General features: G+C 45.2%; 1 protein-coding gene across 3 annotated transcripts; it reads left to right on the forward strand.

Annotated features, from left to right (window-relative positions):
• Positions 1-9,471: 9,471 nt before the first annotated feature.
• SPECC1 (sperm antigen with calponin homology and coiled-coil domains 1) lies at positions 9,472-116,112 on the forward strand. 3 transcript variants are annotated; one of them, XM_077836737.1, is made up of 13 exons: positions 9,472-9,521; positions 40,434-42,007; positions 44,574-44,781; positions 45,446-45,519; positions 47,946-48,124; positions 64,227-64,372; positions 65,165-65,265; positions 70,073-70,154; positions 75,118-75,271; positions 76,555-76,657; positions 104,078-104,194; positions 107,673-107,732; positions 111,196-116,112. In XM_077836737.1, exons 1-13 carry the CDS (start codon positions 9,482-9,484, stop codon positions 111,283-111,285), a joined length of 2,928 nt encoding a protein of 975 aa, XP_077692863.1. In that variant the 5' UTR covers positions 9,472-9,481; the 3' UTR covers positions 111,286-116,112. The 3 variants fall into 3 exon arrangements, with proteins under 3 accessions (XP_077692863.1, XP_077692864.1, XP_077692865.1); XM_077836738.1 differs by lacking the exons at positions 64,227-64,372; positions 65,165-65,265; positions 70,073-70,154; ... (3 more) ...; positions 107,673-107,732; positions 111,196-116,112 and adding exons at positions 52,316-52,398; positions 55,629-55,946; XM_077836739.1 differs by lacking the exons at positions 64,227-64,372; positions 65,165-65,265; positions 70,073-70,154; ... (3 more) ...; positions 107,673-107,732; positions 111,196-116,112 and adding an exon at positions 55,629-55,946.
• Positions 116,113-121,896: the final 5,784 nt, after the last annotated feature.

Here is a 121,896-nt window from a genome sequence, read left to right on the forward strand (position 1 = left end):
TGTTTCTTATCCAGTCACCTTCAGGAAAGTTATAGAGCAGGGTTAATGTGACCCCATGATTACCTGTTTTAGGTTAATTATCAGCTTTTCTCCAGCTAATTTGAAGAGAAATTGTCCTTAAGACTAATTCTCCAGGCCTAGATGTATCACAGCCAATATGGCTTGTCAGGGTGCCAGTGTGTTACTCCGAGAATGGGATAGAAAAAAAGAAAGGAAGTCAAAGCTAGCCTGGCCTACCAAGTATGCCTATCGGGAGGGTGCAATGCATTCCTCGCTAGTTTTCCAACTGCTTTTCAGAGGATTTAATGCTCTAATGGAAGAGGGAGAGGTTGACTGCAGCTTTACAGATGAATTCTTGGAAGGCTGCAGTTTGGTCCCACGAATTTGGTCATGACCTCAAAGTGTCCTGGTCACAAAGATTTATTTTGTGACTTGGTGGAAAATACCAGATTTGCTCGCTCTTCTGAGTTTCAATGAGGACAGTATGGCCCATTTTGTTGTTTGCTGCTGCGAGTCCCTGCTTCTTTGGCACCTGACATTGTGCATGATACAGACACGGCCTTTTGTAGAATAGTCTGCCTTCACATGGCTCTATCCAGTGCTGGTGGCAGGGGCAGTGTAACAGCCCTGGGCTACTATCAATCCACAGATCAGGTACAGCACAGGCATTGGTAGTTGACTCCCGTATGGTTCCCAGTCAGCGTGCCTCAACATTGCCCAGGAGAGCCCTGGGACTCTGCAGAGTCTGCCAACCCCTTTGTGCCAGCTGGGATGATGGCTTTGTGACCTGGATATCTGTCCACCAGGTACTTGACTCTGGTAGTTGCGTGTGTTTGTGCGCGCGCTCTCGCTCTCTCGCTCTCATAACTTTTCCCCAAGTACTAAAATTAGATGTGTAGAAGGCTAATCAGCCCCTTGGGGTCCAGCCCCATGCCCCTCATGGGGGAATTTATACAACTTGCTACCTATGCATCATGCTGGAAATTAATCACTGGTCTACACCCCGTTTTCTTTACTATCCATGGTTTGAGCTGCAAGCTCCTATAAATAGCATCATTGTTGTCTCCATTACTTCTGTTTCTGGTGGCTACATCTAAAACCCCCACAGCTCACCCCTTGCCATGGGCTTGGGTTGCCACTGCTTGTTTCACTTGACTCTCCCCATCAAGATGTTAGAACCATTCTAACCTAAATATTTCCCATCATTGTCAAATTAAGGATTGGTTTCAGAGTAGCAGCCGTGTTAGTCTGTATTCACAAAAAGAAAAGGAGGACTTGTGGCACCTCAGAGACTAACACATTTATTTGAGCATAAGCTTTCATGGGCTACAGCTCACTTCATCGGATGCATTAATTAATTAATTAAGGATTGTTGATCTCCAGCCTTGACCCTGCTAGAATGTTAGATTTCAGGGGTGTCTTCTAGGACTCCACGATTACTTTTTGTACGTATTGTCAACTGCGCACTCTGCTGTGCTTTACTACCCAGGACACACTTCCACCATTCTTTCATATGACAGAGCAAGAAGCAGATGTCTGAACTGCTCAGTGTCAAGATTTATTGACCCAAGAGTTTATGTTGACTGATGCAATCCCTCTGGTCAATATTATTTCCTGTTGAAGAAAACCAGAATTCATTGCGTAGTCTGCAGTAAAGTAAAATCTCCTGGCCTCAGTGGTGCTGAAATACCACACCAATCAGAGACCATTCAAGCCTGTACCTCAGAGAGAACTGATTGCACGTTAGGACAAGTGTCTACCCCACCAAAACTTCAGAGTTTTTAAGATGATTTTTAAAAGACTTGTTTCGGACTTGGATGTCCCAGTTCTTTAGTGTGATATTTGCTTCCAAGTTAACGTACATAAATGTCCCTGGGCAGAATGAAAACATGGGCCAGTCTTAGTTACAGTGCAAATGGGACCTGACTGTGTTTTAACGGTGCCCGAGATTCATGCTAAGGCCTTGGATGTGTCCAGTTGTAGGGTGTATGGGACCCAAGTACCCTCAGATACTGTCTGTGCTACTTGGACTACGGGATGCTTCCTGTAATGGAGAGTCTGGTGTTGATCTTTGTCTTTAAAGTACATTCTGTAACAAACAGTCTGTCCTCAATGTAGCGATGAAGCCTGCAGCAAACCATGTCCGACTCACTTTATCCAGCCGGCTTAGTCTGAGGATAGTATAACAAACTCATTGGTTTGTGACTTGTCTGATCAGGATGACTAAATCTGACTGGTATGTTGCTTAGAGCAGGACCTCTAAACAGTGGGAGGAACATCAGTTCTGTTCTTCTTGAGCATGCACCTATCTATTTTTTTCAGAGTAGCAGCCGTGTTAGTCTGTATTCGCAAAAAGAAAAGGAGGACTTGTGGCACCTTAGAGACTAACCAATTTATCTGAGCATAAGCTTTTGTGAGCTACAGCTCACTTCATCGGATGCATACTGTGGAAAGTGTAGAAGATCTTTTTATACACACAAAGCATGAAAAAATACCTCCCCCCACCCCACTCTCCTGCTGGTAATAGCTTATCTAAAGTGATCACTCTCCTTACAAAGTGATTGATAATCAAGTTGGGCCATTTCCAGCACAAATCCAGGTTTTCTCAAACCCCCGCACCCCCCCCCCCCCCCCACAAACCCACTCTCCTGCTGGTAATAGCTTATCTAAAGTGACCATTCTCCTTACAATGTGCATGATAATCAAGGTGGGCCATTTCCAGCACAAATCCACGGTTTAACAAGAGCGTCTGGCGTGGGGGGGAGGGTAGGAAAAAACAAGGGGAAATAGGTTACCTTGCATAATGACTTAGCCACTCCCAGTCTCTATTCAAGCCTAAGTTAATTGTATCCAATTTGCAAATGAATTCCAATTCAACAGTTTCTCGCTGGAGTCTGGATTTGAAGTTTTTTTGTTGTAATATTGCAACTTTCATGTCTTTAATCGCGTGACCAGAGAGATTGAAGTGTTCTCCGACTGGTTTATGAATGTTATAATTCTTGATATCTGATTTGTGTCCATTTATTCTTTTACGTAGAGACTGTCCAGTTTGACCAATGTACATGGCAGAGGGGCATTGCTGGCATTTGATGGCATATATCACATTGGTGGATGTGCAGGTGAACGAGCCTCTGATAGTGTGGCTGATGTTATTAGGCCCTGTGATGGTGTCCCCTGAATAGATATGTGGGCACAGTTGGCAACGGGCTTTGTTGCAAGGATAGGTTCCTGGGTGAGTGGTTCTGTTGTGTGGTATGTGGTTGCTGGTGAGTATTTGCTTCAGGTTGGGGGGCTGGCTGTAGGCAAGGACTGGCCTGTCTCCCAAGATTTGTGAGAGTGTTGGGTCATCCTTCAGAATAGGTTGTAGATCCTTAATAATGCATTGGAGGGGTTTTAGTTGGGGGCTGAAGGTGACGGCTAGTGGCGTTCTGTTATTTTCTTTGTTAGGCCTGTCCTGTAGTAGGTGACTTCTGGGAACTCTTCTGGCTCTATCAATCTGTTTCTTCACTTCCGCAGGTGGGTATTGTAGTTGTAAGAATGCTTGATAGAGATCTTGTAGGTGTTTGTCTCTGTCTGAGGGGTTGGAGCAAATGCGGTTGTATCGCAGAGCTTGGCTGTAGACAATGGATCGTGTGGTGTGGTCAGGGTGAAAGCTGGAGGCATGTAGGTAGGAATAGCGGTCAGTAGATTTCCGGTAGAGGGTGGTGTTTGTGACCATCGTTTATTAGCACTGTAGTGTCCAGGAAGTGGATCTCTTTTGTGGACTGGACCAGGCTGAGGTTGATGGTGGGATGGAAATTGTTGAAATCATGGTGGAATTCCTCAAGGGCTTCTTTTCCATGAGTCCAGATGATGAAGATGTCATCAATATAGCGCAAGTAGAGTAGGGGCATTAGGGGACGAGAGCTGAGGAAGCGTTGTTCTAAGTCGGCCATAAAAATGTTGGCATACTGTGGGGCCATGTGGGTACTCATCGCAGTGCCGCTGATCTGAAGGTATACATTGTCCCCAAATGTAAAATAGTTATGGGTAAGGACAAAAACTGTGCCCACATATCTATTCAGGGGACACCATCACAGGGCCTAATAACATCAGCCACACTATCAGAGGCTCGTTCACCTGCACATCCACCAATGTGATCTATGCCATCATGTGCCAGCAATGCCCCTCTGCCATGTACATTGGTCAAACTGGACAGTCTCTACGTAAAAGAATAAATGGACACATATCAGATATCAAGAATTATAACATTCATAAACCAGTCGGAGAACACTTCAATCTCTCTGGTCACGCGGTTAAAGACATGAAAGTTGCAATATTACAACAAAAAAACTTCAAATCCAGACTCCAGCGAGAAACTGTTGAATTGGAATTCATTTGCAAATTGGATACAATTAACTTAGGCTTGAATAGAGACTGGGAGTGGCTAAGTCATTATGCAAGGTAACCTATTTCCCCTTGTTTTTTCCTACCCTCCCCCCCACGCCAGACGCTCTTGTTAAACCGTGGATTTGTGCTGGAAATGGCTCACCTTGATTATCATGCACATTGTAAGGAGAGGTTTCAGAGTAACAGCCGTGTTAGTCTGTATTCGCAAAAAGAAAAGGAGTACTTGTGGCACCTTAGAGACTAACCAATTTATTTGAGCATGAGCTCAAATTCAGGTTTTCTCACATCGCCTGGATTTGTGCTGGAAATGGCCCACCTTGATTATCATGCACATTGTAGGGAGAATGGTCACTTTGGATGAGCTATTACCAGCAGGATAGTGAGTTTGTGTGTGTGTGGTTTTTGGGAGGGGGGTGAGGGGGTGAGAGAACCTGGATTTGTGCAGGAAATGGCCCAACTTGATTATCATGCACATTGTGTAAAGAATTGTCACTTTGGATGGGCTATCACCAGCAGGAAAGTGAATTTGTATGGGGGGGTGGAGGGTGAGAAAACCTGGATTTGTGCTGGAAATGGCCCAACTTGATGATCACTTTAGATAAGCTATTACCAGCAGGACAGTGGGGTGGGAGGAGGTATTGTTTCATATTCTCTGTGTATATATAAAGTCTGCTGCAGTTTCCACGGTATGCATCCGATGAAGTGAGCTGTAGCTCACGAAAGGTCATGCTCAAATAAATTGGTTAGTCTCTAAGGTGCCACAAGTACTCCTTTTCTTATTGTAAGGAGAGTGGTCACTTTAGATAAGCTATTACCAGCAGGAGAGTGGGTTTGTGTGTGTGTGGGGGGGGGGGGGGGTTGAGAAGACCTGGATTTGTGCTGGAAATGGCCAAACTTGATTATCAATCACATTGTAAGGAGAGTGATCACTTTAGATAAGCTATTACCAGCAGGAGGGTGGGGTGGGGGGTGGTGTTTTTTCATGCTTTGTGTGTATAAAAAATCTTCTACACTTTCCACAGTATGCATCCGATGAAGTGAGCTGTAGCTCACGAAAGCTTATGCTCAAATAAATTGGTTAGTCTCTAAGGTATCTATTTTTTGTGGCTCTCTCTAACTTTCCATGCCCCTCGTTTCTTCTGTTTTTAAAATTGTGGATTTATCCTTCTCTCCAAACTCCAATCCTGTACTGGATTCACAATTCTGAATTCATGACCTCCCAGGATAACTACATTTCTCACTGCAGAATCAAAGTTTTAGTATTTGTTTATGTATGGCCAAAAGTATTCTAGATATTTTACACAGACAAAAGGCCTTTGTCTAAAGGGCATACAACCAAAAGGTCAGATAATGCCACCTAACTCACATTAAGCAGTACCTTACATCACAGATGAAGTGGAGAAATTTACCATGCGCACATGCCACCAGTGCTCTGGGATTAGCGCTGCCTGCTTAGTGGTTTCCATGTGGAGTGTTGGTGTTTGACCCATAAAGACCTAGATGGACTGTGATCTACCTAACCCTACCTGAGAGTTGCCTCCCTTCTGGTACAATATTGCCACAGTTACAATCAGTGAAGTAGCTGAGCTGGAGTCCATGGTTTATAAGAGAATGACTTTTCTGTTGATTTTGGAATTTACTGTCCCTTCCGTAGTCCAAAATAGTCCAGATTTGGTGACCTTCAGGACATGCTGCACATCCACCCATTTAACTGATTACTTGAAGAAGACTGCTGAATATGGGCATGTGGAACTGCAGGATGGGCAAGAGGCTTTGATGGAAACAGAAGGGGGATGTTCTTTGTTTTCTGTTTTTTGTGGTCTGGCCATTTTGTTGTTGTGGGGTGGGGATTGGCTGCTAATCTACTGTTGCTGTTTTTGGTAATTGTGGATTCTGATTTGCAATTATTTGTGTGTGTCTCTTTTTTTTTTTTTTTTAAGTGTTTAAATAGCAATAAACAAGTTAATGGGTCTATAAAAACCTTATGGCAATTCAGAATGTTGTTGTATAAATGCTATTTAAAAAAGTATCTCCCATGGCGGCAGGCCTGCTGTAAAGCTGTGACTGCAGATCCTTCTACATGGTTAGAAGAGTTTAACTATTGCTAGAACACACAACTGTTCCAGAGGAGAGATGAAGTGACAGTATGTGTCTACTTACTGCTTGAAATTAAAATTAAATTACTACTTTTAAGCATGAGCTCTAGTATGGGATGCAGTCTGTAAGCCTCTAGTAGTTTGTATTTGGTTACAGAACCTGCCAGTTGAGGTCACCTTTGCTGCCTACAAATGTAACAAAATACGTATTTCTCTAGGGGGCAGAAAAATAAAACCAGATTCCAAATGTAATTCTGAAGGATGTCAGATTATTGTGCAGGGCCACAGCTAATGTATTCGGGATTCCAGAGGTGGTGAGGGGCCTCAGCTAAGGTGTTCTAAATTTCACTGCTAGTGAATTCAGAATAAAACCACGACTATGAAAGAGGACCTAGTGGGGGATAAGGTATCAGTAACAGGATCTGGAGGTTTTCACCTCTAGGACAAATCCAGTCCAGTTTGGGGAGTGAGCAAACAGTGTTCCCCTGTGACAGTGGTACAGTGACCTATGCCATTGGACTGGGCATGGTAGAAATCCCAAGAGGGAGGGAGATGGAAATGGGATTGGTAGGACCCAATCAAGTTCCCAGTATGTAGGTGGTCAAAACATGTGAACCACCATTAAAATTGACAGCCTGGTTTGTAGTTTCAGTTGAGAGGCCAAGAAATGAGTGGGCCCTGGAGACTGAGCTCCCCACTGGCCCCTAGAGGGGTATCTCCAGGTCAGTCATGCAGAGCTATTTGTTTTCCCTGTTAAAAATGCATCTGATGAAGTGAGCTGTGGCTCACGAAAGCTTATGCTTAAATAAATTGGTTAGTCTCTAAGGTGCCACAAGAACTCCTTTTCTTTCTGTTAAAAAGTGTTATCAAGTCTTTGGCTGAACTTTATTAAACTGCAGTTTAACAGGTTGTCAGATGGTGTCAGTTTAAACCTGGATATGAGAGTAAACAAGGTCAGTTAAGGGGGGAAATTGACATCAAGTTTTTGTTGTTATGTGGAGAAATATTAAATGAGATTTCCACAGATGTCACCTACATTTACCTCCTGCCAACCTCCACAGCCCTAACTGACCTGATTTCATTGGTTGGATTTATCAAGGTAAATCATCATAAATAGACCTTGGATCACTGCAGATCATCCCTTTTAGCAGAACATACATGAATTATCCATATTCAAGGCATCTTCTCAACTGGAGTCTGATGATGTTGAACAGGATCCAATTAAATATAAACAGGTGCACCAAAATAACCTGGAGCATTTTAACTTCAACTGTCAAGAGCAAGGACAGTCTAAGTAAGGACTGGCACATAACTCACCCCAATAGGTTGAGATATTAAGGGGATTTTGGCCAGTCCTGTCGCAAATTGTCCAGCCTCCCATATCTAGGCATAAAAGTTAGGGGATGGGATGGCAGCTTGCATTCTGAATTCCCCTCCCTTTTTTCAGGATAAGGTTCAGCCTGAGCTGCTCTTGAGCAATTTAAGCTATAACTTCCTTAATTTGTTTGTAATCCTCCCACTAAAATTCAGGGCAGGTTTTAGAAAACCTTTGGCTGCCTGTGCTAAGCTCCCACTAACTTCACAAGGGCTCTCTGTGCTCCTCTGAGTTCAGAATTGTGTTCAGATCTCTTTGTCATGAGGCTTTCTGGTGCAGTGTATGCCGTGTAGTTGTAACTGCTTCAGTCCCAGGATATTAGAGAGACAAGGTGTGGGTGAGGTAATATCTTTTCTGGGCTCAACTTCTGTTGGTGAGAAAGACAAGCTTTGGAGCCACACAGAACTCTTCTTCCGGTCTGGGAAAGGTACTTCTAGTGTTACATGAAAATGCAAGGTGGAACAGATTGGTTAGGATAAGTAGAAGCACATATTGTGAGGGACCATTCAAGGCAGAGTGGCCTGTTAACACCTCTGCAAAAAGAGGAGGTTAGTAGGTTACAGATTTGGTAATAAGCCATAAATCCAGTGTCTCTGTTCAGTTCATGATTTTGTGTCTAGCAGAATGATGAATTTAAGCTCTTTACTCTGCTAAACACTTTACCTTGAATGGTCCCTTACTAGGATTGCCAATTTTGGTTGAACATATTCCTGGAGGTTTCATCGGGACATAATCTTTCATTAAAGGCTCCAGGACAATCTTGGAGGGCTGGCAATTCTATCCCTTACATAGTAGTTTTCAACCTGTGATCCACAGACCCCGCAGACTGTCTAAGATTCCCAGAGGGGTCAGCACCTGCATTTGAAATTGTTTGGGGGTCCGCAAATGGAAAAAAAAAGGTTGAAAGCCACAGCCTTACAATATGTGTTAACTACTTGTGCGAAACAATCTGTTCCACCTGGCATTTTTTGTGTGGAGTACCTTTCCCAGACCTGAAGAAGAGCTCCAAAGCTTGTCTCTCTCACCAGCAGACGCTGGACCCGTAGAAGATATTGCCTCACCCATTTTGTCTCTCTGGTGTAGTATATGTCATTTTTTAAAGCGCTGCTTCTACTGGTCCCCTGGGCAGGGCCCCCCGCCGTGTCTTAATTTTAGTGGCCTGATGAGGTATTTGCGTCCTGCTGAAGTTAACGTGCGGCATCTTGTGTCTAGAATAGGTTTCTCATTGGTAATGGGGTTTTATTCAGTCCTTGCCTTTCTGTGACTTGCCTGCAGTTTGCTCTTGCTGCCTCTGTGTGGCTTACGCTGCACGTTGAGTCACCTCTCTGTCTTTATTCCAGCAGTCAGGCCGCTAATTAAGTGCACAGGCCGGCCCTTCGGTGCATAATATTGTAATGAGGTAGGAGGGCTTGGGCTAGCCTAGCCACCGCTGTCTTAACATGAGCAGCAGACACTGTTCCTGGTGTCAGGAACTAGGAAGAAGCTGACTCCTTCCTTTGGATTTGACTGGCACAATACACACTGAAAAGCAGATGGGGGAGGTCCGCTTCTGATGCGGTGCATGAGCAGGGCGTGGGGACGCTAGAGAATCTCGGAGAGGAATCACCGGAGTTTGCTGAAGATGGGTAACCAGCCGGGGAGACCGGAGGAGCTGGAGCAAGGTCTGTGTGTACTCGGGAGGCTGCTTGTATTAGCTCTGCGTTGTTGTGCTCTGTGTCTCTCTCTGCTTTTGCCGCACACGCTTAGTTCGTGCTCTAGATATTTAACTGCACAGTCCGATTGAGCAGAAAGGAGAGGCGGCTGTCCTGTAATGCTGCTGTTTCGGAATGTTCCCAATATGCTGGAGATAGTACAGTTGTTTACCTTGCGACTAGGAAGTGCCATTCATTGTTGGTACATACCTGAAATCACAACGCCCTCCTTACATGAGGATTTCGAAAGAAACCCTTTGCTCCTTTGAGTAAAGAGCCTGACGGATTATCAGTCCACGTAGTCTACATGATGCAGTTAAAAAGTTGTAATGTATATCTCTTGATGTACAACATATCAGGATCTGCAGGGTGAGCCTCTGCCATTCATTGTTTATGGCCTGAGGCCTTAGGTTTTCCAGGCCTTTAGAATTTAAAATAATGCCTTTGTGAAGAGTCTCTCTCTTTCCATTGTCTCTCTGAAGCAGTGCTTTGCATATTAAGCACTTGAACGTTTTATGGAAGGTGGGGTCTAATGGCAGGTACATTTCATTCCCCACTGCAAGCGTATATGGCTATACTGTGTGTTAAAACAAGCTGGTAATCTGCCTTTATTGCCCTGATGGCTGCCCTCTGGTTCACCCTGCTTGCCTCTGTGACACCTAGTGAGGGAAGAACAGTGGGCTCTCTTCGTCCCTAGCTAAGGGACTGTTTGAGCTTAGGACCTTTGAAGGTGCAGAGAGATCACTCAGCAGATAATTTACTAGCATTCTGCTTCTTCTCACTGTTGTCATGGGGAGTTTATTCCCAAAATTCTATCAAGACCGTTTTGGGAAAAGACTCTTGATAAACCAATGGTATAAGTGCAAAGCAGGCCTGTAGCTAGCCATTTGAAATGTAAACACCATGTAGTTGATCTGGGGTGGGGTGTGGTGATGGAATCAACACTTCTCATTGCCACCTGTTGGAACATGTGATCTTCCAAGATAGATCTCAGAGCAGCAGCCATGTTAATCTGTATCTGCAAAAAGAACAAGAGTACTTGTGGCACCTTGGAGACTAACAAATTTAGATCTGTCATTGGATGTTAGCACTGCAGTGTGTTAATAACCAGCCTAATGAAGAAAATAGTCCACCAATAGTCAGTCACCAGAAGAAATGCTGCCCCAGGGAAAAGGAAAGTCTCACTGAAGCTAAACGTGTGTTATTCTCATTGCGGGTGGGGGGGAGCTGATATTACAAAGTCAAAGGGGTGGGTGGGAGACAGGGGCTCCCATAGCTCAAAATCAGAATTCCAGGAAACGGACTCAAATTTTCAAAGAAATTTACGGAATTTGAATGCCTAGCTGACATTAAAATGAATCAGTAATGAGCATCTAAATCCCCTTGATGGCTTTGAAACTCTCAGCCTTAGTTTCAAGCCATGCTGTAAGGTTTTTGTGTTGAGGGGACAGGGTTACAACCCCATTGTCCTCAGCAAGATTAAAATCCATTCTTGCAGTGTATATGGGATTGGGTCTTGTTTTAACCCTGTTCTGGGGGCGAGGGATAGCTCAGTGGTTTGAGCATTGGCCTGCTAAACCCAGGGTTGTGAGTTCAATCCTTGAGGGGGCTATGTAGGGATCTAGGGCAAAAATTGGGGATTGGCCCTGCTTTGAGCAGCGGGTTGGACTAGATGACCTCCCAAGGTCCCTTCCAACCCTGATATTCTATGCTTTGCAGGATAACAGCATGACTGAGGAATACAGTTAAATGGTCACCTTGATGGGGGGCTAACACTGGCCATAAGAACCTAAATTTCAAGCATGAGAGGTAGATGAAAGCTTTGCTTCCGATATCTCTTGCTTGTTGATGAGACCCAGGGATTCAGAAGCTTTACTCTTTGTCACTTCACCATAAATGCCAGTATGTGGTGGCTTTGTTTCTGTTTGAATGGAGATTGGGGCAAATTTTGCTCTCATTTTCAGAAGTCTGAATCCTCCATTACTCCAGATTTACACTGGTGTACCAGAGCAGAATTTGTCCTACCCGAGTCCTGTCCTTGCTGTGGCTGAAATGCTGCAGGCTTATACAATCCTGTGTAAACATAGGTTTCAAAGTAGCAGCCATGTTAGTCTGTATTCGCAAAAAGAAAAGGAGTACTTGTGGCACCTTAGAGACTAACAAATTTATTTGAGCATAAGCTTTCTCACTTCCGAAAGCTTATGCTCAAATACATTTGTTAGTCTCTAAGGTGCCACAAGTGCTCCTTTTCTTTTTGTGTAAACATAGTTATTGAGGTCAGTTTCCCTGGTTGGCGTGGCCAAGAATTATTCTGCTGACAACTTTATGGACACTGCCTAGGGCAGGTTTGATGTGTGGCTTTCCTAGGTAAGATAGCCAGTGATACCTAAGGGGCAGATTTTTAAAGATATTTCTATTGGTTTAAATGGCAGTTAGGGGCCTAAATTACTTTAAAAATCTGGCCTTAAATGCTTCCAGTATGCTTTGGATCAGAGCGGAGTTCTAAATAAAATCCATGGCCACACACATCCAGGAAGCCCACATTTAAATATGTTTGCTGCTAATTCAGTTAGAGCTGTAGTGTGCACAGAGCCTAGGGGAGAAGGGAAGCCCAGGTACACCAACACATGTTAAATGCCATGCTGGGGTTAACCAAATCCTACAATACACTTCCTGCTGTGTCCAAGTGGGAGTGAAATGCTGTGAGACAGGGATGTGGAGCTTTGTCTAGCACTGCTCTAGCATGTCAGTAAGGAATGCATCCGATGAAGTGAGCTGAAGCTCATGAAAGCTTATGCTCAAATGAATGTGTTGGTCTCTAAGGTGCCACAAGTCCTCCTTTTCTTTTTGTGGATAGAGACTAACATGGCCGCTACTCTGAAACCAGTAAGGATCTAGCTAGCCTCAGAAACAATCATAAAAAGCCATGCCGAGCGCAGCAGCATCTGACTTCAGGGCCTGGCGGGGTCCATTTGAACAACTCTGGCCATCTCCCCTGACTGACACGGGTTGCAATGTAAAGGATGGCAGCAATTGTGATCATTCCAGGCTGTTGGCTGGGTGTCAGTGCTGTCAGGAAGCAGGAGGGAAATCCTCTTTACCAGGTAAAAAAGTTGGGAGCAGCCAAGATTACATAGGGGATCTGAGAGAGGCACTAACTAGCTGAGGAGGATATTTGGGAGGCTGGAAGTGGTAGAGGAGAAGAGATGCCAGGGAGGATGAGTTTTCATAAAGGGTATGTCTACACTGCACACTCCTTATGGCAGCATTTAGAGTACATACGCTGCATGCCTTCAGACTGATGTAAATAGCAATGTAGAGACATGCCTGAACCATTTGTGCATGTACCCTACACCGTTCTCTGCACTCCTCGTCTATGCTGTTGTTTTTACCAGTGTGCTGTCCTGCTTCCTCCCCTATTGCTGGAGCCTTTCCCCACTGCCTGCCCCCAGCCAGAGCCTTTCGCTGCCACATGTATCTATGCACTACAGTGTGGATGCAGCCCACTTTTCACTGCGGCATGTAGCTACACTTATCCTACTTCCTGCCGCTTGTGGTGTTGCAGTGTAGACATACCTAAAGTGATCTGTTGTTTGGTGTCTAAGGCCCAGTCTACACTTGAAAATTAAGTTGGTATAACTAAGTCACTCAGTAGTGTGAAAAGCATTCCCCTGAGCCACATGGATAGCACAGGATTCACTCGGACTCCTCCCAAGCTTGTCTACGTTCTGCCAAGGTCATTAGTGTATCAAACCCAGGGACAAGGACATTCCTTTGCAATATACTAGACCCCACACACTTTTCATCCTCCCAAATTCCACAATCCTTTTTAATCTCTTGGACCATAATTTGAAATATGTTTACACTCTTAGGCTTTATCTACACTGGACTTTTGTTGGTAAAACTTGTCGTTCAGGAATGTGAAAAAAACCATACCCCCAACAACAAAAGTTTTATCGATGAAAAGCACCAGTGTGAACAGCGCTTTGTTGGTGGGAGAGCTCTCCTAGAGAGAAGAGCCCTATAGAAATGCAGAGATATTGTTCGCTATTCAGCAGAATTAGTTCTCCAAGTGCCAGGTCAGGCCCAGAGCCAGTGGAAAACATTACATGTGATGATATTGTGTAAAAAGAGGCCACATCACATAGGAAATAGTTGGAGATCTTCATAGGAATTGTGTGGAGGAGTACAAGACCATGCCATCTTATGGTATGTAGCAAGGGGAACCACTCAGATATCCACTTTGGATTACCAATAGCTACGTATATGCAGTGCTGTAGCTGTATTGTTCCCAGGGTATGAGAGAGACAAGGTAGGTGTGGTAATATTTTTTTGGACCAGCTTCTGATGGTGAGAGACACAAGCTTTGGATTTATACAGAGGTCTTCAGATCTGTGCTTGTCTCTCTCCTTAGCTGGTTAGGCAGCCTGGATTTCTAAGCAAGCATTCTGCAGTCTTTGAAGATATCAATGAACACAGTGTGAGATTGTGTTTTCTGTTTATCCTCTTCAAATTTGCAAACTTGATGATTAAAATCATTGGGAGTAGGTGGAAATAATGGCTTGAAAACAGCAGGGTTCGGCAGAAATGATAATATCTCTATTTGGAAAGAGGTGATCAGTGAGGTTATCCAGGGGTTAGAGGTTTTCTTTGTTGGGATTTTGCTCATTGTTTAATTGGCTTGAATGAGAATACCAAATGTAAGAGAATACTCTTGGGTAGCATTGCTGTACCCTTTTAAACATCCGCTCCGTCCCACCCCAGAGTTGGCTACATTTCATGGTGGAGGAAGGGATTCCTCTGTGTATGTGTAGTTCATAAAGCATTTGGGATCTTTCAAGATAAAAGGCACTATAGAAATATGATTTAATTATGGTGATTAACTTCATTTTTAATGTATTTCTTGCTTTCTATCATCTTCAGAGTCCTCCTCCAAGTCCCTGTTTCCTCTGCTTCTCCCACATTCCCCTTGTTAATATTGGAAGCCTTTTATTTGAGCTCTGTGATGTGTCGGCATATCACCTCTGCCAAATAAGAGCCCAAGAGAACAGATTAATTTGAAAGGGGAGTGGGGAGCAACCAGATTAATGACTCTTGACTAGTAGTTTGTATGCAAATACCAACTGTAAGCTGCATCCTCCAGGGGTTCAAATGGTGAGTCTTAGACCTTCTGTTCGCCAGTAGAGCCAGCAAACCACAACTTGTGGTGGACAGATTCATTCTTTAGTCACCTCTTCCTCACATGAGCTGCTTGTGCCTGTGTAATAATCTGAAGAGTAGTAACAAACTACTGATTAAACCAGCCTTGTACAACTTTATTTGCCTCAGGAGAGTAATTTTTATTTCTATTTTAATTTGCCCTATCTTTTGAGGCCAGCTGATGCCAACCATGATGGTATATTTTTGTGATGTGACCACAGTTGCACTAGAACTGGACTCATCACTAAATCATTCCACAGAGGCTGACAGATGTCAAATGGCAACAGTCACTTTTGGTCTGTAGGCCAGCTGATAGTCTCTCTAGGCTGTATTCATTCCAGGAATCCGTGTCCTAGGTTGGGGTGGCCCTTTAGCCACTCCAGTGACTAATTAGCTGCCTCCCAAGTGATGTGTTTGAGGCCAGGGTTCAAGTGATAACCTGCAGGTCAACAAGAACCAGATTTTTAAAGGTATTTAGGGGCCTGCCTCCCATGGAAATCAATGGGACGTAGGTGCTTAAATGTCTTTAAAAATCCAGCCCGGGGAAGAGACTGCAAGGGCCCCAGAGTCAGGGGAAAGGAGCTATATAGGGGGCTGTCCACACCAGTGGGATGGAAGTCCTGACTGGTGATAGCTGGTGTGTGGGCAGGGGCAGAAGCCTGTTGAAGGGCCTTTAGGAAGGGGCAGGCAGCAGGATATGTTTTATGCTTTCTGACTGGTTTTGGACAATTTTGGTTTTGAAAAATAAACTCATCCCTGGAGAAAGGGACTGAAATTTTGTGTGCTTGGGAGCTTTATTTGACTTGACTCATCAGCTTGTGCTATGGCTAAAGGGCTCTGTAGCTTGTGTCTGAACCATCCAGTCTCCCAGTGCTGGTGTTACGTTAGTATCCGTTAAGAATTAATAGAATGGATATAATATAACAGTAAATGTAAAAGCCAGTCTGCCTCTCGGAGGGTTGACTAGATTCATTAAAATGGCGCAGCTGTCCTGACAGTGATGGAGGGGAAGGAAAGCACCACTGGATGGCAAAGTGATGAGCTTTTCTGCATTGGCACTGGCAGAATGTTAAATATTGCTGCTGACTTAGTGGGGCGGGAAAGAGAAGACTAACTCCATTTTGTTCAGGTTCTATTTGGCTCCTCAAGGCCTTATGGTTAGGAAATTACTTGTGGAAACCGTAGCATGGCTAGGAACTCCATCTTGGGGCTGGTCTACACTACCGCTTAAGTCAATGTAACCTATATTGTTCAGGGGTGTGAAAACAACACCCCGCTGAGCGACGTAAGTTGTATCGACTTAAAACATTGTCCACACCACGCTATGTCCCGCCAACATAGCTCCCGCCTCTTGTGGAGGTGGAGTAATTATGCTGATGGGAAAAGTGCTCTCCCATCCAGCACAGCACATCTTCACCAGACATGCTGCATCGATGCGGCTGTGCCGATGTAGCAGAGTAGTGTAAACTTGCCCTTGGTCCATCCCTTCTGAAAGATCCTCCTATGGGACTTCCATCAAATAGCAGCACAGGATGTGTCCTTGTAGCTTTGCCAAAGGGAGTCTCACTGATAGAGCTGCTGCTGCCTCAGTTGCATTAAAATGGATGTATCTTGATCTGTTCAATTTAGCTTCATTGATTATTCCTCTTGTACATTAAATCAGTCTTTATAAGATCTCCCTTTGAAAGATAGCTTTAAGAGTTGCTGGGGCAAATTGAGGCCAAGTGTAAGAAGGTACCTCTCTGTTGACTCTATTGGTGTTGCACCTGCTTATATCAGATCTGAATTTGGTCTCTTGTATGTTACTCACAAGCTGGCAGCAGCAGGTAAGCATGTCTTTTGATCTTCCAACTTTCTTTCCTTGCAGGTTTACTCAAGCCTCCAGGATGATAAAAGATGGTCCTTGGTCACAATGCTGGCTAATCCAGAATTTCCACACATCTTAATAGATCAGCTTTCCTTTCTTCCCTGATTATGAACTCCGTGCATATGCCTAGATAGCTCTCAAAAAGTGCCCTCTATTATTTTCAGTGCAATGGCAGGGCATATGTTTCTTCTCTATGACCCCATGGTCTGAATGTGCTTCAAAGGATAGATGTGGAACTTACCAAGGTAGCTTCTTTGGCTGAGTGCTTCATCCCCCTGCGTGGGACGATCTATGACTCTCACTGTGACTATTCCTATGAGCTCATAAGGTTTCAATTGAGCTACAATTTTCTATCCTTGTAATCAGCATTAATTACATTACATTGACCTGATCAGCAGGAGGTTTAGCCAATGGTAATATGCAGAAATAAAAGAAGTAAGTCTTGGGGACAGACATGTTCTGATGATGGAAAATGTGTCCTTGGGAAAACAAAGATTAATGTGGGCTGCAGGGTCCTGTGCTGAGTGTGACTTGTTCAGGTAAGTGCTATCTGTGACAACTTGGGTATATACTCCTCTCTTCTAGCAAAAAGAAAAGGAGTACTTGTGGCACCTTAGAGACTAACAATTTATTTGAGCATAAGCTTTCGTGAGCTACAGCTCACTTCATTGGATGCATTCAGTGGAAAATACGGTGGGGAGATTTATATACACAGAGAACATGAAACGATGGGTGTTACCATACACACTGTAACCAGAGTGATCAGGTAAGGTGAGCTATTACCAGTTACTAGCTGAATGCTTAAGTGGCTTTGGTCTCTGTATTTTGAATTGAATTTGCCCAGATGCTAGGAAAAAGTGCTGGAGAACAGGCTGAGTAAATATATCCTTGTCTTCTGATATTGCTGAGCTCCCAAGTGTTGGACCTAAGTGTTAAAGATCATGGGTGAAATCCCACTGAAGTCCATTGGAGTTACTCACTATGGGCATGGCTACACTGGAAACTTCCAAAGTGCGAGTGTGGTCATGTGCAAGCGCTGGGAGAGAGCTCTCCCAGCGCTCCTGGTAATCCACTTTCACGAGGGGATTAGCTCAGAGCGCAGGGAGCACGGCTCCCAGCGCTCGGAGCCTGTCCACACTAGCGCTTTAAAGTGCTCAGACTTGCTGCGCCCCGGGGGATGATTTTTCACACCCCTCAGCCAGCAAGTTAGAGAGCTATAAAACGTAAGTGTAGACAAGCCCAAAATGGTAACTGTAGTTCTTTGAGAGAGTTGCCTGTGCATGTTCACCCTCCCACTTCTGTCTCAGCTTTCTTACAGGACTCTTGAGTTTAGCAGAATAAACTGAGGTGGTGGGGCTATGTGGTCCTTTTACAACCTTGGCTCTAAATGTTTGGTGCCAAGAGGTGTTTTTTGTAGCCCCACAGGCTCTGTTTTCCAGAAGCATTCTGATACTCAGCACCAGTAGGAGTGCATTTCACAAGTATGACTAGACAGAGAAGAACCATGGTTACCCTGGTAAGTAACCAGGGTAACAGGGCATTTCCTGTACCCTCCCAACCATCGGTGTTTGAATACACTGGCTCCCTCCCCTGGTGAGTGAGGACAGCTCCTCTGCACCGCAGTACAGAATGCTTCCCCTGAGGTGGGCTAGCAAGCTGCCTTAATAGTAATAGCTGAGCAAAGAAGCTTGCTGGGAGAATCCCGTGCTGGATTTTCCAGCCCCTAAAGGGTTTGGGCACTTTGGTGGTGTAACATTTACATTGAAGGTGTAGTAATTCTTTACAATGCCACGTAATAAAGAAGCGATAGCATCAGGCTTAAGGAGCTGGTCCTCCAAGGGTGTGGATAATGATCTGTTGGCAATGGGCTGGATCGCTACAGGACAAGGAAGGAAAGGACGTTTTAAAAATAAGTCCCAGTAATTGTTTTCACAGGCAAGAAAGCAAATGCAAGTGTCTCTTGCTGTAAAGTGGGTGCTTGGGCCCAGTGCTCACGTGGGACAGCACCAGCTCAGTGGGATGCTTTACTAATCCAAATTAATTGAGGCACAAAACAGCCTGCAAATGTAATGGGATTGGGAAGACCCTGTGCACAACCAGTTCCTGTAGTGAATGGGGTTCATCCCTCTATGGCGACTGGGTTGGGTATTAGCTCAGCAGCACCACTTTGCAGGGAGCGTTATGTCCCTTACATTTGTCTGTCCATAGCAAGAAAAAAACAGCTTCTAAATGCATCATGTGAAGCCAGACTGCTTCCTTTCCTGATTTGGGGTGAATCATGTGAGACTTTCTCCCTAGTGAAGAGAGGTTTTCAAATCTGCTCCACCATCCAGAATTCTGGTCTAAAACGGTCCAGGGATCACTTGCTGCTAGTGATAATGCTGTTATTAGATCATCACTCTGAACAGTTACCGGGCAGTGTCCCCTCCTCCTTTTCCCCTTGCCTCAGGTGGAATAAATGCTGCAGAAGTTTGGGTGTATAGATTTTAACATGTTTAAACAAAGGTAGCTGAAAGTTTAAAGCTGAAGTTTTAGCTCAGCCTGGCATAGTGTGGGGCAAGCTCTGCACAAAGAGCCCATTCACAGCCCCACCAAGGCAGCAGACATCAGACCAGAAGTACCTCCTGGTTTGTATGTTGGCCTCCCACAAACAGCTGTGACCATGCACCTCACTGCTCACCTGACTCTCTGTCTGTTGTTCCTCTCCTGGACGAGGGGCACAGTTCTTCCAATGCACATCCAGCCCATAGGCGTCTCCTGAGTGCAAGCTGACAATTCTGAGACTTAAGATGGGAAGGGAAATACTCACTAGGAATGTGTGAGTGCTTATCTCCCACAGGCTGCGAAACACTGCTTTTATGTCACATCACTGAGACTGAGGAAGAGACAGCATGATAGAAGCAGATATCCTCTCACCCTCTGCAGCTCTCACCTCCTCTACACAGGGCTTCTTTGAGGCTCTTTGACTGGGGAAAACCTTTGATTGGTCTTTTAATTATTAACTGTTTTTTGGTTTTTTTTTTAAACCAAGCAGTTGAAGTTCTTCCTCCTTTGAAGTGGGCAACCCTTTATAGGTAACATTCTTATTGCACTGTGGAGCATTCTTTCTATTTTCCTTCTGCCCTCTTCCCTGCCATACCCTCATCTGGACAGCAGTGCTCCTCACCTATGCAAGGGGTTGAACTTGTGTGTAATTTTTGTGCTCTCAATCCAGTTCCCAGTGGACTGGTGTGCAAGCCACAAAACCCACCTTCACAATATATACTAATTGGCCCCCTTGTTGGCATCTTCAGCAGAGAGGTAAAGGTATGGATGGTCAGAGAGTCTGAACTCCCTTTTCCACCTCTAGAGATGGTCCCTTTAGCCAGTATAGAGGCATATTAGAGGTGTACTGTGGATGAAGTATATGCTACTGCTGTCCATGTTCTGGTCATCAAAGGATTTCAATATGCAGGGCTGTCAACTGTGTTAATTTAGTGCTTATGTTTCATCAGCACTAAATTAACACAGTACTTACAGAACAGAAAAAAGAGTAGTCCCTTTCTATATCACACAGCATTTGGGTTCTTAATGGCCGTTAGGGCTTTTTCAGGGACATGCACCATCTGTGGAGATTTCAGAGTCTCTGTGTATTGTTCCTGTCAAGAGGTGAATAAATCCCCACATTCCAATCCTATAAACTAGCCTCTTCTAATGAGCCATGCTGAGAATGGGCCATCTTTTCTCTTTTCCAGGCATTGGTTTCACAAACTTCCAGTGGATGTTTGGCTTGTCTCCTAGTCGCTAACTTTAACCATAAACTAACACTAGGCTTGGCAGGATTTCTTTTTTTTCTTATTGTTTCAATGGATAATATTGATGTTTATTTTCAAGCATTTTTTTCTATTTTTATCTATTTAATTTTTCACAGTTGTGCAAAATTATTGGGGGTGGAGGGTCAATATAACATGTCAAAATATACAGAGTAAATAGCCTTAAATCAAATTCTAAGTTGCAGCATTTTTCATTCTTTGCTGGTCTGTAAATGCAGCTTATTGATGAATTTATTTATTTTTTGTCTGTGTGGGGTGAAATCACCAGTTACTGACATTTACTGATAAAAATTTAATTTTTCTAAGCCAAACTACCTCTTGGTTTGGCTCCACAAAGGCTCCTTCAAAGGCTGGGACCCTCCTTTCCCTTCCCCCAGGGCTGGATAAACTGCATATCCTCATGGGCAACTGTTTGTTAATAGGTTATGGAGCTTTAGCAGGCTGGCTGGAAACCATAATAAAACCTGGATTATTACATGGCCACCACCTGTGATGAAACTCTCAGTTCTTTCATTAAAAACCATCCCTGCAGTATTACAACTCTTAATTTCAGCAAATGGGTGGGTGTGGAGGGTTTGTTCCCCATGCTGCATGCTATGCAATTTACCAATTAGAATAACAAGTAGTGTAAAAACAATTGGACCTAAAAATCAGTGCCTTGGGAAAGTGTCCTGTGTTGCTGGGCAGGGACCTGTGTCTTGAGTTTTCAGTTTTAATCTCTTGATCTGGGCTGGCAGAGGTGGGAAATCAATGGGGACAGGATGTACTCTTTACTCAAGGCTGGGTTCCCCAGTCCAGATATTGCCATCAGTGCCACCCAGCTGCTCCTCCACCATGACAGAGGGACCACATCTTGACCCCATGCACCAGGTTGCAATGCCCCTCGGTTTGGTGGCCCTCTCAAATGGGGGGCGTGAGGCAAACTGCCTCTTTTTTGCCTCCTCCTCTTCATGGGCGTCCCTCAGCCCAGTAACTGCAGACATAGACAGGTGGGGGACCAGAACAAATGACTTAGTCATATGTCATGCATTTCCACATCTATGAAACTGTGCATTTCTGTAAGAGATTGCACATTTACCCCAGTGTGAACTTGTTATTTCCTGCCTCAATCTCTGTATTTCGTGACATAAAATTCTCCAGTTGGAACAAATTGAGAATTTTCCTGTGTTTTCCCCAGGTGTAAATTTTGCTCCTTAGCTTGGCAGTGGGAAACATGGAAAATGCCAAGTGAAACGATGAAGTACTTCACAAATGTGACCAGGGCGTGATGATTCTCTGGCATCACGAACTTTCACACTGATCTAGCTGGGGGCTGTGTGTCCTGTTTTGTGAGACCTTAATGTAATGGCCTTGTGACTATAGGGTGTATGACACATCTCCTCAAAAGTGGGGGAAAATGTGGCTTTCTCCCTTCACAGGCAATAGGTCAATGGGGAAAGACAGGCAGGACTCAGTTTATCCCATATGCTCCTTTTTTGACACTTGTAACTTCTGTAAAGTATTTTCCAGTGTTACAAGTAGCAGAATATGACTGTGTCTATGGGCATGGCAGCATTCCATTCAGTTGGCTAGAGTCTGCACTGAGGAGACTGTGATACTACCACTTCCTTTTTCCCATAAGCAGCTGAGGATGAATGAATTGGTCCCAACAGTCTCCAGGAAGGTGCTTCTGGCATTGGGTCTTTCTAGTTAGAACTGCATTTTAATCTCACACTCTGTTCATGGAGGAGGAGGGATAGCTCAGTGGTTTGAGCATTGGCCTGCTAAACCCAGGGTTGTGAGTTCAATCATTGAGGGGCCCATTTAGGGATCTGGGGCAAAAATTGGGGATTGGTCCTGCTTTGAGCAGGGGGTTGGACTAGATGACCTCCTGAGGTCCCTTCCAACCCTATGATTCTTGGCAGCCTACTGGCATGATCCTGTGAAGTTTGGCTGGTCTGAAGGGGTTATGGTATGTTTGACCCCCTTTTCTTTTTGGATTGCTGTTGTTCCTTCCCACACTGTCACAGATGGGAAGTGTTTGTTAACTAATAGTTGTCAGTAGCTGAAGGAATCCTTTATCCATCTGATGCCAGGTCAGATATCTACTAGAGTTCCCGTTTGACAGCCATAGGTAAACTGGAATTAGATTGTTGGCCTACCCATTGCGCCATAAGGACCATCAGTAACTGAATTCACACAGTCTGTATGGATTTGGTTTCAGTATCTTTATTTGCAGTGCTCCTTTTGACCCCCAATGCAGGTGTTCTGTTTACTGTTCGTCTGTATAATTATATTTTCCAGAAACATGATGATAGCTGTTCTGTCAGCATTATTAAAGCTGGTGCTGTTGAGTATTTTATTAACCTCTGCCCTGCATTAATGAGGGTTCAAATGAGTAGGTTGTGTTTTCAACAGGGAGGATCATCTACTGGGCAAAGAGCTACAACCCATGAAGATCCTGCCCTGGGTTCTAATCCCATCTAACAGACAGTTGCCTTAAAACAAGTCCTTGTTCAGTCTCACCAGCTGAGAAACTAAGTAGAAACAGCACCTCACTTAAAATCAGATGCTTTCTTTGAGCAGTCTTCCTGGGGCAAATCTTAAAAAGAGCCCTCATTTGGCTCCCCAAAGCTGAGGCGAGCCTTTCTCTGAAAGATGGGAGGCTCAGGACCAGCAGCACAAGCATTTTCCATGAGAAAACACACAGCAGAGATATGTCTCCTGCTGCATTACAAGCTTCAGGTCTGTATTTTAGCTTCTCTTGACTACTGTGCATTGTTGAGGTGGCTCATGTCACATCGGTCAGTTGGTAATCCCATTGCAGAGATTGTATTCATAACTGTGTGCAGTGCTTACTTTTCCTAAGGAGGCTTAACACCTCCAATAAAAGTCCTGTTACTAAATTTCTTCCATTACAAACCTCTATCCCAGTCACATTCTTGCAGACTGACTACTGAAATATATGGTCATGCTGACCTTTAACTGTTCCACTGGACCCCTTGAACCCTCATCCCAAAGGACATTGCATTTTAGAAGGCCAGCGACCACCCTGGCTACAGCAGCAGCAACTAAATCATTCATACAGCTTCCTTGGATGTTGAATGCAGCTTTCTAACAGGCCACCCTAATCTTTCTTCCTTTCTTGTCTTGTGGTTCCGTCTTTCCTTTGTCTCTTTCAAATGGTTCTGTAAAAACTGAGAAACGGGTCGATTCAAAATGGGTTTTGCTGAGGGTATAAAATGATATTTTAATTTAAGCAAAATCTCTGTTTAAGTCTCAGGATGAGACTAAAAGAAACCCTGAAATTAGGTTCAGATCAGAATTTGCAGTTCAAACCCACCTCTCTGAAGGGCCAAAACAGATTAGCAAATCCAAACAGCCAATCTTTGAGAGTGCTTAAATTCAGAAGCAAATTTCAATTCCCGCCCCTGGCTGAGTGAGGAAAGTTCTGCTCATTCCCTCCATCACTGCCTCTTCTCCCCGGTTGCTGAGGGTAATGGGAATTGTTAGTGACTCTGTGGCTGGCTCCACGGTGCAGATGATGAGTCTGCAGAAAGCAGAGAGAGTGAGATCTCTGGGCCCATTTACAGGACTTTCTGTATCTCATTTTGACAGGCGCGTAGGCAGGAAATGTTCTGGAACAAACAAATAAAACCAGCGAGTGGCCCAGTTCAGAGAAATGCCTGTCATTTTTGCCTGTTAATACCATAGGTGCAAAAGAAAGGCTCGGACCTTATAAGGCTTACAGAAATAATTCTTTATCCAGCCAGGAATTACTCCAGACATGGAACTGGCAAAATAAGCTCCGGCAATAGGGTTCACTGTGAGTGATTTTTGTACACCGAGATCACTGCTCTGCTATAAATTGCACTAGACTAGGGTCAGTTAGGGTTGCCAACCCTCTCAGTTTCATCAGGAGGCTACTGGAATTGGGCTCTATCTACCAGGGGCTACTGTAGCCAAATGGGGAGATTTTAGGTGCTAAAAGTCTGGCAGCGCAGTGAGGCTAAGGCAGGCTCCCTGCCTGCCCTGGCCCCGCGCCACTCCCGGAAGCAGCTGGCATGTCCCTGCAGCCCCTGGGGGTGGGAGGCGCAGGGGTCTCCACGCACTGCCCCCACCCCGAGCACCAACTTTGCAGCACTGGGAACTGCAAAGGGGGCAGAGTGCCTGCAGGCAGGGACCAATGGGCACTGCGGGGGCAGAGTGCCTGCAGGCAGGGACAGTGTGTGGAGCCCCCTGACTACACCCCCCCACCCCCAGGGGCCACAAAGACGTGCTGGCCGTTTCCAGGAGTGGTGTGCGGAGGGGGCAGCATGCAGAGCCACCTGGCCCCGTTTACCTTGGGCGGCTCCCGTGCAGCGGGGCTAAGGCAGGCTCCGCCCCTGCAGCTCCTATTGGCCGCAATTCATGGCCAATGGGAGTTGTGGAGTCGCTGCACAGGCAGCACGTGGAGACCGCTGGCTCCCCCAGGGGCCACAGAGACGAGCTGACTACTTCCAGGAGCGGTGTGGGGCCAGAGCAGGCAGGGAGCCTCCCGAGGTAAGTGCCACTGGGCCAGAGCCCGCACCCCCTCCCCCAGCCCTGAGCCCCCTCCTGCACCCCAACCCCCTCCCAGAGGTTGCACCCCACATCCTCTCCTGTACCCCAACCCCCTGCCCCAGGCTCAGCCTGGAGCCCCCCTCCCACACGCCGAACCCCTCAGCCCCTGCCCAGAGCCCACACCCCAAACCCCTGCCCCAGCCCGGTGAAAGTGAGTGAGGGTGGAGGAGAGCAAGCGATGGAGGGAGGGGGATGGAGTGAGTGGGGCGGGGCCTCAGAGAAGGGGAAGAAGTGGGGCCTCAGGAAAGGGGTGGGGCAAGGGTGTTTGATTAGACAGTTGGCAACCCTAGTTAGGATAATGGAACCTTGAGAAGGGTCTTAGCTATTCTTTGGGTGAATAACCAGCAGGTGTTAGAGCTTTGGGGCCTGTTTTATAGGACCGAGGCTGAACCTGCTGTGGTGAGAACCAGTGCCAGTAGCTTGATTCTCTCTGTGCTGGTTTGATACTGCGAACAAAACTCTGTTAGGGCCTCGGCTGGCATCTCCAAGTGATTTTTGCTTGAAACCTAAACTCATGATGAAACTACCATTTGCGTTGTCCACATTCAGTTAATTTTGTTCTTCTCATCATGGGCCTGACCCATAGCTCTCTGAAGTCTGAGGAAAGACTCCAGTTGACTTTAATGGGCTTTGTATCAGGCCCTCTATTATCCTAGTTTCCATCTGAATGAGACCCCACCTCTATTATAGTGGCACTGAGGTAGTTATTGTGTGAATTTAGGCTTTTGTAACTCGGGGAGTAGCTTCAGTCCTTGTTACAGATTACATTGATGGAATCATTAGATGCTAGATGAGGACAGTCCTCCTTCACTTTCTTGGGTTTCCTCAGGCCATGTCTACACTAGAGACTTTACAGTGGCACAACTGTACCGATGCAGCCGTGCTGTTGTAAGATTTCCTGTGTAGAGAGCTTTCCCATAGACATAATTAAACCACCTCAACAAGCGGAAGTAGCTATGTCGCGGGAGAGTGTCTCCTGCTGACATAGAGCTGTCCACACTGGCACTTCTGTTTGTGTACCATATGTCGCTGGGGGGAAGAAGGGTTTACACCCCTGAGTGACATAAGTTATACCAACGAAACTGCTTGTGTAGACGTAGCCTCTCTGTGTCCTGACTTTGAAACGTTTGTGTGATTTCCATACAGGTGAAGGGTGGGGTGGTAGAAACAAAAATAACCATTGTTCATGCTGATGGACTCGACAGGATTATAAGACTTCTCCAGTCTTTAAGTGATACCGTTAAACTGAGGAGGAATGCCTTCTTCCTCAGGAAGCATTGAACAGTGCATTCTTCTATGTTGGCTTCCTTGTTGTAATATTTGGACTAGCTGAAGATATCTCAACCATGAGGTCACCACTCCTTGCAGGGCTGCATTCCTTCCAGGGGAAGGTTTCTTCCTGGAGGCCGCCATTTGAAAGAATATCCTACCTGATCAAACTTCTGCAGATATGAATTCGTAACAGTGCTCTTTCTATGACTTAGCCTTTCAGTTGCCATAGGCATCAGCTATTCCTTCATCTCCATCACCTGTGGCCCCAAGAAGTCCTTGAAATCTCATCAGGGACCTTGTTTGTTCTCATGACCAAGAACTGGAAAATATCTCCAAACTTTTTGGAGACCAGGAGTCTCTGTGCTCCTAAATCAGGACTGGATCAAATCAAGGCAACTGCTGCTTCTTTCCCGTCCAGATTTCTGGTGGCTCTGTTATTGCAGGTCTAGAAATCTCTTGTCCAATAGCACCATTTCTTTCTCTCGCTCTGATTTCTAACGTTTATCCTGCTGTCTCATTCTGTTCCGAAGTATTTGTAGTTGAGTTACTTTCATACTGCTGTATTTTATCGTTGTCTAAATCAGCATCTCACTACAGCATCACTGCTGCAGCCTATAGAACCCGTGCCATGGGGAATGCAGGCACGCAAGCGAGCCATATAATCAGACAAATAGCTAGAATTCCTCAAAGACTAGTGTTCGCCTCATAATTATTTATTTTTACTTTTTTTCCCTAATCCATCCCAGAAAGCAAAAATTTCCAAATAAGGAGGTGGGAGCAGCTGCTCTGCAAACAAAGAGCCACAAAAATAATTCTAGCCTCTACCCGGGTGTGAAAAAGATTTTCAGACTGCTGGCTGACCTGCTGGCTTCTGTTTGGCTTCGGATAGTGGGGGAAATGCAATGGTCCATTTCAGAGTGTCTTGGACGCTCTTAGGAGCAGAGAAGGGTCATTAACTTTTGAGGCACTAGTTTAATATAGAAGTATGGTGATGGTTCCTTCATGAAATGCAGAGAGTTGTTTTCTTTGTATTACATTAGTGCCTAGAAGCCCCGACCAAGATCAGGCACTGTAAACATGCATACACAAAACTGATCCTATCCTGAAGAGCTCCTAAATTTCCTGTATGTTCTCAGTTGCATATAAAATTCTCCCTCACTTCCTATCCTAAACTATGTGTGTTAAACAGCTGCTGAATTCTGCACCGGAGGTGGCTGCATTACAGCGAAGATAAAATTATTTAGGGCAAGTCTACTCTTAGAATTCTGCATTGGCACAACTGTACTGCTGCAGCCTTTAAGTGAAGATGCTCCTACACCAATGGCAGAGCTTCTCCTGTTGGCGTAGTTAATCGGCCTCACGGAAAGGCGGTAGCTATGTTGACTGGAGAAGCTCCGTCTACTTTGGGGGAGGGAGGGGTACTAGGTCAGTATAACTGTCGCTGGGGGTTATGAAAAATCCACACCCCGGAGGGAACACAGTTCTACCTATGTAGGTCTGTAGTGTAGTGTAGATCTGGCTCCAGATGAAAGGTGAAAATAAATGTTACCACTTTTGCACTTCACTTGACATTAAACTGGGATTCTAGAGAGGTGGGAATTAATCACTTAGGGTGAAATTCACAGCTACTCAGCAGAGGCCAGTACACCGCCTATGTACTGTTTATGTCCTTTTTAAGCCCTTAAAGATTGTTAACTAATAGGACGGGCTATTAGTTCCTTGCATTTCTAATGAAGCTCTAGTCTGGATTTGGTACAGCTGTGAGGAGCTGTTCTTGCATAGTCACTGCTAGACTGGCTAGAGTAATTCTGTCATGACAGGGCCATCTACTTGGTTCCTTCTCTTGCCTGGCTGGAATCCCAGTGATCTCTCCCAAAAGGATTAGCTGGTCTGTAAGGGTGTTGGCTGCATGACTAATCTTTTGCAAACAGACTCATTCAGAGGAACCCCCATGACTGGCCAAGCCTAGCTTTGCTGTGTGCACTGCTACACAAGGTCCAGGGGACAGGTGGCGGTTTTCTTTCTCTGGGACTTTCTCAGGGATAGAGAGAAAACACCATCTGCTCCTGAGTTACTGCAAAGTTCCCAACAACACAGAAAAATGCTGGCTTTTTCAGTCCATTTAGATCATTCATCCTCAGCCAGCATACCTGCAGGAGCCAAGAACTGTATCAGGCTGTGACTGTTGTCGCAGTGGGGTTGTAGTTTCATTTATCTGCTCATTCCTGGGTCTTTGTGTAGTATGTCAGTGTCCCTGCCATGGCTGGCCGTTGTTTCCTGTTGACGGGTTCGTAAACTTTCTCTGGGGAGCAGAGGAGTCATATTTTTCCTATTGCACTTGCCTGAACAAAGCAATTTAACAGCAGGGCGGGAAGAGCGACGGGGAAGGGGCCCTTGCATGAAGGACACATCTGTGGAGCAGCATCAGTAGAAATGGTTTATTTTAAAAAAGCCCTCTCTGAAATTCTGTTAATTAAAGAAGTGCTTAATTACAGCATTCAAAAAGGGTAACGAATACACCAGCCCCAAGAGATTCTCCCTTGCTCTGGTGTCATCTTTAACTTTCCTCAGCGGAATAGGATGGTCTGCTTGTCCTTCCTGTTCATTATTGTTCATGTACCAGTCTGATACCTAGGACCATATCTCATCCTGCTGTGTGCTGCCTAGGGGTGAGCAAGGAATGGGACACAGTCAGTAGCTAAAACCAGACCCTTCTGCTTTGCTGGTGCAGGAGGATAAATGAGATGAAATTGAGATTGGATACTGGATTTGACTCCATGTAGTTGATTCAGGATATGCACAAATAAATGTGCTTTTCTCTGTGGGTGTCTGTCCCACGTTTCTCTCACTCACATTCTTCAATTCAGTGAGACTTCAGCATGACAAGTTATACAAGCGTTGCCAATGAAGTGTAAAAGAGTCAGACCCTTCAGATGTCCGTCCATCATAGTGTGTAGACCTACACTGGTTCCAGATTCAATCCCTTGTGTTCCTTTGTCAGCGCACATCCATCCCTGTCCTGGGGTGGTGTGGGGTGAATACCCCATCACACCACACTAAAGGGGTTAAAATGGTTCAGCAGGGGCTAGTTGACAGGATGGGAGGCCACCTGGGTGAGGTATAGGCTGGATATACAGCTGGAATAAAACCTGAAGCCCAGCTGGGCAGGAAGAAGAGGGGCTTGTATGAAGCCAGGGAGAGGAGAGTAGAAAGAGAGCTGCAGGGAAAGAGAGTCAGCAGTTATTCTCAGGGTTGAGAGAAAGGAGTAGTAAGAAGCCTAGGAAAAACAACAGCAAGAGTGAGACCTCATGGACTTCAGCTGCTGATTGTGGGGTCCCTATGCTGGAACCCAGTGTAGAGCGCAGGCCAGGGTTCCCCTAACAATCACTGGGGGAGAGGCATGGACAGGCTGTGGATTTTGAAGACTACCTGAGGTGGTTTGGTTAGAGAGACTTTGATACCCCTAAAGGGGGGAAACTATAGTGACCTGGTCAGAGGACCAAGACACAAAGAGGAAGTGCTGCAGCTCAAGTGGGAGGCTGCAGAGTGAGAGACTGGGGCAAGGGGGCTGAGGAGGCATCAAACCAGTGGTGAGCTAATCCCCAAATGAGCCACAACGAGGTGCCAGAACGGTGAGTGGAGTGGAACCCCGTGGTGTGCAATCTGCAGAACACATGTAAATCTCAGCAATACCCTTCCTTCCCAGCTTTAGGACTGGTATACACCAGAAAACTAGATCGAACCATCTACGTCGCTCAGGGGGTGAAAAATCTACACCCTAAGTCCCCGGGTAGACAGCACTAGGAAGAGTTCTTCTATTGATGTAGCTACCACCTGTCAGGAAGGTGGGTTAACTGCGCCAATGGGAGAACCCCTTCTGTTGCTGTAGGTATTGTCTACAGTGAAGCACATCAGCAGTGCCACTGTAGCATTCCAAGTGTAGACAAGGCCTTTCAAGGTTAGTTTCTTTACTGGATCCTTCTGGCTCTTGTGGCCAGCTGGCTCATGTGTGACCTCAGTGGAAAGGGCTTGCCAATCTTCTTGCAGAAGAACAATGGAGGTTGTTTGTGAATGCAGCCTCCTTCTCTGACTCCTGATAAGCTCCCTCTCCCCAGAATCTCTGTGTTCTTTGTTGACTTTGTTAGGAAGCCAAGCAGAAGGACAATCTCTCTCTCTTTCCCACCCCTATCCCCCTTCTTTTTTCAGTCTGGCATCCCATGATCTGTATGTTGTGCCTCACCACCTAGCGCTCAGGAGAACTGCAACCATCCATTATTTAGACAGTGAACTCCTTAGGGTTCATCCTGCTTCTGTGTCTTGTGCAGGGCCAGACATGATGGATAAATAAATAAATAATTATTCCAGCACCATAGAAATAAGAAAAAAGCTGGCAAGAGCATAGAACACGTTCAACTCACCTGAGCTGCTCAGACAACTAGACACTCTCACAGTGTCTTGGCTTGGCATGGCCTGTAGCTGTGATGCCGGTGAAGGAGAGCTGAGGCTCCTATGGACAGCACCAGGATTCAGATAATGAAGGTACCTTGCAGAGAGGTGAAGTGACTTGTCCTAAGTTACATGTTGAGTTAATGGCAAAGGGTAAAATTTTCAAAAGTACTAAGTCCAATTCTCCAAAATGACTTGGGAGTGTAAGTCCCATGGACTTTCGGTAAGACTTTCAGTAGGTGCCTCAGACACTTTTGAAAATGGGATTTTTAAGCATGTAAATCACTTGGGCTCATATTTTAAAGGTATTTAGGAATTGCTGTGCTCAGAATTGCACACCCGATTTACGAGTCTAAATCTAATTTTCAAAAGGAATTGAGGCACTTAGGAATCTACTCCCTAAATGCAGCAATGCCTAAATAGCTTTAAAAATCTGGACTATAAGCTCTTGATACTTTTACCCTGAGCTGTTAATAGAACCCCTCGGACCTGACTCCTACGTTCCCTCCCAGCATTGAACCAGCAGAGAACATTGTGGTTGTAGTAAGTACCTTGAGATGGCTCCCTGTTGGTAAAACCACCTCTTTTTAATGTGATTGTCATTGAATTCACAGACTGATGACATCAGGAAATCACTTGTCTGTGAGCGGTATAAATTCAGGGTTTGTCTTCACGTACAGTCCTACAGCGGTGCAGCTTGACTGCTGTGGCGCGTTAGTGAAGATGCTGCTGCACCTACTGGATAGCTTCCCTGTCAGAGAAGTTAATCCACCTCCCCAAAAGGTGGTAACTATGTTGATAGGAGAAGCTCTCCTGTTGATTTATTTAGCATTGTTTACACAGGGGGTTATTTCGGTATAACTATGTTGCTCAGGGGGTGTGGATTTTTCACACCCCTGTGCGACATAGTTATATTGGTATAGGTCTGTAGTGTAGACCTGGCCTCAGTGTTGGTTCCTTAGTTGGCAGTCAAGAGAAGGTGGAGTTGGGGCCCAATATGAGCATGTAATCTTCACTGAGCTCCAGCACTGGCATCTTTGTGAACACAGAGCTTGCTAACTGCTGTTGCCTATAGCTTACCACTCCCAAAAGCCTTAACCAGAACAGCAAAGGTACTATAATAATTCTTTGCACTCAGATGGCATCTTTCATCCATGTATCTCAATGTGCTTTTCAAGCATTAATGTACTACACTTCACAGCCTTATAGATGAGGAAACTGAAGCTGAGATGGGTGAAATGACTTGCCCAACGTCACACAGGAAACAAATGGCAAAAATAGAGAGAGAATCCAGTAGTCCTGCCTCCCAAACTCTTTCCCCTACCCCTAAAGACTACCTCCCACCATCTGTTCCCACTTAAACATAATACAATGTATTTCTGTACAGCATCCTCCATATACCGTGTCATAAAACCCTTCCTGGTCAAAGAGTTAAGGGAAGGTTTGAAATTGGGGTCAAAAGAGGGGGTGTGACTCTGAAGCGAAATTGGAGCCATGCCGCTGTGTTAATTATGTTTGATTTATCCACTCTGTTTTTCCTTGTGTTTGGATGTGTGACAAAATTGTGTCCTGCACAAACATGAACTTCCTTGCGGGGGTGTCGGTGGGAGAGTGAAGTGGAAAGTTGTGCTGAGCTAGCCAGATGAACGCAGAAGCTTGAAGCCACCTCATTAGTGACAAGGCCACCACTTGTTCTGAAAGATACACTTTTTGGCCAGTCGGATCTCCATGGAGACCACGGCTGAGTGACCTTCCTGTCCCGACAGCCGCTCCCTTGCACCACGTCACATGGCTGCTTGGCGTAAGGACTGGGAGAATGGCAGGATGTGTGGGAAGGAGCCCTGAGGCATGGCATGTAACCCAGCCCAGAACTGCTGTGGTCACAGCCTATGCAGGAACATGTCTGCTTGTTTGTATTTTCCAAAATTAAACTCCAGTCCTGGCAACTCTAAATGTCCCAGTTAGGAAGCAAGTGAAAAAGCAGCAAGCTCCCTCTCATGCCTTCCATGGAAGGCTCTAGACCTGCCAGCTCCAGGGTTCCCCTCCTTTTCCTACTCACTGTTTGGTGACTGACTGAGTGTCCTCAGGGGAGCCACAAATAGGTCAGATGAGTGATATCACTGAGCAGTGGTCCCTGGCATTAGCCTCAGGGGTATGAGGGAGGGATTGGAAAAAGGGCAAATTACCCAGACACTAAGACAAAACAGTGCAAAGGTTCAGGGGCAAATCACCCTGTCCTTGGCCCAATCTAGGAAAACCGTTTTAAGGCAGAACTTGGGCCCCAACCTGGACAATGAGGTTGTTTCCACAGTGGGCTCTGCAATCCAATGAAGACAGCAGCAGAAATGGGGTGCTGGATGCTCTCAGTTGGATCTTCAAAGTGCAGGAGGGGAAATGATACTTCTGGGAAGGGAGAAGGAAGGAGGAGCTTGCTGAGAGCCCAGGGCCTGATGGGGAATGTGAAAGTGGGGGGTCATTTAGAGAATCCGAACTCTGCCTGAACCTCGAGACTTCATGCATATCTCTCTGCGGTAATGCTGAGGTAATGTTTGCTACCTGCCCCATCCTGGCACAGTTAGCATTAACCATGTCTGATTGCCAGTTCTTGTGGGCTTCACTTCTAAGCCAGGCTCCTACACATGGGGATAATTTTATGTAGTCAGTGTTCTAGCATGGGCCAGGGAGTGTTGTGGCTTTTCCATTCCATATTCCAGCCCTTTTCTGCTAGGAGCAGGTGCCTGTTTGGGAGTTCATGTAATAGGTGTTGAGAGCTTAGCCCAAAAATAGTGGTGAAACGTAGTGAGGGTATGCTGGGAATTGCCGTCCTGAACAATCCTAAGGGAAAAACACTGCAGGCCTGAAAAATGGGATTGAAATGGCTAAAGAAGATCATGATGGGCCAACCATTATCTCATGAAAGTCCCACTTCACTTCTGGCAAGAGCTGAAAGGTAGAGAATGTTGATTGGCAGAGTGCTGGGAGCTAGAGAACTGACCTTCAGGCTGGGAGCCAGGAACTCCTGGTTTCTAATCCTGACTGACTCATTGTGTGACTTTGGGCAAGACACATCATCTCTCTGGGTCGCTAGCAATTAACCACTTTGAAGAGCTGAGCTGAGGGGCTTGTTAAAACACTTTGAAGAGGGAACCTATTATATAAATGCTAGGGGTTATTTTTGAGTAGATGAAAGCACTGGGAATAAACTCATAGATGCATAGATATTAAGGTCAGAAGGGACTGTTATGATAATCTAGTCTGACCTCCTGCACAATGCAGGCCACAGAATCTCACCCACCCACTCCTGCAATAAACCTCTCACCTATGTTTGGGCTATTGAAGTCCTCAAATCATGGTTTAAAGACTTCAAGGTGCAGAGAATCCTCCACCTGTGCCCCATGCTACAGAGGAAAGCGAAATACCCCTAGGGCCTCTTCCAATCTGCCCTGGAGGAAAATTCCTTCCCGACCCCAAATATGGCGATCAGCTGAACCCTGAGCATGTGGGCAAGATTCACCAGCCAGATACCCAGGAAAGAATTCTCTGTAGTAACTCAGATCCCACCCCATCTAACATCCCATCACAGGCCATTGGGCCTATTTACCATGAATAGTTAAAGATCAATTAATTGCCAAAATCCTGTTATCCCATCATACCATCCCCTCCATAAACTTATTGAGTTTAATCTGTAAGCCAGATAGGTCTTTTGCCCCCACTGCTTCCCTTGGAAGGCTATTCCAGAACTTCACTCCTCTGTTTGTTAGAAACCTTTGTCTAATTTCAAGTCTAAACTTCCCAAATAGCACTGCAGGCACTGAAAATCTTGGAGGGGGTTTCCCCTGCATGCTGTGGGGTACAAGGTGAGGTGAGGTCAGTTACATGTTTGGAAAAAAGTGGATATTTAGGAAGTACCTGCAGTTTGGAGAGGGTGCAGGGATGATTCCAGCCCACTGTAGGCTGGGTGGGCAGTGAGAGGGGTGACTGGGCAGATGTGCACAGAGAGAAACCCTGGCAGACCGGGCAAGGCAGAGAGATGGTGACCAAGTGGCTAAGGAGCAAGGAGGGCAACCTTGGCTAAGCATGCAGGGTAGTTAGAGGGTGATGCTGGGCAGATGGGGTGCAAAGGTGGGCAATACTAGTGGGCTAGATACAGTGATCTTAGGTGCCAGGAGGGTAATCTCCGTCAGACCAGTAAGACTGGCGGGAGGGCGATACTTGACAATCCTCATTAATGGCTCTTCTAAAAAAAAAATAAAAAATCTGTTCCTGGAGATTGCTTTCTGTACTGTTCTGAAATGAGCAGCTCATTGTCTTTCTCCTGCTTCTCTGAATAGAACAGGAGAAGCCCCTGGGAGCTGCAGTCCCTTAGAAATCCACCACTCAAAACAGCAGCATTAATCCATGTTAGGTGGGATTCTGGGGTCTGGGGAATAAGAGAGAACTAGAGCTGTTCTTCTGGATTCTTCAGCACGATGTTTAAAGCACTTGGGGTGCTCAGCTAATCAGGTCACCAGCCTGGCTGAACGTTCTTAGCCCATCACTCTGCATGGAGGGAGCCTCAGGCTGTGGGACTGACTATTCCATTTGTAACCATTGGACCTCTCCATCTGAAGGTCACCCTGAGGGGAAGAAATTAGTCGCAATGAGATAAACTTTATTTTAGTGCTCCACACTTCAGTGCTTTGTAATCAACACATGATGCTCTTGAGCACCCCTTTGGGTTATGTTCCAGGGTGTCTCCTTTGTGACAGAAACCCTTGGTTTTGTAGTATTATGAACTGTTTCTGAGATGCCTTATAATGGAGAGTATTGGGCACATTTGTAATAGCAGGAACAGGCAGTCAGGGTTGTAATGGTGTTTGAGAGATGGCCATTGCATTGTGATTTATTAGAGAACAAGTCAGCAGCCCATGGAGCCTTACAACCCCATGGGACAGGTCGAGTAAAATTCAAAGTCCATGCCACTTGGCACAGTGATGAAGTGCTGGTTGCATTTGTTAGGTATCCTTCGTTTTGATACCTGCTTGTCTCTTTTCCATTACTCATGTTCAAGTCTAGTCATCATCTGGTAGGAATGAAAGGCAGGCTGGCCCAGCTAGCAGAGCCTCCATGTTGTTTCTGAGATGTTAGAGATGTTTCCTAGCACCATGAAATTGCATCAGTGTGTGACAGCATTGCTTCATCCCATTGTGACACAAGGTCACCATGTATTGACCTGATGACAAGGTCACATCACTGACTTTGAGTGGTCCAAACCAGTGCAGGCTCTAAATTATCTGGGAGCCAGGCTTGTAGGACACTGGCTAGGCCCATGGATATCAGACAGACTTACAACTTCAGCTACTGGATGGCTAAGAAATTATCCTTCTGAGCTTCATCTTGAATACTAATGCAAAGTCCACCTGCTGGTATCGCAACAGTGACGATGCCTGAAGAGGTGATGAGGAATCATTCTGCCAGCAAGCAGTCTTGCCTTTTCCATTTCTATTTCCCTGTGGCTCACATGTCCTGAGATAGAGAGATGACTGTGCTGCTTTGGTCAGATTTGCACAAAGTCCACAAAGAGTGGATTGCTTGATATCTGCTTTACACTGAAAGAATCTGAACAGCCGGCTCTGCCCAAGTCTCTCTGTTTGGTTAGAAAGTGACTGTGGGATCCCTCATGTTCAGTAGCAGTGCAGGAGAGTACATTACATGAGCTGTGCCCAGCACATCTGTTTTCATGTGTAATGCATATTTTACCTCTGAAATCTGTGGTATGATTTATAGTTTGCTTGGCTGTATGTGGTATGAACGCAGCAGGCATGCATCTACTTGGTGCATAGGGTATGTCTATACTATCCCATTGAGTGTGCAAGATTCAGCTAAGGTTCAGACAAGGCCTTTCGCTCACTATGGGCAGCTGCATCCCCAGGTGTTAGCTGAAGGGCGTCTCTACCCCTCTGAGCCACAAAGAGCTGTACTGAGCTTTCCGCAGCTGGAAGTGACACTTATTACATGTCACAGACCATTTGATTTCCCCCACATTCCAGTCTTGGGTGTTAGTGCATGGAAACCAAGGGCTTGTTCTTCCTCTGAGCTTGAAGGGCATGCAGTTCAGAAATGCCTGCTCTTGGCAAGTGGGAGCCCTTGAGTTAAATAATGGGGACCTCCCATGGTTTAAGCGATGGGCCTGTGCTCCCGTAATGTGATGTGTAAAATGAGTTTTAAGATCCAGCATTCCACCGGTGGCCCTTTGAATTGGAAAGGAAAAAACATAGTCTCTACTTCCATTCTGCTTTCCACTGGGGAGCTGAGAGCCGCTATGGCATGCTGGCTTCGCCAGCTGTAGATGACTAAATGTAGCCTGGCTGTGTGGGCTGCCTGCAGTCCAGCCAGAATATTCCTGCTATCTCTTCCCATAAACACTGCAGCCTTTGTCTTCTGCCTTATCCTGCCTTTAACATTACACAGAGCTGTTACTGTGCTCTCTCTGGAGCAAAGTCCCCTCTCTGTTTTAGGGGGTCTTTTCTTCAACCCTCTCATTGTCCCTCCATGTTTATTGTGCTGGCTTAGGACATTTATTTCAGAGAAAGGAGGAGATGCCCCCATTTGTGGGGGTTTTATAAATGTATTGCATTCTCCAAAGAGCTGCTGAGCAAACAGTGTGTGGTCGACATTAACTCTTCGGTGCCATGCAGGTCTAAAATGCAAGAGCCACGCTGGGGCTTTCTCAGTGTGTGGAAAATTGTGTTGAGAGAATTTGGAATTTGCCTGCTATTAATGCAGCAGCCATGCAATCCTGCAAAATGACTGCTTCAGATCCAAGCACTGAGTTTTAGGGTCTGCTCTCCCTTTAGTGTTATCTGCCCTTAGAATTATAAGAGCTTTGTTTGTGTCATTGAAGAAAGGCTTCCAAATTCTGCAAAACGTAATTGGTTCTAGCACTCACTCAGGGACAGATCCTGGAGCCCTCCTCTGCTGCAAGCACCTGGCTCACTGTGACCCTGTTGTGTGGCTGCATTCAATGTTTTCCTCCTACATCTCTTAAATTATATCAAAACCATAAGACCCATGTCCTCAGTGGAATAGCACTTTTCTGTAGTGGAGTATATGTCAGACAAGGCCAGGTAGCTTGAGGAGTCAGGAATTCCATGAATTCTAATCCCAGTTCTGCTACTGACTTTGTTTTTCTCCTTAGGCAAGTCACTTAACCTCTTTGTCTCCGTTTTTTTACCTATAAAATAGGAGTAATAGTTCCCTTGTGTCATGCCACCTGTGCCAGCCTTAAACCACTTCTTCTCCTTTCATCATACCCTTGATAACCCTTCCATGGCTTTGAGCACCCATGATGCTTCTCTCCAGCACCCGCAGATTCTGTGTTCCGAAGTCTAGTTAGTCACAGCTCTCAGTCTTAACAGCCCATTAGGAGGACTGTTGTATTAAGTTAGATGGAATAAATGGGCCAAAGGTGTTAACATAATCCAGTCACTATTCAACATTAAACAGTGTTAAACAAGGTTCAGGGCATGATATAAAGATCTCAGCATTCAATGTTATGTCAAACACACCATTAAAAATCTTTTTAACCTTTTATTAAAGATAAAGAAAAGAAGGAAAAACAGTTAAAACACTTTGAAATGTAAAGTATTAAGTAGGGCTTTCGTTTTGACAACATCCCTTGTTCCCTTTCCCTTTAGCTGGAGAGTTTTAGAAGGAAAAATTCCTGTGTTTGACAGTCTCTTAGATGGCATTAAAGATGGTAATAACTGTCCTTTGGGGAAAAGAGAAGAAGATGGTTGAGTAGGGTTGTGTCAAAAAAGAGACCCAGCAGTGTCTGACCGGACAACAAAAGCCAAGGTACCACGAGGTGGTGGGAGGCGTTGGGTCATTAGCTCGTGCCAGCCCCTGCTCAGCTGGGGCCGCCTCCTACCTGTTCTTTTTGTCTGTTCTTCTTTTTGTTCTTTCATCCTTTCCGCTCAAAATCTTTCTTTTAAGGACCAAAAAAAGAAGTGATGTGTGAAATAGCCCATCCCCTCACTATTTTGTCCACCAATTAGGCCTAATATCTGACATACCAGTTTTGGCTCATTAGCTTCCTGCTCCATATCTTTTAACCAGCATAATTTAAACACAGTCCTTGAATTATATTAACTTGGCCTTTTTGTTTAGACTAACTCAGTTATTCTGTCTCCCTTTCGTACCTTTTCCCATCAACATTTGTCTTTTTAGCTCATGGTAACATCTTACGGACTTTTACACAGCTTTTATGGTGGAACTCACAATTCAGGTAAATTTGTAGGCCCAATTGTCATAACAGACCCTGGGTTGCTTCCATACCCAGAGCTCCCTTTTCTAACCTAACTACAGAGATCTGGTCTCAGTAACTTCACCACTTCCAGAATTTTTGTGGAATTTCACCAATTCCATTTTAAATATTGTGAATTTGTAAGCAGGTAAAACTTTGCCATTAGAATGGAAATGAAGATTTCAGCATCAACTTCCCTTTTGTCTCCTTGTCACCCATCCCATTGGCTGGTAGGGCTTTTAAAATGCTAAACCGTTCTAAGTGAATTCCCCATATTGTTTTCTGTGTTTCTGAGAACCTGCAGAAACAGAATTTTCTGTGTTTGTGTTTAGGTTTCCAGTGGTGAGAATTTCTCTGCTCCAGAGGTCCTATTTAACTAACTCTACATGAGAATTGAAACCTTTTTTCAGTGCACATTGGCTAGATCTCAGGTCAGGATGTTATTCAACAAGCACAAGACAGCAGTAGCTATGCAAGAGTATAATTGGAATAATGTGGTTTTAAGAGCTGTTACCTCATGAAGCACCACCAAAGATGGGGAAAACTTAAATCTATTATTGGAAAGCTGGGATTGCCAGCTTTCCAGTGGAGGTATGCAATTAATTTCTATCGAAAGTGGTTCACAAGAAAATACCTTGAAATAATTGCTCATGCACACCAGGAAAAAATACAAGCCAACTACCAAACAGGTCAGGATGCTATCAGCATCATAAGCGCCCTGTGCTATCTGCCTTTTTTATGAGTTCTGAGTGGACCATTGCTGCATTAAAGATGCTGAGAGTCAGTGCTAATCAGATGGGCTCAAGGCCCAAGAGTAACATAAGTTCTACCTTGCAAACAGATTCTCATTTATTTCTTCCAACAGAAACCTATCCATGGCCCATTAGCCATCTCCATCTGCTCGTCTTTGGTTAATTTTCCTTCTCATTAAAACTGTTCCTTATAAATTGATTAAAATGTAAATACATCAATTTCATGTGTGCTGGCAATACCTGGTTTTACAACCAAAGTCAGAAACGTGTCCAAGGTTAGTGGGCTTTTCTTCTAGAAACTGCCCATCAGTTTTTAATTAAGCATTTCAATACAGTTAACATGATATAATTAAAATAGTTAAGGACTCCATTGCTTTTTGTCAGTCAATTAACATTGTGGAATTTGGCATTACACTTTAAAAATATATTGAAGCAGCTACAGATTATGCTGCCTAGTGGGAGGGAGTTGGGCAGATTGCTCCTTTCCTGAGGAGGAGGGAATATGAAATTAATACAAGTGTTCATGATGAAGAAATCCATGACCGAAGCTATTCAGACATCCAGCTGTTTTCCTATGGCAGCTGTAGGCCATAACTTTGTTGTCACATGACTTGTTTCACATAGGAAATTACTGAATTTGTCTCATCTCTTCTCTCTTCTATCTTCAAGGAATTGTTTCATCAGCGAAGCGCACAGGGATTCCGGCTCCTCGGGAAATTTCATCAACTGTCTCCAGAGAGAGAGCTGTGTTGCGTGGTCCAGCCAACACCAGGAAAACTCAGCCCAGCCCAACTTCTTCGGGCACGCCCACCCCTACCAAGCACCTGCGTCCTTCTGCCAAGTCCAAGCAAGAGAATGAAACTGGGGACAAGGCAGTTCTGGAGTCCCAGGTTAAGGAACTCTTGGCAGAAGCAAAGACAAAAGACACTGAAATCACCAAGCTCCGGAGTGAGCTGAAGAAATGCAAAGACAAAGGGTCAGTTAACTCTGAAGGGATTGGTGCTTCAGACCAAAACGTAGAAACGTTACCAATGTCACCTGGTGACATAGACCCATTAATACAGACTCTTCAGGAAAAGAACAGGACTTTTCAAAAAGAACTTGCTAGCCTGGTGGAAGAAAACCGGGTTTTGAAGGAGAAACTGATTTATCTAGAGCACTCCCCTCTCTCGGACACAACAACAAGCAGCGGGGGCGACAGCAGCTTCACAACCCCAATCACTCAAGAATCAAGTTTTGGAAGCCCAACAAAAAATCTATTGAGAGGTGAACCAGATGAGCCCAGACAGCGTGTGAATGGAGAAGCAGTGCGAAAGTCAGGTTCTTCTAGCAGTGATGTGACTAAAGCCTCTTTGTCACCCGATGCATCTGATTTTGAACATATAGCAGATGTACCTTCTAGGCCAACGTCCTCCAACAGCAACCCCTTTAAGGGTTCCAGATGCTCCACCACAGGGAGTTCTCCAAACAACATTAGTGACCTTTCTGTGGCCTCCCTGACAGAGAAGATACAAAAAATGGAAGAAAACCACCACAGCACAGCAGAAGAGCTTCAAGCCACTTTGCAGGAGCTGTCAGACCAGCAACAAATGGTGCAGGAGCTGACAGCAGAAAATGAGAAGCTAGTGGAAGAGAAGGCTCTGCTGGAGACCTCCTTTCATCAGCACAAAGAGAGAGCAGAACAGCTTAGTCAAGAAAAAGAAAAGCTGATGACTGTCCTACAAGAGCGATCCAAGAATGAAGAAACCAAAGTTCAGGAGGGGAAAATCCTTGAACTAGAGCAGAAATGCACAGAATTGCTTGAGAAAGCACAGTTTGAAAGAGAAAAGCTGCTCAACATCCAGCAACAATTATCCAGCAGCCTACGGAGCTTAGAAAGGGAGCATCAAGATGCTCAGGAGGTGATCAAGGGCCTAAGAGAGGAAAATGAGAAGTTGGGTGGGCTTTTGGAAATGGAACGACAGAACAACAGCATGGTGGCAAAGTCTCTAGAGGACTGTAAAGTTGCCTTAGAAGGCCTGAAGATTGAAAATGGATCTCTCAGAACTCAATTAGAAAGTGAGAAACAAAAAGCTGCAGAGATCAATGCAATGGGATGTATTACTGACAACTCTGAGGTGCAAGAGATGCTGAAAGTGGCCCATGCAGAGAAGGATCAGTTAGAACTGGCTTGTACAGAGCTCAAACAAGAGCTGTTGAAGGCAAACAGTGAAGTAAAACATGTCCAGGGCCTACTGGCCAAGGTAAGACAAAAATAGATTCACATTCAAGGCCACCAGATGCCCGCCTTCCCCCATCAACCAATACAGTGGTTTCTTCATGAGACAAAGACCAGTAATGAAGTAGAGCTGAGTGGATAATTTATAGTGAATAATCTAATCCGTTAATTTTTTCCTTTGACAAATGTGCAAGTTATATAGGATTTTTTTGCAAATTTATTCTCTCAGAATTATTTGCAGACTAATTCCTGGTCTCTAGATCATTTGTGAGCAGTTCACTGTGAGTACTCAAGATTTTAAATTTGAGTTACACTAGTTAGTTTTGATTGGATTCATAGGTCACATGATATTGGGTCTATTTTCTGATTGAGCAAGCATAAATTTCTAGTATCAGGTTTCTGTACTCAAAGAGAACTAAATAACTGATGGTTAGTGAACAGCAAATTTTAAAGTCAGGCCGAATCATGTTGGTTTACCAAGTAGTGAATCAAATGACTGGTCCTACCAGTGTTACTGGCATGAGAACAAAGGGTCTTGCATCCACTGAAATCAATGGCGTCAAGTCAGTTGACTCAAAATAATGCAGGATCAAGCCCAAAATGAATTTTTGTAAAAACATTAATATAATATTGGACCATCCTACTGAATTCAGATACGAAGTATCAGCTAGCACATTAGCAATTTTATATACTTTTGGCTAAAACTGAGTGTAATCTGTTTGAGGACTAAATCTTGCCTGGTAGAGAAACTGACTTGATGGTCTGATTGGTCATTTCCATTTTTAATTAGTGTGGTCCTTTTCATGGAAGGGTCTTTGTTTGACTTTTACTGATGTGATTTCATCCAAGACAGTATGTCTCCTCTGCCTTTCAGGGGCTTGGGTGTTGATAGATGAGGTAAAGGAATTTCAAGGGAAGAGTAATGTAGTGGTCCTGAATAGTATCCGGCAACATAGCAGTGGTGTAGCTAGAACCTTGCCATGCGGGTATTAACATATAGCCTGCTGATGTGGATCCCAGGTTGTCTATATATGACAATTGGTGGAGACAGAAAAGTCCTGTTAGATAACTGAGTCCATCACGCTGCAGGGCAGAAAATAGTGTCCCCTGTACTGCCCACCTCTTCTTGCCTGCCCCCTCATCCCCCCCCCCAGTCATATATGCTGTTAAACTGTTATAAAGCTGACCCTAACTAACATTATTAGTGCAGTGTTTGGGATTCCAGAACAATTTTTTAAATGCCATGTCATGCGTGATGTTTCACAAAACCTGAAATCAAGCACTTATTTAATGGCTACAGAAACAATTTGTTTTAGAGCAGTTTTCCCTCTCCTAGGTCTGTAGTTTATAGCTTCTTCCCTTTACTTTCAGTCCCCAGCAATTCTAAATCATTACTGATTCCATTTTCTATCTGAGCCCAGGTGTTCAGAGTGTAGCTGCACTGTTGGGTGTCACAGAGTAAGTGTAACTGTCATGCAAGCCTCTGATTAATGTCTACCACTGCAGAGAGAGCACCAGTGTCCACCGTGGTTCCTGGCCAGGGGAGAACTATGGAGCTGAGTAGTTGGAGAGGAAGTGAGCGTTGCCAAAAAGCACCTCTATGGTTTGAGTGATTTAGGAAATCCAGATGTTCTTTCAGCTGGAGTAGGTGACCACAGCAAATGGAATATAGTAGGGGAGACTCCTAGTGCATTGGCATGTTCGCTGAGGCTATGCTTTATGAAGAATAAATGAAAAACTGCTGAATGCTCCAACTCTGCACTAAATTTGTATTGCTTTTTTTATTGCTTGGTTTTTAAACCACAAATTTCCTCCTTTTTACTCTTTCCTTCCATTGAATTAGGTTGTTTTGCCATTTGTGACACCCAGACAAGACCACAGGCTTCTCTAAGGCTTCCCTGTAGCCAAACTCTGCCAGTTCTGTCCACAGAACTGGCAGCATGTGCCTCGGTTTTCCAGAACCCTGTTTCCTACTCTGAGAGGCTTGCACTTTCCTTGTCCTTGGAAGCACTGCTGTTGATCTCTGTGTCTAAACTGACCAGCTGAACTGCAGTGCATTCACACCTTCAGTAATTCCAGGTACAGTATGTCTGGGAAGTGCATTTACCCTGGAGCTGCCAGAGCTACCACGTACATCCTGGCCATCCACTGCAAACGCCATAGAGAGGCAGCAATGAAATGGTTAATGTAGACAAACAGGTCTGCTTCTAGGCCCAACTCTAGCTCTATCACTCTCGTAATGTGACATAGCAATGGAATGGCTAGGGGCTTTGACTTTCAAGAGGAGGCATTGCTCTATACCTTGGCTGCAGTGATTGATTTAGAATTGTAATTTCTCTCCCATCTAGCAGACTTAATTTCCTCTCCTGCCCCTTCCTGATATTACCTTTCTGCTGTGAAAAGAGTGTTGACAAAGCATAGCTCATGCACAGTTCCTGGAGCTCACTGTCAGGTGCGTTAGAACTCCTGAGTTTGTGCAGTGCCTAGAATATTGGGCCAATCCTGTTCAGTGCATGGAACATCCACTAAAGTCTGTCCTATTGTCAGTGAGCTGCCAGGGCAGACTTCCAGCTTTCTTTCCTTCCTTCCAGGTGGAGAAGGAATGTGGTCAGCTGAAGGAACTGTATGACCGACAGGCTGAACAGCTGAGCAGAAATAGCCTGAAGCTGCAGGAGAAAACTTCTGAGAATGAGTCTGAGATCAAAAACCTGAAGGAGACCATCTTTGAGCTGGAGGACCAGGTGGAGCAGCAACGTGCTATCAAACTGCACAACAACCAGCTCATCAGTGAACTGGAGAGTAGGTGGAGCAGGCCCAGAGCCAAGGCTGAGGCATATACTCGAGCAGTGTGGGGAAGGGAGGGTGTCTAGTAATTCCCACTTTGATCAGTCTCATCAATGTAGACTGCAGTCTTCACAGGGCAGGGACTTGCTTCGTTTATTGTGTGTAAAACATTACACGTATGCGTGGCGCTGTAGAAATAATAGTAATGAAAATCTCCAAACTCTCTATCCTTCAGCTGAATGGAATATTGCCCATATCTAGATGTTGGCTTTTAAACTGGGTTTATTGTCTTTCTTTGTAAAGTATTTTGATATCTGGTGATATGGGCTATATAAGAGCTAGGAGGTGGTGGTGTTATGGGAATGGAAAAATGCCACCTGCTGGCATGAGTTGCACATCTCACTTTCTAAACTTTTTACCTAGAGTTGGGCACCCCAGTGAATATGTGATGTGTATACAGTCCTATAAGCTTCCATATCTGGGACAAAGCCCAGAACATGGCTATTCAATTTAAGGCTGTTTCTGACTGTTAAATCCACTGTCTCATAGACAAAAGAGTTTGGTTCAGTAATGGCTTTTACCATGGGCATCATCAAGGGTGCTGATTCCCTCTCCCTCACCCACTCTTCACCCTGGGCATCGTGTCTCTAATAGTTTTTCCCATCTTGACTATTTGCAGGTAATGTGATGAAGCTAGAAGAGCACAAACTGGATCTGGAGAGGCAGCTGAAGGGTCTGACTAAACAGATAAAGGTGATGGTCAGATTCCTCAGCGTTTTCACCTGACTGCTGGCTTTGGGCCAAACACCACATTTCATTTCAAAAGACCCATCTGCCAGCTCTCAAAATATCTTGAAAAAAGGCCTCTCCCACTCCCCCATTCACTCTCAGAGGAGTTTGACTTTCTCTTTGGCTGAGAGGGAAAGTACAATCCAGGGCTGCTCTGATAGCAGTGTTACTGCTAGGCTGGGCAGCACCTGGCAATACAGTTATTGTTTAGAGGCATCAGCCTCTTTGCAGATGCCATAAGCCTCTGCCAGACCAGAGTTAATAAGCCCACGTCTATATCTGATGCAGGCCTGTATGCAGTGATGTGCTGCCAAAATCTTAACAACGGGTTCCCTCCTCTCCCCACGAGGGGATTGTTGCCCACCCCTGCCCCATCCACCCCCCTTCCCTGTCCCCTGACTGCCCCCAGAACCGGGCAGGAGGGTCTCGTGGGCCACCGTAGTGGGTGCCCACCCCACCCCTAAGAGCCAGAGGCACCTGCCGGGGGGCGAGGTGGGGAGTCCCGGCAGTGCTTACCTGGGGCAGCTCCCAGGAAGAATCCGGCAGGTTCCTCTGGCTCCTAGGGGCGGGGGAGTGTAGCTAGGGGGAGAGCGGGGGAGCGGCTGCTCCCCCCACTGATCACATCAAAAGTGGTGCCTTAGGTGCCAACTCCCTGGGTGCTCCGGGGCTGGAGCACCATGGGGAAAATTTGGTGGATGCAGAGCACTCATTGGCAGCTCCCTGCACCCAGCCCCAGCTCACCTCCGCTCCGCCTCCTCCCCGAACGCACTGCCCTGCTCTGCTTCTCCGCGCCCTTTCCCGCGAATCAGCTGTTCGGTGGGAAGCCGGGGAGAGCAGAGAAGCAGGCCGCAGCTTCACACTCAGGCCAAGCGTGGCGGAGGTGAGCTGGGGCGGGGACTGGTTCCCCTGCGCACCCCCCCCTGGGTTACGTGCTGCGGTGTGGGTGGCCCTCCTCGCGCCCCCCACCCCCATCCCAGCTCACCTCTGCCTCCCTGGGCCTGAGTGGGAAGCTGCCGCCTGCTTCTCAGCCTGCCCTGGCTTCCCGTGCGAACAGCTGGTTGGCGGGAAGCTGGGGTGGGGGCCGAGAAGCAGAGCGGGGCGGTGCGTTCAGGGGAGGAGGCAGAGGCCGAGCGGAGGTGAGGTGAGCTGGGGCCGGGTGCGGGGTGGGGAGCTGCCGGTGGGTGCTCTGCACCCACCAAATTTTCCCCTTGGGTGCTCCAGGGCTGGAGCACCCATGGAGTCGGCGCCTAAGGCACCACTTTTGGCCTGTTAAATTTCGAAGCCCTTTTAGAACCGGTTGTCCCTCACAGAACAACCGGTTCTAAAAGGGCTTCTAAATTTAACAACTGGTTCTAGCGAACCAGTGCGAACCGGCTCCAGCTCAACAGTGCCTCTACGTCCACGTGAAGCAACATTTAAGAGGCCCAGAAGATCTGCCTGTTACATTAGCATCTAAGAAACACATATACTACAAGCAAGTAATAATCCTTGGCACCTAGGTAGCATGTTACATTTCAAAGCTATGTACAAATATTAACTAATATACAGAGAAGAGTTTTTAAATAACTCTGCTACTGACCATCACAACAGGCAAAGGCCATTTGCTGCTGCTGATAGAACAAACTTGCTAAAGTTCTGTTACTGACCTAAAGATGACGTGTTTCTGTCCAAGTGCCTGTATTCCATATAAAAAACCATCCCAGGCCATCAGTCCACATGCAGATGTCCTACTGACATCACTAGGACATTTATGTTGAGATATGGTCCTTCGTCTCCAGCTGTGATTTCCAGAGTAAATATATGCACAAACCAAAAATGCTGGAACTGCCAACTTCACCTGATACCTTAATATCAGAGCATATCCTTTCTGCTTTATTCAATTCCTTTCTCCTCAAAGAAGGGGAAGCAGGTGTGGCAGTCAATGAGGGAGCTGAGGAATCGGATGAGTTTCTTGTAATTTGCAGTGGTTTAGTCCAGGTCTCCAGGACACTTGTGCTTCTTTCTCCATGAACTTCCCCTGCATTGGGATGGCTAATGCTGTATAGCTGATGATGGGACATGAAGCAGAAAGGAGCTCATCTTTCCACAGCAATATCTGCTCTCTAGTGCTATTGCAGCCCTAAGATTGTTAGATAAGTAGATAATGGTAATAAGTACTCTGATTTCCTTTTCAGATGGAAAAGGTAATACAAATTAGTGTCAGTTTTTTTTTTGGCAATCCTGTCATTACCAAATGGCACATATCTACTGCTACCTCAGTGTCATCATGAAACTCTGACATGCCACAAAAGTCATCAGTGATCACTGATAAAGTGATTTCCAATGTGTGATGTGTCCATCTCTAGTAGGGACATTCCTACTCAGCCCATATTTGTACTTGCCCTTTCTAGGAAGATACAGAGGAGTGGAGGCGTTTTCAAGCTGACCTGCAGACTGCAGTGGTGGTGGCCAATGATATCAAGTGTGAGGCTCAGCAGGAGCTGCGGGTGGTGAAGAGGAAGCTCCAGGAGGAAGAGGAGAAAAGTGCCAAGCTGCAGAAGGAGCTGGAGGAACTGCAGGGCAGCAGCAGGTCAGTCGCTCACAAGGGCCAGGTCCTTGTCTCTATGGCAGCAAATGTGCATGCAGACGGTGCTTTGCCTCTAACTTTGCATTGACCCAGATGCGTATGTTGTCTGTTTTTAATCCCTCTGGTGGGTTTTGTCTTCTTTTAAGTTGTCTCTGGTTTTGTCTTTCTCGGGTGCTCTCCAGTTCCCTGAACTGGGCCATGAGTGCAGGCTTTCTAAGGGTTACCTAATGACTAGATGCCCTAAGGTTTGCAGTTGTTTGTGTGGATGACAATGATCTTTATACACAGATGAGTAGGATTAAATAAAGTGGTCACCAGTATTTATCCTGCAGCTTTGTCCTTTGGACTCTGTTGTGCAGTGTATTATTGCCTCCATAACTGACTGCACAGTTGGGTTAAGCCCCTTGCTGTTCTGCAATGACCCTAGGATGGCTCAACATATCTCATGGGATAAGCTGAAAATTAGCTACCTATGTTGAGATGAGAACCTGGGTTGCACTGTTGTGGGCAAAAATAGGGACTTGCTGGAGCTTTGTGTTCTGCAAGTCCAGGACATACTGACTGAATGGTTGATGAGAATATTGGGAAATCCTCACCCTGGGCAGCAAGCCCTTGATTGGGATCCCCTCTCCTGACCCCCAGTTTTGAGCTTAGTGGAATGATCTGAGGCTGATCCCTCTGTGAAAGTTAAAATTAGTTCTGGGTGAAATGTTATGTTGTGAGAACATTTAGGGTACAGTTGGGATAGTCTGATGGGCTTCAGTGTTGCTAGATTCAAGTTAGTCCTTCACCCCAACCCTTGGATTATCACATGCACTTTAAAATAATCGAGAGAGATGCCACATGTTCTGTGAGCAGTATACACTGTGCTCACTCTGGAAGAGGCAACCACTTTGCACGTAAGGGCCAGGTGTGAGTTATACAGTAGGAGTTGGAACCAACTCAGGGCATTGTATCAGAGTCTTCATGCAGTGCAAGATATTTTGTGAAGCATTTTTCATTCCAAAAAGTTTTATAGTGCTAACTAGTACAATTACAGAACTGAATTGAAGGAACGTTGGAAATGAAGGGGTATAGGAAAGAGGGCTGAGATTTATAAAGAGGGCAGTACCACATGCTCCTAATGCACTGGCACAGGCAGATTCAGAGCTGCAGAGGTTATATCTGTACAGAGGCAATGAAAAGAAAGCTGCACAGCTAGCGGAGGTAGAGAAGGAAGTCACTTACCAAAAATATATACCAGGTTTTCCCTGCTTCCCTACACCTCCACTGAATCTCTCTTCCCCAATAAGTCCATGTAAACTGAATGTGGCAGCCATTGGAATACAGTGAGTTCTGCCAGTTCTTTCAGGGGTAATGCAGTGAAGCTTGTACTGCTCATATTGTCCTGATATTTACCATGCAATAGCTTCCGGAGTAGCCATTGCACAGAGGAGATGGGATGGGAGTGGCGAGGGATCAGGGCTGGCTTTGTTGGGGAGGGTGAATCACAATTCCTGCCTTACATGGGCAGAAATGTTTTTTAAAAGAATGTGTTTAAGATCCAAATTCAGTAATGGGGTCCCTGATATGTGTGGAATGAAAAGCTACCAGCGAAAAAAATTTTAAAACAAAAGGAAGACAATCAAATTATCAGCCAAGATTCTCTGTGCTCCGTGTTTTCATTGCTAGTGTTAATGGCATCACAGATGCTGAGAGCAGGATGAGGAGCATAGCTCCCAGTTAAAGCTGGGTGAACAACTAATGTTTCAGTTCTCTGGAAGTTCTGAACAATGAAACAAAACATAAAACCAAAAAAACCCAGTTTCACTTTCACCAAAACAGAAAATTGATAAGTAGATCTCAACCAAAATTGTTATCAGATGAAATATTCCGAAGCACTAGATTCACAGAATAGAGGAGAAAGAGATGGTGATGGTGGTGCTGTGTTCCTTATTGCCTTTAGCTCAATGGTAAGGGCACTCCCTTGGCCTGCGGGGACCTGGGTTCAATTCCTCCTTCTGCCTGATATGGAGCAGGCTTTTGAATTTAGATCTCCCCCATTGCAAGGGAGTGTCCTAACCACTGGACTGTGGGATATTCTGGGGCTGGGCTCTCTCAGGCCTAATCTACACTTAAAATTTAGGCTGACATAGCTAAATCCCTGAGGGGTATGAAAAACTCCACTTCCTGATTGATGTAGTTATGCCAACCCTGACCCCGAGGGTAGACACAGCTAGGTGTCAATGCTTTTGTAGAGCTAGCTACTGTCGCTCAGGGAAGTGGGCCAACGCCAGTGGAAAAAACCCTTCCATCAGCACGGGCTGAGTCTACTATGGGGTTATGTCCGCATAACTCTGGCGCTGAAGGCATGCCGCTATACTCTCTCGCATGCTGATGCTGTTGTACTTTAATAGTCAGGACCAGAGAGAGAGAGAGTGAGAATCTCTCTGTACCTGGTTTTTATGGCACTCACCTGGGAGATGAGTGGCTCAAGTTCCTGCTCCAGTGACTATTGGATCATTTATACACAACAGTTTCAACAAGAGAGACCAAGGAGACCAGCGGTTCGGGCACTCTCTCCTGCAGAGCAGGAGACCCAAGTTCAGATCCCTGTTCCACATCAGGCAGAGTGAGAAATTGAACCTGGGTCCTCCGTATCCTAGCTGAGTGCCCTAACCGCTGGGCCAAAGCTTATAAGGTGGGCACTGCCCCACCACTTCCTCTTCCTCCTCCTCTAGCTGTTTCTGGAATGGTGTCTAAGGCCCAAAAATGAACATTTTGGCCAAAAACTATTTAGTGAATTCTTATCATATTTGCGAATAGTTTCAGATCAACTGAAACTGTATTTCTTAGTGAATAAACTATTTGATAAATTCTACCAGCTTTCCTCCCTGGCCTACTTTAGACCTTAGTCTTGTTGTAACCGTGAGAGTCAAAGGAGGTCATGGAGGTACAGAGTCTTTCAGTTCCCATCTAAAGAAAAAAGTACTTTGAACGCAAAGGTAGGGTAGGAGAAGGCTTGTTGGTTTCAGAAGTAGGCTGTTATCTCCCACGGATTTGGAATGTGGCTGCATTGTTATAGCTCTCAGGGTGAGGTGTATCAGATCCTCAGTCAAGTATGCTCCTGTTAAAACCAGATCCCTGTAATTCATACATGCAAACATTTCCAGGAGGAGAGAGCAAGACAGGCTACCATGCCTGCTGTGGGAAAGATAGGAGCTTCCAGACAAGGCAGGAAAAGAAATTTGAGTCTAAGCCAATTCCCCAATTACATGCTTTTAATTAAGAAGTCAATTCTGTGTTATGCTTCATATATATATATATATATGGCTCTGTCTGTTCGCCTCTCTGTCTGTCTAGCTTCCTTGTTGTACTACTTTGGACATGAAACCTGAAATACATTCTGCAGTGGACAATGTAAATTTTCTTCAAAGGGCAGGTGCCAAGCTGCGATTCATATCTTCACTAGTGAAAGTTTCTGCATCTGTTACCCTCTTGGTGTAATAGATTTGAATGGGGATTACTCAGTGTCCCAGCATAGGTTGTTCTAGCCAGAACTGCAACACTGAATGGCATGTAGGAGCCAGAGAAGCCATTCTAAATCGGATCCTAAAACAGCTGGCAGTGAAATTTTAAAACATGTACTGACTCTTTATTAAACCAGTCCCTGAAGTCTGTGGGTCTACTGCTGCGAACTGGTGTTACATCCCAATTACCCTCACATTCCTTTGGCCACTGTCCATATCCAGCAACGCATCCTCTTTTACCTGAAATTTGTGGGGTGAACTCAGTATTGCTCCAGTCAAAGTCCCCAAGGGCCACTGGCCAGAACCAACACTGAATTCTGTTCCATGAAGTGACTTGTAACACATGCTAGGCACTACAGAACCAGACTGGAGCATGTGACACGTTAACAAGATCTATAAAATATCTCTCACGTTAGTTAATGCTGAGCAGCTGTGCATTAAGCAGAATGTCAGACGATTCCCTGTGAAAGTTTCCTGTCTGATTTTAAGCTCCATTGGAGAAATGCACCTTCCAAAGAGTTTGGTGCTCAAAGGTTTTTTTTGACAGTGTTGAAACCCACATCATAAACCAAACTGAAGCCAATTTACCTCCTAAGAGATCCTGGTCGTTTTAGTATTTGCCTGTGGCTGCCTGAGTTCCTCACTCCAGCTGAGTTTGGTTTCACCTTTACATTTTTCTAATCAGACAAAGTCATTTTTGGTTCAGGAACAGCCAAAGAACTTGCAGAAAATGCCCTGATGGGGTCATCAGAGTCCATCTGAATGAAGGTAAGAGCCTCTCAAAGGCGTCTTTAACACAGAGTAACTGTCTAATTCTGTGATTAAGAATGCTGGGAGGTGGGAAGGGCTTGACAATACTAAGGCAAAGAAATGGGGTGTGGAAGGGAGAAGTTCACTTAATACCCTGACCTGAAATAAATCTTAGTACTTGTCCTAAGAAATACCAACTGAAACATACAAGTCATAGGTTTGGATTGGAGCCTTTTCTGACATTCTATATGCAGATTAATAGTTTTTCTCAGGCATAAAAAACACAAGTTTTACAATACACTGTTGTACAACTCTCTCTCATCCACTCAGAATGTCAGTTAGTGAAGGTCTAACTTCTGTTAGCTGCTTTATAATCAGAAATGTCAGCAATGGAAAAGACCTGCTAGATTGAATCCGTAACACTCACAAAGGAAGCAAGGTGCTGTAGGAAGTACCTGAAGCCTGGTCTACACTAAGGGGGCGGGGGATTGATCTAAGATACGCAACTTCAAAGTCGACATATCTTAGATTGACTTAAAATCACTTACTTCGCATCCTCGCGGCGTGGGATCGACGGCCGCCACTCACCCGTCAACTCCACTTCTGCCTCTCACCCTGGTGGAGTTCGGAGTCCACGGCAGAGCAATCGGGGATTGATTTATCGCATCTACACTAGACGTGATAAATCGATCCCCAATAGATCAATCACTACCTGCCGATCCGGTGGGTAGTGTAGATGTGGCCTTAGTTTAGTGCGGCCTGATTGACCTCCATACACACTGACATATTCTAGGCCTGGTCTGTTAATGCTGTGGCTAGCAGCAGTGTAGGGGTGAGACATCATTCTCTTCATCATGTCGGTGAAGTTACCCTGCCAGCCCACATGTCCTGCTGCTTGCACAATGGGGGGATGATACCATATGCCTCAAACCAATCCCATGGGGGAAACCTTTGGGCCAAGAGGACTATTCTGAAGACCAAACAGTTATTCCCACAATTAAAAGAGCCACTTTCTAGAACAAAAGAGATCTAACTAAGTGACTGAAAGGCAGGTGAAACTGAGAATCCTGTTCTCTCCCACTAATTTGCTTCTACCCTTCCTCCTGTAGCCATGTCTCAAGTGCCACAGCATGGCAGTGTTAAATGCACGATCTCCTGGAATTAAGCTTGTAATCTATGTGCATTAAACCTAATGTCAGTGTGTATGTGCTGATGTGCTGCTCCTTTGTGCCTGTGTTTTGCAGCTGTTCTGTCTTACAGAGGTTTGCTCAGATCACTCTGCTCTCACTTAAAATGAGAGAACGGGGAATTTCGGATGGGGCCAGGTTGAGCTGTTTAGTATACTCAGCTGCTCTCCAAGTGTTTTGGGGCCAAAATGAGATTATATCCCAGTCTTTTTGGTGTAAGAAACCCGAGGCCAGGTCCACCCTATAAAGTGACATTGGTATAACTGCATCGCTTAGGGGGTGTGAAAAATCCACACCCCTGAGCGACGCAGCTATGCCAACATAGCACTGTCTCCACTGGGGGTTATACCAATGGGAGGGCTTCTCCCGTCGACATGGCTACTGCGTCTCAAGGAGGTGGATTATCTGCGCCGCCAGGAGAAGCTCTCCTGTCTGCATAGTAGCAGCTTCACTGAAGCGCTAAAGTGGTGCAGCTGCAATGTTTTAAGTGTAGACCTGCCCAGAAACAGAAGCCCTGACTGGAACAGAGACATTGCAGTGCCTGGGCAAGTTCCCGTACACAACTTGACTCAACAACGCAAACTGATTAGTAAAGGGAAAGCCAGGGAAATTCTCACATACACACCCTTTAAAATATGTTCCCTGGCTCTGAATGTTTCATTCCTTCAGCCAGGGGATGCATTTTTTGCAGTATCGTTAGCTAATCATGTCCTTGTGGAATAATGTGATTCCTAAGATTAAGCAGATTCAAGAACTTTCTGTGACTTCCCGTTCATCTCCAGAATTTCACAGCTAAAGCACTGATTAATAGAAAGCAAGAGCAGTGAGACAAACCGACCCTTCTCCCTAATGGGTATGCATCCCAGGGGCAAAGACAGCAGTTCATTGTGGTAGCTATCCCACTGTGCAACTGGCCACTGGGTGCTTTGGGAAGGGTTTGCAATGCCTCATTGGGCAGGCACAGAGTCACATGATGCAATTTTCCCAGTCCCATTGTTCCATGGGCATCCTACTGTATTGCCAGCTGCTTTTCAACTGAAATGTCGGGGGAGAGTGTGACAGGGAGTGTGTGTTTTTGGGGACAGAGTGAGTGTCAGCAAGCTGTCTTGTAAGTTCAGACAGCGGCAGGAAGCAACCAGTCCTGGGGGAAGGGGAAACCCCAACATCAGTCCCCGCCTCCCTCTCTGGGCTCTCTGCACAGCTATATATATATCTACATAGAGAGCTCTCTCTCTCACTCACACACACACACGTTCAACAGCATGAGCATTGAGCATTCCACGTTAATAGTTTGCTTTGTGTCCCAGAGAAGATCAGCACAGCTGTCAGAAACGGTGCTTTGAAAGGGGCGGGGCGCATGTCTCCAGTTCAAAACAATGAGCAGAGCTGTCACTAGAGGCATTGTGAGACCGCTCCGGAGGCCAATTACAGAAAAGCAATCAAATGTCTACACTGGCAATAGAGCACTGGAACCTCTGCGCAAATAGCCTTACGGCTCTTGTCAAGGTGGGTTTTTTTACAGAGCTGCAACTCAGGAGTTTCTGCGCACAAAGTGGCTTGGAAGTGTGTATGCGTCTGCAGTTTGAGCGGAAAAAGCTGCTTCACTGCGCAGAAACTTGCCAGTGTAGACAAGCCCTAACTTTTCTTTGTTTGATGCTCTGATCAATGCCCCAAGTCAGTAGTATCCTAAGTGAGCAGTGGGTGTATGTGTGGCAGTGCATAGAGGACATTACCTCCTCCTCAGTTTTCTGCACCATTTATCCTGTTCCGCCCCAAAGGAGATCTTTCCTACACCAGCATCTGTGCATTGAAGGAGACTGCATGAGGGGAAATGCCATAGAGTATACCTGGTGGAGGGGCAGTCTCTTGAATGCCATATGGCAACTCAGTCTCTGCTAAGGAGGTAGTTGTAAGTTTGGTCCCAAAAGCATAATCAGTGCTCTGGCTGCTCCTTTGTTTAGTGGCAATGGGATGGTTTGGGTAAAACACTTACAACTGCACTTTTGAACTGTTGTATTGTTTTATATAACTCCTCCCCCATGTTTGTTTCTGTCTCCGCAGGTGCCCAATCTCTGCCAGTTAGCACAGTCCTGGAGAGATGCAAAGCCAGGCCTGATCTTGCCATGACAGGGACACCTCAGACAATGCCTTCAGCCTGAAAAGGGAAGTTTCAATTGGAAAAAGCACCTCAATCCAAAGAGCCAGATTATTACTTCCCTCAAAAAGCCCAGAGCACTACAAAGTGTGAATGCAATTCAGATACACCTTTCCCCATGAGCAGTAGCCTGACCCAAAGGAGCCTGGCCCTTTGATTTCAAAAGGCTGCTCTCTTTTGAAGAATCTTTGAGGTGGAAACAGCTTTGAATCCATTTAAACCAATTGAAAAGAAATCTTAGAAACCAAAACTCTTGGGATTGATCACCTCCGCGAGGGGATTAGCGCCGAGGGCTGGGAGAGAGCTCTCCCAGCGCTCCTGGTACTCACCTCCGCGAGGGGATCAGCGCCGAGGGCTGGGAGAGAGCTCTCCCAGCGCTCCTGGTACTCCACCTCCACGAGGGGATCAGCGCCGAGGGCTGGGAGAGAGCTCTCCCAGCGCTCCTGGTACTCACCTCCGCGAGGGGATCAGCGCCGAGGGCTGGGAGAGAGCTCTCCCAGCGCTCCTGGTACTCCACCTCCGCGAGGGCTGGGAGAGAGCTCTCCCAGCGCTCCTGGTACTCCACCTCCGCGAGGGGATTAGCGCCGAGGGCTGGGAGACAGCTCTCCCAGCGCTCCTGGTACTCCACCTCCGCGAGGGGATCAGCGCCGAGGGCTGGGAGAGAGGTCTCCCAGCGCTCCTGGTACTCCACCTCCGCGAGGGGATTAGCGCCGAGGGCTGGGAGAGAGCTCTCCCAGCGCTCCTGGTACTCCACCTCCGCGAGGGGATTAGCGCCGAGGGCTGGGAGAGAGCTCTCCCAGCGCTCCTGGTACTCACCTCCGCGAGGGGATTAGCGCCGAGGGCTGGGAGAGAGCTCTCCCAGCGCTCCTGGTACTCCACCTCCACGAGGGGATTAGCTCCCAGCGCTCTGAGCCTGTCCACACTGGCACTTTAAAGCGCTCTGACTTGCTGCGCTCAGGGGGGTGATTTTTCACAGCCCTGAGCCAACAAGTTAGAGTGCTATAAAATGTTAAAGCGGCAAAGAGTCCTATGGCACCTTATAGACTAACAGACATATTGGAGCATAAGCTTTTGTGGGTGAATACTTCACATGCGTCCGCCGAAGTGGGTATTCCCCCACGAAAGCTTATGCTCCAATGCGTCTGTTAGTCTGTAAGATGCCACAGGACTCTTTGCCACTTTTACAGATCCAGACTAACACGGCTACTTGTCTGATACATAAAATGTAAGTGTAGCCAAGCTCTTAGACCAACTTCAGTTGATGGGAGAGACAAGCTTTCGAGCGACTGACAGCTCTTCTTTAGATCTGGGAAAGGTACTTGGGGGTTGTCTACACTTGAAATGCTACTATGGTTCTCCTGTCAGTGTAGTTAATCCACTTCCTGGAAAGGCAGTAGCTAGGTTCTCTACACCAGTGGTTAAGTCACCTTACCTATCTCACTCAGGGGGGTGGATTTTTCAGACCCCTGAGTGACCATAGCTGGATCGACTTAACTTTTTGAGTGTAGACCTGACCTCAGAATGCTGCAGTTAAACAGGAGGTGGAACAGATTGTTTAGGGTAAGTCGTTAACACATGTTTTAAGGGACCATTCAAAGCGAAGTGACCAGTTAACACTTCTGCTGTCAAAGGACAAAAAAGGAGGATAGGTGGGTTGTACTAAGCCATATATCCAGTGTCTTTGGGCATGGCTACACTTGCAGATGTAGAGAGCTTTGAGTTAAACCAGCCTTCGGAGCGCAGTAGGGAAAGCACTACAGTCTATCTACACTGACAGCTTCAAGCGCACTGGTGTGGCCACACTTGCGACGGCATTGGGCGCGATGCATTATGGGCAGCTATCTCAGCATGCAAGTGACTGCAACGTGCTTTTCAAATGGGGGGTGGAGTGTGACAGGGAGTATGTGTATGTGGGGGAGGAGAGTGGGGTTTTGGGGGGCTGAGAGCATGTCAGCATGCTGTCTTGTAAGTTCAGACAGCAGCAGACCCCTTCCTCCCCCCCCGACCCCCCGTGTCTCTCTCTCTCTCTCTCTCTCTCTCTCTCTCTCACAGCATTCCACACTCATGGTTGCTTTGTTTCGGAGCAGATAAGCATGCTGGCTGTCAGAAACAGAGCTTTCAAAGGGCATATCCGCATTCCTACAGTGATTCAAAAACAATGACAACAGTGGCCACTTGACTTAAGGGGATTATGGGACATTTCCGGAGGCTGATCAGAGTGCAGTAATGCAACACCTCGTTCACACTGGCGCCACAGTGCTCCAGCGGGGGCGCAGCAAACGTTATTCCACTTGCCGAGGTGGAGACCAGCAGCGCTGTAGCCGTGGAGTCAGAGCGCTCTATGTGCCTTGCCAGTGCGGACGGTTAGTGAGCTAGTGCGCCCAGGGCTCCTTTATTGCACTGTAACTCGCAAGTGTAGCCAAACCCTTTATTCAGTCCATGTTTTTTAGTGTCTAGCCAAAATATGAATTTAAGCTCCCAGGCTCATCTTTTGAAGGTGATGTGCAGGTTTCCTTTAAAGATGAGAATTTAGAGGTCAGATATGGAGTGATTACTTTGTGAAAAGTGTTTGCCCACGGGTGATACAGTGTTTTTATCATTTTGTGTGTGGGTGTATAAGGGCTTGTCTACACTGGCACTTTACAGTGCGGTATCTTTCTTGCTCAGGACTGTGAAAAAACACACCCCTGAGCGCTGCAAGTTTCAGTGCTGTAACGTGCTAGTGTAGACAGTGCACCAGCGCTGGGAGCTATTCCCTCATGGAGGTGGGTTTTTAGGGCACTGGGAGGAGCTCTCTCCCAGCGCTATGCCACGACTACACAAGCCATGTTAAAGCTTTACCGTTGCCAGTGAAGATGTGCCCTAAGATGTAACATGTTATGCACACACATTATGTAATATATATAATTTTATATGCATATCTATTTTCTAATGATTCCAGGATTTGCATGTGGGTGTGAGAGTCAAGCGTAGATTACATATGAAGATTAGGTTGCTGCTTATTCAGTATAAACTGCCTGGGTGTTTGAGGTTTTGGATGCAGCATTGACAATGGCCTCACCGCTAGGTGGCAGCAACTGACTCGTGTGGCACAGAAGTCTGAAAGAAGCTGGCTGCAGCATATCCTCCTGTAGATTTCTATTCTGCCAGTTCAGGTGCAGCCACATCCATGGGATAAAAATTAGCTGCTTGTCCTGGACTGCAAGCAGAGGGATCCGAAGGAAAACAACAGATGTTCCCCTAAAGGAAAGTCGTTCCCATCCTCTTAACTCAGGTGAAGTATATGGTCAGGAGAATTTGCTTGTGTCCTTCCTGACAACTGAAGACACTGGGAAAGCTTTCCTGGATACCAAGGAGAAATTAAGACAATCAGAGATCACTCCCTTGTGGGACTGGAAGTTCACATTTTGGCCCTATGGTCTCCATTCCTCCTTTGGTTGAGAAGATCTAGCAGGGCCATGGCTTCTGGGCAGCAGATTCTATGAATGCTAAGAGCTCTCATGACTTTGGCATGACCCATGCCACTGTGCCATGTTCCATGCCACTGTGCCATGTTACATAACTGTACGCACACTTGTGTTGCCTCTCTTTATTATCTGTGCTGGCGATAGTTCAATGTTTTTTTATATGTTTAAAAAAATACATGGAAGTGCAAAATAAATGTGTAATTGTCCAGAAGTGTCTGCTGCCTGCTCCTGGCCTCTTTTCTGTTCTGCGTATCAGCAGCTGTGTGTGCTTCTTCTTTGTCTCCCTTGCAACTGAGGAAGAGTCACGAGTTACGAGTCACTTTGTAACCACAATGCCAGGAACTGCAGCCACGGAAACCCTGAGATCTCTCAGGCAACAGAATAGTTACCCCCAACAGAGCTGCTCAGTCTTTTTCAAAAAGAAGGAACCGCGGGGTTCAGAAATGAACAAACAACACAGTCCCGCATTATTGCTGGTGCTTTCCCCAAACGTATGTAGCCTGCCTAGTCCCATAATCAACACACTAGCCACAGCAAGGTTGGCACCTTTCTGACTCGCTGTTATTCATGTAATCCAGACCTGAAGAACAAACACAGTGATCAGCTGTTGCCAGTGATCTTTCCTCTAATGCTTCAACTATCTCACCCTCCTGGGGAATCAAGTGAAGTGATGTAAAACTGCTCATGTTCTAACTCCCCCACAGCTGAATAGCTCTGGCTTCCTTCTGGAGCTGCTGCACTCCAGCGGTGATAACTGTGTATAACATTTCATCCCATGTTTTCAAGCAATGCAATATCAGTAGGTTGCATTTTGTTTAAATTTCCTCCTCTCTGTGCAAGAGCTTAGTTAATATGGCTCAGACTATCCAACCAGTCTTTTGTAAATGAATGTTGTGCTCTGGGGGTTGTTGTTTGGCTCTTAAGCTATGGCTTGGCATTAATCATGCTGGGTCATGTTCTCATGCCATCTTTCTGAATTCGTTTGCTCTTGTGAGTTGCACTTCTACCTCCTTAAACTTAAAGGCTTGAAAAGTCTGTGATTTCTGTTTGCCAACAACGGTTTGGAGTATTATTATTTATATTACTGTTTCGCCTAGCAGTCCCAGACATGGATCAGGACCCCATTGTGCTAGGCCTGCACAAACACTGAACAAAAACACAATCCCTGCCCCAAAGATGCTACAGTCGAAGTGTAAGACAAGATGGATACAGGCGGATGGGGGAGTACAAGGAAACAATGAGACAATATTGGTCAGCATGCTAGGCAATGGTCTCTGCACACCAACAGCCTAATAATTGTAGACATCCCTGGAAACGGGAGTTTTGAGGAGGGATCTGAAGAAGGGCAATGAAGTGTCTTTGTGGGTGTTTATACAGAGCTCTTTCCAAGCAGGAGGGGAGTGTGGGAGAAAGCACAAAGGTGCTTTTTGAAAATGTAACAAGTGAGGGATTGATGCTGACATCATAAACTAATCAGAGGGAGGAAATGACCTCTCCATACTGAATAAGAGATTATAGGAGCCTGTCTCTCTCTTTCTCTCCCCCCCCCCTTTATTAATTTTGTTTTCAAAACTGAAAAGCAGTGAGCAAGTCAAACCAGGATGGCCTGGGTGACGTGGTTAGAGAAAGTCAGTCCCAAGTACGAAAATATCACCATGGTGAGATTTCCAGCTGGGGAGACCTCACCATCACAGCATGGTGATATTTAGTCATCCCAGAAACTTATTTCAGGGCATGTTTAGAGGCTAAGATCACAGAAAGTGTTCAAACAAAATCAGGCCAGGTGGCAGCTTAGATATTAGTGTCTCAGCATTTACCCAGTTGAAATGATAGTGTATTTGAGGTGTGATGTCTCAGCAAACTTCCTGGGATATGAGCCTTGGGATAATGTATTTCATATTTAATCTCATTCTGGAAATGTTTATGCAACCAGAAGATCCCCTGAGGTGAGCTAGTGAATGAGAACTTTAGCCCTGCTCTGACTTGCATCCCGATCCATGAGATAAGGCTTAGGCAAGCCACTAGGGCTCTCCTGCTGATGGCCCTCACCCCTTAACATGTGTTCATCACTTCATATGTTTCCTTTTTCCTCTGGGTAGAATCTACAGCGAGCTCCCATAGCACAGATGGGGCTTTGGCTCACTGAGCCATACCCTTGGCTTGGCTTTACCCTCAAGCTTTATTAACATGCCCAGAGCTGTGTACACAAACTGCACAAACCTTACATTCTCTTTCTACCTTGGAGATCATGCAGGCACTGCATAATGGTCTCGTTCATTATTTCCTTACAGAGAAATGTATTGAAATGGTTGGTTGACCCATTCCTACTAGGCATCCTTCAGCGGAAGTCCATGCTTTCCCCCATGTTTCATTAGCTGCAGGACTCCTTTTAGCCTTTGTGTTTTCTTACAAATGAAGTCCAGATGCTGCTGTTGACTTGGTGGTGGTGTTTAATGAAGCCATGAGGAGCCTGGGGGTGGGAGAGCATTTAGGGCTAATCATCAAAACACTGGATCCCTCAGAGCTCAGTGAATCTCATCCAGCTTTTCCTTTCCTCCTCCTTGGATTAGTTGGAAAATGGAATGAAATGGCTTTTCTCAAGCCATCTGCCTCCGCAGGCTCCTCCTGGCTCACAGGAAGCCTAAATGAATTAGCAAAGAAGTAGCCAGTGTCTGCTTACAGACAGCACCTCCTTGAGCATGGCCAGAAATAGAAGCATGAATCATTCTTTTTGGTGTCATTCATTGACACCCCCTAACTCCCTTGCATTTTGTAGAAACAACTCTGATGCCAAAACGAAAATAAAATAAAAAGATTGACCCCTATTTTTAGCCCAGCAGGAATCGTGCAGCCCTGTAGGCACTTTCTCCAGGGAGTTCTGGCTCCATTCTTGTGCTGAATTCATAGCTCTTTTCTTGTTTGCATAGCTCTCTATTGCCAGCCCATTTCTTCAATGGGGGAAGCAGTGGTGCCCTGGGACCTGCAGATCAGTCTGCTTAGCTTCAACAGCTAGTAAATCATGAAAACAATATAATAGAGACTCTGTTTGTAAATAACTGGCCTCAACCCTCTCAGCCAGCTTTGCTGAAATATAAGTTAGTTGTCTGAGGTCAAAGCTGGGCTGGGGGGTGGGGCTGCCAAGAATGTATAGTCAGCTCCTGGGCAACCCCCAATTAGATGAATAGTTTATAAAACCAGAAGAGGCTATTTTTATCATCTAGTTTGGCCTCCTGCATAACACAAACCATAGGACTTCCTTGGATTAATTTCTGTTTCAAGTCCAATAGCTGTGGTTGAACTGAAGCGTATCTCTTAGAAAAACATCCAGTCTTGGTTTAAAATCTACAGTGATAGAGACTCTATCACAACCATTGATAGGTTGTTCCAATAGCCAGTTACCCCCACTGTTTAAAAAACAAAAAAAGGAAAAATTATGCCTTTCTAGTCTGTCTAGCTTTAACTTCCAACCATTGGATCTTGTTATAACTGTGTCTGCTAGACTGAAGAGCCTTCTATTGTCATATTTCTGTACCCCATGTAGATGAACAAATCAACCTGTAACCTTCTCTTTGATAAGATAAGTAGATTGAGTTCCTTGAGTGTCTCACTATAAGGCACTTTAATCATTCTCTTGGCTATTCTCTGAACCCTCTCCAGTTTATCAACATCCTTTTGAATTGTGGACACTAGAACGGAACACAATTTTCCAGTAGCAGTCACACCAGTGGCAAACACAGAGGTAAAATAACCTCTTCACTCCTACTTAATATTCCCCTGTTTATATTTCTACGGATCACATTTTTCCTTTTAGCCACAGCATTGCACTGGTAGCTCATGTTCAGCTGATTATTGACCATGATTGCCAAGTCTTTCTCAGAGTCACTGCTTTTCAGGATAGAGTTCCCCCATCCTGTAAGTACCAGCTTACCAAGTGATCCAGATTGCTCTATATCTCTGACCTGTCCTCTTCATTATTGACCATTCTCTCTGTCTTTGTGTCATCTGCAAGCTTTGTCAGTAATGATTTTGTTTTCTGTGAGGTCATTCGTAAAAGTGTCAAATAGTATAGGGCCAAGAACTGATCCGCACGGGACCTCTCTAGAAACATACCTACTTGAGGATGATTCCCAATTTACAATTACATTTTTGAGACATATCAGCCAGGTTTTAATACATTTAATGGTGATTTTGTTTTATTCTGGTTTCTTAATTAAAATATTGTCTGGTACAAAGTCATATGCCTTACAGAAGTATGTGTAGTATTACATCAACACTTTTACCTTTATGAACCAAACTTATAATCTCATCAAAAAAGACATCTATTTCCCATAATGCATGTTGATTGCCATTAATTATATTACACTCCTTTAATTCTTTATTAATCGAGTTCCATATCAGCCACTCCATTATGTTGCTAGTTTGAAAGAGGACTAGTTAATTGGCAACATTTCGGGGAATGGTATCTTTGGATGTACGTTGGGATCGTGGGGGTGAACAAGACAGAAAAGGACATATTTGTTGAAGGTTTTTCAGAAGGGGGCAGGGGGAGTTCAGTCCTGGGCCTTTAAGGCCTATGAAGCCCACCAGACATGGAGGTTGCTAGGCAGTTGCTAGGCCACAACAGCCTGATATCCTTTCCATATGGGAAGGACCCAAAATTAGCATCTATAGGTGAGGATATGAGGACTCGAGAAAGGTAGTCATGAGTATAGAGCTTTCAACACAGGACTGAATGTCCGGAAATTCCAACTTTGTCACTGACTTACTGTGACCCAGGGCAAGTCACAACTTCTCTGTACCTTGGATTCCTTACCTGTGAATGGGGATGATATTTCTTGACCTCCCAGGGTGGGTTGTGAGGCTTATTGCTGTGTGCTTTGAAGAAGAAAAGAGCCTAAGCATTATTGTAATGGGAGAGTACATGATGGGGGCCTTACAGGAGACGGGACTTGTGCCTTCAGAAGTTGCTTTCTGTAGAGTGAATATTTTCTTGTGCTTCCTGTTGCCTCTGACTTTGTTCTGGTTTCTACTGTTCAGGCTGACAACTGAGGAGGTGAATTCTGTAGAAGCAGATACCACCAACCGCTGGCAAGGAGTCTATGTCAGTAGGGCATCACCCACTCCCTCAGAGTCTGCAGCTACTGTCAAGTCACTCATCAAGTCATTTGACTTGGGATGCTCAGGTACTCCTGTCCTGCACTCTGGGATAGGAGTAGTTTTCTTTTTTTCATTAAAATTTCAAATAGTTAAACTTCAGCTGGCAAGCAGCTAATTCTTGTGACATCCGCTGCCTCATCTTGCATCCCAGTGGATATTGGTTTTAGCAGTGCTACAGAACATAAGAACTGCCAGACTGGGTCAGACTAATGGTCCATCTAGCCCAGTATCCTGTCTTCCAACAGTGCCAGCTGCTTCAGAGGGAATGAACAGAACAGAATAATTTTGAGTGATTCATCCCCTGTTGTCCAGTCCCAGTTTCTGGCAGTTGGAGTTTTAAGGACACCCGGCACATGCGGTAGCGCCCTTGACCATTTTGTCTTATAGCCATTGATGGACCATCCTCCATGAACTTATCTAATTCTTTTTTTAACTCAGTTACACTTTTGGCCTTCACAACATCCCCTGGTTGACTGTGCATTGTGTGAAGTAGTACTTTCTTACATTTGTTTTAAACCAGCTGCCTATTAATTTAATTTGGTGACTTGGTTCTTGTGTTATGTGAATAGAGAAATAACAATTCCCTATTCACTCTCCCCACACCAATCATGATTTTTGTAGACGTCTATCATACTCCCTTCCCCGAGTTATCTCTTTTCTAAGGTTTTCTCCAACTGATGCTAAAGTACATAGAAATGGATTGAATGCCATCAGGTCCTTGTTCAGACATGAGTGGTGGGAGAGGATCGGGAAAAGAACATCATGACCTCTTCTTTCAGACTGGTCTAAAATATAAATGTTTCCTTCCCTCCTTGCAGGGAGCACTGGGCAGAGTATCACGGTTCACAAGGTCCCAAGGAGCCCCCTGAGTGGAATTCCGGTGAGGACAGCCCCAGCAGCCGCCGTCTCCCCCATGCAGGTACCGGAATTGGGCTGGGTCGTTGCATGGCTTGCTACACCATGACGTGGCTTCAGCACATCACCATGCATGTGGCTGTAGCCAGGGAAAGGGGAAATACATGTGCTTATTTTCTGTGGAAGATCAAATGCTGGAGTTCTAACAGGGTACAGAGATCAAAGTGAGCTCCCGTTTTATCTCCTGGCTGAACGTCCCAGTGGGTGGGTGTGAACTCTTTGGAATCCACTTCAGAACTTTAATCAGCATTGACCAGGAAAGTAGGTTTTGATCATTTAAAGTGAGTTAAGATGAACCTCAAACTCAGCAAGGTATTTAGCATGTGTGTTAGGGAAGGGTAGTGAGAAAAGAGATGGTAAATGTTCCTGAGGAAGTATGCCCCAAGATATCAAATCAGCCTTTGGCTATTGAGGGCTGATGATGGTTGCTATGTTTTGATTTTCTCCCAGAATGCAACTCTTCTGGAATGTGATGCGTCTGATGTCACTGCATCAGCCAGTTAACATTCTGTTGGTAACTTTCAGTGCTGTGATGTAACATTAGCAGAAATACTGCCTCTGGGAATGGTGGGAAAGCAGACACAGTGGCGTTTCACTGATTTTGGTGGTAGCATGCCTACCATATTATCACTAGCCTCTATCACTATATGCTATCTGTGCACTTGCATCATTTGCCTTTTTGGACCTCTTTGGCCAGTCATTGTTCTAGGAACAGAAATATTCCTGGGAGCATGTAAAGCATTTAGAGACCTCTAGTGGGTGCTTGTAGAGATGACTTTAAGAGCTGGCTCTTTACTGAGGTGTGACTGCAGAACAAGTATAAAATAATTATCCACCTCAAGCCTATTAGCCCCACCTTTACCAACCAATTGAAGTCCATCAGCTTTGCTCAGCCCAAGAAGAGATGGAATGTGCCCCTAAGAATTGGATAAGGCCTGGTATTGTGTACCTACTTGTAATGATGCTGCCTCTGGCAGGACACTTCTGAGAGTATCAATTCAGGACAAATTGCTTAGAGCAGGGCAGTTACAGCCCAAGGCTGGGGTTTCTCCACTTCTAAGGCAAACCAAACCAGCCAGACAGAGAGGACTTTGGTTTTACCCCACTGGCTAACCATAAGTCATACAAGCAATTCCCTTAGACACTTCAGTTTCCCAGTATCACCACCAGTGCCATTCATTATGGGGACAAATGATTATGAAAACCAATACCCCAGTAAAAGAAAAAAAGGTTCTCCCGATCCCAAAGGACCAAGCCCCAGACCCAGGTCATTGTATAAATCAGAACTTACCCACTGTTGCCAATCCTTTAGAATCTAAAATATAAAGGTTTACTCATAAAAGGAAAGAAAATATATATGAGAGCAAAAATTAGTTAAATGGAACCAATTATATACAGTAATGGCAAAGTTCTTGGTTCAGGCTTGTAGCAGTGATGGAATAAACGGCAGGTTCAAATGAAGTCTCTGGAGTACATCCACAGCTGGTATGGGTCATTCAATCCTTTGTTCAGAGCTTCAGTTTGTAGCAAGGTTTCTCCAGAGGTCAGAAGCAGGACTGAAGACAAAATGGAGAAGTTTCCATGGCCTTTTATATTCTCTCCCTATGGAAGGACACCCCTTTGTTCTGACTGTGGAAAATCACACAGCAAGATGGAGTTTAGAGTCACATAGGCAAGTCACATGTCCATGCATGACTCAGTTCTTTACAGGCTGATGTCATTGTTTACATGTTGGTTTGAAAATTCCCAGGAAAGCTCAGAAGTGGATTGGGGTCTCCCAAAGTTCATTGTCAGTTAAGTGTTTCTTGATTGGGCAAGAAGCTGACCAAATGCTTCACTGAGGCTATTTAGAATCAAAACACATTGAGATACCAGTACATAGCCAATATTCATAACTTCAACTACAAAAATGGTACATACATACAGATAGCATCATCATAACCAGGAAATCATAACCTCTTTATAGACACCTCACACGGCAACCTTTGTACAATATTTGCTGCAAATACATAACAGTGGTTGCAACAATGATCTATATGGTCACAGTTTATGTCAATAATGTCACACCACTCTCTTGCCTTCCCATACGGAGTAGGTTATTTTCCATACCCTAAAGGACCATGACTGTGGTATTTGGTGTTTGTTGTCTACACAGACTATGCAAGGTTAAATTAGGCACCAGGCTTGAATACTGGCAGGTCTCCTGCAAACACAGCCACAAAGAAATCAAGGCCTATGTCTCACATACTGGAGTGCTTTGACTAACTGATATAAAAGACGGTTTCTCTGGTGACAAAGATCCTCTTCCCTCCTTTCTGCCTGCAGCCATTTCTCAGGAAATTGGAGTTTATTTTATGTCATCCGGCCCTGCTGGTGATTATGTAAAAAAACAGAAAGAAACTGAGATGGTCTTCTAGGTTGACCCAGCAGGGATATGTTTACTGGGAATCATGACCCAGTAAAAAAAAAAGGGGGGCTAAATTTATACAAGTAATCCCTCTCCCCTTCCCTCTCTCTGTCTATCTGTTGGTCTCTGTCTCTCTCTTTCTGTTGGTCTTAGCTTGAGATTCATGTGTCTAGAAACTCAGGAATGTAAGCTCTGCAACATCAAATAGGTCCGTCTCTTTCAATATCCAACCTCTAGCAGGAGACCTATGCCTGATGCTTTGGAGAAAGGTGAAACCCACTCCCCATTATGTGTCTGGCCAATTATATAATGTTGTGCATGTGGAAGAAAAATGGGAATTCCTTCCTGACCCCGTACAGATTTTCTTGCACCAGGAAGCATGAGGTTTGATAACCTTTGCATAACAACAGATGTTATTCAGCCTGTATTTTGTATTTGTGTGGGCTAAGAAGAGAGAGCAGCAAGGATGTGAGAATCTAAACTCATCATGAAGAAACTCTGAGAACTCCCAATGATTCCACTGAGGGAGCTGACTTATTTACACATACTGGACAGATGTGTACCAGATAGATACTATAGTTGGGTCATATGGTGAGTTAGAGTCCTCCTTTTCTTGAGCTGTCTTTTAGATGTCTTTTGTTTCTCAGTTTCACTGGACTCTGAACTGCAACAACCCTTCAATTCCCTGAATCTCGATACATATCTTGGCTACTTCCATTAGAAGAGTGAGGTTTTCAGAGGGTGGCAGTGTCTTTGATCTTTGAGAAAAGGTCCGAACTAAACTATCTATGCCAGAGCTGAGAGGTGCTGAGCACCTGTAGCGTCTGTTAAAAGACTGAGTAAGGACTTCAGGATTTGACCATTCCTTCAGATTCTAAAGTCTATTAAAGTTTTTGTCTTACTATGAATAAGGACAGCAACAAAGTGAGAGAAGGGCAGCTAAGATGCAGGATGGTAAATGCCTAAGTGCCCCTAGAAACCAACCCTGAAAGCAGGCAGTTCTAAAGGCCCATTGCTGAAAGATGCTGAGCACCCTCAATTCCCAGTGACTAAACTGGAATTTGAATGTTCTTGGCACTTTCTGGAATTGGGGTCTAAATCCCTGGCCCACTTCCTAGCAAAGAGGGCAGGAGAAGGCTTGTCTGGATGGCTGTTGGCATTGGAGCTGTTGGAGCTGTGATCGGAAGCCTGAAAAAGTACTTAGTGAGCATGAGAATGTGTTTCCTTTGCAGAGTCAAGAAAGGAAATTAAGAGTGGAATTAAACAGGTGTTCTGGCAGCTTCTATCAATGCCAAGCTAAGTGGGCAGTTCTGAAAGCTGGCAGCAGGCCTGCAAGTGAAAAAGGAGCCCTTTTGTGACTGGTTCATCAAGTTGGAGGTGAAGGAGGAGGGGCTGGGAGCAGCAGATGCTGTCACTTTGGATCTGCAGCACCAAATTATCTCTGAAACTTGATTACCAAAAGAAAAATCTTTGAAAAGAAGGGTCTGTCGACACAGCATTTTGGAGCCTGTGAGAGCAAGCCTCCCAGCCAGGGTCAACCGATTCAGGCTAGCAGGACTCGCGGTAGTGCTCTAAAAATAGCTGCAGAGACAGTGGTTTGAAGGCAGTGGTCCCTCTGAAGCCTAGGGAGAGGGAGGGGTGCTTCAGAGCCCGAGCTGCAACTTCAAACCACTATCTCTGCAGCTATTTTTAGAGCGCTACTGCGAGCCCTGCTAGCCTGAATCTGTCGACCCTGACTCGCTTGGGTGTGGGCTCCAAAGTGCTTTGTAGCCACACCCACAGAGGCTGCAAATGTTTGGAAGCCAAATATATCACTAACTGAAAAGTAATTTCCCTGGATCCTCTACTTTACTTTAACTTTGAATGGCCAGATGATTGAAGGACCACCCACCAAGCTCAGGTAGAAGTAGGTATCCTCCAGACACCTCATCATCCAGGAGACAGAACTTTCTCCCAGGGCAGTCTGAGATTGTGGAATGAGCTCCCACAGGAACCAAGGTCCATCCCAGACCTTACCACTTTGTACTCCAAGTGCAAGGCACATTTCTTTGACCTTGCCTTCTCTGACATAAACACATGGCAACAGGTATATTTATATTAAATAAAAAATAAGACACACCCTGCCAAAACAAGACACTCCACGGCACATTTCTCCTCCTGGGGAGAGGATGAGAGAACAAAGAACTCATGACAGATGTTAGTCACATTGCTTAATCCACTGCTGGAAGGTGCTCAGGTACTACAGTGAGGAGCATGGTATAAAATGCTGAATAGAGCAGAATACCTCTCATTCTCCTACTCTGTTTCAACAGTGAGCGAGTGAGGCCTCTTCCTCTCCTTGATTGGCCATTTATCTAACGGTAACATTTCCTGATGAATTTGTCTATGCTTGCTTGTTTCACAGAGGCATACTGCTTACAGTAATGCAAACCTGCTCAGCAAAGGAGTCGACAAACTCACAGACCTTCCAGACCTTCCCCTTGCAGGTAAATCACAGTAAATGCACAAAGAATATAAGAGGCTCCTTTTTGCCTCCCCTCCATCAGCACAGCTCTTCTCTGTCCTTCCCCACGCCACTGGGCCATCTTCCACTTGGTATGTGCAACAAAATGAAATAGACAAGATCTTCAAAATGTCTGAACATTTGAAAGATCTTATCAAGTTCACTTAGCTGTTTCACTCCCATGTGGATTATAGCCTATGGGGGAAAATGGTATGTCATGCCAACACAAACCTGCCCTCTTCACCCCAAAACATCTCTGGCACCTTCATAATCCAGCCAGTGAAACTGGAGATAATTGCATTTTGTGAAGCATGTAAGGATTTGGGAGAAATCCAGAGCATGCCCTTTGGAGGTTGGTTGGTTTGTTTGTTTAAAAATAGGTTTCAGATCCAGATGCAGCTATTTAAAGAGCAATCACATCTGGGCTCTAAACAGAATCAATTTCCACAGTTCTCAGGAGATGCAATTGTTATTTCGTGCTCTTGTTTTTGTTCTCCTGTCACTTAATATTCTTTTCCACCAGTATTTACTTTTGATTCCTTCACTAGAGCCCCTTGTCTTGATTGTCTACTCCTGACTGGAGGTGTTGCGGCAGGATCTGTAGCAATAGCCATAGATTAATAGATTTTTAAGGATAGAAGGGACCATTATGACCATCTAGTCCAACATCGCTGTGATACTGAAATGTTCTTTGAGGAGTGGAAACCTGATTTCTGCCCTTTCACTGGTAAGCTGATTTTCTGCAATAGTACTCAGTTAGCTCTAGGAGTGTGTCTACACAGCAACTAGATACCTGCAGCTGGCCCGTGCCAGCCGACTTGGGCTTATGGGGCTCGGGCTGCAGGGCTGTTTCATTGCTGTGTGGACTTGGAGTCTGAGCTCTGGAGCCCTGCCACGTCACAGGGTCCAACAGCTCTGGCTCTAGCCTGAGCCCAGAAGTCTGCACAGCCGTGTTCCATCTAATTTTTCCCATCCAGGTGCAGAATTAATTTTGTTATGTGCACCAATATGGAAGTGATGTGTCATACATCACCTCCATATATCACCTCCATATTGGTGCACACAACAAAATTCATGTGGCGGGGCGGGGGTGGGGCCAAGGGCTTCAGAGTGTGGGAGGGAGCTCAGGGCTGGGGCAGAGGGCTGGGGTGCCAGGGGTGGGTGGGGTGAGGGCTCGGGCTGAAGGTGCAGGCTCTGGGGTGGGGCCGGGGATGAGGGGTTTCAGGTGCAGGCTGCAGCGGGGAGAGAGAACTCTCCCCAGCTCCCTCTCCCCGCAGCAGCTCCAGGGCTGGGGCTGCGGGATAGATGCCTCTACCCCAGCCACAGCAGGTCCAGGCTGGGGCTGGGGGAGGGGCGCCTCTCCCCCGACCATGGCAGGTCCAGGGCTGGGTTGGGGTCAGGGGAGGGGCACGTCTCCTCCGGCCGCAGCAGGTCCAGGCTGGGTTGGGGCCAGGGGAGGGGTGCCTCTCTCACGGTCACAGCAGGTCCAGGTCTGGGCCAGGGGCTGCAGCAGGGCGTGCTGGGGCTGGTTTGGGTCCAGGGATGGGGGAGAGGAATCTTTCCCCGCAGCAACCCTGAGCGCCTGTGTGGCTCTTAATAGGCTACTGTGTGGCTGCACAGTTTAGAGGGAACTAAGCTGCCCAGTGATGAATCAGCTCCACAGCCTGAGACCCACAAGCCTGAGTCGGCTGCCACAGGCCAGCCACAGGTGTCTAGTTGTTGTGTAGACCTACCCACAGAGAGAAACTAGAGCCCTGTCTTCATTTTCAGACTCTTCAAATACCCAGTTAAGATTCCACATTCACAATTCAAAGATGTACAAATACTGTAGCTGAACAACAAGGCTGGTTACAAGGAATATGGCAGCACAAGTTAACTTCAGAGCTCTGTTCTTCCTGCTGGTTTCTCCTGCCATGCAGTGGACTAGAGGGCAGAAGATACAATACCAATGGAAGGAACCGATTTTTCCTTAAAGTTACATCAACTGTGTTTCATTTTCTAGAAAATGTCTTGCCTGGGGGGTTTACCTGCTGCTCATCATTACAGAAGTTCACTTTAACCTCAACCAGTTATACTAAAACTAAACACCAGTCCTTGAAAGTAAATGCATTCCCCTTCCATAGCTAGCCACTGTATTTTATAAACTGGTGGTTGCTCCTTTAAAATGTCCATTTGAGCTGAAATTTCTTGAGTGGGGCAGTTGACAGCTGACCACTCCCAAAGCACCCAAAAGCCATTGCTTCCCTCCTCAAAGCCAGAAAGCCCTGGGGGAAGGTGACTGCTGGCACCCTGCAGGACAGATGATTTACTCTCTGAGCCATCTCCAAGCCAGTGGCATCAAATGAGAGCTGAGCTGTCATGAGAATACAGCAGGAGCTGGACGGGCAGAAGGAGAGAACACATGGAATTCATGATGGGAACCTGACCAAAGACGCAACAGCAGCTTTATGTAATGTGTTGCCTTCAAACAACAAAGGTAACACCTCCAGGCTGCAGTGTCATGAGAAGAGGAATCTGCTGGGAGCTTGCTCAGTATAGGTCAGAGGATTTCAGGCACAGCTAGTGCATGCTGAAATGCTGCTTCTAAAAACACTCAGCTCGGTGTGGATGAGAGGGGTCTCTCGGCAACTTCAGTGTGAACTCTTGCCAAGGTTACACTGTCAGTGACTTGGCCTGTCGTGCCTGGGGTTGCTATGAGCTGAGGTGATGATGCACACTGTACTACAGCCACCACTGATGTACACCCAAGGGGCCCGTCTTTTATACGCTTTGGCAACGCTTGTATAGCTTGTTGTGCCAGGAAAAGGTTTGAGCTGAGCTGAGGTTTTGCCATGCTTAGGCACAACAGGATGAGCCTCAGCTTTAACTCTCAGTGTGGCTTTCTTTCCTATGACCTCATTTAAACATTAGTGTTTGTATTGCCTGTTAGTTCTCAGATCCTGGCCACTCTGCTGATGCAACTCAGCATTCTCTAGCCACTGTGTCGCAGAACACTTGAGAATGAGTCAAGTAGAACCCAAAGAGGAAAGGAACATTTTAAGATGAGACTGAAAGATCACAAAAGTAATTCTCAGGGTGAGACTGGGCAATACTCAACCACTTGAGTGACTCCCCAACCATGCAGAGTGGGACATAGTAGAGAGAAAGCAGAGAGAGTAGTGGTGGAGGAAATGGACATGTGGTAATGCGGGTGGCTGGAGTGAATGTTGGCCCCTTCTTCAAAAGCTCGGTGTTCTTGGTGCTGTACTTCAAACACTCCCTTCCCTCTGACTCCTATTTCTGTTGATCTTCTCCCAGCAAGGCACAGGGCTTGTCCACACAAACTGATCAACTATCGTGGAAGAAGCTATTCTGCTATAGCTATGACCAACTGACTCCCTGTGTGAACGCTCTATCCCAGAATAAAGTTTGCTTTGCTGTTACGGTAAAGCTATGCCAGTCAATTGCCCCATGTACACAGTTCCTTACTGGAGAGGCTTATAGCTTTCTTCTGTGTAAAAGACCCATTACCTTAATTGAGGAGATAAATACTTTGGTTGCAAAGTGGGAGACCGCAAGTGTAAATCGCCAGTAACGATCCACCTCACTCCTGCCCTGGCAGATATTTATCAGGGGAACTGTTTACTGTAACAGCAAAAGATTAGGCTCTGGACTCCATGCTGTTTGTCTAGCTTTGCTAATGAGCTTTGATAGAGTAATAGGAGTTTCAAGACCTCCGCAGAGCAAGGATTAATGACTTGCATCATTATTTCCCATTTTCAATGAGAAAATGTAAAGTCTTTCCCTCTGAATCTCTACAACCCCAACTGATAGGCTGCCCCCTACTGACCCAGCACCTGAAACCCCTCCTCCCCCCTTGCAAGCTGTCCTTTGACCAATGACTTGGGGGCATTGGAATACCTGACTGGCTGTGGTTCTGTTTCTGGAAGTTCCATCCTCAGGAGGTGGAAATTCCAGAAGTACAATGCAGCGCAACAAATGGGGTCTTGTTTCTGCCTCTTGGGGCACCCAGTGGGCCTGGGGAATTGGTTTCAGTTAGTCTGAAGTTGAGGGGAGAATGAGTGGACACTGTACAGTTGTTAATTTATTAATAAATATGGGTAGAAGGGACAAGAGACAGGGAAAGCAGTTATGCTGAACCCAGATCATCCATCTCTAAAGCTAGATTTAAGCTCTCTGTGAATTTAGTGCTGGTAAGTTAGTCTCACTTTGTACACAGAAGAGGTACAGTACAGCAGCCATTGTGTAAGCTTTCCCTGTACTGCTCCCCAGTACAACGTGCCTCATGCTTGATGTCTAGAGAGAGAGGAGTCAGTCTTTGTGCCCCATTTAAGCTTTTGCCTCTCTGCAGAGACTGTCACCATGGAGTTGCATTAGTGCTCTCTGCTGTGATGTGATGTTAGCCTTTGTGATATGGACACTTGTCTGCAAGTAACTTGCCAAATTCATTTCAGGCAGGATGCCAGCCATTGGGTAGTTACTAGTGGGTGTTGCTGCCACCCTGGGCTGGATTTGAACCAGCAGCCTAGAGGCGAAAGGCTTGTCTCATTTCCAGTCCTGTTAATGGCAGGTTAACAAAAAGAGTCTGACAGTGAGCTGGTCCCTTCAGTCGTCTAGTGACCATGTCTAGGGATCAACTTTTGAACCTTTAAGATGGTAGATTTTGGTATTTCCCTTCATTCACCTGAGGCCCCCGCTCCCCAGCGGGACTATCAATCACAGGAAGCCAAGCAGCGTGTACTGTTGAAATCATCAAAGTCCTTGCTTGTTACAGTCACCTCTAGTCTGTTCAAGGTTTCCTAACCCCATGTCCGTTTAATGAACAACGGAGTATGTTTGTTTAGAATCAAAGCAACAAGCTACATATTGTTGTGTGCTGCTTGGTAGGGCAGTGATTAATCAGATTCCTCAGGCCCAGAGACTGATGGCTTTTTCTGTTCCCACAGACCTTCTAAAAGGGAGGAGTGAGGACCTGAAACCAGACCATTACCTCCGCAAGAGCCCTTCCCTGGAGTCTCTGAGCAAACCCCCCTCAATGGCCTTCAGCAGCAGGATGTTGACCTCCAGCCCAAGCAGCCTGAGACCCCCCAGCAAACTCAGGTACCAACTCAGTGAAAAATGCAGACCACTGGCCTGAGCCACCATTTTAGTTGGCAAACTGATGGCTGTTTAATTCAGTGGTTCCCAGTCTCTGTGGAGCTCCCATACAGGAAGTGGGTAGGGATGACAAACTGAGGACTAGCAGTGATGTTCATTGTTAAGGAACAGGAGTCCCCAGGGGCACTCACCGTTATATACCAGTATTGGTACAAGCACCAGTCAGTGGTCAGGCACTATTGTTGTGGTGCAGCTTTGGTTGTAGCTATAAATAAAATCTAACGAGAGAGTTTGAGATATGAGAGGAAACCAAAGTATTAATTCTGGCCCATATTGTACATCTGCACTGGAAAAATGCATACATTTTTCTGCAAGTGCTATTAATAGTGGAAGCTTTTAGGGCAGACAAGTGCAGGTGTTTTGACCCTGCTCTGTGCCTTTGTCTTGTCGGTAGTACAGTTTCCACGGTAGCTAGCACCAGTGCAGAAAAATGCCTGCAGATTTTCCCATTTTAATTAAGACTTTTATTCTGCAGTGGTATTCTCCAGTTGGGAATAGCGTGACCAGATGTCCCCATTTTTGTCCACTGAATGCATCCGATGAAGTGAGCTGTAGCTCACGAAAGCTTATGCTCAAATAAATGTGTTAGTCTCTAAGGTGCCACAAGTCCTCCTTTTCTTTTTGCGAATACAGACTAACTTGGCTGCTACTCTGAAACCTGATTTTGTAGGGACAGTTCCAGTTTTTGGGTCGTTTTCTTTTATAGGCTCCTATTACCCCCCCACCTCCCTGTCCCGATTTTTCACATTTGCTGTCTGGTCACCCTAGTTGGGAATGAGCTTGCTGCTCCAGAATAATTAGGTAACTTCTATCCATGGTTTACGCTAAAGCCCCAGTTTTAGAGGTGCATTGATAGAGGTTTATTGAAAATTTGCCTTTTGATGTCTGAAGAGGGAGGTGAAAAGGGAGTGAAGGATGATGATTGCAGCTGTAGGAAAAAGTAGATCAAAGATATGCATTCCTTTAGATATGTTTTACTGAGTGCTTCCCAAATACATTTTTATCATAGGCTTTGTTTCCATTTGTATCCAGTGATCCCAAACTAATTTGTGTCTCAGAGCTAAACACATATTACAGCTGCCTGAAAAGATATTCCATATAAGTTGTTTGCATTCTCCCACTGAGAATGTATTGTGCTACCCTGGTTTATCATGTGCATGTAATGTCAAAAGTGAAAGAGAGGAGCTGGTTAAATCAAATTTACTTCCTTCTCCTTCCCCAATTAGCGTGGAGAGAAAGGACCCATTAGCAGCCCTGGCCCGAGAGTATGGTGGTTCCAAGAGGAATGCACTGCTGAAGTGGTGTCAGAAGAAGACTGAAGGTTACCTGGTAAGAAGACACATGCGTTTAATTTTTCATTGGCTTGTGCTGTGAGCAGCTGTCATTTCAAGGAAATGTGTGTATTGCAATCTGCAGATTTTTCTCTGTTGTCTCCTCTCACTGGGTGTTTTCCATCCACCTTCTTATCGAAAGCTCTCTCTAACCCTCAAGTCCCCAAAGTTACCTTTGGGTTAAGTGACTCGGTTTACTTCCCATCATATGCTGAAGTATTTGCTTCATCCAAATGTCACTGAAGGTCAGCAGTAGAGGGTATGTGAGCTGCAGCTTTAAGCTGAGGGCATATGTCTCAAATGCCATCTTAATGTCTTTTCCTTGGATTTCCTCTCTGAGCTCTCAGAAGATGCCACTTCTTATGACCGTTCTGTGAAACCAAAAAGACATTGCCCGGGGTGGCCTTGATCAAGAGGGTCCTGCTGTTTCCCTGATGGCCCCAGTAATTTTCCTCTTGACTGGTCAGCAAAAGCTCAGTAGCACTGGAGGAATTGTTGCTATGTCATATTATAATTGGCTTTATGCCCAACAGTCCTGTTATTGGCTCAAACAAATGTAGAGAGAATGGACTTGAAAGCTTTGATCCTGATACTTACGTGTTTTTGAGGGAGCTGGATAAAAGGCTGATAATGGAATGAATCCCAAAGGACTGCTGTCTTTCCCTTGAGTGTTGTGTAGAGTGCAGTGTAGTACTAACTGTACAGCAGCGGAGAGCTAATTTTGAATGAAACACAGCTTCTGCAGCGATTGTCCAGGTAGCTGCCAACTCTGCGTTTCTAAAACGTCTTCTATAAAGACCGTGTGAACAGAAAGCTTCGATTGGATGGCCAAGGTTCTGTCCATGCAGGTTCCCGGGTATAGTCACACGGGTCTAGAGCCATCACCTTATTGTTGAAATGTTCCATGTCCATGAATCATCTTGCAAATGCTGTTTGTACTGGTAATGCGAGGCTCTTTCTGATGAGACCTTACAAGCTGAAGGCCTGTCTGATCTGGCTGGATACCATGGCAATGTTGTGATACAGAAGTAGGGATTTGCCCTCCTGTCTTACCCAGAATTTCCCCTCTTCCTATTCTGTGCAGTATGCTGTGCTCAGGTTGGCTGCTGCCCTTCATTTATTGGGTGGCTGCAGGTCATTGTCTATGTGTGTCGCCTATGAAGCACTTTGGGATGAAAGGTGCTATAGAAATGTAAGATGTTTTAAATTACCCTGAATTCCATGTAGTTTAGGACTATTTAAAAAGGTAAATGAGATGACCTGGGTAATTTAGGCTTGTCTATCGGACATCAATTCCAGGCAAGATAATAAAGAAGCTGATACAGGACTTGATTAATAAAGAATTAAAGGAGGATAATATAATTAATGCCAATCAACATGGGTTTATAGAAAATAGTTCGTGTCAAACTAACTTGATATCTGTTTTTGATGAGATTCTAAAATTGGTTGATAAAGGTAACAGTGTTGATATGATTTACTTGGACTTTGGTAAGGTGGTTGACTTGATATTGAACAACATTTTGATTAAAAAAACTAGAATGAAATAAAATTAGCATGGCACACATTAAATAGATTAAAATCTGGTTAACTGATAATTACTCAAAATGTAATTGTAAACAGAGAATCATCAGCAAGTGGGTGTGCTTCTAGTGGGGCCCTCAGGAATTAGTTCTTGACCCTATGCTATTTAACATTTTATCAATGACCTGGAAGAAAATATAAAATCATCACTGATAAAGTTTACAGATGACACAGAAATTGAGGGAGTGTTAAATAACAAAGAGGACAAGTCACTGATAGAGAGTGATTTGGATTGCTTGGTAAGCTGGGCACAGGTAAGCAATATGCATTTTAATACAGCTAAACGTAAATATATTCATCTAGGAACAAAGAAAGTAGGCCATACTTTACAGGTTGGAGTACTCTATGCTGGGAAGCAGTGACTCTGACAAAGATGTGGGGGTTGTGGTGGGAACATGAGCTCCCCGTTTGACACTGTGCCCAAAAGGGCTAATGTGATCCTGGGATGCATAAACAAGGGAATCTCAAGTAGGAGTAGAGGGGTTATTTTACCTCTGTATTTGGCACTGATACAATAGCTCCTGGAATACCTTCTCCAGTTCTGATGTCAAAAATTGGAGAGTGTTCAGAGAAGAGCCATAAGAATGATTATAAAGCATTGGAAGCTGTGCCTTATAGTGAGAGATTCAAGGAACTAAATCTGCTTACCTTAACAAAGAGAAGATTAAGAAGCAATTTGATCACAGTCAATAAGTACCTACATGAGGAATAAATATTTGATAATGGGCTTCAGTCTATCAGGCAAAGGTATAACATGATCCAGTGCGTGGAAGCTGAAGCTAGCCAAATTCAGACTAGAAACAAGACATCAGTTTTTAATACTGAAGGTAACTAACCATTGGAACAATTTCTCCATCACTGGCCATTTTTAAATCAAGATCAGCTGTTTTTTTTTCTTAAAGATCTGCTCTAGGAGTTATTTTGGGTAAGTTTTCTGGCCTGTGTTGTACAGGAGATCAGACTAGATTATCACAGTGGTCTCTTCTGGCCTTGAAATCTGTGAACCTGTGGTTACGTCTACACTGCATACTACTGGAGGTGATGTGTAGGATATGTGTAACTACATGCCACAGTGAAAAGCGAGCTGCATCCACACTGCAGTGTGTAGCTACACACATCAGCGAAAGGCTCTGGTTGGGGGACGCATCAGGGAAAGGCTCTGGCAGCAGGGGGAGCTTCCGGAGCCTTTCTCTGCTGCCTCCCTCTCTGCCGGAGCCTTTCACTGTGGCAGGGAGCTGCTGGAGCTTTTCCCTGCTGCCTCCCCAATGCCAGAGACTTTCGCCATGGCAGGGAAAGGCTCCGGCAGTGGAGAGGCAGCAGAATGCTGCACTGCTAAAAATAGTTATGTAGACAAGGGAGGCACTACGTGGGTATTTAGAGACCCGTGTAGGGTACGCACCCACAGGATTCAAGCCTGTCTTTACCCTTCTTGCCTAAGCAGTGCCTCACCATCTACACAGCTATTTATAACTGTGTTGGGGGGCATGCAGCTTAGGTACTCTACATGCCACTGTAAGGAGCGTGCAGTGTAGACGTACCCTGCTAAACTATTCTACCCACTGTCATTTTGTAATCACTGTATAAATTGTGGCACATTCTAATTCCTTATCACATTCTTTGTCTCTGCCATTACAGAAAGAAATTCGAGCATGGAATACCTGGGTTTAGGTGGGATGTTACCTTCCATAAACTAGGGAACTTCATCATATGTTGCAACATATCTCGTCTTATGTGACACTTGGAGTTGTGTGTAAAACCCAAGCTAATGCTTGTACTGAAAGAAAATTAGGATAGACTTGTCACTTCTGTGCAAGTGAGAGCAAGCCCAAGGAATTGACTGGCTGAGCAGAGAATGCCATGTTTACCTCCATGCTTCCTGTGTCATTACCAGCATTTGTTTCCAATATTTGAGAATTATGCAGTGAAGGCATTAAAGTTTAGCAGCTGGTTCTGACCTATTGCTATTGTATCATTGCTCTTAATGTTTCAGAAGTGGGGCGTGATGACAAAGCTTCATCCCAAGCAAGAGCTCTTGGGTAGCAGTGGTTTGTGTTTGACAGAGACAAACCAGGGCTTTGGCTGTGCTTCTAGCTGAACTTTTGGGCTGTAGTAGGCATTTAGAACAAGACGAATTGTTGCCTGTATACTGTGTGTGTGAGATACTCTACTCTGTAATGTTGACATTTTTCTTTCATAAGAATAATATTGTTTGTTACTTAGGATAGAAGACAAAAGAATTTATTGCCAAATAATCCATGCCCTGGAGCAAAACTTTCATAAACAACAAAACACATATTTTTAAATAAACAATTTTTTTTCTCTCCACAACTAGCTCCTTTATGAAACTTTAGCTGCCGGAGCCAGCACCTTAGAAGAAGAAAGACAGTAGCTTTTCCCTTTGAAACAAATTGATTTGGAGACCGTTTTGTTGTTGTCTGGTAGTGCTGGCTCATTCACCAGGCTACTTACATTAACTGATTCATCCTCCCATTAGCTACTTATGTTAATCGTTCGCCCATTCTCCTTGTGAAATAGATATGTTATTACTGCTCTCATTTTGCATAGGGCCAAACTGAAGCAGAAGGACTGAGTGATTGGCCTAAGGATGTGTGTCCAGAGTGGTAGAGCCAGGATTAGAATTCAGGTCTTCCAAGTTTCTGGTCCTCGCCTCAATCCAATATGCCATGCTGCCTTCTCATAAAGCTGTATGTTCTGTGCAGGACTGTAAATATAGCTGTACTCCATTGCCCTCTGGCCTTCTGAAAATCTCTAGGTCTCAAAGTTTGACTTTTCCATCCAGTCCTTTGCAAATGCTATATGAAGTAGAAGCTGGGGTTGGAAAAGACCTGTTAGGTCAACAAGCCCATCCCTCTCAGCCAATGCAGGATTGTTCCCTATAGTGTTGTCCAATCTTTAAATGTCCCATTAAATGGGCTTTCACAATTTCTCTTGAGAGACTCTTCCCAATTTGTTGGAACTCGTTTACCCCATCATCATCTTCATCATTGCAAATCAAGCACTTGATCGATCTCTAGCAAAGTGCTTAAGGTAGGGGTCCGGTTGTATATTCAGTCTATGTTAATCACTAACAATGTTGTCATGCCACCAAAGCTTTTGATGCCCATGTGATCGACAGTCATTTGTTGGTCTTCCATTCTAATGATATGTCCTTACCAAGAAAGTTGCTGAAACTGAACCAGCGCTGATGGAGGTGATTGTTCAATTCCTGACGTTGTCTTGTCACTTATTATGGAGCAGCTGATGAAGACTACGAGAATCAAAAATGTCAATCTGGTGCCCTTCAGCCTTCCTCAATGCCCACGTTTCACTTCCATACTACACAATTGGTGTAGACGTGATGTCACAGCTTCCCCACAGAGGCTGCTGAAGAGTCCAAAACACAGCAGTAGCTGCCAATACTCTTTCGGGTATCATTCAGCACTGTTTGTGACACTTCCCAAATTGAAGCTCGCTGCTAGAAGCTTTCCCAGATTGTCAGCCAATATTTTCTTTTCCTTAATGTCATCCTGTTACTCCTACATCGGACTAATGCTGGTGCTTTTAGTGGCACTAATATGCCTTTGCCAGTGTATGGATCAGCTCAGACTCTACAGGTACCAGCCCAGTACCAAGAAAGCCAAGAACTCCATGCAACAAGAAAACAAAAGGAAAAGTCCTGTTTTTTTACCCTGAACCCAAGAAGTGGGGTTAAAATATGTTATTGGATAGCAGGCCACACATGAGGCATGCAGGGCAGTCTGGATCTACATGTTGTTGTTCCTTTTGGAATTAGTCTCTGGAGGAAAAATGTTCATGGTTCAGAGGACAGTGAAAGCCTTGGGTTTATTTACAGCTACTGGAGTGATCCCACTAGTCACCTGGCTGCACAAAAGTTTCAAAGGGAGCTGTATGACCTTTTTGGCCTGTGCTCTGGTGAAGCTCTTGTTGTCTCCATGACCCTGCTCCTGTTACTGTCTTTGCTGAAGCAAAGTGATTTGCCTCAGGTAGTTTTTAGAAAAGGCAGTCACACTGCCTGTATATATGCTCCAAGAGAACCAGGAGGGGCTCTGATTGGGGGGCTGCCAGTGGGGTTTATCACCTACAGGGTAAGTTTTCAGAGCAAGGTCTTAAAGGGGAATGAACAGATGGAAGAGGAGCAGATTGGTTTATTGTGTGGATTTTGCTCCTCTCCTCACTTCGTGCTCTCCTTCCCCCCGCTGCCCTACTTAGAGACAGTTTCTTTTGGCTGTCTTCATCAGTCTCACTCCCAATTTCCCTGTACAGTGCATTCTCTGAGACTTCTTGAACTTTCCCCTCGTGTTTCCCCTGCCATGAGGCCCAGGATTCCAGGCCCTAACCTCCATCAAGAAGGACTGAATGCAGCCCAACTTTGCTTCCCCATGAGTCCTGGCCTCCCATGGCCTTGCTGATATTAAGCTCCATATGGAGTCTTTATGAGTCCCAAGTATGAAGAACTGGAATGAGTTGGAGAATGCCATCCTCCCTCCTGACTCAGCTGCTGCCCTCAGCGGGGAATGACACAATGAAGAAGGCTTTTGTGCCTAACCATGTTAATATGCATGGCCACTTTGTGTCTTCCCTTCATATGGTGCCTGTGCCTCAGTTCACATCACCAGTCACAGATAAACATGAGCAAACCCCAATGTACTTGATCATGGTGACTTCCCACCGGGTTTCCCCTGCTATGAGGCCCAGGATTCCAGGCCCTAACCTCCATCAAGAAGGACTGAATGCAGCCCAACTCAAACCCCATCAGTCAGCTGACTCCTAATTGGAACTACAGAATAGGAGACCTCCCACCTGACTGCCCCGCTACATTTTCAATAGCTGAGCTTGCTGCCTCTTAAACTCCGTGTCTGTTGGACAATTCCTGATTTGAGTTACTTAGCTTGGGGGAGGGAACTCCTTCCTGTTTAAATTACAGGGAGATTAGATTTGATCAAACTATTTGAGCTGATACTCATGGTGTAGACCAGTAGCAGCTACCACTCATGCCCCAGATCCCCCAGTGAAAGCTGGATCGATTGGCTAGGAGAGTGACTGGGGATGAGTCCCAGGGATATGTGAATAAAACTTCCTTTTATTCCTAAACCTTTTTAGAATGTTTTAATCCGGCGGGGGTAACACCCCTTCTACTATTAGTAGAAATGTACACCCTACTCCTGCCCCTCTCCCCTGTGTTGATCAGTGAGAAACATTCCCCTTACTTTGATCTCTAGCATCATCCACAAGAGGAAAAGTCAATACACATGGGGAGAGAGACCCTGGAGGAAGTTGAGAGAAGAGTAACAAAAATGATTAGTGGAGTGGAAGGTATGATTTATAAGGAAGGACTGCAAGAGTTTATAGCTTTGTTTTTTATGCTTATTGCTTAGCTATCTGTCTCTGATCTGTCTTTGGTATTTCTAAAGTAGATATCACTTTGGTATTTAAGCAGTGGTCTGATAGTTAAAGATGGTAAACACTAAAGAAGAAGAGAAATTATTTAGAGGCATGTAATTAGGAGCGATAAAATGAAATAAAGGGGGAAATAAGGTTTAATAACCAGAAAAAAATACCTGACAATGTGATCTATTATGCTGTGGAATAATCTCTCACATGGAGTGGATGTGTCCTTGCTAGGGACACTTAAAACTAGGCTGGATGAAACTGAATAAATGCCCAATAGGAAGCAATCCTGCCTCGACCTGACTGATAGGGCATAACAAGTCCTTGCCCTGCCTAGGTCATTCTATAGAGGAATCTCTTTCTGAGTTCCTTGTTCTGGGTGTTGTTTGGCATTTGGGGCAACAGTTTCAAACAGTTATTCCTCTGTTGCTGGGTTGTTTTGTGTGTGTGTGTGATGTGTTTAATTTCAACAACAAAACAGAATTATGTGGAACTAAAGCTTGTGTGATGAAAAGTGGATGGGATAGGGTCAGGAGGTTTTGTCAAGGCAGCCTTCTGCAGCTGAAATATAGTTTTTAAATTCATGTCCGTTTCAGGCGCACACACCCTTTCAAACCTGTCATTTCTCTTACATGAACCCATGCGAGAACCCATGCCCTCTCCTGTGGCCTCTCACTCTGCACGTGTGCGCACACCTCGAATGTCCCACCAGCTCTCCCAGCTTGCTGACGACATGATCTGCAATGTGAGGTAGTGACAAGATGACCAGATCTGATAACTGCCTACGTGGCTCTAAAATCCAATTACCACAAATCCTCTAGACTGTAAATGATGGCTCAGAGGAAACTATTTCTGTCAAAACAGGTTTTTCTGTTGTTCTGGTCTTTTTCATCTGTTTAAAAAAAATTATGCATCATAGCAACATCAGGAAGTTGAAACTTGGGTGCCCCCTTCTAGTTATGGAGTAATAGGTTCTGTTCCCCTGAGTCTTCACTCCCTGCAGCTGCTGAGAGTCCTTTTTGTTGCATTATCACGCTCCATAATCCTATCATTAGTGGCTGTGGTGGTATTTAAGTGCTCCAGTTCTGTTTACTCTCTGTGGAGACCATCTGTCAAGGGGCCAAATCTCTCCAGATTAAACCTATTACCAGCCAGAGTTGTATTATGAGAACATAGGACATCAAGAGGCACTTATCCCTGGGTCATTAAAATGGTGCTATCACTCTATTGCTTCTGCCACACACGTCCTCCCGAGTATGGGTATGTTAGTTTCACCAGTCAGGTAGGATGAGCACTCTGTTTAGTAACAATGAAAATGGTATCAAGTTAGTGAATGCCGATTGCTTAAAAGAACTGCTTGGTTTTCCCATTCTTGTTTCCAGCCACTAAGCAGTTTATTTTTTGTGTGGGGAGGGGAATCAGCATGAAGAGAGTTTTACGAAGCTGAACCCATTATCCCCAGAGTAATAGGACAGTAGCTCTGGACTCTTTCCAACAAACTTGTAATGGGTTCCATAAGAGCTCTTCTTGAAGAGCCAATATCTTTATTATGGCCTCATCTTTGCAAATCTCTTGAGATTCCTTCCTGTATAGAGGGCCACTGGTTGGGAACCAGGGCATCCTGCAACAGGCACAGGTGAGATAGCAATTAGAGCTATAAACTCTGAACATTTTAAAATCTTGGTCCGATATAAGTTCCCTGTCAGCACCTCCAGGCTGTTGCATTATGTCTGCTCCCTGACCATGGAAATCTCAATCCATGTGGTCATGGTTAGTGGCAGAGAACACTTTTACCGGAAGCCAAGTCATTCCCAGCAGTAGTGGCATCAGTTTGAGGGACTACATAGGGATCCTAGGTATTCATTTATTGGCTTCAGAATGGGCACCAAGAAAAGGAGGACTTGTGGCACCTTAGAGACTAACCAATTTATTTGAGCATAAGCTTTCGTGAGCTACAGCTCACTTCATCGGATGCATGAATGAATGAGTGAATGCATGAATAAATGCACGAATGAGCACCGCTTCTCCAGTCAGACTCAATACCATCTTGAAGGCTCTCAGCAGCACACAGAAACTACAAAGTATTTTTCATTGTGCTCTTCAGTATGGCTGGACAACCCTTGGATCTCTTTCCTTATAAAATATTCTTACAGTTCTGAGCAAAGCTATACCAGAATGGTTGGCTTCCCTTCCCTTGGTTTACAGAGTCATTTGATCATGAAGTAGGTAATAAGAGTCCCGGAAACATTATGCATGTTTCAGAAAGTACAGTTCGGCGTTTGTAGGAGCTGTTTATGGAACAACAGTCTCAGAGAGTTGTATTGTCTTTCACTTGTTTATTCTAAATTAGCCAAGCATGAAAAGCCAGCGGCTCACTCTGGTTCTTAGCAATTTTGTCTCAAAGTTCTGGAGATTGTCTCTTTAGGCTGCCTTTGCTTGAGACAGAAATAATCTTAGAGATGTGACTTGGGAAGGGGTTTGGGGTATATGGAACATAGAGTGATAGAAATGTAGGGCTAGAAGGGACTGCAAGAGGCAGTCTAGTCTATCCCGCTGAGGTAGGACCAGGTAAGCCTAGACCATCCTGAAAAGTATTTGTCTAACCTGTTCTTAAAAGCTTCCAGTGATGGGGATTCTACAACCTGTATTGGTAACCTATTCCAGTGCTTAACTATCCTTATAGTTAGAAAGTTTATCCTAATATCTAAGATAAATCTCCTGTAAGCCAGCTATTATTTGTCCTACCTTCTGTGGATATGGGGAACAATTGATCACCATCTTCTCTATAACAGTCCTTAACATATTTGAAGACTGTTATCAAGTTCCCCCCCCCCTTTTTTTTTTCTGAAGACTGAACATACCCAGTTTTTAAGTCTTTCCTCAACAATCATGTTTTCTGAACCTTTTTATAATTTTGTTGCTTTCCTCTGGATTCTCTCCAATCCATCCACATCTTGCTTAGTGTGGCGCCAATACTGAACACAGTATTCCAGCTGAGGCCTCATCAGAGCTGAACAGAGCAGAGCAATGACCTCCTGTCTCCGGTTAATACACCCAGAATGATATTTGCCTGATGCATGCTGGAGATGAACCCTTTACCCTTCGAAAACATGTTTCTTCTAGAAACATGATACCAGCCCTTATTCTGGATGGAAATGTCTTTCTTTCTGTTTGGGTTGAACTCACCTTCAGTTCCAGTAAGTGCCGGTGTGAAGAGGTCTCCAACACTGAGTCATTCAATGATAATCTACTGTACAATGCTTATTTATAATAGTGCCTTCCATGCACAATATCTCAGCAAACTGTCTAAATAAACCCTACAGTCTTCCCAGGGCTACTCCATCTTAGAGTGAGAGACAGAAATTTGAAGTAGATTACATTTCAGTTTCCTTTCCAAAGCATTAAGTGCATCTGTTCAGTGCTCTGCCCACCAGCAGCCTCAAAGCCCATGTTTCAGAACATGCAAGAAGTCAGCGGTTCAGGATCATAAGATGCAATGTCCGTGCAATAAGGATGCAAAAGCTTGGGGAGATAAACAGAGCCTGTGCCTTTGCCAGTATTTGCTGTTTGTCAAGGAAGTATTGCAATGGAGGACTGATTGACTCAGTGGCTTGTCCGTGGTATATGAAGCCTTTTACCCTTTGGTTCCCAATTCAAATCCAGTCCTAGGCAGTAGTGATCAAAAGTGCTGGCCTATAGTATATGAAATGAGTTAGTGGCCTATTAGAACCAAGGAATTGTAAGATAGGATCATGTATATATGGTCCATCTAGTCCAGTATTCTGACAGTGGCCAGCCAGCTCCATATGCTGTACAGAAAGGTCCAACCTCCTCTCCCCCCACACCATAATTGTCAGTTCTATACTAACGTGCCCATGATGATGGAAGTTTCTTCCTAGCTCCAGGAAGTTAGTGGTTTATGTCCTGAAGCAGGAGAGCTGTCATCCCTTTGTAAAGCTTTATCATGAGAAGTGTAACAGCTGCTTTTCTTTTTAGTCAGACAATGATCTAAACCTTTCTCTAGTCCAACTAAGTGCTTTGCATGTATTACTTTGTCCATGTCTTGTCTCTGACCGTATTCTAGTGAACAGCTGCCTGCGTCAAAACCCCACCATCATGAATGATGTTAGCTAGCACCCAAGTTGGCAGTCTCATTAAAGAGGCCAAGGAGAGACTGAATCAACCCTCCAAATCAGGGCTGAGGCACACTGAGCATCCTGTTCCCGTTTTGTGCCTAGTATAGGACTTTGCTCACCTGAGCAACCAATCCAACACCTTTCTCCAGCACTAATGTAACAAACCTTAGTTGTACAGTCTTGAGAACTGTCTTTGGTGGCCAGCGGAATCCCTGCAAAGCTGTGTTCTGTCCTGGATGAAGACAGAACCACAGAGCCTATTGCATTCTGACTTCCCAGATGCGCTCGGACTGCTTTTGAATGATGTATTGATTCTTTTCTTTTTTACTTTTATCTTTTTATGTCAATAAGGGGCATGAAGTCCTTTTGATAAACCTCTGAATTGTGTTGACCTCTCTCTATCAGAGAAGCTGTTACCAAATCCCCTAACTAAATATATAATTAATCATTAGAGCTAGTTAAGCAGAGGCATTCTGTAGTCTGGCAGTAACACAAAGAAGTGGATGTGCAAGTTTACAGGCCACCTTTGGAAATGTGCCCTTTACAGAGATAAGAGGAGGTAAATCCCATCTGTTATTGCAGATTGTTTGCAAGCACTTTGGAAAGGTCAAGATTCCCGGAGCACTATGATTCTGTGTGCTAAAGCTCACCAGCAAAACAACTTCTAGCTAATGTGAACTGGCTGAAGGAAATCGCGGAACCAAAACCAAGTACATTTAAATCTCAAATGTGAATCCATTTCCTATACGAAGGGCTCAAGCTAAGTCCCTAGGCTGGGAAGAAGTGAGAGCTGCTCTCTCCTGCCATAACCTGGATGTGGCAACCTGAGACTAGGGTGTGCTAGCCCAGTTGTCTCTTCCCAGTCTGCTGATTTTAAAAAGCTGCTGTTTTAAGGGCTTGTCTACAAAGTTATACCACTTTGACCATCCCAGTATAGTTAAAGCTGTACACCCCTCCTTATAGAGGTGCTTTATACCCGTACAGCTATTCCCATATGAGAAGGGGGATAAGCTATAAGCTATCCCCACTAGGCGCTGTGATAACTATTTCACTTAAAGCTATCCCCACTAGGCGCTGTGATAACTATTTCACTTAGGGCATGATGTTTTTAACCTAAATCATCATACAGGTATAAAGTCTGTTTGGAGACACTGCTTTGTGACATTGCTGCCTGAGGAGTGAATGAAATCTCAGTGACGAGATAACTGGCTCTGTGGATGAGGGGAAAGCAGTGGACGTGTTGTTCCGTGACTTTAGCAAAGCTTTTGACACGGTCTCCCACAGTATTCTTGCCAGCAAGTTAAAGAAGTATGGGCTGGATGAATGGACTATAAGGTGGATAGAAAGTTGGCTATATTGTCGGGCTCAACAGGTAGTGATCAATGAATCCATGGCTAGTTGGCAGCCGGTATCAAGTGGAGTGCCCCAAGGGTCAGTCCTCAGGCCGGTTTTGTTCAATATCTTCATAAATGATCTGGAGGATGGCGTGGATTGCACCCTCAGCAAGTTTGCAGATGACACTAAACTGGGAGGAGAGGTAGATACACTGGAGGGTAGGGATAGGATACAGAGGGCTCTAGACAAATTAGAGGATTGGGCCAAAAGAAATCTGATGAGGTTCAACAAGGACAAGTGCAGAGTCCTGCACTTAGGACGGAAGAATCCCATGCACTGCTACAGACTAGGGACTGAATGGCTCGGCAGCAGTTCTGCAGAAAAGGACCTAGGGGTTACAGTGGATGAGAAGCTGGATATGAGTCAACAGTATGCCCTTGTTGCCAAGAAGGCCAATGGCATTTTGGGATGTATATGTAGGGGCACTGCCAGCAGATCAAGGGACGTGATTGTTCCCCTCTATTTGACATTGGTGAGGCCTCATCTGGAGTACTGTGTCCAGTTTTGGGCCCCACACTACAAGAAGGATGTGGAAAAATTGGAAAGAGTCCAGCGGAGGGCAACAAAAATGATTAGGGGCCTGGAACACATGACTTATGAGGAGAGGCTGAGGGAACTGGGATTGTTTAGTCTGCGGAAGAGAAGAATGAGGGGGGAGATTTGATAGCTGCTTTCAACTACCTGAAAGGGGGTTCCAAAGAGGATGGCTCTAGACTGTTCTCAGTGGTAGCAGATGACGGAACGAGGAGTAATGGTCTCAAGTTGCAGTGGGGGAGGTTTAGGTTGGATATTAGGAAAAACTTTTTCACTAGGAGGGTGGTGAAGCACTGGAATGCGTTACCTAGGGAGGTGGTGGAATCTCCTTCCTTAGAAGTTTTTAAGGTCAGGCTAGACAAAGCCCTGGCTGGGATGATTTAGATGGGGATTGGTCCTGCTTTGAGCAGGGGGTTGGACTAGATGACCTCCTGAGGTCCCTTCCAACCCTGATATTCTATGATTCTTTTTCTGCTTCTCTGACTCCAGCAGCAAAAGTGTCACATATGTGGGGTGGCTCCACACAGCCTTTTCCTCCCCATGCAGGGGTTTAAGGGATCTTTCTGCAGAGTGTCAGTGACGAGTGTGGCAAGGAGGGCTCATCCTGAGAGTAAAGCAGGAATTAGGAGGTCTGGGGGTCTACTCCCAGCTTTGCTACTGAGTGTCTCAGTGGCGTTGGTTATGTTGCTTAATGTATCCAGGCCTCAGTTTCACAGCTAATATTGACCCACTTTGTGGAGAGTGGGGACTATGTGATTCGGTGATGTCTGAAAAGTGCTTAGAGAGACCCTTTGATACAAGTACAGGGTTGACATTATTTGATATTTCCATCCTCCCCTCCACCCGATTTCAGGGTCACATTCCCTTTCATCCCACATTTTCTCCTGAATTAAAGCCCTCCCCGTCTAAAGAAAAATGTTTGGGCATGATCTCTGCACACGAGGTTTCTCCATATGGCCAGTTGCACAGCTGGAGTCTCTAGAGCAGGGCTTGGGGGGTTTTTTTACTGTTTTTAAGTGCAACAGCCAAACCATAGCACGTTGGAAATAATCAGGTTAATTACTGACATGAGCCCCTTTCATAGTGACTCCAGCATGTAAATATGCTTGTCTGATGCACCTAAATATCCTGAGCCATATTTTCACTTCATTCATACAAGAGGCTTTATCCTGTAGACAAATACAAGTCTTTTAATTGGAGGGACAAAATCAATACCCATGCAGCTCTCATATGTGGTACTTTCTATCCTGCTGGGTAATTTTAAAAATAGAGTTTACATTGTAGCCACCCCAAAGTCCTGGAAGGAATAACAGTCCCTGAAAACACTGAATCAATTGAGCATCAGCGGGAACAGCTCCAAATCATGACCTTAAACTGGGAGTGAGCTCAGCCCTTCTGCCTGCTGCACCAATCCTCTGACCTGGTATCTGTAGCTATTGGACCTTCTCCTCCCTTTGTCTCCATCCTCCACTGTCAGAGCCTTCAAGCATAGGTGCTGGAGCTAGGGGCGTTGGGGGTGCAGAAGCACCCCCTGGCTTGAAGTGGTTTCCATCATATACAGGGTTTACAGTTTGGTTCAATGGTTCTCAGCACCCCCACTATACAAATTGTGCCAGCACCCCTGCCTTCAAGGGGTCTTCAAGTTACTCCCCCCAGAAAAGTTCCAGAACTTGGAGCTAATTTGTATGCTGTATGTACAGAACTCTATTGATAATTGTGGGAACAAAGCAGAAGGCTGATTAGGAATTCTGCACCTTCCCCCCCCCAGGCAGGAAGTAACTGTTACTGACATGGCTACAGAGGCGAGCCAGTCCCCCCTCTCCCTCCCTATCCCCACCAAGTATCTGTGTGGTCCCCAGACCTTTGCTGGTGCAGCTTTACTAGTACAGCTATGAGACACAGCCCATTCTGTTTCTTTTCTTTGGTGGAAAAGTGGGCCAAATTCAACAGTGATATAATGACAGGTTTCAGAGTAACAGCCATGTTAGTCTGTATTCGCAAAAAGAAAAGGAGTACTTGTGGCACCTTAGAGACTAACCAATTTATTTGAGCATGAGCTTTCGTGAGCTACAGCTCACTTCATCGGATGCATACCGTGGAAACTGCAGAAGACATTATATACACACAGGTTTCAGAGTAACAGCCGTGTTAGTCTGTATTTGCAAAAAGAAAAGGAGTACTTGTGGCACCTTAGAGACTAACCAATATAATGTCTTCTGCAGTTTCCACGGTATGCATCCGATGAAGTGAGCTGTAGCTCACGAAAGCTCATGCTCAAATAAATTGGTTAGTCTCTAAGGTGCCACAAGTACTCCTTTTCTTTTTACAGTGGTATAAGTTATACAGCATGTGTGAGCCGATAGGGAGCTGCATAGAAGTGCTAAAGTTGTGTAACTGGCATTCAGTGTGTGAGCAAAGCGAGCATAATTCATAATAAGGGGTAGCAGGGGGAAGTATAGCAGGAACAGTAACTCCACCAGAGAGCTGTAGGATTAAATACAGGAGGAGGATTGCTTAATCTTACATCCTGGCAGTGGTTCCCAAGCCTGCTACACTGCACTCTTCTACCCTCTCTGCATGTAACTTACATTTATTTTGCTCACCAACTAAATAGCAAATTGGTGCAAGTTACACAACTTTACCAGTTACAACAATCTGTAACCTCCATCCCCATTCCCTCACTCCTGAATTGGCCCAAAAGGGCTGTGGGAGCTGCACCTGCTTCCATCAGGACTGTTTTGCCCAGTGTATTTACATAGTGAAGGGCTATATGTGAACATCTCTCTCTTCTCCCTCACCCCCTGTTGGCTTAAAGGGAGTGGAGAGCACAGCAAAGGACAAGGACCATAAATGAGCCAACATGTACAAAAGTACTAGTATATTGATCTTAACTAATCATTGTGCTGGCCCTTGTTTCCATAATTCTGCATCATTGATGTAAGTGAGTTTTAGCAACGAGTACATAAGTGTAGAGGAATTTTCGTTTAAAATGAGAAGCACACCTTACTAGAGAAGGGCTCCGAAACAGCTAGTATATGTCCAGCCACTGTACTGGCAGCTTTCTTGTTCTCCATAATCATAGAACATCAGGGTTGGAAGGGACCTCAGGAGGTCATCTAGTCCAACCCCCTGCTCAAAGCAGTACCAGTCCCCAATTTTTGCCCCAGATCCCTAAATGACCCCCTCAGGGACTGAACTCACAACCCTGGGTTTAGTAGGCCAATGCTCAAACCACTGAACTATCACAGCCTTCATTTAAAAAAACAAGTCTCTGGCTCTTATGCTTGCAGAAAAATTTTTTAAATCTAATGCCTGTATTTCAAAATGTCCATTACTTCACACTCACTTCTGCAAGTGGTAAAGGGGTAATGTCTGTGGACAGCAATAGAACAAGTAGCAAAAGGAGCCCAGGAGGAGTATGGTTGGAGATGGGGGTTTCTTTGATCTGTCTAGGAGTGCAATAAGTGAAGCATGCTTTCCAGAGTTGCCATTAAACCTTTGTCATGCTGCTGTGTTTAAATCAGATGAATTTACAACTTTTTATATGTGCTTTGTTGTATTATCTGAGCTATTTTGTAACATACAAGTATAATCAGCAGTAACGTTCGGCTCCTGGCAGAGGCACCAGTAATGGGGAAGACAGGGATAGAAGCGCACACACAGTTTCAGTGTAGGGTTGAAGCAGTCTTTAGAGAAACTGCAGTGTGCTGAACCATTCAAATTTAATTTGCTGGTATGACTGCGGTCCCAGAGAAGATATTCATACACCCTGGAGGAGGCAAGGATAGAAGGTCTTTTGGCTTCCTCCCCAGTGTCACCTGGCCATTTAATCTCTATACAGTTAACAATATTCCTGTTCCTCGGGTTATTCTGGATTTTTGTATTTAATCCAAGAGGTTTGGGTGTGTTATTGCACATTAAAAAGAGGCATGGTAAGGTAATCTCATCATGTTTCCCTGTAACAGATTCTACTAAATCCAATTTGCAAATCATTTGAGATTCTAAACTGCTCTTTGAAAATCGATGGCTGGAATTGGCTCTAAATCCCGCCAGTGCACTATGTAATTGCAGAAGAATCCTTGTGGCCTTTAATTTTAGGCATCCAGCCCTTTGGTCAGTGTTAACGGAACACAAACACACTTGTAATTCTCCCCTGTTCCTGGTGTGTCATATTTCCCAGACACTCCAGTGCAGAGTCTCATGTGTGCTCAGGAGGCTGGGTGAAAAGGAGCAAGAGGAGCCCATTTGCCAGTTCTGCTGCTCAACGAATATTAATATTTAGAGGCTTGTTTAACCAAAGTTCAGAGTCTGCACATTTCTCTTGATGGAGCCTCTTTGGCTGAAGCCTGCTAACCCATCCCTTTCCCATTATGAGCTAATACATTCAAATTAGATTTACAATTTCATGGCACTGTCAGTAACGGGGGGGGGGGGTGTGTGATAATCTCCTGGGGGCAGCCTTTCAAAGCACTGTGATCAAATCTTACAGGAGAAGGGGCAAAGTTCAAGTCTGCAAATCAGTGCTCAGTGAAAGGGCGGTTCCTTTTCAGGCATCTGTTTCTAAATATAACCACCTGAAAACACAGGGCCCTAAAGATTTTAGACTTTCACTCCAGGGAGGAGATATGGGCCTCCTCGGCAGCTGATTCAGGAGGAAGGGAGAGATTCATAATGTAGGGCTGGTGAGATGGTGCTGTGCTGCCATTAAAAACAGACAATTTCATTTGGTTTGTTCTACTTATTTGTTTTAGCTAGTTCTGTTCCAAGTGTGTTAGTTTATATTCTGCCTGGGGCTGAACCATGGAGACAGGCTGCCTTGGCCCCTTCAACAAGGTAGCCATTCAGATCACTGGCTTGTGATTGGCAGCAGGGAGTTTTTGTATGGTAAGGGGGAAGGGAAAAAATGACTGTAAAGTCCCCCCTCATTGCAGACTTTCTCCCTCCCAGTCACAGTCCAGTTCCACTGATGTGTCTATAATTTATTACCCCATGGTTTAGAAGGAATTATAGCTCAAAAGAGCCATTGCTGGAAGCACGGCCTGTCATCTGCTTTGACAACACTGTTTGGGCTGCTCTTATAACAGGCTGCCATCAGAAGCCCCTGACTTTTCCTGTTGCTTTGCACTGAAGACCTGGAGTCAGAGATGCGCTGACATCAGATGAGGCACTGTACAACAAGAACTTAAGGTTTCCTTGTGTGCCTGCTATCACAGTCTTAATAGCACTTTATCTGTAAGCAAAGAGCCACAACATAAGAAGGGGCTAAGCTCAAGGCATTGAAGGTGCTCAACACCTCTTTGGATTTGGCCCACCATATTTATAGTAGATTATAAATTTTAAAAAATTGTTCTGTAAATAATGTCACCTGAGGCTTCTTTTCTTTTTAGCTTTGCTTCGGTTTTTTGGTCATTTTTACCCCTTGTAAAGGTGAGACATGTCGAGGGCAAAATAGAGATAGACATTAGGATACAAGTGAGAGCAGGGCATATTGTGGCCATGAACTGGCAAAATTCCTCCTCATAACTGCCACTGCACCTCAGTTGTGATCTGGAGCTTCCTCTCACTTTGCCCTTCCCACCTTGAGCTCCCCACAGGGCTCCAGCAATGCCTCCTCCTTCATGACCTACATCACTCTATATTATTCCATACCAGTACCTCTTCTGAGAAGAGACTTTCAGTTGTTCAAAACTGTGGGGGGGGGTTGTGTTGCTGACAAAAGCCCACTAAGAACTAATCGAGACCACCAAACTTGTAACCCAGCTATTCAGAGGTGAATGAGTAGCTAAGAGTCACAGGCTCTTCTGAGTTTAAAATTGGAGGCTTGTTAGTATCTGTTTCATTAGACTCAGTACCTCAGCACCAGTCAGGATGCAGCTACAGGTATATTAGATAATTAAGTCCAAAGCGGACTGCAAAGAGTTACCCAGTTTTGTGAGATCCATTTGTAATTGGATGACAAAATGGCAGATGAAATTCAGTGTTGACAAATGCAAAGTAATGTATATTGGAAAACATAATCCCAGCTATACATACAAAAAGATGGGGTCTAAATTAGCTGCTACCACTCAAGAAAGAGATCTTGGAATTGTGGATAGTTCTCTGAATATTCCTGCTCAGTGTGCAGAGGCAGTCAAAAAAGCTAACAATGTTAGGAACCATTAGGAAAGGGATAGATAATAAGACAGTACTATCATAATGGCACTACATAAATCCACGGTACGCACCCACACCTTGAATACTGTATGCAATTCTTGTCATCCCATCTCAAAAAAGATATATTAGAAATAGAAAAGGTACAGAGACGGCAACAAAAATGATTAAGGCTATGGAATACCTTCCATATGAGGAAAGATTTAAAAGACTGGGGCTATTCAGCTTGGAAAAGAGATGACTAAGTGGGGATATGATAGAGGCCTATAAAATCATGAATGGTGGGGAGAAAGTGACAAGGGAAGTGTTATTTACCCTTCAGGTAACACAAGAACCAGGGGTCACCCAATGAAATGAATAGGCAGTGGGTTTAAAACAAACGAAAGGAAGTATTTCTTCACACAGTGCACAGTCAATCTGTGAAACTCATTGCCAGGGGATGTTGTGAAGGCAAAAGTATAACTGGGTTCAAAAAGAATTAGATAAGTTCGTGGAGGATAGGTCCATCAATGACTGTTGGCCAAGATAGTTAGGGATGCAGCCCCATGCTCTGGGTGTCCGTAAACCTCTGACTGCTAGAACCTGGGACTGGATGATAGCAGATGGATCATTTGATTGCACTGTTCTGTTCATTCCCTTTGAAGCATCTGGCACTGGCAACTGTTAGAAGACAGGACACTGAGCTAAATGGACCACTGATCTGACCCGATGTGGCTATTCTTATGTTCCCATGTTCTATGAAAGGGTGTTTCCTGCTCTTGTCTGTGTCTGAGTGAAGGGGAAAAGGGACAAGATTTTCTTGGGGAATGAGATGCATCATCTGTTACAATGGCAGGAGCCAGAATTTGAGAGAGGGCAGTAGAGGTGGTTTTTGTAACATGAGAGAGGCTAGGTGTTCGTGGTAAATTACATTTGAATTAACGATCTAACAACATCAGGTTTCTCAGTTCTCTGCAGCTCTGACCCTTTCCTTCACAATTTACATGACCATGCCACTATGGAAGGACTTGGAGATTTATGCCACCGTGATCTCAGATGAGAAAGGGATTAAGCGTCATGCAGCTTGATTGATGCATCACAGCTGATCAGCATACAAGTGCCTATTTGCAATCTATTCATACCTCTGATCCGTTTTCCACTCACGTGACATGCTGCAGGTGCTTCCTGTATGCCTTAGAGGGGCAATGTCTTTGTGAGTGAGATGTGTTGTATTTAACTTCTGGATGAGTTTCCCTAAGTAGGGGCTGTTAATTCATTAATGCACCCTCCACTAGGCCAGGTGGGTGTGGTGCGACCCAAGTTGACACAGTTTCCGTAATTAACTTGAACATCTGGGGTTTGATCACAAAGTTAAGTCATTCTACATTCATCTCCATGGTCTGTCTGTAGTGGAATAGCAGGGAGAGGCGTGGCAGGAGGGTGGAACTGATTTTACTGCCAAAGTAATCAATAGATTTGAATATCTTCCAAGGTGGCCAATCCCTACATTTTTTTACTTCTGTCTGGCTGCACCAGAACGAATGATTCTGCATGGAGGAACGAAGGTAGAGTGCCTCTACTCTGAAAGAATTTGTTGGGGTTGCCTGTTGGGGAGCTGCAGCTTGGAAGTGCACTGGAGAACCTTGGAAATGATGCAAATGTGTCCAGAGGCAGACACTCAGTTGGCTTGTATTTTACCAGCATTCCCTAATGTCAGAAGAAACAGTGTTTAACAGGGAACATCGGATGAAATCATGGAACAGAGTCTTCTCTGTGTCTGAGGTGGGGGAGGATTTGTTCAGAGAAAACACAAGCCATTGGCACTCACACGGTTTGAAGACAGCACTTTGGTGGTTGGAGGTAGGGTGACCAGACAGCAAGTGTGAAAAATCGGGACAGAGGGTGAGAGGTAATAGGAGCCCCAAATATCGGCACTGTCCCAATAAAATCGGGACATCTGGTCACCCTAGTGGATTTCTCTTTTGTTTTGGTTTTAACTGATCCCTTGATCTGAACCTTCACAAAGAGTTAGATTTGAAGTTGGCACAAAAGTTCAGGATGGTATTTCTTTTCTGACTCACTTCTCCTGGGCGATTGATGATGTCAGAACGACTTGTCACTAGCTTTGCTCTGGTGGTGTATGTGAGCAGCAGAGCCCAGCCATCAAGCTCTTAATTATGTATAAGATGTGGATCCAAGGATTGTTTGTAAATGGCGTACTAGGTTCTGGCCACTTGGAGGATTTTGTTGGAGAGATGAGGGACTTTGATTTTATATAGGCCTAGGGCAGTGGTTCTCAAACTTTTGTACTGGTGACCTCTTTCACATAGCAAGCCTCTGAGTGTGACCCCCCCTTATAAATTAAAAACACATTTTTATATATTTAACACCATCATAAATGCTGGAGGCAACGCGGTGTTTGTGGTGGAGGCTGACAGCATGTGACCCACCATGTAATAATCTTGCAACCCCCTGAAGGGTCTCGACCCCCAGTTTGAAAACCTCTGGCCTAGGGGCTTCCCTCTTCCACATATTATCAGCTAGCAAGAGTGAGGAGCTTAACAAACATCTGAATCTGCAGACCCTGACAGAATGGATCAATCTGACCCCAGGCTGGTGATCATTGTGGGACTGAGCAGTTTTATCTCGTATGTCTTTTGTGGGAGAGAATAATACACCAAAACTGGGGAAGAGAATCCTGCAGCATTGGAACAGGAGAGCAAAAAGAGCTGGAGTCTTACTGGCGTGAAGGCAGTCTGCTCTGGTCTATACATTCACATCAAGCTGGGCCATAAAAGGTCAGAGTAAGAATTCATCCCAAATGAGGGAATTAATGTGTCTAGTGCTTTGAAGGTGTAAAGTATTCTGAAAAAGTTCAGTGTGCATAGAATCATAGAGCTGTAGGTCAGGAAGGGACCTTTAGAGGTCAAGTCCACCCCCCTGACAGGTGTTTGTCCAACCTGTTCTTAAAATCTTCCACTGATGGGGATTCCACAGCCTCCCTTGGAAGCCTGTTCCAGAGCTTTGCTTCCCTTATTGTTAGAAGGTTCTTCCTAATATCAAACCTAATGTTCCTGACTGTTCTCAGCTTCCCATCCTAGGCTCGAGATTGAACTCTGAGATCTAGGAAGTGTCACTTACCTGTAGTCTGACCTCCCTTCATGGGGCCTTGTGCAGGAACTTCATCTTGAAATCCCAGAGCTTTGCAATGGCATAATTCCTCAGTGCTGGACTTTTCACTCCAGCACTCAGTGCAACTTGAGCAATAAGCTTGTCTGAGCAGATCAGCAGAAGCAGTTTGAATTAGCTTCTGAATGGCAAGTCTCATTCAGGCAGCCTCTGTCCTCTTTGCTGGCTGTGATCCTTAGGCTGGTTTCAGAGGGTCTCTCTCACCTGAAAAGATGCATCAGAAGCTGATTGCAAATGGGATTCTCCTTTTTCCCATTGCTTAGTTAGAACAGTAATCCATATGGGAGTCTCTCTCCTCCCCCTGGACTCTCTGACTTCTTCTGAGCTCCCTGATGTCACTCCAGCCTTTCCCGGCAAAGGTTAAGGTGGATGTTTGAAATAATATTTGTCTTTCCCACTGTTGTCTCCTCCCTGGTCCTGAATGTCGTCAGTCAGAAGCGGAGTCTGGAAGATATGAGGGTAACATGCCAGATCCTCTGTGTGTGTGTGGGAGTATCAGGGAGTACACTCTCTGCTTTGGTAAGTGACGTGGGAATGTCTGCTTTTCCAGAGGCTCCCAGCTGACCAGCCTCCCCTCATCTGCCCTCCCCATCCGTTGCACAGCTGTTTTTATAGCTTGGAACGTCAAAAAAATTGGACAGGTCAGATCTCTGCATATGTCTCCCCTCGAGGTCTCTTCTGATTTCACATTCAAAACCCTTCCAGAAAAGCAAAATCCCACCATTCCACTCATTTCTGTCCAAAGCATTATCCCACACTCCAGGTCCATATCCCAATCCTGCATGGTGGCAAGTGAGATTTTGGACATAAAGGTGGAAGTCGTTGGGTTTGGGGCAGGGAGAAGGCTCAGCTGCTGGATCAAAGGACAGAGATCCAACTCCTAGTGGTTTCTCAGTTGATATTTCTGTTCGCAAAACCTAAACCAGATACCTTGTCTGTTGCCCAGCCAATACAGGAGAGTTTCCTACGGTACATTTACTACTATGGTGTCCAGTCTAGTTTGAAATTTCTTAAGCAATAGGCTTTCCACCATTTCCCTTGGACGACTATAATCTTGCAATCTATTGAAGCCCAAGTTGCTGTATGCAGAGGAGTATTAAAGCATGACTTGTCTCTGTCCAGTCCTTTTGCCAGGGAGTGGGGGAAAGCCTAACCCTGAGAATTGCAGAGCTTGCTTGTGTCCACTTCCCTGACCATTGGGATAAGAAAAACATTATCTCCACCCTCTGTCACTAAACACTGCTATAAAACAAGAACCTTATAAATCAGTGACAGTGTACTTGATGGTGCAAGTGGTCTCCATGTCTGAGTCAGTCTGAAAGCAAGCAAGAGAGTAAATCTCTCTCCAGTAACTGTAAATTGGTGGATAACATGCAACTTGTTTCTCTGAAAGATGCAGGAAAGCAGGATAATCCAATCTCACCCAACTCCTTAATACAATTAACTCACTCTTCATTAAGGTTTGGAGTCTGGGAACAGATCATTGTTACAGGATAATGGTCTCCTGCTGTTACTTTAATGCTCAAGCAAAGCCAAGACATTTATTTTCAACGCAGGAGACGTTGACATTGATCTTGTACAATGTTCAACTGCTAGGTCTTTATTTCTGTTATCTCAATTGACTGATGTCCACTACTTATTATATCATGTGGCTGTTGGAGCGGTGCAGTGATAGCTACTCCTTGTGCTACTGGAGACCTGCATTCTGGTTGGATTACAGAGCAGATATAGATTCGCTTCAGCCAATCAGAAGCCATCTTATTAATAAAAGTATAGGTATTTTTAAAGTGCAGTATACTGTTCTTTTCAGCTAAAGTCTTATTTTGTTAACTGTATTAATCACCCAATCACGGTCAGCCATCTAGCAATTGGACAGGCTGGCACAGATTCCATGCGGGATAATAAGTGAGGCACCATAAGTGAAGAGCTTATACTAAAAGACTTGGCATCAGCATCAGTGGGTCTGATTGTGTGTGTGTCATCTTCAGCATGACAGGAGTATTGGGATCCATCTCTTGTGTGTATCTGGGAGGTGGCTGAAAAACAGTTAAATAAAGAATATTAAGGGTCGTAGAGGCTTTGTGTCAAGGTTCTGTAGAGCATTAGTACAAGGGTTGTTTGATTGGAATGGGCTATGAGAACTGTACACCTGCTGCAATGTGAGAGACAGGGTGACTGACAGAGACAACACTTTAGTATACTGGAAGCATCTCATACCCTGCAATGAACATCCAGAGCTGTTACTTTCTTTTAAGCATCATTATAATTTCAACAGCCAGCCACTGTTTTGTTTTTTGTTGTCATTTTAGAATTCAAGAAGCCAAGCTTAGATATGAGCATTCTCTAGCAGGCCAGTGTTGCTACAGCAGTGACACTAAGAGGTTTAGAAGGGTCACCCTGCTCTCATGTTCAGTGCTAAACCACAAATGCGTTCAATTGCAATTATGCCTGAGAAATAGGCCCTGCAGAGAATCTTTGTTCCCTGTCCCTGCTCCAGCCCAGCATACTCTGTGTCTGCTAAGGCCTTTGCGTTTTAGAGCTCTTATTTGGTTTGTCTCTTTTAAAGAGTTCCTGTCTGTTTCCATAATCCCTATAATCTGTACCCCTCAACTACAGGCTGCCTGGGGTTTGAGCCCAGCCAACACACACTTTAAAAGCCTCCAGTTTTCACCAGTAGGGCTCAATCTCCCTCTGCTGTGCCACCTTCCGTTAGGTTACAGTACCAGGGGAGAAGAGCATCTTGTCACACCTTCTGGGAAAAGGGGAAGGCGGGCCCACCTCAGTGAATAAAGCTGTGTCTGTATTTGATTTTTTCCTCTTTTTCCGCCACTATCAGTGCAGCTTCACTGGCGCTAGAAATGGTAGGAGTGCGAGTACACACACTTCTCAACCAGCATGTCCTCTGGACCTACTCAGAGAAGGCATAGCCAATGTGGTTATTAAAGTGCCAGTAGCCACCAATACTACCAAAAGCAGGAATTCGGTGTTTGGATCTGGAATCAATGTTTTTCTAAATGATCTGCTCTAGGAATTATTGTAGGGAAGTTCTATGTCCTGTGTTATACAGGAGGTCAGACTAGATGGAAACTACTAGTTTATTAAACAAGTTGAGGCCTAAAGGTCTGTGTCAGTTTTTTACATTTCACAAGGATCTTTTATTGTTCTTGGTGTAGCTTAGCATTAGCGGGAAGGTCGTATTTATTTCATTGACTAGTTTTTCTAGGGAGACTGGTCTTTTGCAGGAAGAACTAGGTTAGATCATGAGAGGGAGAGTCAGGAGACCTACGCTCTATTCCTAACTGCTGTTGTCTCTGTGTGACCTTAGATAAATCACTTAAACCCTGCCTCAGTTTCCCCACCTGTTCACAGGAGGTAACGTTTTATTTACCTTTGTAAAGTACTCTGTGACCCTGAGCTGGAGGTGCTGTCTGTGTGCAGAATATGAAGATACAAGCAACATTCATGTAAATTAGCTACATCTGCCTGGCTCATGGAGAGTTGCCAATGTAGCCTTTAGTGTTGCCAAGTTTGTGCATCCTTGAGCTAAATGAACAAGTATGTTATTTATTTAGGGCTTAAGAACTAGCTTGGTATTTCATCAATTGATGGCCCTTTATGCCACCACACTGAGCTGACTTTTAGGAGTTAATCACACATCCTCACTAAAGCAGGGGTCTGGTAAGTAGGGCTGGGAAGGTGGTGTGGTCAAATGCACTAGCTATCCCAACTCACTGTTCATCAAATCCATCTCCCCACAAGCATCCCTATTACAAGGCAACTTGTAATTGATTACAAAATAGTGTTTTTCAGTATTGGTGACTTTTGATTTTACATGTTGGCGAAATTGTGTCTGAGCTGTTGCAACAAGGTCAGTATAACAGGGTGGCTCACCCCTTATGGGCTGGAGCTAGCCAACCTTGGATAGACTGAGCCATGCTTGGAAAACATTGGGATGACCGCCCTACAGAGTAGCAGGAGGCTGCAATGAAGGGGGAAAGCTCAGGAAGCTGTGGCAGACTCCGCTGAAAGTGAGGAAAGCGCTCCAGGTAGGTAGGTAGAGACCCTGACCAGGCAGGCGAGGGACTGCAAAGGCCCCAGGCAGCAAGGCCTTAGAGGAGGAAGAGAAACCTTGGCTTGTGTGGCTTTATGAATGGACTTTGTTTTGGGGGGTTGAGTTTTAGTTACAGTTTCTTTTATATTAATAAACAGTCCCCAAGGAGCAATATTTTTTGACCAAGAAAAAGCCTGAAGTGAAGTTCCTTTGAACAGTCCAAGAGGGGAAACTGAGACAGGCTGCCTGTAGCATGATCCTAGGCCATGAGGGGGTGCACGGGATGCAGCTGAGCCAGACCATTATACAGATAGGCCTGAAAAAATTCCTTCCTCCTGGCAGGGCAGGCAAAACCCCAGCCACGGTTCATGCTGCACAAGGCATTTCTTACCTTCTGGAAGGCGGCAGATACTTCCCTTGTTTGCGATCAGATGTGGGACCAGCTTAACTTTTAACAGAGCTCCACCCAGGTGTTTGAAACCAGCCACCTGGATTCCTCATCTGCCCAGTGCTCATATAGAACAGAGCGAAAAAATGAAAAAGTAACGCAATGTTTCTGTAGTGAACGGAGACTGGCAATGCCCCACAAAGGGACAGTTCAAGAAGCTTAGGCAAGGTGCAGCCTGCAGGCCAGATGCAGCTCAGAGAATTCTGCAGCGCAGCCCATAGTAGCCTTCTGTTTCATTTTAGGGTTCCAACATCAGCTCTCCATCTTGACCCAGGAAGCTTGTAGTCTCCCCCAGCTGCACATAAGGATGGCTACAAGAAGGCCTTAGCCACTTAGCTGGAGCTCCATGCAGCACTCAGCTGGACAGAATTTAGTAGCTTCAGAGCTCAGAGAAAGTCTTTCTAGCCACCTGTTATCCCTCATGTTCTTCTGTATCTATTTTGATGTTGACTCTGCCCTGCTTCACTGGCTACAAGGGCTGTTCACTCTGGCCATTGCCTGATGTTAGCACCGCTCAGTAATGGTTTTTGTTGTTTCCTCCCACAGAACATCGACATTACCAACTTCAGCAGCAGCTGGAGCGATGGGCTGGCCTTCTGCGCTCTCCTCCACACCTACCTGCCTGCACACATTCCGTACCAGGAGCTCAATGGCCAGGATAAAGTAAGTCTTGCTAGCTCTGCCCTTGATCATGCTTCGCGTTGATTCTCAATCGGCAGCAGGAGGATTCCCGGGGAAGGCCTTTCGTTGTGGTGATGTGGTGCAGACCTGGTATAAAGGTTATAGTGTTCAGACAGATACAATGACTAGGTGGGGGAAACAAAAACAAAAGGGAAAGAAAATAAATTAATTAAAACCCTAAAAAACAAATAAATAAGAAAAAAACAGAAGGAGGAGAACAGTAGTGGCAAGGAGAGGGAGCTCCAACAGGTTAAGTCTTGCCTAAGGTCTGGCTGCCAGGTGGTTAAGTCCAGTGGGTGTTGCAAGCCCACATGAAGAAGAAAAGCGCCCCCTTGAAAGGTTACCACAAACACCTCCCATTGCTCCTACTAACCTAAGAGTGTGGATCTGTGGAGGTGCCTCCCTTCCAGTTACTGGTAAAGAACCCAGGCACCTCAGAGGACAAAGTATTTTGGTAATTCAGCTGCATATTTTGGTCCTCCAAGATGTCAATGGAGTTCCAGCCTTAATGTGAAATAATCAGTTGGAAAGAGAATGTTTATTGTCAAGCTGGGAATTTTGGACATTGCTTTCCAGTTAGCGATCTGTTCTTCTGCTCTACCCCTGTGCCTCCTCCCCTCCAGTGACACAGGTTGTGAGCATTACCATACTGACTCAGTGCAGCGAAGAGATCACTCAGTGGAGCAGTTGGGAAAACAGCATGTCAAAAAGAAAAAGCATTTCAACTAGGATTGCCAGGCATCTGGTTTTCAACCAGGAAAGCCTAGGTTTACCAATACCAATTACATTGTCTACACTAGGGTTTTAACAAATTAGCTAACACCAGTGAAGACAAAGCCCCAGTGTGCCCGGTGTCAGGACTTAGCCCAGAGAGCTTTGAAAAGAGCTAACCAGAACCAGTTGATATCAGCTCTTTGTTTTTTAAAGGCTTTACCTGCCCTTTGGACAGTCCTTATTTGAGAAAACCCTTTGCTGGGAGAGTATGTCATGAGGTGGAAGAACACTGAAATGGCTAGATATGCAGATTAGCTTTATTACCTGTGTGGGAGGAGTAGAGGAGACTCCTGGAGGAAGACTGCTCAGGCTCCTTTCATTATGAAAGAAGAAATGCCCAGAGGCACAAAAGTGTAGGAGCAAAGTCAAATTAACAGGGAATTGGCTATTAGCAAATCTAACAGAAACTGGAGAGGGTCCATTACTCCTTTGAAAGGACTGAAGCAGATACAAGCTACAAAGGGTGTTCTGTGGCAAATCCCAAGAGCATTGTTATATATCTAGGACTTGGTTATGTGCTATGGATGTGTAAGATTCTAGCTTTGTCAGAGAAACCAAGCTATAAGTCTCCTAAGCCATAGCATGGGTAGGTCCTAGATGTGCTCTCATTATAGATATGTGAGCTGCATTGTTCCATTTGCCACAGAGAGCATGCTCATTAACTGTAACAAGTAGCAGAAGGTGCTAAGGGTTTTCTTTACGGTGACTGGTGTAATGGGGCAAAAAGTACATTACCCAAGACAGGGACCAAGCCCAGGTGCTCCCTGCTTGAAGCACCTAGTACCATTCAACTGGAGAACAGTTTTTATCAGCGTATACCCTAGTAGATAAAGCTACAGGCTTCAGAGGCTGAAGATTGAGGCATGCCATCCGGGGTTAGGAGCTAGTACTACATGCTGCCATGTGGGAAACCTGGGTTTGAGATTTCCCCTTAGGCCGATGATGGTTAGCTGCAAACTTTACATGGGAGGAGAGGAAGAATAAGTTAGTGCAACAACAGCAGCACCTCTTTTGGGAGGTGGGAGGTGCTGCGGGGTCTGCTAATAGTTTTTGTCATCATCGCCTCAGATGGGAAAATGACAGCTGAGCATGTTGTAGAGAGAGGTGATAAAAACCGCAAGCACCTTGCTCAGTTGACCTAATGTTGGCTGACATTTCAGAAGAGGAGAGTTTTTGGTTGATCAGACAGTGGATTAGAGACCACAGTTTTCCCCTTCCTCCCTCCCCCCCCACACATACACTTTCCAGGCTTTAGATGACAATGAAACCACAGGGAATGACTCAGTCTTATCAGAATCTACCCAAAATCTTGCACTTTCCTGCTTGGGTTTGAACTTTCCATCAAGCAAAAACAGAGAGAGTGGGAGAACAAGGGCCAAGACTCCTGCCTTAGGAAAGGATGAATCAGATACTGTGGGGACAGCCCCAGGAACAAAAGCTTTCCTGTGGTCTCTTCAAGCAAATCACGTGTAATCCGTTTGAACAGTGTCTGAAACATGGTACGTACTGCAGTCAAATAGGATCGTAATCTGAGAGCCCAGACACTACAGGGATGGACACTTTAGAAATCCATGTAATAATTATTAATCACAGTGATTTAAAGGTGGACCTATGCCACAAAGTCCAGCTCTGGATTATAGGCTTTCTGACATTTGGGATATTTGGATGCAAGGTTTGGTTTGATAGATAATAAGGCTAGGGCTCAGCTGAGAATTTGGGAACTAGATCTGAATTTCCCCCCAAATGTTCATGTACCTGGGATTTTTTAGGCCCATTTCTAATAATGTTGTTCAGGTCACTGACTACAGCCTCCCACCTGCCTTTTCTACAGAGATAAATAAGAACTATTTTCATGAAGATGGATCTTCTCTCTCTTGATCTCTCTCTCTCTGAGCCGGTGTTTAGCAACACTCATGGTGCTCTGAGATATTTCTCACTGAGGCAAACAACAAGGTGGTTATTCCCAATTTAAAAGTTTTCTATAAATTGCCCACCACCACACTGTCCCAGTGGAATTGCCTATCTAGGTACTGATGCCTCCTGGGACAACTCAGCAAAGCCTTGAATTGAGTCACCATTTCCTTGTCTGTTAGCTGGTTCTGACTCTCTCACTTTTCAGCCTTTATTGCTACAGCATATTTATCCATCTGAAATCACAATCTTCTCCTTGAGGCACCATAATCAATTTCACAAGAACAAGTTCCATTGTTACAAACAGTGGATTGTTGCTTCAACAACGGTAGATGAACTCTTCAGAGACAGAGAGACTGTTGGCATGAGGACATTCCTAATTACAAAGAAAGGGCGAAAAGATCAGTTACAAGCAGAATTCCCTCAAAACAGAAAATTCTCCCTGATTTTTCAGTTCATGTCAGCTCTTTACGGAAACCTCACTCGAACAACCAGGGCAAACTTTGAGAAACCATACCTTGCTGCAGAGGAGTTTGTTGGACTGTAGATTCCTTAAGTTTTGGAGACTGGTTACTTAGTATGAATGGCTCTTCTCATCTTGAGCCTTGACACAGCTTGTCTGTTGGAAGATCTTAAGTCTGATATTTGCTCATTTTTCAAATACATCTTTTCCTTTGGACCAATTCAACACCACAACCCCATGGCAGGATTCAGGAGTAGAGAGCTTGCTTTGGTGCTAAGCTTAATGGTGGTGTCTCATGCCTTATTTTCACAGAAAAGAAATCTGCTTTTGGCTTTTCAAGCTGCCGAAAGTGTGGGCATCAAACCCAGTCTGGTGAGTACCTGGGTTCTGGGCAGGGTGTGTGGATGAGGAGGGGAAGGGGGTTTGAATGCATAGATCTAAATCCTCCCTTACAATGCAGCCCATTTATTCTCATTAAAAACATTCAAGAAGTGTTAAAGGAAAAGTGCAGCCTAGTGCCTAGGCCACTAGTCTGAAAGTTCTTAACATGAGAAGCACTTCCCAGCCGGCATAGCTGCTGATATGAAGTTGTTAATTACAGTCAGCTATTCCTGCTGTGACCCCGCCGCTATGTGTGGGAAAGCCCCGTGTCTGTCTGTCAATCCGTGTTTCAACCAGCTGCATTACTGGTTTAACAACCAGAAGGAAAATGCTAAAATCCCTGTTTTAAAATGTCTTGGGTAGAGCCAAGAGCGTGACAGCAAACATGGAACAAGGAGATTACTATGCAGAGGTTAAATCTTTAGGGGGTTCTTGAGCTAAATAAGGAACCGGAAACATGTGTCTGCACACAGGAGCAGAAATTCGAAGTACAATAACCATACATAGAGAATTAATCCTTCAGTGCAGATTGAAGAGATCCTTATGGGGTATAAGATTCATCTGGCTGTCTAATCAGCTTGTGCCTTGGCACTACTTGGAGCATTTACTATATCAGCCTCACAAATACATTAGGCCAATGCATAGCCTTGATTGACTGTTATGCAGTTTAAGACTCTAATTGAATTAATTCTGGAACTGAACGAGAGCCTTAGCATTAGACTTGTCGACCCTAAGGATCCCAGTGCTGATAGCACTGGGGGAGCTGACCCAGTAAAACAGTGGGATATTTTTGCAAAATTTCCCTACTGTAGCCTGTACAAAAGGGGCTTTTGCTTAGCAGCTCTCTGCTGTGAGAGAGGAAGCAAGCAGGTCGGTTACATACGTATTTTTTTAAAGGTGACAACTCTCCTTCAAGTCCTACCCAGGGGAGGGAAATTTCCCCAGTGTTATTTTGGTCTGTTGAAGTCCCTGTAGACAGCCATGTTGTCTGCTAGTGAGGTGAGACCTGATGCTGCATACACAGTGCTACTGATTTCACTGGGACCACCGGTAGAAATAAAATATCCCCATATGTGCAGGACTGGGTCCTTCATCTGTAATGAAGATGCATTAGAGTTCCTCAGAGCACCTTGAGGCATCTGGACATGAGCTGTAACTTGTTTATTTCAGCAAGTTACAGTGCCTTTGACTTATTTTCCTTTTCAGACTGCACCCCTTTACATTGCTGTTCACCCTTCCCCATCCCCCACGTTAATGGAAAGGCTCCTAAGATGTTGCCTGAATACCAACTTCTCACGACGGAAAGGGCGAGAACCACATTACACAATTGTCTCATTTCAAGTGTCCGGTGTGCCCAGCTGTGTGGTCCTCAGAATGGCTCTGCTGTGTGTCAGTGTGAAATGCACAAGCTGGCAGGGTATTGAGCGCTCTCCTCTGAGATGTAAATTTTATATTGAAGAATAGCATCCCTCATCTTTCCCCCCCCGCCCCCCCCAAGGAACCAAATTCAAACAGAGCTGCCTGAGACAAGCCCCTTTTTAGTATTCTTTATTTAGGCAAGTAAAGGTTTGCCGATTTTCAGGTTCTTAAATCTGGTTTCATTCTGATTAGAAACGGAAACCACAAATTTTGAAATTCTCTTTGAAAGGGAAAGCCCTCAGGTCCTGTGATTCTAGGGCAGCCCACCTGGCTGGCTGGCTGGCTGCCCTGGGGCCATAATACTGGAAGCCCTGTGGTTCCCAAATGCAAGGCAGTCTGCCAGGCTGGGTGCCTGGAGCCATGGACACTGGAAATCTGGGCTGCCAAGGAGCTAGGTGGGTGAGCTCACAGAAAACTGCATGGGTTCTGGAGGAACTAGGTCAAAATTGAAACATTTCAATTATGACAAATTGGTAAATTTCAGCAAAAAACTCTTTTGTCAGAATTTTTCCAACCAGCTCTATTAATTAGGCTTGGCTGGTGTTTGCTCCCATAAAACTTTGCCAGCATATAAACATCCAATAGATGGCCTGTTATTTCTGGGAATAGCCTGTGCTCTCTATTGTGGCTAAGACAAGACCCATCATATTCTATTAAGATCTAATGTGAAGACTTTGGCATCCGCTCTGGGCAGCTAAGAAGGTTGGAGATCAGAAAGCCACTTTCTCCAGAAATTCACAGAAACCTTAAATCCCAAGGCAGTGAAGCTAAGAAGATATTAATACTACTTAGCCTTTATCTAGTGCTTTATATTTTCAGAGCAGTGGACAAACATTAATTGAGGAGGCTTAATTAAAGAGAGGCCCAAGTACTTGTCTCAGTTATATGGGTGCAACTGTCTGGAAGCCACTGGGATTGCTCGAGCACAACAGAGCTGAGAATGAGTAAGATCTCACACACCGACTAAGGCCTTGTTCACACTAGAAAAGGGTTTGCCAGTGTGGCTGTCTTACCGAGCCCGCCTCGTGGAGATACAGCTATGCCGGCAAGAGCTCTTTGGCTATTATAGCTTATACTAGTCCCCTGAACAAAATAAGCTCTCCTGGCAAAAGGACTGTTTCAATCAGGTAGCTCCTCACAATGCTGTTTTTTTGAATGGGTGTGAGAACTTGCTACTCTCCCAGGCATCTTGCACCGAAAGAGATGGTTACAAATCAGGCTACAGACATCAGCTCTGAAACATGCGAGCATGATTATGGCAAATTAGCTTTGAGAGGTGAAGATCCAGTTCAGGGATTCTTTCTGTTTTCTTATCCTAACAATGCATAAAAGGCTTTTATTACAAGAGGCTTTACTCTGAACGGGACCTAGGGAGATAAGAAGTAACCTAGTGAAGACACAATATGTGGTGACTGTAAAATCTGAAAATACTTGGAGGTATACGTAACTTGTAGGAGCGGGTGCTTAGCTCTCCAGCAGTCAATGGCCTTGCTCCCTTGACACAGATCAGCAAGACTCTGTCATTGCCTAACTTGCTTGTACAGAAAGAGAAATACTTATTCTGTTAGGTTCATTATAGTATCATTGGTTTCTTATCTGCTCTAAAGTATCCCAGGCACTCTGGTGAGGTGAGGGAGGGAGCACTGTATAAATTATCTTCATTACAAGAGTCTTCTTAGGGATCTTTAGTCTTCCTCTTACCCTGAATTCTAGTGGCTGTACATTGTATTTTGTATTCAGCTGCTTGTACTTTGTGTTGGCAGCTTGTAATTTCTTTATTCAGGGGACTCCATGCCTCACAAGCTGAGAGACACATTTAGTTTGCTGCAATAGGTCTCTTTTCCAATCAGCCCATGTTGTTCCTTGGAGATCAGTGCCATGGCAAGATTTTTTTGTTCTGCATGTATCTCTGCAATGGGGTGTGGCCCACACAACAGACCGTCGCTGAAAAGGAAAACGCATGTTTCAGGACCCCAAACCCAGTGTTACCCTTAAACTCTTTCCCCCTTGCTAACCCTCTCTGTGTCCTGTGCAGGAACTCAGTGAGATGATGTACACAGACCGCCCAGACTGGCAGAGCGTGATGCAGTACGTGGCCCAGATTTACAAGTACTTTGAGACCTGAGCCCAGAGCAGAAGGTGGGCAGAAGTGAGGAAGAGACTGAAGAATGCCACGGAAGCACTTGATCACTTTAAAAATCACCTCTTTTCTATTCCATGAGCCAACCGAGGCTCCTAGGTTGCAAGGAAAGCTCTTCCACAATTCTGATCACATCTCAGTAACCTCGGACTGCAACCAAATAAAAATCCATTGTCTACCTTTACAAACCAAATACAGCAGTAAGTTTATTTCAATATGGAAACTACAAAGGGTTTTCTGCCATTGTGGGATATTTCTGAAGATGATGCCCTTGTGCTTGATAATGATTGCCTTTCAAATCAGACTCTGCCAGCTGGAGACTTGCCACAGAACGAAGTGAATGCAACATGTACTTTGTAAATCAGTGCCTCAAGTAATGCTGGCACTCAAGGGATGCTGGCAGAGTATTGTTAATGAGCCAGTTGACAACAGTGCTCCTCTAACACACAAGTGAGTCCCTCTCTCCCCTCCTTTCCCCATATGTTTTATATATACGCACCAAGACAGATACACACACACACAAGTGCGTGTAGAGCCTCACGCTTCCGGAGATTGACTTACTCTGGCACACGAAGACAAACAGACACACTAGGTTGCCTGACTTAGGTCAGTCTGCAGGGTCTGCAACAGGATCTTTTTCTGACTCAGAGGCCATCACATGTGCTATCACCAGTCAGCCATAGAGGTACAAAAGGGAACCAGTAGGTGCGGTGACTCCGTTCCTGGTCGAACAAAGGTCACCGCTTTGATTTGTGAGAAAAATCACCCCATTGCTTCAGTGATCAACCTTGTAGGGAGCCAGAACCCTGATACATGCCAGCTGACTGCGCCGGTTATTACAGTTATTTCTGTAGTGCTGCAAATGCAACTAGTTAGTTTTATTACACAAGGCACAAATAACCAGGCAGTGACTTGTTAAACCTGAGTAACCTGTGATCTCTCCGAGCTACACGTTTGCGGCAGGTTTGGGTAGAGTAAACTCATTACTCCAGGTTGTTCCTGAGTAATCTGCAAGAATGTGTAAATACTTGTTACTTACTACCCAGAAGGCCTTGTTAGCTGTGCCCTGGACAGTGAAGTGAAGTGCATAGGTTATTACTGTATGTTTAGACTTGAGATTACTGTGTCAAAGAACACACAAGAGATTAATACCAATAGCAACATGCAACTGTATTCCGTAAGTTACAGCGAATATAGCTGGCAACTCTTCGTTCTGTCACTGAAGCCAGAGCTAAGCCTATGGGATCCCAGCGATCCTGCTGATATCTCCTGGCATAAGGCAGTGTTTAATTTGTCACTGTACATGCCTCTTTGTATTTGGCCCCATAAACTTGAATCTTCAGAGCTAGTGAGAAGCAGTAAGAACCCCTTGGAAAAAAGGAAGTCAAAGGCAGGCCGGGTAAGCCATTTGCTCTCAGATGGTCTCTCAGAATGTGCTCTTTGTGTGTGATCTACCCACATTGTGCTGATAAAAGAAAATGGTTGTTTACTTACAATGTTTAACCTTGTGGCCCAGTCCTGATGCCTCATGAATATTAATCACCTGCAGCTTGGGGTCATTCTCCTCCCTTACCTAAGGGAACAGAGCGTGCTCCCTGTTCTAACTCACCCCTCTAGTGAGGCAGAAACAGGTGTTTTCAATGGAGAAGCTGGGTGTTTTCAGCTTTCTGATGCTTTGCAAGTACCCTGCACTCACTTGCTGTTGTCTCCCATCAAGGTGCTTTGGTTGCTTGATACAATGCTAGAGTCCACAAGCAGCACATTTCAAACCTTGGGTTTCTCATTTTAAAAAACTTAAGTTCTTCCCTAGTGATAAATGTTAATCCCCAGCCTTGGATTTACATTTAGAATTTGGATCTTGTTGGTTTTTCCTAAATATCTCTAATTTAAGCCCTTCTTTCCATGAGCTTTGTCCGTAAATGGATGTGGTTCTGGTGCTACTACAGTGCCCAAGGCAGCTTTCCAAGAGCTGGGAGGAGAGAAGGGAAGGGTCAGGCTGCTGTCATGTAGACCCTGCACCCAAGGGGAAGTCAGACCACTTGGCCATGAATTCACCTAAAGGGTAGTGCTCAGACGGCACAGCTCAGTTCCATGCAAAATCTATAGGAAGCATCCAGGTATGTGAGGTGCTCCTGTTCCTGGAATAGGCTAGTTTAAAAGTCTGATCCTTTGCAGAACTCACTCCCTGCATGTACTGAGGGTGAGAGGTTGGTATGTTCAGGAGGTCTTAAGTGCTGGTCACCCACCACACTTGCTATCATCTTTTGAAATCAAATAACTACTGGGAGGCACGTAACAGACTCAGCAGCCCAGTAGGTGCAACCTACCTGGTACATTCAGCAACACAGCAAGTGCATTTATCTGGATCTGAAGCAAGGACAGAACTTAAGCAGTTGGACTAATCCTGAGGGAGAGGAGGGGCTGATTATGTTATGCCTGGACTGTATTGGCAAGGAGGCCTAAAACATCCCAGTTTTAAGATTGTTCCAAGATGGGGGTCTATTTCTGTCATTTCCTGTAATTCTTACGATTGTTGTCATGGGACTGGATGTCTGTTTTGTTGCCAGCTGTCTCAGCAGAAGGAGACTAAGCCAGCAACAGTTGAATCTAGGTCCTGATAGAGGCTGCAAGCTTTGGAACAGTGTCAAAAAGGGAGACTTTAATCTCTTAAATGTATTTGTTGTTGCTCAATTTGTTTCTCCTTAATGATGTAGTCAGGATTGGGGGAGGGGTGTGTGTGGAATGGCCCTGGCCAATGAGCAAACTGAACAGAGGAGGTGACAGAAGTCCAGTTTATAACTATCTTTCATGAAAGGCATGAGGAATGAAAGTCTCCAAGAGACTTGTGAGAGTCCTTATAACAGGAACAAGAAGTGGACAAACTTAACTCAAGCTCCTGACACTTCGTGGGTGTGCTCATGTAGCTTTCCAGGCTGTGGGTGCTGCCCAGAGTCCCAGTTGGACTGAGCATCATTGCAGGGTATTCCCAAACTGAAGTTGTTTTCCTTTTAATTTAAATGTCTAGGTTAAATTCCTTTTCAAGTGTGTTGCATAGTTGGATTTGGTGGCCTTAGAGTACATGGAATATACTGATTTAGCCATTTTAAAAGCTTCGATTTGGGTCTCCAGTTATGCTTTCATAAGAGGGTGCAGAAGTGTAACTCTGAAGTTGGTTGGTAAGAAATATTCACTTGTGAAGGGCTCCATACTGTGGTATTCCACTCCTGTATGGATGCAGCAGGTTCCTCTTATTCCCTCGCTCTGCCCTCCCTGAAGCATAGTTCATATTCTCTCAGGGGGGTGTAACCCAAGCCCCCTGAAGTCAACAGAAGGGCTTCTCTTGGCTTCAGTGGGTTTTGAATGAGGTTCGTGAAGAGGTGAGAACAATGGCAGCACAGTTTTCATTCCCAGACTCCAGACAGCACATTAGAGCCAGAAATCCTCTCTTTCCAAAAAGGTAGTTTTAACCCACACTGGCCAGAAGTGCCCGTGCTGCCTATGAGACACTGCACAGACAGGTGATAAACACATCTATTGTGGAGTGATGACAGCAGCACTTGCCCTGAGACTTATTCGAGCATTTATTCTAATCCATAGCCGCAAAATTGATTCTAACATTCCAAATTCTTCAACAGCTTCAGATGGTTGCTGTGGGTTTGGTTTTGTTTTTTCCAAGCAACTTGCCAGGGAAATGTTTTCTCAGGCTCCTTGTGGCTTTGGAATTCCCTCTCCCCAAAAATACCAGAGCTCCATGCCCAGGACAAGGTAGGATTCTGGCCTGGGCCAGCGCCTGGCCTTCTATATATGAAGGCATCACTCTTCTAAAATATTGTTGAGCCCTGAAGGCTAGCAATTGTAGTCTTTTGCCACTGGAGAGGGGAGATTCCTAACTTCTCACTAGGACCTAGGGCTCCCTTCCAGGCATGAGAAGTCCCAAAAAATCCATCTCTGAAGTCCTGACATTTCTAGGTCTAGAAAGCTCTTTTAGGTCATTTGAGCAGTTTTTACATGTGATAGCTTTAAGTTTTCTATCTCCCTGAGCTTTGCACAGCTTCAATCCTGGGCTTCTATTTTCAAAGTGACTAGTGATTTGAGGTGCCTCCATTTTTGCGTGTCCAAGATGAGACACTTGGAACTGGCCTGATTTTCAGGAAGTGCTGAGCATCTACCCTCTGAAAACAAGCCCCTTCTAAGGTGTCTCGAAGTGGGGACCCAGAAATTGGGGCTCCTAAGACTCCTAGTTGCTTTTGAACATTTAGGCCTTGCTAACTCAGGCTCCTGGCTTTAAGAAATAGCCCAGTCGCATTTTGGAGAAGCCTCTAACACATGCTTAGAATAGTCCTATACAGAATGCCTGGTGGTGTGGGTTTGGATAAAGGTTTTTATCAGCAGGAGTTAGTCATGCTCTGCATAACTCCCATGTGGCTTTACCTCTTCAGAGGAAAGTACCATTCCCAACTTGCGCTGATGAAACCTTTATACCACACTGTATGCTCCCCAGATATATGATGCTCACTCTTTTGCACTTGTGCACATCTGCATGTGCCTAGTTAGTTTTAGCAGGTCCCTAGACATGTAAGTCAATCCTAACTGCTGACTTTGGCTTAGCTCTTGAGGAAGGTGGGGAAGAGGACAGTTGAGCTGCAGTTCCAGGAGCCTTGGCTGAAGGGATCGCATTGTGTAGCTGTTGCACAATGGCTACTAGGAAAGAGAGGAAACAAAGTGGCTGGAAAGTATAGGATCTGACTCACAAAGTCACTGATCCCACATAGAAAGCACGAAGTATTTCATGTCATGGGAGGGGAAGGCAGAGATGAGCCATGGGGTGGGAGAGGGGGGTGGGGTGGGAAGCCAGCCCAGGGTCTGGGCCTTCTGGGAAGGAGAGGATTTATAGTGAAGCTGATGTGCTGTTTCAGAAGACATGCACAAGCTGAGTGAATGTACAGGATGTGTGAAAGAGAAAGGGCAGAAGTGTTTGGGTCTGTGTGAGATAGTAGAGGCCTCAGAAGTCTTGACATCTGGAATTTCCTTCAGCTGTCAGCGTGTGGTCTGTCCTTTTAGTTATCACTACCATCATGCTATCCTGCTCTGTTCAGCTCCCTTTCGTAAGCAGAGAAAAAGAAGCCAGTTCTGCCGTGGCCCCCTTCGAGTTTCTTTGAATGTCACCGGCTTTGCCAGATTTCTGCTCTGAACTCCCAAAGCCGGTGACATTCAAAGAAACTCGAAGGGGGCCACGGCAGAACTGGCTTCTTTTTCTCTGCTTATGAAAGGCAGCTGAACAGAGCAGGAGAACAGATTGGTCCCCTGTGCTGCTTGCTTTGCAGGCTGATTTTCTGGGAATGCAATTTGACTTTCCAGGTTCCTCCCCGCAAGCTACACCCATTCCTGCTTCCTTTGGCAGGTTTTAGCAGTTCTTGAAAAGTTGATGGGAGCTGCCATATCTTCTTTGTCTCAAACCTCCTTCCTGCTGTTGGTGGTTTTGTCAGTATAGGAATGCCACCACATTGCAGGGGCAACCCATAGGTCGCCTCTGTTTGATTTGTGACCCCCATGGGTACCCTAAATCTAGCCTTAGTTTCAGTGACTGCCTTTTTCTCACTTTCTAGTCGGTAAGAACCAGAGAGAAGTTGGCTCATCTAATTACAGATTTTGTACCTTTCTCAGCTTTCCCTGGTCATGGTACTAAAGCTTCCTTCAGCAAATGTCCAGGGAGGCCCACTGTTTGCAAAGCCATTCCATGTGTCTGAAATGCCGTCTATGGAGGATAAGACCCTGCGCGTTCCTGTCAAGAGAGGGCTTGCTGCCTAACAGGACTTGGGTTACAAGCGTTAAGACATTTCACACAGTTGGCAATAGCGTCTACCTTTCCAAATTGGAATTGCTTTCCACCAACTCTAGTGCTATTTAGGCTCAGCCACCTACACAGTGTAGAGTCCAGGCAGCAATCTATCCACCATTAACATTTTTCACAGCCGGTGGTCTCTTCATTTTTCACTTGCACGTGTGCCAATTTTCACAGGGCAGTGCTGGGCACAGCATTTTTATTGGTTTAGACCCGGACTAGAATTTTGCCAAATAGAAGAACCATCTCTAATAGTCAAGTAATTTTAGCTCTGTCCATTGGATACAGTTGTTACATCCATGATCTAATTTATACAAAGAGCACACTAGAATGTATATACTAGGCATTGTCAGATTTGGACATGCTCTTACAGATGTATTTAAAGATTAACACTATTAAAAGATACAATGCAAAATCTGTGTACTATTTCTAATAAATCTTTTTTTTTTCTGATGGCATCTGGTCATGGTGTTCTATGTACACGAACACATCTTCTTTATGAGTCTGCCTGGGGGTTCCATTCTAATGGAAGCAATGTCTGAGAAAAATTGACAGCCCTGTGTCTGGGCTGGGCGCTCCTGTAAGATTGACAGACAATTGCTCTGTTCCAGTGATAGCAGAGTTGAGTCTGAGGAACAAGAGAAGTGTGACCTGAGCTCAGTTCTAGGACCCAGGAACTTCTAAGTTCTAATGCCAGCCCCACCACTGATTCCTTCTGTGGCCAAGGAGAAGTCACTTAACTGCTCTGCCTCTGTCTCCCCATTTATAAAATGAAGATATCTCTCTCGGGGGGGTGGGGGGGTGTTGTGAGGATTAATGTTTGCATGGGGTCGTGAAGAAGAAAAGCACTGTGTAATCTATTATAGGGCACCTCCAGGTACAATAACAGGTAAGAGCCATGTGGTATATATGGTGATGATGATTGTTGTTTCTTTGACATAGATTGATGAGACTCTGGATCTGTGTAGGGACTGGAAGGTAGGTGCTGTGAGGAGTTGATGGGGATGGGTGGAGGCTCAAATATTTTGAATCTACACATGATGTTATAACATCCTATTCATACTCCTAGGCAGTGTTCTGTAGCTGATACCTGGTACTGGAAATGCTCTCCAGCAGCCATATAGCTACAGGAAGCAATAAACGTAGATTATGCAGAGACTGAGCAGGGTATCTGCCTAACCACTAGAACAGCATGTCTGTCAGCCCTTCACAAGCCTCATGCTGTTTGCACAACAGTACAAAACAGGGAGCTCCAGAATCCTGTAGACATGGCCGTGTCCAGCTCTAATACTAGCCTTCTTTCCACATGGCAACTCCCAGACTGTAGCCACATGGCAACTCTAGGACTAGTACCAGGCATCTGCCCCTATCTTGCAGTTTAGGCATCTTCCACTGAATGGTGGTACACCCAGGAAAAATTAAAACTGGCTTTGACTTTAAAACCCTTTCATGGTGGGTGGCAGATTGATGTGATCTAAGGGTGTATGGTGAAAGGAAACTGCCCTTTCCATGCGCATGATGAGAGCCAAGGCCAAGATCTTGGCATGGAAAGTTGCTCCCGTCTATCCCAATCACTTGGCTTTTTCTCTGTGCTCTCAATTTCTCTCAATAGCTTTGGATGCGGTGCAATCGCCTGATTGTGTGCAAAGCTGGAATGCAAGACATGGTTGTGCTCTCAGACAAGAGGACAAAAAGCAGAATCCCACTGACCAAAATCTGAATGCCACTGGGTGTAAACGTTTAAAATAAAAGCCATGCAGTGGAGGAAAGGAGCGGTTCCTGCCAGCACAAATGTCTAAAATGCAGACTCCAATCCCTACTGCACCTTCCTTTTTATCATGCTAGTATTGTCCTATCTGCAGACAGAGCTACAGAAGCCCATCTTACTTCTGAGGAATCCAGCCTCTAGGATACTGTGCCGCAGATGGATGAATGTCCACAGGTTCTGAGATATGATTCATTGTGGGGATATATTCAAAACGCGTGGCTGCTTCTTCCCACCTCTTGGTTCAGCAAAACTGGGCTGAAAATCTCAAAAAATTCTCTCCCTATTTCCAGTACTTTCTGCTTCCAGTCAGGTCACAGAAACCCCTGGATGAAAAGGCACTCCCTATTGCATGGTGCATTTCTGGAGCCAGCCAAAATTGCTGAGAAAGCCAAGAAAATGAAAAATCATGAGAGAAACAGTTAAGCAACTGAATCTTTTCCAACCTCCCAAAGAGGTTTGGGTTCAGTTGTGGAGCTGAAAGTTCATGGGGAGGGAGATGCTACTCTCACAATCCAAACGGGTTTGCCTGTTCTTAGCTGTGTGTCACATTTAAGCTCCAGATTTTTAAGGCTACATTCTAAGCACTGAAAACAGGGAATTAGTGGAAAGCTGGGCTGAACCTTCCCTGCAGCAATGTCATTATAGGGAAAAACACTGCTTTGATGTTCTCATCTGATTGGGACAGATTATCTCCTAGATATAACATGCCTAACTGCAAATGGCCAACTGCAGCTTTTATGTTTCCAAACTGCTGCCAGGTTTTGTTTTGAAGGTTTGTTCCAATTAATTCAGGGACCATTGGTCCCAGCATTCTGTTGCAGACCGCTTCTGCCATGGTTTCCCCAGAGATCACTGGTCCAAGGCATGCAACAGGATTCCATGCTGCTTACAAATTGACTCCTGGTTCTGATAGTGGGCATGGACAGGGAGTCAGCAGCAATGTGCTAACAGAAGCTCTGATGAGAATCCCAGCTGCCTTGGCGTGCAGGAAGCAGTGATTCTCAAGGTTTTGTTGATATCTGAGCTGCGGGCTTTTCAGGAGGTGGGGGTATGGCTGCATTGGGGTCTTTCCTTTGTGCTTTGCAAGTTAGAATTCTCATCTTCACCAGAGAGGAGGAATGGTCTTGTAGTGAAAGCCCTAGACTAGGACTCTAGACACCTGGATTCATTCCCTCTGTGACTTTGGACAAGGCATTCAACCACTTTCTACCTAAATTCCCAATCCTCCTCTTACGTGCTGTGTATCCTTTCCTCCCACCCTTTGTCTTGTCTTTTTAGATGTAAGGTGTTTGGGACAAGCGCTGTTACTTGCTATGAGTTTGTACAGGCCCTACCACAATGTAGCCCCACTGTTAGCTGGATCCTGTAGACATGCTTATAGTACAAATAGTTAATAAGTCCCAGGCCAGGCTGGTTTACCAGTAGTGATGAGTTCTACAGGGTGAAACCCACGTCCATGTTGCACAGCTGGCTGTAATCTAGCTGTAATTCCCACTTGTAGCTTTGTTGGAGGTGGAAATTCTAAACCAAAAGGAGATGCTTGGAACTTGATTTTCAAGTTTGTGTACAATTGTGTGCCTCATTTGCATACATACCCTGATTGTTCCTGAATAGGTATTTACATATGCAAATAACCACTGGGGTATAAAATTGGCTACTTCTGCCTACAAGTTATAGTAACCACACGTACAACTTAGGTACACAGATGTGAGCAGATCTTTGAGAAACGGTGTTTGCTCATTTCCATATCATTATCCAGAATGTCCCAACAGCTCCCAGCTATATCATGTCAGGGCTGGGATCTGAGCTCTGGGCCATGGCAGGAGTTTGGATACACCAAGATCTTTTCTGTACTCTGCAAAGCAGCCCTTTGAGGAATTTTTGCAACCACATGTTGAGACTAGATTCCATTCCCAACCTGTTCCATTCCTAAACTGTTGCAGAGCTAGCTGTCACTCTCTCTCTCTGGGATACAGAGATGCCACAAGATGCAGCATTCTTGTTAGCATTTTTTTTTTTTAAAGGAAACAAACAACTGGACCTGACAGTTCGTGGCTGCTTAAATTCTATCATTGTAACCCAGGCTTAGGTGGTAATTGCTATCAAACACAAAGTCATGTTGTTGCAATGTATTCCTCTAGATTCAGGCAAACAGCAGGTCATGAAACAAAATGTTTAGAGTGTTACAGTAGAGACACACTCTGTGCTGCTTGGCTCAAACTGTTTACATGACCTTTTACTGATGTTTTTGCTATGGTTCATTATGCTCTACTTTGGTGGGCAGTTGGCAGAGCGTACTGGGAGCTAGGGAACTGCCACAGAAATGGAGACAAGGTGGATTCCGTTTTCATCATGGAGTCAAAGGGATTCGGTCACGCGCTCTCTGTAAATGTTAAAGTAATCCCCATGCAGTGCTCTGCTACCCCTTAGATAACAGGTTTTGCACCAGTTCTGAAGCAGAAGTCTCTGTTACCACCATGGCTGGCACTTCCATTTCAGAAGTAAATAGCCTAGATGCTGACTAGGCTATGCTGCCCTGGCACTGCATTAGTCCGCCATGTGATATATTCCACTCACTCATATTCATGTGCTGGGAAAATCTGAATTTGTGAGTGGAGCTTCTCAGCCCTTCTAGAGTGACCCCTGATTCAGCCCATTCTCAGCATGCATCCTTGAAGGCGCCACAGACTCCTTAGTGTCTACACAGAGATCAAAAACGCATGGCTGGCCTGGATCAGCTTGCAGAGCTTGGGCTCTGGGGTTGGAAAAAATCACTGTACAGACGTTGGAGCTTGGGTTGGAACCTGAGTACTGGTACCCCATGAGGGTGGCAGGTCCCAGAGGCCAGGCTCCAGCGCGAGCCTGAATGCCTAGACAGCAATTTTTAGCCCTATAGCCCGAGTCAGCTGACCTAGACCAGCTGCGGCTGCACCACGGGTCTTTTATGCCTGTGTAGACGTACCACAAAGGACCAAGGGTCCCTGCT

The sequence above is a fragment of the Eretmochelys imbricata genome, chromosome 17 (genome assembly GCF_965152235.1).
Source record: "Eretmochelys imbricata isolate rEreImb1 chromosome 17, rEreImb1.hap1, whole genome shotgun sequence".
Classification (NCBI taxonomy): Eukaryota; Metazoa; Chordata; order Testudines; family Cheloniidae; genus Eretmochelys; species Eretmochelys imbricata.

Bases quoted from the DNA above. Each gene is read 5' to 3' on its own strand.
- SPECC1 (XM_077836737.1), top strand. From the start codon at position 9,482: ATGGGTAACCAGCCGGGGAGACCGGAGGAGCTGGAGCAAG. The intron at 42,008-44,573 runs GTAAGACAAAAA...CCTTCCTTCCAG, and splicing joins TCCAGGGCCTACTGGCCAAG to GTGGAGAAGGAATGTGGTCA. The intron at 48,125-64,226 runs GTCAGTCGCTCA...TCTACTGTTCAG, and splicing joins GAACTGCAGGGCAGCAGCAG to GCTGACAACTGAGGAGGTGA.